The 117697-nt window shown below is 40.0% G+C and overlaps 5 protein-coding genes across 6 annotated transcripts; 1 reads left to right on the forward strand and 4 right to left on the reverse strand.

Annotated features, from left to right (window-relative positions):
- Positions 1-303: 303 nt before the first annotated feature.
- Positions 304-42073, reverse strand: tmem198ab (transmembrane protein 198ab). Of its 2 annotated transcripts, none has more exons than XM_085449462.1 (5): positions 40024-42073; positions 8289-8567; positions 7605-8186; positions 3891-4093; positions 304-2982 (listed from the first exon to the last, which is right to left on the reverse strand). In XM_085449462.1, the coding sequence occupies exons 2-5, from the start codon at positions 8443-8445 to the stop codon at positions 2830-2832; spliced, it is 1095 nt and encodes a 364-aa protein (XP_085305588.1). In that variant the 5' UTR covers positions 8446-8567; positions 40024-42073; the 3' UTR covers positions 304-2829. The 2 variants fall into 2 exon arrangements, with proteins under 2 accessions (XP_085305588.1, XP_085305589.1); XM_085449463.1 differs by lacking the exon at positions 40024-42073 and adding an exon at positions 24947-25078.
- A 72-nt stretch (positions 42074-42145) lies between these two features.
- On the reverse strand, positions 42146-62089 carry cyp27a2 (cytochrome P450 family 27 subfamily A member 2). The gene is made up of 9 exons (XM_085449461.1): positions 61771-62089; positions 60976-61166; positions 58345-58544; positions 58058-58255; positions 57802-57965; positions 51347-51513; positions 45476-45557; positions 45165-45401; positions 42146-43759 (listed from the first exon to the last, which is right to left on the reverse strand). Exons 1-9 carry the CDS (start codon positions 62020-62022, stop codon positions 43643-43645), a joined length of 1608 nt encoding a protein of 535 aa, XP_085305587.1. The 5' UTR covers positions 62023-62089; the 3' UTR covers positions 42146-43642.
- A 1745-nt stretch (positions 62090-63834) lies between these two features.
- map3k2 (mitogen-activated protein kinase kinase kinase 2) lies at positions 63835-86747 on the reverse strand. The gene is made up of 17 exons (XM_085448164.1): positions 86409-86747; positions 83271-83343; positions 82840-82958; positions 82717-82757; positions 82520-82619; positions 80192-80305; positions 79470-79566; positions 79057-79187; positions 78183-78262; positions 78028-78092; positions 76492-76584; positions 76156-76395; positions 75925-76073; positions 73643-73774; positions 73299-73428; positions 73028-73205; positions 63835-68461 (listed from the first exon to the last, which is right to left on the reverse strand). The coding sequence occupies exons 2-17, from the start codon at positions 83323-83325 to the stop codon at positions 68242-68244; spliced, it is 1944 nt and encodes a 647-aa protein (XP_085304290.1). The 5' UTR covers positions 83326-83343; positions 86409-86747; the 3' UTR covers positions 63835-68241.
- A 3257-nt stretch (positions 86748-90004) lies between these two features.
- On the forward strand, positions 90005-102892 carry sumo1 (small ubiquitin like modifier 1). Its single transcript, XM_085448370.1, has 5 exons — positions 90005-90133; positions 90531-90605; positions 99359-99436; positions 99582-99653; positions 102465-102892. Exons 1-5 carry the CDS (start codon positions 90122-90124, stop codon positions 102531-102533), a joined length of 306 nt encoding a protein of 101 aa, XP_085304496.1. The 5' UTR covers positions 90005-90121; the 3' UTR covers positions 102534-102892.
- Positions 102893-106359: 3467 nt separating this feature from the next.
- On the reverse strand, positions 106360-109772 carry LOC146681026 (claudin-34-like). Its single transcript, XM_085448621.1, has 2 exons — positions 109644-109772; positions 106360-108027 (listed from the first exon to the last, which is right to left on the reverse strand). Exon 2 carries the CDS (start codon positions 107823-107825, stop codon positions 107124-107126), a length of 702 nt encoding a protein of 233 aa, XP_085304747.1. The 5' UTR covers positions 107826-108027; positions 109644-109772; the 3' UTR covers positions 106360-107123.
- Between the last annotated feature and the right edge of the window lie 7925 nt (positions 109773-117697).

Below are 117697 nucleotides of genomic sequence, written 5' to 3' on the forward strand. Positions count from 1 at the left end.
AACCTCTGATTACAGGAAGCTCCTTACAACAGATGTTCGCCCTCTTGGTCAGCGTAGAGAAACAGATCTTTCTCCTCAATTTAAATTTAAAAGGTCGAACACACCATTTTCCATAAGCATTTACCATAGTATATAAAGGATGAGCTAAATTGTATGTGTATGCGTATCGGCACTAAAATGTACAGATGAGGAGGAGGAGAAGAATAAAAGGTGTCTGGAGATGAAGTTAAAGATCAGAAGAGCGATATGAGAGATGTTAAGGAAAAGGGCAGAAAGAAAGAAATGAGGGAGCCAACAATAGACTATGTTTCATGCCTACATGGCATTGCTTTAAAAGACCAATCATTTTACATTTTATTGTACACAGGCCCATTGGAACACATGCTTTAATGATCATAGTCATAATTCAGTTTAATAAAAGCATGGAGTTACTGGCCTACAGTGATGATTGCACTCTCCTTACAGAAAATAATCAAATAAAACAAATAAATACATCCCACTCGAAAGAAACCACTAAATGTGACTTTTAAGAAAAGAAAGTGTTTAAATATAACAATCAAATGGTAAAAAAAAAAGGGGAAAAAAATCCCACTTCCACCCAAAAAAGGTAGTAAGTGTTGTGTTTTTTTTTATGTACAAATTTCACATCGATGTACATGAAAGGGTGCAGGGTGTTCAGTGCCACACAGGATTGGGTGGACGGAGGGGTGAGATCATGCATGTCAGGTGAGAAATAGAAACACCCCCCCTCCGCACTCACGTGTCTGCTTTTCCTTTAAAAAGGCGGCAACAATAACAAAGTATTCACATTTTCACTGGTGACAAAAATGTTATGTTTTCCCAAATAAAGAAGGTCAATGCACATGATGGAAAGAGTTGCTCTAAATACAAGTTTCTATGGCCATTAGTCCATTTTGTCACTCAGACCTGTGAGCTTTGTTTACACTAGCACCTCAGCTGGGTCTGTCTACGGTGCAAACAGGCACATTTCTGAGATTTCGTTTGACAGATACCTAAACCATCACTGAGAAAACCTTTTAATTTATTATACTGGAAAATAACCAATACCTGAAACACAATCTCTCAATCAGCTCAGGTTAAATTAGGTTAAATAAAAAAAACAAACAAACAGCTATAATAACCCTGAAATATTATGTAAATGTTAAAGGAACATTAGAAAACAAAAAACCCTCAAATTTACTTATTAAATCTTTATCTGCTCTCTTTTCAAAAGTTGGTTACAGGGCAGATAAACTGTTATTTGAATCAAAAAGTCAATGCTAGCAAGCTAGGCTAATTTCCTTCCATAGTAAAGCAGGCTAACTAGTTTTTACTTAAAAAGTTGACATTAGTTAGCCTATCATGCTAACATCAATGATAATTCCCGCCATGTTTTTATTAGTGTCGTTATTTGTAATCGAGCTTTTACTTTCTTAACACTATTGTATCAGTAAATAATGACTACAGCTATGTGAGAACTGGAATAAACAAATTCTTTTAAAATTATTCATATTTAAGAAACTAAAAATGTAACATTGGCATTAATTTCTGCCACTCTTCAGTTATGTTACCTCCATACAGCTATTAAATGAAAATAAATGATTATTTTATCTGATAACATTAGTTTTCTTGATCCTGTTTCAATTATGGTAAATGAGTTGTCTAACAAATGAAATTTAATTTATGTTCACTTTTATGGCATAACAAACAAAAAAATTCAGCTATTCTGTCATTGACCATCCTCTGCCAAGTTCTACACAAAGGTAAATGGTAGAGTGAAAAAGAAATCTGTTTTACACGTGAAACTGATCTCTTAGAGAATAAGTTCAGGACACAAAATGAGCAAGATTTATATTTTCCAGCACTGAGAATCCGCAAAATCAGATCTTCTGAGGTGCCAGTGTAAATAAAACCACATTTATCCACACATCTGTGAAAACAACAAGCTCACCTCTAAAAAGTCTTTTAACCCTGCTTTTTGTAGCTCCCTGGCTACCACCCCTCACTGAATTTTTTTTTTTCCACTTTTAATGCAAGAAGAAGCCACTGGTGGGATATCTGCCAGTAACCGCTCTCCTGATGCTAAACTTTACAGTCCAAGGAGGGGCAAGGCACCCGTTTAAACAGATTCCCTGGCCTTCAGAGCAGTTGGCCGCTTGAAGTAGTGTGTCGTCCAGCACCAAGGGTGGCAAAGGGTTTTCCCCTCTTTAAATGTGACAGTTACGAAATCTTTCCTCATTTCAAAGAGGATGTATGTAGTCCGGATGGCACAGAGAGCAAATAGAGTATCTCAGTTTGCTGTGAAGGGTCATTACCTCCCCTTAAAGACAATGTTGACTGGACCTTTAATTCGACTTCCACTTGCTTCTGTAACATCAGTGGTAGAAACTATTAACAACGAATCTTCATTATTTTTGTTAGAACCTGAGGAGGGTTTGCACTGAAGCTCCAATCCCTGGTTTGAGTTGAGATGGTGGCAGACAGGTTGGGGATGAGTCCAGCAGGTTGTTTTGGGCTTCCACATCAATCTTTAAAATTGTAGCTGCGGTTTTTGTGATGTTAAGTACATGCATGCATTTGTGCGTTTGGACGATGAAAAGAGGTCAGCTAACCTCGGCACCACACTGGTGGCTCCAGCAAGAGGTTTATAATCCAAAATTTATTTAGGGAAACAGTCAAATGTGTTTGCATTTCAGGTAAATCCAGCCCTACATATTTTTTCCATCCTCTTAGGTGTGTAATGGTTTGTTCTAGCACAGGTGTGATTATAGAGACGTACATCTCTCTGGGTAAGTGGTATGTTCAGGCATCTGGGAGGTTCTGGAGTGGTTAGACCCGTAGCGAAGGTCCTGCTGCTCCAGTGAGTGGCGTTGTGGATCCACAGTCATAGCCCATCTCCACTACGGCATGGGAGCCCCCGACTAGCCGGCCTGGAAAGGGCTGTGCCTGTACCTGCCGATCTCTAAAACTCTGGATGTAGCTCTAGAAAGAACAAAAAGTTTATAAAGTTAGTCTGGTTCCTTCTTTTTATTGCCAGTCTTAGCAAATGGCAGGATAACTTCAAAATCACTACTTGCCCAATTGGTTGTCTCTAAGCTATTGAAATGTGTTGGAAATTTGATCATCTGGTTAAAACAATGTTTGACTGTGGTCACATAACCTACTGTTACCTATTTATTCTACACAATACCTGGTTTCAGGGTCCTTGGCTGAAAAACAATCAAAATCATCTCCCTGCTTCACTATTGGTATGAGTTGTTTGCACTGATGGTGCTGTGCATTATGGCCAAAAATCTTCACTTTAGTCTGTCTAACGGACATAATACAGAAATCTTTTGGTTTGTTCAGATACTGGATCAGATTATTATTATCATGATATGTAAAGCCTCAGAATTCAAAGAGACTTTCTTTTCAGCAAAGGGTGAGCCGAGTGGAAATTCTAGTTTGCTAGCTTGCTATATTGGTTCACTAGGTAATACAAGACACTTGTGTATATTTTAAAACAGAATAAATTTTAGCCATCAGTAAATCATGTAATGGACCAACAAAAAAAAATATATACAACTGATGTTTACGTTTTTCAGTGACAGCTCACAAGGGGACAGTTCGCCAGCTAGCTATAAAGTAACTTAATTAAATGGTAGATATCTGACAATGGTACTTGATCAGTCTTGTTTTTAGGATATTGATAAGCATTTAGTATATATGAATTAGGACAGTCTTGTCTACATCTTATTATTGTATAATGACCTTGAGTATAGTTATATAAGGTTTCACACTGATTTCTATTTTTTTCTAGAATTCAGTGACAGACTATTTCCTTTAAATAACTGTGCTATTTGTTTCAAGGCCAAAAATTTTCATTCAACAGTATGATTACTGGTCCTCACAGGAGAGAGGACGTCGGTATCGTAGCGGCGGATAGGGTTGGGTTTGCGGCGGTAGGCGGGCTCCGTGTGCAGTTGTTTGGATTGGTGTTGATGGTGTGAAGAGGAGCCATGTTGCTGCTTCTTCTTCTTCTTGTTGCGGTAGCGGTCATCCCGCTGGCGAATGCGCATCACCTGCATCCTCCGCTGCTGGCGGCTGATGATTACTGAGGAGAACAAAGGGAGGCTAATAAGGAAAGATGATTTTTTGTTTTTCAAAGCTAAAAACAGAGGCAATGTTGATATCTATCTATATTCTATATTCTTTTCTATGTGAAAATTAGGTTCATCTTATTAAAAACTTAGGGGACCTTTACGGGTGCTCTTGAGGAACTCAGATCAGATCAGATTTGAGTTTTGAAGAGATTCTCACTTAGATGTACGACAACTTAAAAATATTCAACCCTCAAATAATTTTTTTTAAATTAATGCATTTTGTCAGAAGTGAATATAACATATACTTCTGCTGAAAACTGCTGAAGTCTAGTCAGGACATTACAAGCTGATACAGGAGTTCCATTAAAGAGCAACAAAAATCAGGCTTTTATTGTATTTGTAAATGCTGCATTTAGAACCAAATCACTGCAGAAAAGCTCCAGAGCTGCTCTAATATTTTGTGTGTAACCAGCGGATATCCAGGTTAAGACTTCCTGTTGTGTTCACCTGTCTTGGTTTATCAATTTTAAAAAGCTAAGAAAAAGTGTAACCATCCTCAGATCATTGATGTTTAAATTTCAGCATGCGTTTTCCTTTTTCCCTCTTAATAAGAGAGTTTTTACAAGCAAACAAGCAAAGCCTGCTTAAACTTGATTGGTCAGTAATACTTGGCCAGGGTTAAAGTAAAATTTGACAGGTGGGGAAATCCCAAACTCTGGCATAGCTGTCATGGACCTCGAAATAACTTATTGTTGGTTTAGCTAATTAAATTCTATATTTTACATGTCCCAAACACATTTAGTTTAGACTTCAGATGTAATAAATGAACATTAAATCATTTGTTTTGGTGTGAGATAATTCTCACATTTTAGAGTTAGCTTTATCTAATGTACAGGGTGGGCCATTTATATGAATACACCGTAATAACATGGGAATGGTTGGTGATATTAAAGTCCTGTTTGTAGCACATTAGTATATGTGAGGGGGCAAACTCCTCAAGATGGGTGGTAGGGCTGGGCCATATCATACCGTTCACCGTAATACCGGTATAATGTTGGGCAACGACAAGAAAATGAAATATGGCGATAGAATATGGGTAAAACGCGCATGCACAGTGCCTTTGTTTTCATACACACATGGCGGAAAAAGCATGGCAGCGAATGAGAAGAGCGAAAGTTGATCGTTGAATGAAATGGATGAACCAGAACTGGTTTGTAAAAATGCTGCAACTTCAGTGGTGTGGAACTGGTTTAGCTTTCATCCGTCAGATACACAACAAAGCACTATTTTTGTTAGAGCATGCTAGCAGGCCGTCGTTATTACCGTGTTGTTTGGAAAAAAATACGGCACACTTAAAATCAATCCTTTGATTTTTCTGAAAATCGACAGTGCCCCTTATAATCCCGAGTGTGTGTGTGTGTGTGTATATATATATATATATATATATATATATATATATATATATATATATATATATATATATATATATATATATATATATATATATACATATATATATACATATATTTATATTAGGGGTGCAACGATATTCGTATCGATATTGAACCGTTCGATACAGTACTTTCGGTTCGGTACGCATATGTATCGAACAATACAACATTTGTAATTTATTTTATCAACTTTCCTTCTGACGATGCTGTCTGTGTTGAGCGCTCAGTGAATCTGCGTTCGACTACTCCGCCTAGGCTGCACTGTCGAGCGCAGATCCACTGAGCGCTCAACACAGACAGCATAGTCAGGAGGAAGAGCGCAGGGCACCGCCCCCACCCTCATTCAGATCTGGCGTTTGGAATTATTTTGGTTTTCATGTGACGTATGACCCTGAAGGTAAGCGAGTCATGGACTAAAGTAAAACAGTATGTTGGATGTGCCGTGCAATGCTCAATTACATGGGTGGGAACTAGTGTGTTAGCGCAGTTAGCTCGTTAACGTGTTGGCCGTCTAGCCCCATGCACGGGGCGATCAGCGGTAGCTCGTTAACGGAGATTTGCCGTGTTGTGGCGTTAAGGTCATTTCAACGAGATTAACCTGAAAGCACTAGTGGGAACACAACAAATATGACTGCACATTTACGCTGACATCATCCTAGTGCAAAGACAAAAACAACAAGCATGCTACTAACTTTAGCCGAGTCATTTAGACAGCTGTTAGCACATGATTCTCCTTATGCTGCTGAGAATATAGCCCAGAAGAAGCGGATAGTATAGCTTTTACTTTGGAAAGAGACATTTCTCTGTAATAAACTCTCTTTTCCAAAGATGAGTGATTCCTCAATCAGATACAGGGCTCGCAATATCGCTAGCCCGACGTCCCGGAGCTAGCGATTTTTTCAGTCGGGCTACCAAAATCTATCTCTTCCCTGCCCGTCGGGCTATTGTAGGAAGGAAAAATATATGTCAATGCTTTTGCATTCTTTCAGAAATGTAGCTGGGTAATTATGTCATTGGCATCGGTGAGCCACTGTCAATATGTGACATATTGAAATCGCGTTTGAATTTGCGCTTGTTTTTTTGCTTTCACTTTGCATTCATGCGAACTGTGTATAGAGAGCGACAGCACTGATCTGTGAGTGATGATAATTTGTGCACCAATTCCTCTGACATCGTCTTATTAATCGTTAGCTTACTATGCAAACATGACAAGTGAAATCTCCCGCAGCAAGCTTAAACATGTGAGAGGTTGATCGCGCAGAGAATCGCTGAGCTTATGTGAGTGAGTGTGTAAAAGCATTTCAGTTCTGCTGAGCCAAATAAGACAGGTCGGGGTGAAGAAGTGACAGCCAAAGAAAAGCTTACCACAAAACGGAGAAGTTATGACAAATCAGACTATAAGGCAAAAAGAAAGTGCAGCTTTATGGTTTCATGGACAAAATAATTTCTGTGGCTGCAATATGACGAGCTAAATAACCAGGGCTGCACATAAGTGGTCCGCAGGTGCGCATTCGCTGTCAAAATAAAAAACACGCACAAGGGTTAGGGTTAAATTTAAAAACTGTACTTTTGAGTTAAAATATATATTTATAATTTTAATAAATGACAAATTAAAAAGGCATGAACATTTTTTTTGTATCGAAAAAATATCGAACCGTGACACCAAAGTATCGAACCGAACCGTGAATTTTGTGTATCGTTGCACCCCTAATATATATATATATATATATATATATATATATATATATATATATATATATAAATAAATAAAATGTATAATATACATTGCAAACCCACAACAAAAGATACATTATTGTATTTATTGCCACCATAATCTATAAGATTATATCATAATTTAAAGGTAAGATTTATATTTTGCTTTATAAATCTATATGTGCTAAATAATTAGTATATAAATCTTTTAAATAAATATACTGGAATGAACCCCCTGCTCTCCTTTAGACTCATTCCTACAGGTATGTCTTCTAGGAAGAAAAATGGTGAACTGCTACAGTCAGCAGCAAACCAGAGCCAAGCACCACAAATATACACTGGAACCAGCTTTCCTCACCCTTGGTATGGGAGTATCCTTCAGCGGTCACCTTCCACTGGACCACGACACCCAGCAGGGTGAGGGCAGGCCACACTCCGAGGACCACCCATGTCATCCAGCACACAGGCTTTCCAGACTCTGCTTTAATCCGTTCATACATGTACAGCACAAGGGCAAAGAGCTCCACGAAGTAGTCCAAAGCCACCGTGATGACGGCTGCCCCGAACACCGCTGTAGACAGCGTTGTAAACAGACGCTGCCACTGCAGGGTGAGCACAGCAAACAGCATGCCCAGGCCAAGCAGCACGCCCAGGGGCACCCAGACAGAGCGCGGCGGGCTGTCAGAAAGCTCCTCCATGCCGACCAGGGTAGCCACGGCAACCAGCAGGCCAAGCAGCAGGCCCACCATGAAGAGGCCCACGCTCCGAACCAGCATGGTGACCAGGCCACAGAGCGTCCCGATGCCCAGGCCAATGCCCACTGAGGCCTCCACGCTCAGCTGGGTGTCCAGCACGCGCTCCTTGTAGCAGAGCATAAAGATAACGACGGAGCCGAACATCAGGCCCGTAAGGAACATAACCGCCTTGAAGCAGCGATATCCTGAAAAAAAAAAGAGCCAGAAACACATGACCTCAACAACAGGTCTTAAATAGAACAAAGAACAACTGCTGCTGCTGCATTAACATCACCTGTTCAACTCACCAAAGAAACAGTAAATGATGCCAAAGAGACAACACATCGAGCAGACAACGGAGGGAACCACTTTGTAATGCCCACGAGCGGCCTCGCAGCCGTCCATCCGATCAGGGCCCAGCTCCAGGTCAGGCTGTGCCAGCATCGTCTCCAGTGTGGTTGTCATCGTGAACAGGTAGTAGAGAAAAGGAAGGGGAAGGAGGACAAATTGAGGAGGAGAAAAGGTGATCAGGAGGGAGGTGAGGGGCAAGCGAGGTTATGGAGCACTGTCCAGGTCCATGGTTTTACCTGCGGATAGAGAAGAAGAAAAGGGATAAGGCAACAATATAAGAGTTGAAGTTAAGCACTGTAGAGCCCACCAAATGGAGGTCTGCACTAGCTGTGAAACCACCCTTAAAGGTTTTAAAACTGATATGATGCATAAATGCATTATTGAAAACAGTAATACAAACCCAAGAGGGTATGAAGATGCACAATATGCTGTGAAACTTAGCCAACACGTTTTTTTTAATGGTTGTTTTCCAGCGAGTCAGTCTCAAATAGTCCTATTTTTAACAGCGTGATTTCCCAGTCTGACATATAAGTTCCATTTCTAATAGGTGTTCAAAACCCACATTGTTCACCCGAATGTCTACAACTCTGTGCTCTGTGTTGATGGCCGCTAATTCTGCATGACCCAAATCTTTCATCTGTTGGTTTACGCGTTTTGTTACCTGGAATTTTGAGTATCCTTACTTGACTTCAATCCATTTGATGTTTGTTCTGTTTCCTTTTACGACAGCCTTTTACAATCTGCTGTAGCAGGCTGCCAACTTAACTGAACAAGCTATATTTATTTATTCATGCAGCACTCTTCAGAGGCACCACAGTCTCTAAGACAGACAAAAATGTAAGCAAAGAACAGGACAGGAGATCCCTTCAGTTGAGCAAGTAACGCTGTGAGCTTGTGTTTGACAAATTTGTCATTAACCTACTTCTCTTGCAATTTCTAGTAGCTGTTTAAAGAAACTGGTTCACTGGCATGGCAAGAATTAAAAAAAAAAAAAAAAGCTGTGTGATATAAACACTCACCAGCTTCTTCACCGGGCAGACCTATTTAAATAGCTAATCAGCTTCCAGCTCAGATCATCTCAAACTCAAATGGCCTCCACAGTCACTAGATCTCAGTCCAAGACAGGATTTTAGGATGTGGGGGAGAGGGAGATTATCATCTTGAATGAGCACCAACTATATGATGCCATCATTTCAACATGGAGCAAAATCTCTGAGCAATGGTTCCAGCACCTTGTTGAATCCATCCGATGAAGAATTAGAGAATCTCTGAAGATAAAAGGGAGTCCAAACCCAGAACTACTGATGTTTTCTGCCCAAACTACTTGAATTGACTGAGCTGATACAATATACATGTGCTGCAAGCAGGCTGGATCTAAGCAGTCTTATCCATTCAAGCGACCTCAGCTCTGCCTGTACAACCTCTATAAGCATCCTCATACATTATCGGTTTATATTTGTTTATCTGTAACAATGCAGTGATTCATTGCGTTTCATTAAGTGATCAATCTTCCCAAAGGCTTCACCAGCCACTGCTTTGTTTACTTTCCTCGTCTGCATTCCAGTGCAGGCCTCTGTTTGAAGCTCAGGTAAATAAATTCGCCTTGCCTTTGTCCTTCTTCGCGCCCGTCCTCGTTTGTTCTTTATTGTTTTCCTCTGCGTCTGACTGTGCACACCTGTCAGCAACCACCAGCCTCGACTTCCTTCTAAATCACTCTCACCTCGTCTTTCACCTCATTTCCTGCTGCCTCCATTATTCAAATCTCTGTCTGTCCTTGCCTGCTCCCTCCACGTCCCGTCTAACCTTTCATTCATGTGTTTTAGTCAATATAACTCTCACGCTAATAAAATGCTTCATAGTAGTGTTGCTAATCTAAAAGCATGCACCTATGCACAAGTCACAAACTATTTAATTCACAATACACATACAGCTGCTGTAAAAGGATGTACACATCCGTTAAACAAATCCCCTCCTCTTTCACCTCCTTCCCACGCCTCCTCTCTCCTCCGGCTGTTTTCGTCCTCTCCATCTCAGGGCAAGTTCAGTCCGGTTGTGGAAGGTTTCTGGGTCAGAGGTGCTTATGTAACTCCTGTCTGGGGAACTTTACTCTCCTATTCATGAGCTCTCCTCTCCTTTTCCTCTTGCCTGCTTTGTTTCCCTTCTCGCCTTCAGTACCTTTAGCTCCCGTCCGCTCCCTCTCGATCACCTGGTTTGGGTGCCACTCCTTTTCCCAGCCTTCCCCCACTTGCGTCATTCACTTTCCTCCCTCAGGATTTGATTAATTACCTCCCTGAGGTTATGAAGGGGTTGATAAAAAAATAAAAATAAAAAAAACATAACTGGAAGTGAAAACTGCTTTGGCATGGAGCCAAGTACTAAAACATTATTATCTCTGGCTCCTGTTGCTCTGCATTTGACCTTTGATCTCTCTCCTCGAACGGCAAAGTAATTTTGTAAAGTGTCAGAACTTTTCTGCATAACGTGGAAGCACTTTCACATTTAAGGAAATTAACTCTTGTCCTAAAAGTTTTTGCTGCAGTGCTTGGATTAGAATAAAGTTAACAAGTACAAAAAGTACAACGTATTTACAATGCAAGATGGGGAAATTACCATGAAACTGAACAAGTTACTTCAAAGTACTCACATTATAATTTATGTTCCCATTCTTGTAAAATACAAGAAGTTGTGCAATACCTAAATTTAATTACACAGGTTGTTGATCAATGGTCATGACAATTTGCATATTAATGATCAAGGAACTGACCTCACAGCCCATTGTTCATTCAGTGGGCAAGGTTTAGTTATTGTGCAAATGTACTGTTTCTGAGGTCGGAGAAACCTGCAGTCAGCTGAGACTGAAGAAGTCACTTGGATGAGTGATGAAACGTTTCTCCCACTGAAAACGTTACGTCCAAATGAACAGAATCAACTTTTGGGGTTAATTACACAGTACTTTAATATATTTACAGTATAATTATTTCTTCGTTTCTTGTCAAATAAAACTGGATTTGTTATCATCATAATTTAGTGCGAGTCACCTACACAATATTTGTATGTAAATACAATTACATTGTGATTTTAAAATAAAGTTGAATTCTATTGAATTACAAGAAAATTATACCCTTAGCCTAATTATATAGTGTCACCTACAATTATTAATTATATACTACAGTATACCCCCGTGAAGTCGCGGTTCAAAGTTCACTGCCTCAGTCTCTTGTGGATTGTTCTTGTTTGTAGAAACGCTCGCAAATTTGCAGAAACCGCAAATATCCTCCATAAATTTTTTATGGCAATATCTATTTTTCCATGCATTTTAATGCTAAATTATTGAGAATTAATTTACTAAATAAATAATACATTTAAATCAAGTAAATTCGGTTAAATGTTCTGTTCTGTCAAAAACACAGCTTGGAAAAAATGCCTTTGAGAGGCGGTAGGTTTCAAAGTAGCCTATCCTATTGCATCAGATGCAGTCCACCATTCCCACATCATAAAAGTTTACCGCGTGTAGCTATCTTGAGTGTTTCGCTTTATGTTTTCATGTTTTTTATATGCATTTAAAGCCCTGAGATGCCACATATTTAGGGTTTAAACTATAACAATAGTTCACTCTGGGATTTTTTACTCTTTGCTTTATTAAGATGTTTTATGTTTGAGATTTGGTTCTTCTAATGTTGTTGAGTTTAAGGTTTCCCCAGTTATGTCTGCATTTGCTTTCCCTCTGTGTGTCTTGCTCCCCCTCCCTCTGTGTCTTGTCTTAGCCGTGTGTTAGTTGTTTCCATGTTTTCCTCCTTGTGTCTCATCCTTGGCTCCCCTGTCTGTCATGTGCATCCATGTGTGTTCTCACCAGCCCGTGACGTCTCTCGTCCTCTCTGTGTCGCTTGCTATCACCCCAGTTTCTCCCCAGGTCCCAGTGTCAAGCCCATGTGTCTTAGTCTGCGTCTGAGTGTGTTTCCTGTTTTATTTTGACAGTCTCTCATCTCATCGGTTCAGTGTGTTCAGTTTCGCTTCACCTGTAATATCAATTCTATTTTCCCCATGTTCACAATTGCATGTGTTCAGTATCTTAGTTTTCCCAGTTTAATTCTAGGCTACGTCCATACGTACCCGGGTATTTTTGAAAATGCAGGTTTTTCTATGCGTTTGCGCTTTTCGTCCACACGTAAACGCCGTTTTCGATCACTGAAAAATGAGATTTTTAAAAACTCCTGCCAGGGTGAATATTTTCAAAAACTCAGTTTTTGCGTTTACGCGTGGACGAGGTAAACGGAGAAAACGCAGTGTCAAAGGTGTGCGCATTTTTTGACGTCACACTGTGCGCCACGTTACTGTTTCGGTGAAATGAATTTCTACAATGGCGAACTTAGACAAAATACTGTTAATTTTACTCTCTGCAGTGTTTAAATGCTTACATATACACACACAGTTACTGTCCCTCCACACATGCGACTCAGTTCTGCTTCTATGCGCCATCTTTGTTTACGCTTTCCCACCCAGACTTATTGACTTCTGATTGGCCAACATTTCTACACGGATAGTAATATAGCGCCACCTGCTGCTTTGGCATGTTCCTAGCAGCGTTTTCCTTCGTTTTTGGCTTTTATGTGTGGACGGGATTTTTTTTTCTAAACGAAAACGGAAAATCTTCGTTTTCAAAAATACCCGTGTACGTGTGGACGTAGCCCTAGTCAGTTTCCTCTGAGTTGCCTTCTGTTTTTCATTCTTCTTCGGCCTCAAATAAACTGCAAATTTTTCTTTAAGAATCCGGTTTGACTTCCTGCTTCTGCTTTGGTGTTCTCACTATTCCGAACTCCACTCCAATTTATAGGAACACATACATAAAAACCAACAACCAGAACTCCTCCTAGTCCATCACATTGCAGTGCTTTAAGTGATTCTGCCTTCAAACGCTGAGCAGGTAAACATGCTGTCCTACTCACTTTCCCGCAGGGAAGGTGTTTTAAAAAAAAAAAATGATAAAAGAAAAGGAATGGAAAGGCTGGACAAACACAGTCCACAACGCTCTCTCACCGAGCAGCTCACAGCAAAAAGCTGTAAATTAGGAGGCAGAAAAGGACAAAAAGCAAATTAGAAGAAGTAAAAAAAAACATGAGAACTGTTCCCACCTGACCACCTTATAGTCACCTGATTTTTTTATGCACAATAACTTTAGTAGGGGAGACCGGGGATAGTTGTAACGTGGATCAGTTGTAACACTTCCAATTTCTCCAATCAGGGCTAAGTTTAAAATGATGTGACTCATCCTGTGCATGCCCAATTCAGTTCTGCTATCAAATGTGAAAAATCAGCACATTTTGTCAAAAACAGACAATTTAACACCAAAAAAAAGTCATTTGTATGCCAAAAAGTAAGTTTTTCTACTTTATTTCAATTTGTAATAGCGTTATTTGCTTTGCAGTTAAACTCATCAAACTTAAATTATGTTATTTGTATGTCTATGGGGATATATTCGGTGTAGGTCTTTAGTGCTAATGTTTTAGCCGTTGGCTGTAATGTTAGCTAGTTCATGGCTATAGGAGTCTGGGTCAGTTGTAACAGCAACAGTCTGGGTTAGTTGTAACAATAACGCAGATGTTACAACTTACCACACTATCACTTTAACTTATATTAAACAAGTTGGGGCAACGACATCAGCAGAGAGAGGTTCACTGGTCGCATTTGTATATGCGGTTAATGCCATTGGCAACACAATTCCTCCACTGTTTGTGTTCCCACACATACATTATGCAGACCTCTGTGTCAGAGATGGACCAGTAGGAAATACTGGTAGTGGAAATAAATCAGGATGGGTGCAAGAAACAGATTTCCTCATCTTTCTGAAGCACTTTGCAAACCACACCAAGGTAAGCCATGATAAAAAGTAATGGAATTGCGATGCTGGTGAACAACTACATTTTTTCAGCTTCATTGTTATGTTCAAAATTGGTGCAAGAGTTGTAGGTTATAATGCCCACTGAGCCAATGAGGCCAAACTCAAGGAAGACCAACCAAAATTAATGAAATATTCAGTTGCAGAAAATTCCATAATTTGTCTTTTTTGGGGGGTTGGAATATGTTCAAAAGCTAGATTTCTGCATTCTGTCACACACACACAAAGCTACATAAATGGATGTAAGTGCATTCATGTGTTGAATAAACAAAGATTACATGTTAATATTTTGTTAGTACCCTTATTTCATTGTGTTACATTTCACCCCAGGATATGTTACAACTAACCCAGACTATGGGGTTAATTGTAACATTTCACTCTTTGTGTTTGAGGCCATACCATGCAATGGGTAATTGTGCTGCAGAGAAAATAGCTGCACTATTTAATAGCAGAGACATGTAAATACTTTGCATTACATTTTGAATCCACTACCTTAAAAGAACTCCAATTTACAGACAGAAATGTCAAGAATGTTACAACTATCTTGTTGTAACATCCCCTACATTTAATGAAGCCATGCAAACTTTAACCTTCATACTATCAATATATTCAGACTTACTTCTTTCCTATCATTCTCAAGTCCTTATACCTTCATACGAAATTATCAGGGCAACCGCATCATCAATTTTACATCCAGTCCAAGCATCAAAACCTAAAGCCAAAATCTCATAAACTCTCAGAGCTCTTCATGTGGGAGAGGAGGCCATATCTGCCCCCCAGGCTGACCGTCTTTTCTCTCTCATTACTCACTAATATGAAAATATCGTATCAATTTTCAAAGCACAGTCTAAGGCCAGCAAACTGAGTAGCACTGCCTCATGACAGCATTAAACCCTTAATTTTATAGCAGGCATAATAATGACAGTATGTTTTCAGGTTAATGAATGATAGATGGCTAAATAAACAAGTTCAGCCTTGCTAAAAGCGAATGCTGTTTTATTTTTGTTTTTTTGGGGGGGATTCCAGATGGGCATTTGCATTTTAATAGAACCGTAATGAAGCAGTTGCAAGGAAGAAGATGATGAATAAATGTGCAGTACAGTCCCACAAAAAAAGGGGGGAAAAAAAGGATTTCAGGCACTCATACACGCTCACGCACACACACTCCCTATGATTTTATTTTATCCCCTATTCATCCAAGCATGTCATATTAATAATAATCTTTTGGCAGAGGATTAGGGGGTCATTGCCCAGTGACCCTGCAGCCTGTGTGTGTGTGTGTGTGTGTGTGTGTGTGTGTGTGTGTGTGTGTGTGTGTGTGGAAACAGATAAAGAAAATGTTTCTTTTTTTTTTTTAATGTGCATCATTAAATGTGATCCTCCTCTAGGAAATGGAAGAAACAAAAGGCACAACAGACCACAGACAGAGGAATTCTTCTGCTTTTGCGGGATTCAACAAAAACAACAACAACCACACCGTTCTCCTCCTCCCACCCTGCTTCCTGTGTGTCGCTATGACAACGGTGGGATGCTGACAGACAGCCGACACGGGTCCTGGTCCGAAGCCTGACCAATAGAAGAGCAGCTTAAACTGCCATAGCAACAGCAAGAGAGCCAATCAATGGCCTAGTCTATTCCCCCGAATGTGTTGCTACACATTAGTGTGTGTGTGTGTCTCCTTGTTGTGAGGATATAAATCCATTCATGCAACTACTATGAGGATTGGACTTCTGTGCTCATAATGTAAATAATTAATAGCTCTCTTAATGAGATCTGAGTATAATCTGAGTATTCGGGATATAAGTGTGCATCAGTGTAACATCCTCTGAATTATAAATAATTATAAATACAATACTCCAGGATGAGCAGCCTCAGTGAACCCAAATGGATTTTTTTGTGTTTTGTCTGTGAAAAATACACAGACAGGTGAAATTGTAGGATTAAAAATGGATGCATCTCGCCAATCTTCAGATATTAGTTTACTTGGGCCCTTGGTGGACAACACAGCCTCAGTTGCCTCAGTTAAAGTCAGAGTTCATGATTCGGGTGCCAAAAAAAATAATGTAAAATAATAATAATAATAATAATTTATCAACAGTAAGAAGGAGACTGGGCAAAAGTGTCCTCCATGGGAGAGTTCAACGCTGTTGTTTCTGTCTTGGATGCAGGTTGCCCTCGTGCTCCTTTCCTTTCATGCAATGAAAGTAAAGGTGAGCCATCTCAGTAGGACATTACATTACCGTGTTACCAAAAAATGTAATGTGATTACACTAATATGTTACTCTGGAACACGTCACATCTAACACTGGTGCTAGGTGAAGAGTGAAGTGCTTTATAAACTCCAATGTATTTACCTTGGCCTAAAGTAGGAGAGGGTAGGAACAGCAGACTAACCTTAAACTTCATCGTGTAGTTTTGGTTAGTTGCATGAGTTACCCGGCATAACAAACATATTTTTAGATAATAAATGTGACTTACATGTAGTCAAAATCAAAACCTGAAAGAAAACTGCCGTTTCTTAAGATTAAAAAAAAAAGAAAATTGTGAAATTTAGAGAGATCTAACAGTTACTGGGAGTAACAAATGTGCAAACGTTGGCGCTCGTATCCACTTTTAGAAAGACTGTTTCAGTTATCTGCTGCACTAAATATGCGCATAGGTGATGCCTACAGTCTCATAGTTCGTGATGTTTTCAAACCTAGATTTTTCTGGGTATGTGATGTGAGTGTGCATGTTTTTTTTTTGTTTTGTTTTTTAAACATAAGTAAAAATAATTATATAACACCCTCCACACTGCACCGGTCCCCGTGCTTCTCCATTGTTTTTTAAATGCGGCTCAAGTAGGGCTGATGTTATTCTCTCGCTCTCTGAAGCCTGATGTGAATTCACTGTTCACTGTTCAGTGAATTCACACTGAACATATGGCCTGCTCAGGCCCTACTCGTCTGCATTTAATGAAAAACTTCTGTAACCTTTTGTTGCGCAGCGAGCGGGTCGATCCATTAGCCGTGTTAGGAGGACAAAAAGAAACACGTAAAAGTCCCCAAACAGAGAAATCAATCCCTGCTTTAAACAAGCTGGGGGTTTTTTTTTTTTTTAAAAACAACCAAACAAAAAAAATAACAAAGCTGTTTGTTAATCAGTGAGTTAGAGGCTCGATTCGTTCCCTACGCTGACATCATCAGTCTGAACTCGAAGCCTCCTCATGAATAAAGAAACCATGGCTATTAATAAACAGCCTGGCTGAGAAATGCTTGCTGCAAGCACTTATGCTACAGCTCAGCTTCTTTTCTTTCTACATTTAAAAGAAAGAAAAAAAAAGATTCTGGGTCATTACCTGCCGCTTTTCCTGCAAGAATAATGTGACCAAACTGATGTTTTTCAGTGTTTTAGACACGGCACACTGACCGTTTCACAGCAGGCTTATGCAAAAGCCATCAGGTGAAATTCTATAAAGCGCGAGACATCGTTTTGGTCTTGGTGGAGGATGAATGCTTCTGGGTGCGCATACAGTCAGGTCTCAAGTATTTGGACGATGACACGTGTTTATAGTTTTACTTCTGATCACCACCACAGAGGATTTTAAACCAGACGATCAAGAACGATTGCTGGGACAGTTTCACTGCACTGAGAGCTCCTTAAATGAAAATAACTAAAAGGTAGCCATGATCTGCAAATATCTGAGCTTTGTTTGAGAGAATTATATTAATAACTACAAGTTTCTTCCCAGCACTTGGTACTGAGACTGAAATGCAAAAACTGGTTGTTTGTTGGTAACGCGCCTCCAAACTGTTTGCTGTAGAAAATAGGCCTGTACTACAAAGCAGGACTTTGGCTTATCCAGGTAAGTACAAGGTTAACTCTGGGCTTTCTGTACTACAAAGGTGCATCACTTCTCACTGCTGTACAAAGCCATGGTAATCTAACCTGCTCCTGAGCAGATCATGCTTGAGATTAGAGATCAGCAGGTATAAAATCACCACCTACTGACCAATCAGCTCTCTGGAAAATAATGGCACCATTCCTGAAAGGTCCCTCAGACTCCTGTGTTTGGATACTAGGAGGGTTTAAAGTTTTCGTCTTTCCTGGTCTCTCTGTTGCACCCTCCTTTTTCCCTGCTGCTACTCCTTTGCTCATCTTTCTAACTGCTAGCTTAATTTCCTTCATGCTATTAACTTAAGAAGGGACGTTCTGTGTACTGTAGCCAATTGAGCTGCTAGCCTAGTCTCTTTCACATTTCTGGTGCTTTATCTATTTTGTTTAAGTTTGTTTAGAATGAAGGTTAGCAACTTCAAACTCAGGTGTGGCATCCTCTTTATATGTTGCAGTTATCAAGATTATCTATTGCCTGTTTAGGTAACTTCCTTGACCTCACCAATCCTTTAATATCCCAGCTGGAGAAGAAGAGTCAGATGAAGAGTCAAAGCTTTATTACCAATGCGCATTGAGAGATCTCATTACATGCAGCTACAGCAAGCATCAGGTGGCTCTATGTCAGCCTATGTTTGAAGGACATTGCAGCTGAGAATAAAGAATCAAAACTAAAACTGTCTTTTAAACATTAATTTAATTACATACTGAATTATAGACCATCAGACTCTCTCTAGTCTTAATGATGGAACTGTGATATTGATCGTCTGTCAACTCACGCAGATGGCAATTATTCCGGATTTCTTTCCTGACTACAAATCGGGTAAACTTAACATAGCAACTCTTTCAGTCCTACTGAAAAAGCTCACACTTTTAATAATGCATTACTCTACAGTCCTTTTCCTCTCACACACAGGGCAGTGTTGCTTTCAGTCTATATAGCATGTTCAACATTTTTATATATTTTTCTCACATTATAATTTCACCTTCTTTTTCAGTTTAAAAAAAAAGGGGGGGGGGGGGGGTTGGTGAGGATCCTAAATGCAGGACGCAAAGGCAGAGTTCAAAAGCAACCACTAAAAGTTCACACATGAATACAAATCAGAGGAAAAACAGAGTCCAATATATCAAGAAACAAAATCCAGGCAGCACAGGAAAAATGGCTATGATGTAACAAGGAGCAACAAGAGACCGAGGAAATGCATATACAGCGAGACACGCAAGGCAATCAGGGGGAAGTGGAAACACCTGGGGAACCAGACACAGCTGAAGAAATCAAAGACACAGGAAGTAAAGCTCAAAGCAAGGACTCAAAAAAATAAGACAGAGAGACTCCTAACACAGAGGCCTCGACATAACCGCAAGATACGAGAAGACACCAGGGAGGCTAGGCCAAACCAAAGAATCAAATATTAATAACCAATTTACCATCCAGAATACCACGTAACAAGATCACCAGCTGAGGATCTTAAAGAGTAACAAGGAAACTCAAAGTAAAATTCAGAAAACTTCAAACATAACAAGACCCACAGACAGTAAAAGCGGCACGCCGAGATTAGATGCTACCGCACCAACGGGAGAAACGTCGCGCGCCTGGTCGGACCTGTTGTTATTGATGCCTGCTCTGTTCTGTGAGGGGATGTCCTGCGACAGAGCCTTCACAAATATAAACGTCTGCAGATGGAAATAAAAATGCTCTTGATTGGAACATTTAAGCAGGAGATGTTATTTATGACGCCAAAACCTCAACCTCAGATCCAGTTAGCAGGCTGCACACTATTGTGACACTGACTAAAGTTAAACTAGCCTAACCTGGATTCACTGACCTAAGTTCAGCTGTTTACAGATTTTTCTTTTCTTTTATTTTTAAAGGGAGTCTGTTGTCAGAAGATTAAAGAGGAGGAGACGGGATTCATGCTGTACTCATGCATCTTAATGAACTCTGAGACAGAAAAGTCTGCAGGGATGAACCTTAAGAAGAAATAAAGCTTTTTAGCTTTTAGCCGATTGATTCATTAGAACCATTTGGTTGTAAGTGGGGGGAAAAAAAACATCCAGTACTTTGTCTGACATTGAAGGATTTCAAAGAATCTAACACACTTGACATTGATTTTATGTGATTTTCTGTCTTCCTCGCCTCATTTTCCTGTCGGTTTTCTCTCACTACCTCAGTACACAGAGGGTTGTGTAGGTTTCATAACTCTGACTCATAAAATCTGCTCATGTTGTGCTGATTTAAAAATACTTCTGTTGTTTTCCCACCTCTGACTATCTGTGCCCGCTTCATTGTTACTGGTTCATACCTGGATGTCAGCAGCGCGTTCACGTACGTGTGTTTGTTTGCACTCATTGACACACTCGGCTTTGTTAATCCCCTCGGGCGAGGTCTCCAAGCCTGTCAGAAGGCTGGGCTTCACCCAATAAGAAACCAGAAACCCAGATGACCTCAGCAGTGCCTGCTTAGCCATATGTTTACAGCGTGCAGCTATAGTGGCCTTACTGCATTAATCCAGTGTTTTAAAGAGCTGGACTGCTGGAGTGAGAGATCACTATGCTTTCAGTGACAGTGAGATACAGATAAGTCCTGATAATGAGGCTTTTTCTTTTAAATCTCACATTATTAGCTGCGGTTTTCAGTTGGATGAACTAAGTATTTATTTGTTTATTTTAAACAGAAACTCACTTCATCACTTGACCCAGACTAGAAAGACTTAAGGGCCTAAAGTTTAATATATTAATGTTATCATTAAAAATTAGATGTTTTATTTTTTACTGAGGCTTCACACGTGACGTCATGCTAACAAATTATTTTGGTTGCCTGTAGTTTTCATGTTTGTCTGCAAATACTCACTAACTACTAGCCAAGTGGTGGCAAAACTCATTATAGTGCAATGAAAACTGAAAATGGAGATGGTTCACCTCCAAAATAAAAGTTGTGCCCCCGCACTGCGAGTTTCAAAAGGCGCAACTTTTATTCTGAAGGTGAACCGTCTCAATTTCCAGTTTGTTTTTCACAGTTTCACTACAGCTCAGAAAGTAGCTGGGCAGTATTTACAGTTAAGTCCACCACTTCTAGTCAAACTACAGCTACAAAATTATGCTAGCAACCAATGGAGTCGCCCTACAACTGCCATCAAGGCCCTAGAGTCTGGTCTGTAACCATCACTTCATCACCATGACCTCGCCTGATTCTATAGTGTCACATTAATTCAGTTCAATTCAGTTAAGTTCTACTTAAATAGCACCAAATCATAGCAACAGTCGCCTCAATAATACAGAGAAAACCGAAACTATAAGACAACCCTCTTATGGGGCAAGCACTTGGCAAGAGTGGGAAAGAAAAACTCAGTTTAAAAAGGAAGAAACCTCCTGTACAACCAGGCTCAGGGTAGGGAGGCCATCTGCTACGACTGGTTGGAGGGCAGAGAGACAGGAGGAAAAGACACGCTGTGGAAGGCAGTCAGAGATGATTAATAGCTAATGATTAACCGCAGATTGGTGTATAAACACTAAGTTAACATCATGTTTTCATCATCACCCTCTATGCACTTCCCGTGATTTGCTGCTAGAGGTCAGTATGTGGCTCAAACTATGTTTTGTTTTGTTTTTTTAATCCATTTACTAATATGGTTTGACTATGATCCATAATTAGCAGCTGGAGAACATGAGATTGAACTGAGCTTATCGTTGCAGACAGTTTAGTGCCCAGGGGGAGAGGGTCTGATATTTTCAACTTTAAAGTTTCTTAAAGAGATTTTCACTCGATATCCGAGAGTGTTCTGGCTCGCCGTGGGAGAAAAATGCAGAGTATTCAAGTTCTTCTAGGGACTAAATAAGTCCTTGAAATCTTGGAGAATCCAGATGGGGATGTTTTGGAAGTCATCTTTGTCCACAAGTATTTTTCCTGTGTGAAGTTGTAAAGACTAATCTCACTTCCCTGGTTTCATTTCAGTTGGAAATTACAACTAAAAGCAGCTCAAAGTGGTCTGTGCAACAAGACTAAAACGTCTAAAACAAAGATTTCATGTGTTTTTAACAACGTGCTTTAGTAGGAGAGGACGTTTAGAGGGTGTAAATGTCTACAAGCTCAAACAGCCGAGGTCAAACATCTAGCTTCTGTGATTTGTTTCTCAAACTTATGTCTAAAAATAGAAAGTTTCAAATGAATGTTACAAATTTTCCACTAATTTGGTGCAAAGTGGCATCAGCAGAAGAAAATGGCCTCGACATGCAAACCTTAAATGACTCCACTACATACAAATCGAATGCTTTCTTACCGCTTTATGACACAGTAAAAATCAAAGAAAAGGAACTTTTTTGTCATGTTTTCCTTCGCATTTAAGATTTTCCAATTTTCCTCCACTACTCAGATTGATCTTTAACTCCACGGGTTCATGATGACATGAGATCCTTTATTCTTTTAAATATTTTAACCTTAAATATCTGGATATGAGGGAGAGAAAATTGGAATATTTTGGTGATTAGGGTCACAATAAAGGGAAATATTTACAGAGAATATCCTGGAAGATTTTGAATAACAGCAGTGTTATGTACCCATGAGACTACTGTACCTACTGGACTTGAAAATTTTCATTGTAATTCACACTCAGGTGCTCTAATGTGGCTCCAGACAAGCTAAAGAAGCTAAAAATCATTGATTCTCTGGGATAACTCTAGTGAGATGTCGCTTACAGCACGAAGACTTTCCACTGTGAACATACGGCTGCGTTAAAGTGCGACAGCAATTTTCGCACTTGAGGAACTTTACACACAAACTGCGAAAAATGACAAAATAAAAAATCTGAGTTGTTGCTGTGTCACCCAACAGCTTCCACCAACACAAAAATGACAACACACAACGTGACCGCCTGTGTCACGGTCGTGACTGACGCCAAAGCTTCAGCAATGGTGAGAAATATCACAACAACTGTTCATAGATCTGCTGCACCGGCTGGGCTTAAAATACCACGATCCAACTTCCTGTTAGCAGGAAGTGAACACACTAATGTCCAAGACAAAAGATGTTAATGTTAAAGAGAAAAGATGTTAATGTTAAAGAGAAAAGATGGTTTCTATAGCCACCATTAACCATCGACATCATAGTTTCAATAAAAGTGTGCCAGCTGTGACGTAAAGGGATGGACACAGGTGTTAATGCTCTGGATGTTTGATCCATTTCCAGATTATTCAGTGAAGAAACCTTCAAAAAGGTAAATTTTGAAGTGTCATATCACCATGTGCGGTCAGTATCTGCTCAAAATAAGTTATAGCTTATGAAATGTCTCATTTTTACCTACATTTTAACACCAGGATCCTCATCAACCCATGGTTCCTTCTGGATCAAAAAACAATTGTCTATTACAGTCAGAATGTAGCTTACGGCTGTAAAAATGGAGAAACAACATTGGTATTTCACATGTTCTATTCAACAGTTGGGACCCAAGATTTTCGACCCACCACTCTCTACCTCAATGCCTTCAACTCTGAAAATATTTACAATATCAAGTGAAGTCATGTCCTCAACTTTTTGTTTCAGTGGGTGTTTGTGTTTGTTGGTGAAGAGGGCTCCGAGAAGAGTGAGGAACCATGTGCAGAAACAGACTGAACAAGTGGAATTGCATAACACTGAATAACTAATAAAATATAATGTTTAAAGACAGTTTAAAACCCTCTAAAAGTCCACAAAATAGTTTACAGAAGTTGAAGAAATTACTTTAAAGACGTCCATGTGTTGTGTGGGTGAGATATCAACTCATGTTGAACTAGATATAAGCTGTACCTTCATGCAGTATCAATTGCTACCACAAGATGGTGCAGTAAAGTTTTTCTAACCCATATTAACCCGGGCACTACAAATAATAATAATAATAATAATAATAATAATAATAATAATAATAATAATAATAATAATAAAGAAAACACTGAACCTGGAGGTGAACATTTAAATTTATAGAGGGAAATTACAAAAAGTATAGAAAACTATAAATATTGTTTGAAAAACATGGATTTTTATGGTAGCAATTTATTATGAATGCAACATCAAAATGTGATTGTTTTTGTCACATTTCAGACTTGAAAAGATTTATCACCTCTAGTTATTAATCAACAATTGACTTGGATAAGAGATTTTAAAGGTCTTGGATGTGGTGATTTGTTTAAGGTCTGAAAGGAAAACACTAAAATGGGAGAGTGAAAACAAAAAGAAAGGAGAAAGAGTATAAAAGGGGGGGAAGAAAAAAAAAACACAGCCGTTGCCTTCCCACCATGCTGTGTTACATAAGAGCTTCATAATGTATTACTCACTGCACTCCAACTCGTTTTAAGATCTCTTTGCATTGGTAACCATTCCTATGATTCAAAACATATATATATGTATGTACGTGTGTGTGTGTGTGTGTGTACGTGTGTGTGTGTGTGTGTGTCTTTTCTCCTTCATATTGCTTACCCTGTTTCCTGTTTCTTTTTTAGTCTATTTATATATTCATTCATAAATTTTGTTAGTTTTTTAATATTTAAAATATGGAAGACCAAAACAGATAAACTCAGACATAAAGAAATAAAGGACTCCATAGAAATTTTATATATCATGAAATACACCAAAACTGATATTAAAAATGTATATATTATAGGCATGAATCTGTTTCTAGTATTTTCTATTTATATTTCTCCTGTATTAATTTTCCTTTTTATTTAGTTTTCAATTTATTTAGTTTAGTTAGTTACTCAGTGGTGGACCAAAACACCCAACATTTTACACTCTCAGCCTTTTGTAATAAGCACATCATCACATGACAACAGAAATTAAAGCACTGTTCATATTCAATACATCCCAAGTTTAACAACATCACTGACCTGAGGAAAATTGTCCCATCTCACGCTCTCTAGAAAACTTCTCTTCCCTCTTCGTCTGAATGCCGGTGGTTTATTGAGAAAATGAGCCTATGAAGCAGACAGACCTCTCTCTGTCTCTCGGTGTTATTCATCAGCCATCCAAGGTAACAGGCTGATGGGTGAGCTGCCAAGAACAGGCCTGTTCATGATGAGCTCAGAACGAGCTGCCAGCTTCCCGCCGCTCACAGCGGAGGACCGAGTGTGTCACCGGTTTACATGTCAGCTTCCGGGAGAGACAGAAGAGACGGAAAAGAGAGGGCGCCACTGTCAATCGTCCCACTGATAACCTAGCACTGCAGCTGCCATCCCTCCGCACATGTTAATCAATACCGGCTGGGGTTTGCTGTGGAAATGTGACCGTGCGCAGAGGAGGATGTGGCCAGTGGCAGCAGAATCATGGGGATCACAGACATACACATGGGTGACAGGCAGGTCAGATTATTAGGACCAAACAGTGCCAAGAGCAGCAGGGTGGCAAAACTCTACTTTCCAAGGGATGCCAGTCATTCCTGAGAAAAAAGCTGGAATACTAAAAATTAAAAACAAAACAAAAAACGAGAAAAATCTAAATTAAGTTTTAATCTGGGCTATCCCAAAATAGACAACATGGACAGGACTTATAACAACATTTTACTGTAACTCTCATAACTGTAAATACTGCTCATGGGAACCAATCTTACTTTTTGAGCATTCAATTTAAGATTGAAATGTTCTCAGGATGTAGTCTAACTCCATCTTCTACTCCAAAAGATCAAACCTAAAGAAGACAGGCCTAGATTAATTTCACCATGATAATAGTTCACCATAAGCTAACTGGCAAACTCTATTTACCAGTTACTCAACCTCTTTAAGCTTTTACTTGAGCCAGCATTCATGCCAGCATTTCAATGAGAGAATAGAAGCTAGCAAGCTAGGATAAACATCTTTTTAAAAAAAGATATGTTAGATAGCTTACACCAAGAATGAATGCGCTAGTTAGCCTAGCAAGCTAACATTAGAGCCGATTACCACCACTTTTAATTTTTGTTTCACCCGTTGTCATAAAGTCACTTTAACCCAGTTGAATAGATCAAGTGTCAGGTTCACAATATATCAATGTGTGCTCGACATACACTTATCCAATTTAAGATAGTTCATCGGGGGCATTGGTCCAGGGATAGACTGGCACACAAATCAAATCAAATCACTTTTATTGTCACATCACATGTGCAGGTACATTGGTACAGCACATGTGAGTGAAATTCTTGTGTGCGAGCTTCACAAGCAACAGAGTTGTGCAAAATACAATAATGTAAACAAGCAAAATACAAGAATGGCTACATCTGAAACTAATAAATATATGTACAATATATAATAGTATATGCATATATAATAGTATACATATACCCAGGGGTGGACCCAGCCTGTATAAGGTGTGGGGGTGCTCCTGGTACATTGTTTCATATGTACTGGTCCTGCCCTTCTCTGTACACCTTTTGGAAATCTCTTTACCATACCATGTCTGAAGTCCTGCGAACATTAAACTTTTCATTACTGCTGGCCAGGCGAGCTATACTGCTGAAGTGGAAAGACTCTCTTCCCCCCCCTCCTCCCTCACACACACAATGGCTAAAAGATATAATGTCTTGTATGGATTTAGAAAAAATTAGATATACAGTTCGTGGGTCTAAAAATACATTTTATAAACTGTGGACCCCCTTTCTGGACTTCTTTGAAAGGCCCAAAACTACTGTTTCTGAGTAGTCCATGGAACCCCCCCCTCTTGTTTTTTTCTTTTCTTTTATGAGTCTGTTTGTTGTTTTTTGCTTTTGTTTTTTGTTTATTTCTGTTTGTTTTTTGGTTTGTTTTTTGGTTTAGTTGGGCATCAGGCTGCCAATTATTTGTTGTTTTAAGGTTTAGGGTGGGAACAAGATTGAAATTTTGGAATATTCTGAAGCATTTTGTGTTATTGTATACATTGTATTAGAACCTTTGTCTAATAAAAAGACCTTTGAAAGAAAATGAATAGATCAAGTGTTTGAGATCAGGTTGTGAAATACAAAAACAAAAAATTGTCTTTTGGTAAAAAAAGGAGGAAAAAGGGAAGAAGAAAGCTATTACTCTCTCAGACTTAAAGACATGCAGGTAATGGTGTTAGGTTAATGGGTCATTCTGAATTGCCCATAGGTGTGAATCTGAGTGTGAACGGTTGTTGTTTCTATGTGTTAGCCCTACGACAGACTGGCAACCTGGTATGGTAGCTAGGATAGGCTCCAGCCCCCCTGAAAAGAATAAGCAGAGGAGAATGGATAGATTTAAAAAACAAAACAAAAAACTACTTGATAATCAAGGTTTTAGACAACTAAATATACTTTGAACTACTAGATACAAATTGGCATTTTCCTTCTGATCTTCACTTTGAACTGTTTTTACATCCAGAGTGCCACCTTTAAAGTGCCATTGTATCGTTATCTCAGCAGGTTAAAATCAAAATTCAAAAATGCCCATCTAATGTCTGCTGTGCTCTGAATGATACTGAGACAGGACATAAAGCTCACTTAAACTTCACTGGTGGAGGTGACTCACATTCCACATGACAACATTACGTGACTCGGTCAGATGAATATTATTTTCAGATTGCACATCGGCTCTCGCCCACAAACACCGGCACGACTCTGCGAGGATGAGGCACGACCGACGGCGCCAAGAGGCCGAGGCGTTCTCACACCTCCTCAGACACACACTGAGCGGGTTACATAAGGCTGAGACTGAATGGGCTGATCCACTTATAAAAAGCACGTGTCGCTCCTGTCATTTCCTCTGATTGGGCAAAATGGGGAGAATCTGCTGATAAGGGATCAGTAAAGAAGGAGGAGTTTTTTCCTAACACACTGCTGAGAGTCATTTTAGTCATAGATAGACAGACAAATAGATGTTGTTCATAAATAAAATGAAAAAAAAAAACAATAATAATAATAATAATAATAATGAGAAGGATTAAGAATGGTCCAAATTACCATCTTTAATTCAGGTTCAACATGTTGCGCCTTCAGTGATGCTTGTCTGCATACCTCGTTGTAACAAGTGTTTATTTGCATTAGCAGTTCCTTCCTAGCAGGTCAAAACAGTCCGGTCATTCTCCATTAACATTAACAAGATGTTTTCTCCCAGCGCACTGCTGCTCACTGGATATATTCTAATTTTTTGGACCAGTCTCTATAAACCCCAGAGATGGATGGAAAATCCCAGTGTAAAAGAACCACGGCAGACCTAACAACATGTACAGGCTTTTCAGCATATTGTTTTCAACACTGTTCTCTGTTGCCGTACACACACAGGCGGCTGCAAAAAAATGTGTATATGTTTATCTCAAGATGACTAAACCTCTTTTTTTTTTCAAATTAAAGATTAAAAATCTTGTCAAACACCAGATTAATGTCAGTTGTTAGACTGGTCCCACGGTGAGTGATCAATTAGTCTGAAAATTGTTTTCAGCTGCAGTTGATGAGAAATAACAAGTTCAAGTGAGGTGAGGAATATGAAAAACTTGTTTTTAACATCTTTAAACTTTTAAAGCGATTTACACTGAACTAAAGCCTGTCACTAATTTAATCCTGTAAAATAATCTAAAGCAAGTTCAGTTTTACATCGAAAAACTCAAATTACTGGAGAAACTGGCAGCATAAAACCTAAAGACATTTGGGATTAAGACGCCTCTCAGGTACTCTCAGATCTACAGCAGCACGTGTTGAAGAAATACCCCCGTTATCTTTCTTATGCAAGTGCCACCCTCCCACAACAAAGGCTTCCTCTCTTTTTCACACTGTCCTAATCCTGCTGCACAGCATGTCTGAACACCCCCCTCCCCAGCTGATCCAGTTGCCTCACTGTTTCGCATCCAACAGTGCACTGAGGGAGACGACCAGAAACACCACTGATCTGTTCCCAAGGAGGAGAAACTAAACATAGAGGCACAGCCACACTGGGGATACTAGTATTAGCAGATCAACAGAGAAAGAAGAAAAAGCGCTGGAACAAATAACTTTTGTTATGAGGGTGTAACGTCAACAAATCTGTGAAGTATAACACAAAACTTACAATAGAGGAAGGCTGACAGTAGTTGTGAACATGGCTGTATGTTCCATGAGTGGAAAGTAAACCTGTGAGGGAGCTGTTCTTCAACTCGAGTTGTCATTATTAAATTTTAAGTTGTTGGCTGCATGAACACAACTTTGAGATAACCTTTGGTCAATTAAAAGTTTCTCATTTCAATTTGATTTAGCTGGACGGAAACTTTGCTGTTATCTTAGAAAATATTTATGATAATATTTATTCGGTTCTTAAATATGTCCTGTATGTTCATATACTTATAATTAAAATGTTGGTATTCAGTTTAATCAATACCTCATGTAAAACAATAAAGAAAAATACTATAAATGATCACGGTAATCACATGGACATTTCCTTTAAAAATAAGCAAAAAATAAAAAATATTCAAATAAAAAAAGTTTATTATCCTACGTAAACGAAATGCTCACGTATTACTCCTCACATCTGGTGTGAGCGTTAAGCTGTCACTGACGGCTGTGACTGGACACAAACACTCGTTTGATATAATTACAGTGAAATCAAATTTGACATTTGTAAGAGTGCCATCTGTTGGCCAGAAAGTGGCATTGCAGATAAGCTAGCTGTTAGCCAGCTAGCTGTTACGCTGGGTATCAAGCAATTCTCCACATTAGACAAAAAATTTAACTTCAGATTACCCAGAAAAAAAGACAGTTTCATCTCATGAAGCCTGCTTGATCAAACTGTGAATTAACCTTCAGGGTAAAACTACAGTCAACAGGACATTTCTTGGAAGGATAGTTGTGTGTTTAGGATCAATCCTGACACACACACGCGCACATTCACAATATAGCATAAGCATAGCATTTGTCATGACATGTCAAGGTTATGCAAAGATTCTTTAAACCTTAGGAAAATCAACTAATCTACTATGAAAACCATAAATTACCTACAAGGATCCAACACTGTTCTGATAATCGCTTTGTATGTACAATGATTGTAGCTCTGACTTTGGATGCCCATGTAAAATCTTTGGTTCACTCCTGTTTTTATCATTTGAGAAACATTGCTAAGCTGAGTCCCATTGTATCGCGCTCCGAATTAGAAATTGTCATTCATGCATTTGTTTCATCTCGTCTGGACTACTGTAATTCTTTGTTTACTTGTTTATGTAAAGCCTCTTTGGATCGTCTGCAAGTTGTTCAGAACGCCACTGCAAAGCTTCTGACCAAGTCCTCCAAGTTTTCCCATGTCACACCCCTGCTGATTCAGCTGCACTGGCTCCCCGTTAAATTCAGAATCCAGTTTAAGGTTTTGACCTTGACTTTCAGGGCTCTGCATGGACAAGCACCAACATATATAAGTGAACTTTTGCATCCATACATTCCCAGCAGGTCCCTGAGGTCATGTGACCAGGGCTTGCTTGCTGTCCAGCACACGAGGCTGAAAACAAAAGGCGACAAAGCTTTTGGAACTGTGGCCCCCAGATTGTGGAACTCTCTCCCTTTGAGCCTGAGATCTGTGGACTCAGTGGTCGCTTTTAAAAAACAGCTAAAAACCCATCTTTTTAAACTTGCTTTTAGTTGATTTTTATTTTTAGGTTTTAGCTTCTGTGAAGCACTTTGTGATTTTTATCTTGAAAGGTGCTATATAAATAAAGTTTTACTTACTTACTTACTTACTCGAGTCAGTGTCTCCAACAACTTTAATTAGACATAGAATAACTTTCTGTAGTATATAGAACTTCATCCTAAATATTAATCTCTGTGAAATTAAGGGGAAAAGACACGCTGCTGTTCCAGTTGAAGAATGGCCGCGCTGCCTCCTCCCATATGTGGAAGTCTCCTGAGTAAACATCTCAAATAAGAACTTGGCGTACTTGCTATTTAGCAACAGCCACGTTCTTGTTCACGTGCAGAAATAGTCCATGCTCTTCTTTGCTCACCCGAGCTTCAATAACACTGGGATCGTGGCACAGATCAATAGGAGGGTTGATTGCGTTTTGCAGGGTTTGAAACGAGATGGACCGTGGCCATCAGCTATGATCAACGCAATTATTCCAGCTCCACTGCTTCACATAGTGGGATGAATCAGAACTGTGTTGTTCATTTTTCCAGTTAAAGCTGTGTTTTCCCAACCTGCTGATGCTGTAAGGAGAACTAGAGCGCCATTAACAAGCTTGCATAATTTCGGAAACCTGATGGACCGATACTGAAACACAGTCAGTTCGTCACAAGTATTGATCTCTAAGAGCCAAGGTTGTTTAGATGATGGAGCGCGTTCCAGCAGCTGAACAATCCTGACTGGAGGGACGAGACAGATTTGAAAATGCTGTTTCGGTCATCGATAACAAGGTCGACATCGGCTTGGAGTCTCACATATGTAGGATTGATGATTGTGTTTGACTTTGGCTACACAGAGTAAAGGATTATGGGTATCTGTCCTCTACATAGGATCAAGGCACTACCATACTGGAAACCTTAACTGCCTTACAAAAACTAGAGAACTATGTTGCATTAATTATTTGTTATTCGAATGGGTTTAAACAATCACCTAGACTGAAGGGCAGCAGTGAATTATTATTATTCCATATTCTGAACAATTAAAGTTAAATCAAGTTAATTTTTACAAATTAATTTTAATTAAATAATTGTTTGATTAATGAAAGACTCCTCCTCCAGATGTCATCCAACCCAGTGGGAAGTTTTTTTTTAATTCTTTGTGAATGTTAGGACTATCAAGATCATCTTCTTCATCCTCATCTAGCTTCCACATGCACTGTGCTTTCTGTGGACTTCAAACTTACAGAGAGCAAACATCCTTTTTCAAAGTTACCCGAATGCCATGTGGAGGATATTCGCTGGTGATCAGAGCTGGTACTCCGGCTACAAATTAGCAGTTTAATCAGTTGAGGAGTCCAAAGGCAAAGCGTCAAGTGAGGACGCTCTGGGTTGCACAGCTTGAAATCGTTCCTGAGCAGAAGAGAGTCAACGTGGACTCCTGCTTTAACCTTCTGAAACATCCAATGAAGAATTGTTGTGCCAAATGAAAACACAGTTCAAGTTCAAAACCAGCTGGACTATCACTCCCTATGACATCCCACTTTGTAAAAATGAAAGTCGAGTTGAAGGATGACTGTTTTACCTTTGCCTTTAATCCACATAAACATCAGTGTAAATGTGCTTTGCTTGGTTTACCCAACAGTCAAAAATAATTATTACAAAAAATATTCACATTAACAGCAACAAGACAGAGGTTTCATGTTGCTGTTTGCTAGTTTTGCTTGATTATGATTTAGATTACAGCTGACTGACTTGGGCACGAATCTCAGGTTTGAGTGCAAGCAGGGGGCTTTTCTCTACATATTTCTTGTCTTTAACCTTAAACAATAAGGCAGTAAAAACAAATAGTACTTTCTTTTTTTTTTTAAATGTTCAGTTGAATTAATTCCCAGTTGAGAGTTGCTTGTTTTAAGCTCAAAGGAGCAGGAACGAGCTGTAGCCTTTACTCAGACTGCCCAGCCGCACCTGTCAGCTCCAACAACAAGCCGCAGCCTTCTGAACAAACATCTGGCTCTCAGCACCCCGCAGGTCTCAGCTCTCTGTTTGAGTCTGTACACTAATTAGTTTGACTTGGTGCGCTTATCATCTCTGCTGGACCCTGAAACACTGCACAGGAAGCTCTGACACAAACACCACAATTCCCACAGCTCCTTGGACGTCTGCTCCTCGAGCAGGTACAAAAAGCAGCAAATAGAACAGGAGAGCTCAACATGATGAACCTGTTTGTGAAGAGAACCCAATGACCTCCAAACAACACCAAACTAAGACTACAGTGGACCTTAAAGAGATGAACATGGCCTAAAACCCTGAAGTTACTATGAAGAGAGTCAAAATGTGTAAATTTTCCTAGTTTTTTGTTTTGTTTTTTAAAGATAAAACTGTAGGATTAAAGTGCATCCTATAACGAATAATAACCCTTTCCTGTAGGGACTGTTTTCCAGGTCTGCACAAAAGATGCTTAACTTGCATCTCCTCAACTAGTAGGCACATAGATGTCTCTATAAAGTCTCACGCTCACAGAGAGATGACGAGATTTAAATTACTCATATCTAAGCTGTGCTGCAAATAATTGCAGAAAAACAGCAGGAAGTACTTGAGCACTTGTAGATTTTTTTTCTCTTAATACAGATTTGTAGTATGGTGGCCCTGAGGTCCAAAACACACCAACAACAAGCACTGACTTGACTTTGAATGGAGTTCTGAACCTGATAAAGAAAAGACACGCATAGAGATATCACTCAGATCAACCACAGACAAAGGCAGCTGTAGACAGCAGTTAAAAGTTCTTCCAAAAGCGCACCTACAGAAACCTCGAGAGATTGACTTGTTCTGGTCTTCTCCTTTAGTCGTCCTGACCCGAGGTGAACTACACACAGAGTGAATTTACATTTTAGGGAAGGGAGAAAACATGTCAGTGTAGGACAAAGGGGTGCAACTAAGAAAAGGTCATTGTTTGATCCTGGTGATGTTGCTTCTTTGATCAAACTCGACTGTGTATCACTATGCACATAATGCTTCTTTCACTGCTTGTGCTGCCACTTCTAAAGCATTTTTGTTCTTTCAAAGTACCAATGTTTTCTTAATGTCCTTGTGTTTATCAGTTTAGGTTTTCTTCCAGGACCTGCATCGCTGCTTGTGACTCGATGCTCCAGACAAGAACAAACTCAGCTACATCAGACAGACAGGAGGGGAGGGTGGGGGCCAGGAGGACGTGAGCAGCACCATGCCGGAGACGTTGACCCACTAGTGAATCTGTAGTGACGTGTTGTGGCATTTTCATTCCCCTGGCGGGCTGCAGAGCTCGAGTCGTGCCGCCTGACTGCACCGATAAGACGGCGGCCTGACACACAGTGAATACACAAAGAGCCGGCTCAAGGTCTGCAGGGTTTTTATCAGGCAGCTGCTCTGAGTGGCTCGCATCCTCACACTGTTTCATAACTCAAGTCTGGAAAACTCAAAACATATCAGGAGTTATTTTCATCACAAAATGCTGCCTTTTACTTTCTGTTAACCTGCTTCAGTTAGAAAAAACCTTCACTGCCCAGAATGGCTTTTAAGGGACCCTAAAGGTTTCACGAGCCAATTGTAAGTGAAGGTGAACTGAGCTTTTCAGTCAGGCATGATGATGAAGGATGAGCTCCACTCATTAAAACCCAACTTGACTTGGAGCCTGCAATGCATTCTGGGTCATTCTTTGCTCCTGTGGGTGCAGAAAAGGCTCGTTTTGCTCTCCTCTGGTGGATTTATCTCTGTACCAATGCTGAGAGCAATTTCCAAATGGCTTCTCGTGAAAGAAAGCAGGTCTGTCTGAGGGGCTAATGCTACCTTTAAAACGAGCAAGCAAAACTTGATTGATATGGTAGATTTAATTTTTCTTTAATGGCAAAGACAAAACATAAAAAGAAGACAACAGCTAAGGTTAAATCCATAAAATAAACAGAAATTCAATATGATAATAATAGAACCCAACAACAGACCAGTAACCTGAAATTGATAAAGCAGCTAGAAATGAGGTAACATGATTACTGGGACCAGGAAGTAGACTACTGAAAGGCTACTGTTTTTATTTTTAAACACTAATAATATTGCAGCAAATGAAAAATTGTTGGTAGACACAGGCCGCAGACAGCATGTCACAGAGGTACTAAGGTACCAAACCCTTCAAGGTCTTAAATCAACTCCCAAGCTAACCACAAACCAATGCAATGACTTCAGTAACTAAACCTTTTGATATTTCTGTGAGCAGATGACTAGATATAAAAAGCATGGGCAACTTTTCCAACTTCCTCCTGGGATTAATGGCTATGTAAATTCTCAGTCATCCAGATAGTCTTAAGAGCTTGAAAAAGAAAAGTGACTGGAAGATGTTTCATTTCTCAAGTGGCTTCTACAATTCTTAAACCAAGAGGTGGAAAGTTTCATGTTTTTAAACTCTAGTGAAGACTGACCGTCAGGGGGACAATCAGATGTCAACCACCAACAATGGAGGGTTGAGTAAAAAAAAGTACTTGCCCCATTGGTAAATCATGAACAAACTGTCAGCTGAGGGACTGACAAGGTGAATCACGTTAAAAGCTTTCAAAAAGCAACACAACAAAAAAATTCTTGATGATCCCAAAGACTTTTGGGGAAATATTCTGTGGCCTGATGAGACAAAAATGGAACTTTATGGAAGGTTTGAGTCCCGTTACATCTCACATAGAAAAAACACAGTACTTCATAAAAAGAACATCACACCATGGTGGTGGCAGTGTGACGGCCTGGGGCTGCTTTGCTGCTTTAGGATGACTTGCTGTAACTGATGGAACCATGAATTCTGCTTTCTACAAGAGCCTGATATCCACTTACGAGGATATTATGCTGCCACTGGATCTCATTTTTCTCAGAAACAGAAATCAGGTTTAAAAGAAAATCATGTAATTCTTTGTTTTTACATTCATCAGGTCCCAATCAGCCCAAATAGCAAAGAGAAATGAAAAATGCATGCCGTGAAAGAGTTCTTAGGAGGTTAAAGCAATTCTACAAAGAAGAATGTCCCAAAATTCAGAGATGTGAAAGACTCATCGCCAGTTATCACAAATACTTGATTGCAGTTCTTGGTGCGAAGCCTTTCATCTCCACTGCTGCAATAAATGGTTAAAGTTTGATACATGAAAAGGCAGAATTATCCAGAGTTTCAGCTTGATGTGTGGGGAGGACAGCTGGGTGTCTCCAGCTTCTGCAGCTTCTTACACAGCTACACGAGCCTAAAATAGAAACACATTAAAAGCCTTCAACGCTCACCCACTGCCTCCAGTAACGAGTGCAGCTACAGACTAGGTGCCTTCTTGATTAATGTTTGTTTAATATTTTAGACTTAAAGTGTTCATTAAGTGCTGAAAATTATCTAGCAGCCAGCTTGAGCTGATTGTTTTTAGCTGCAGCAATTAGTTAGGCAACTATTATGTTGCTTGAATAACCACTTCGTTTTTCCCCCAAACAAAACTGGCAAACATGTGCTTGTTACAGATTCTCTAAGGTGAGAACTTGCTGCTTTACTTTATCATATTCTGACAATATGAATATTTTAAACACATCCTTTAAAGATAACACCTTTGTTGTAGGCAATATATGTGTTATGAAGTAAGTTATGGAATAAAAATAGATGTAGCAGCTATGTTTGCCTTGCAATTGTCAAATTGTTAGTACACAAGTACACCCTGGGAAGCCCTATTTTCTGATTCATCATCATCATCATCATCATCACCTTTATTTATAAAGCATTTTAAAACAACCACAGCTGACACAAAGTGCTGTACATTGGAACTGTAAAATAAAATTACCTGAGATATAAATAAAAACCAAATAAAAGAAGAGTGAAATCATTAATTAACTACTTCATTAAAAGAGAAACTAAGTCTCACTGAGGTCATTCTAATAGTGACCAAAATCTACAAAAATAACTACATGTTTTGTTTTTTCAGTGAGACTTGAGAATAGTGATGGGGCCATAAACACACCAGAAAGCCATCTGCTGAGCTCATAGAGAACCAGTTTCTCCATAGACTTCTATTAAACCAGAGGAGTCGCCCCCTGCTGGCCATTAAAAAGAACACACATCGACATTAGGTTCATTTTTATGACCTGGAAGCTACATCCATCTTTTCTACAGTCTATGGTTTCACCTATGTGTATGAGGTTTGTCAGCTTCATGTAACATGCCAAGATGTACAAAAAAAAAAAAAAAAAAAAGCTTCTTGGAGCCATACCCTAAACCCAACAGGAAGTCCGCCATTTTAACATCAGTATGAAATGTTTGACACAGCTAGCCATTTCCAGGTTTTATGCAGTGGTGTACTCCACCAAGACAATTAGTCAAATCTGCTTCACCCTTGGTTAGTTCAATCTAAAGATGTTTGCAGTGCTAATTTATAAAGCATTTGGATTTTCGTGCAACATCTTGGCGAATTTCGATGTTTCGCCACAGCACAAGAAGCAGCTAAACTCATAAATTGTTCAATCTTCCCCAAACTTTGTGGTGTTTGAAGCTTGTGGCAGAAAACATCTATAACCTAATATTAAGTCACGGTCATTGTACAAAAGGCCAGCCAGTTCGCAGAACTCACGAACGGAGCCACATCTGCTGAGTAAGATATCATTTGTTGATACTGCCTTATTTGGTTGAATGATCCACTATCCAGTATTGTTTGTATTGTTGTATTACACATTTAATACACTCTGTTCACATAATTATAGAAGACTTTTATGTTCTTTCCACCAGAAACCACACCATCACTCACCACACGGCATATAGCATTTTACAGCCTGTTAAATCCCCTCACTCACATTATGGATGTGTGCTTCGGATTCTTGTTAATTAAATGAGTGAACAACAGATACCTGAGTGGCAGTGGATTTTGTGGATACGCCATCTGTTCTTATCGGACAACCCTGTTGAGATTGTGGATTCATAGAGTCAGCACCTTATCATCTACATCATTCATAGTCAGGAGGTCAAGTCCATCCCTCTTAAAGTGACCTCCTCCATTACAGTCATAGCACACAGCGTGCCACAGTCATAGCAGCAACAGGAAGTCTAAATTACTGTGTGATTAAAAAAAATGTTTAAAAATCATACGTAAGTGATATTTGTAAGGTTCGTTCTGAAGGTTCGTTCTGAAAAATATTGACTTCAGAGATCAATCAGTTGTTTGTGTCACACTTCTCTGCAACCCATGCTTTGCACTGCAGTACTGACGTGTAGCCTGGATTTAATTTCCGATTGTCTACACCTGACCAGGTGTGTATAAATTATAAAACTTTCCCCTCAGAACTTGGATGTCAGAGCTCAGAGTGACAACACAGCCACGTTTCCATTGGCAGTCGCCAGAAAAACAGGCTTTGTTTTGCTCTCTAGCGAGGTAGGGCCACTCAATGATCAACAGCAATACCTGAGCCCTGTACTAAAAAACGGAACTTTATCTTATCCAGGTATCTTTAAGGTTGGCTCTGAGTTTACTGTACTCCTAAGGTCTTTCACTTCCAACGAAAGATTTATTGAACCTCTGCAGGGAGAACAGTTTTTCAGTGTCTTTGTGTTTCTCTGATGGGGATCAGTAATAAATATAATTCTTAAATGCAACTTTATTCCTTTTTTGTGTTGGCAGAAAATAATTTTGCACAGTTTGATGGGTACATGTCTTAAGTTCTTTATTAATTTTTATTTGGCAACCATTTGATAATGTCTCAAAAAAATATTATGTTAATAAAAGCACTCCTAAAGTAGGTGATGCTCATAGGTATAATTTTCTGTGGAATAAAAGTCAAATGCTCTGCAAAACGTCCCTTTTAGATTGGTCAGATGCTGGAAACACCGCGTATTTCATGTGAATAATCAGCATAAATGCTGCGTTAACTTAGCAAGTTTATAACTAGCTTTGTGTGACCATTTATCCTGATTGCAAGCATTTGGGTAAGTGAAACCAGATACGTGAAAGATACACTACGCTGAACCCTTTATAGTATATAGTATTTGTTTTTTGGGGGGAGGGGCTTATATCTACAAAAATGTTCATGTGCACAGTCTGGTCTGTATACAGCTTAGTTAGCAAAACACAAATACTCAAAAACGGTGGTTCAGATTACAGGTTCTACAGTTTACAACACTCTGCTGCCATCTTGAATCACAAAGTCTGACTTTACGGAGGTCGTCACAGCTGAAAACTCCAACTGAGAACTTTGGATTTACTGCTTCCCACTGCAGACATAGGCATGCCTGAGGTTGGATTGGGAGAGACAAGACTTCTTTCTCTCTTGACTGCAGTTGTGAACTCTGTTAAATTTAACTTGGATTACTTAGTGCTACTTTCAACTTCTTCAGTAGGTATTTCTTCATATCTAATTTGACAGATTTTTGACAGATTTTTATGCTGGACGCCCTTCCTGATCCAACTCTAAGGGATTTATGTATCCTCCTGTTCTCAAATCAATGGACCTCTACACTATGGAACCACAACTGATAAAACCCATTGTCCTAAAAAAAATGACAGAAAATTAATCACTCTATATGACAAATTGATCACCTAAATCTTTTTTTAAAGCTGAATTTCAACCTTTCTCTGCTTCCAGCCTCTCAAACACAATGATACTTGGGTTTCTCTTAATGCCATGATTGTACACCAAAGATCTGGACTAAAAATAGTATTTAGGAGGATTTCCAGGATAGTGTGATGCAGTTTTTCCAACATTTCCCAACATTTTACGGACTAGATGATTACTCTTCTAATTGCAAACGTAATTCTGGGATGGTGTTAAACCTTTAAATAACTGTTATTGGCAAAGATCTACGTTAAACACCTGAGAGGTGGAACCAAAACATGCTGCTAGTTAGCTTTATATATCAATGAATCCACTCACGTTTCAGTACCAAAGAATCTGAATGCCAATTTTAGCTCCAATTTCCCAAATTTAACCCCAGCTTATGAGTGAAACTAGCGACTGCTTTAACTATGATGTTTATTTTCTAAAATTAATCATCCTAGTCCTAAAATTCTAAATCAGGAGGTTAAACCAGGCTTAAAACCAATCCGGAGTTTGTTTCAGATCACTTCAGGGACCTCTGGGAATGCTCAAACTCAGACAGACATGCTCTCAGCCCTCTCTAAAAATACTCCATCCATCCATCCATCTGCTATAATGAGAAGCAACTGACTCCAACCAAAGATCGACCCCGATGCGGCCATCCGGGTCAGACATCACCGGAGCTCAGCATCCATCACAGGAAGCCAGCTGGCCTCAGTTAAATCCCAAAGAGTCTGCATTTTAGTGCGTAAAAACACGTCCTCTCCAGCTAAAAGCATCAGTTAAAATAAAGATGCGCTCCTTCCTGATGTTTGACAGCAAGTGTTTGAGACAAATAAAGCGCGCCGTGCGCGTTAATCTGCCACTCACCATCATCCCCGACAGGTTGACGCGCCTCGTCCGCGTTCGCATCACAGCCAAAGGAGCCTCCCGAGCCCGAAACACCGACCATTTCCACCGTTTTAACCCCGGACGGCGTGCTCAGTGTTCCCCGGCAGCCTGCAGGGCGGTGGATCCCCGGCCGCTCGGACTAGTCATCCATCGGGGAGAAAGTCTTACAGCAAACGATTAGTAAAATAACCGTTACATGCCGGATATAAAGCAGAGCTGTGTGTGAGCAAACAAAAAGAGCTGCTGGATGATCCGGGTTGTGGGCTGGTTGGATGGCCGGCTGGATGGATAGTTGGAGGATACTGAGCCGCTCGCATTAAGCGGGTAGAGGATGGCCTCTGCAAAAAATAAAAAATAAAAAATAAATGACGAGGGCTCACTTGTCAGAGCCTGCACGGCTTTACTGATTATGAAGGAGGGACATTTAAATTCTAGCAGCGGCTCCTAGAGGCTGAGCTCTTAAATGCAACCACAGGATGAAGCTTCCTTTTATACTGTTTATTTAATATTAATTCAGTATTGCTCTGATATCGAAGGCTACAGGCACTACCTGCTGGTAAAGGCCTTGGAGCACACTCCCCGAGTATTTCAAATGGAATTACAAGTCATGGGGTCCCTTAAATAGAGGGATCTTCTAAATACCAGTTAAACAGAACCAGAAGGAACTTTTAGCATTTGACAACAAGAGTGAAGAAGTCACAGAAGTACAGCAGCAGCGTTTAAAGGCCGAGAGGTCATATTTACACCTGTCACTAATTATAGGAGTATTTTACTGACTGATTTCTGCCTCCAGTCTTATGTACCTGCTGAGATTTCTCCTCCCACATTTAATCAGAAATAAACCCCAATGACCTTCAGTAACACTTGGTCTGTCATCGGTTGGCCAGAACATTGACCACATGATCATACACCCCCCCCATTTGTGTCTGTGTGTGTCTTTGTAGCTTTATCTAAACTACACAGAAAAATCTCCTCCACATGTCATAAAACTCAGATCATCTCAAACTGGAATGTTGCCATCACATTTTTCAAGGAAAAAGGTGGTCCAACCTGGTACTAGCAAGGTGTACCTAATAAAGGGGCCAAAGAGTGTAGGTAATTGTTCAATATGTTATGAAAGTTTCTCTCTTATTGTATGTCAGATTCAGTTACTTGTGATATTTGATTGTGCGTACTGTCACTCGTAAAAAAAAAAAAAAAAAAGATAAAATTGCTCTGGAAAAATTCATCTCAAATCTCACTTATCTGTCCTTAGAAAAGAGACTTTGTCCTCCTGTCTCCTTAAATAAAAATCAGACTGTTGTGTGTAATCTCTTTAATATCACATCAGTGCATCGTTCAAACTGGGAAACCTCACAGGACTCACGCAACACTGTGTAGATGTCCCTGATTTTCCTCGTGCATGTACAGTCATGCTTTCTCTTTGTATTCTTTAACAATGGCTTAAAGAGCCAAAACTGATGTTTGGATAGAGACATCTTGTTTTGTTTTGAGTTTATAAACACACTCTCAAATACCAGCGGCATAAACAAAAACATACCTGAATTTAAAAAACAAACACACACACACAACACAGTGGAGCACTATTACTCATGGATCGGCCTCCCCAGAGCTCGGACCTCAGCATTACTGAAGCAGTGTGGGATCATGTGGACAGAGAACAGAACAAAAGGCAGAAACATCCAAAGAAGAGCTTTGAATGTCCTTCAAGAAGCCTGGAAAACTATTCCTGAAGACGACTTAAAGACATGACAAGAAAGCTGCCTAAGAGAGTTCAGACTGTGGTGAAGAATAAAGGTGGTCACAACAAATATTGACTTTCAAGCTTGTTAGAGTTGTGCAAAACACTGTTTTTTACCTTATGTATCTTATTTTCATGCATGCTTCATGTTTCAGTAGCTGCACCTATTTCTCATTTTAATAGGAAGATATAAAGAACTGAGGGGTGACTTAAGACTTTTGCACAATACTGTACACTTACCTACATCTGTTAAGCTACCTGTTAACACAAATATCCAGTGAGTCAAGCCAAAGCCTTGTGATGTCAGAGGTTAAAGGGGAATGGCCAGACTGCAGTGAATGTGAATTAAAAAGTCAAAAATAAAGAAAATACTTGATTTATTTAGAAAAAAACACAAACATTTCATCTTTACTGGGATCACAATCACCACGTCTACATGTGATATTGTAATTGTTCAAAAATTCCTTTTCCTTCAGTAAATTCACACACTCTCTCCAACTTTATTCCTCTGTGTGGTTGATGCTGAGCTTACAGCAAAACAAACAGCGATCGGTGTAAAATATTTTATTAACCTCAACTTTAAATATGTATACAGCCTGCCGTTCCTCCTTATTGTCACAAGGGGGCAGTGTGCACTACCCATCTGCATAAGTATTTTCACACTTCCAACATCTGAGCTTTGAGCCCCACCTGCTCCAGCTTTACATGCACCAAAGAGATTAATAAAAACAGGTATGCAAAGCAAAGTGCTTGGAGTTAGACTGGCATTTTCTAACACACACACACACACACACACACACACACACACACACACACACACACACACACAGTGATATTAGGACTCATTGTTATACAATTACAGTGATTATATAATGCAGAAGGCAAGATTTGGGCATTAGGTTCAATTTTGTGTGAACATCTAAACTCTGCAGAGAAGTCCTTTTTCTCTCTTTCTGGCTTCTCTGAAAGAGGAAGAAAAATATGAAATTACTTCCTGCACAAATATGTTTATGAAAGATAAAACAGCTCTTTTGTGTGTAAATACATGCACAAATAAAATCTTTAAAAACTTTAAAGGGAGAATTTCACTTCACTGGTTCATCATCAAAGACTTCAGAGATTCACTTTAGCCAAAGTCAATGTCAAACTCAAAGTCAGTGTAAAAGTTAATGAAAGTAAATAAAGTAATGTGTTTAAACGGCTTTAACAGCCAGTGTACTCTCAGATCTGACAGTGCAAAGAAGTTATACTTGAGTAGTAACTAAAAACTAATAACATCTGTTTTGCAAATTCTGTTATGGGTTAATAAATTGAGGAGCCACATGCACAAACCTAAAGGAGGTTTAAAAAACAAAAAACATGCCTTTACTTGCTGAAAAATCCAGAACTATACCAGAGGGCTAAAACTAAACAGAATGACAACAACTATGAAATAATAAAGGAAGACCATAACAGACGTTAGCTAAGGAAATATAAAGAAATACATATAAAGATAAATGTGTAGATAAATTATGAGCTTATTTCTTTAAAATGATAAATGTGCCCATTAAATGTGTTCCTAAAGAGAAATCCCTGCATGTGTCAACCTGGCTTGAGGATTTACTCACTACCATCATTGCTGAAATTTGTTAAATGCAGCTGCTGACAGGAATCTGCACCATTAAGGCTCAGATGCGTAACTGCACCACACCCAGACTGGCAAACACCAGAAATGGCCTTAAATTTTTATCTAATTACTCATTTGTACCTCTGTGCAGTTTTAGCCTGTTGCTCAAACTAAAGTTACACTGAGAAAGAAACTTCTGGGAGCACTTTTATTGTGAATGTACGAGCTGCTTGCCATCACTGGCACCATCTTCAGACTCTGGGGAGGAAGCGCAGATTGATGGGCTTAGCGGGAATGAGCAGCGTCCGAGTTTTGGCCTCCACTGTCGGTGCACCATCTTCAGGCTGGATCTCGTAATGCTGCATCAGCTGCAGAGCAATAGCAGGACTGTGTTAAAAAAATTTACCCATAAATCGGCTGCTTCCGATTGTAGCTAAATGTTTGATTACCTAAGTTATTTACTCTGTTGATTTGCAGAACATAACATATATGCTAAAAGTGCATTAAACTGCACTTCTCCTTTCTTTATAAATTCACTTTGTAAACAATTGAACCTATTGGGTTAAAACTGTTTTTAACATGAAAACAGAACAACGCTGACCACAGCCACCAAGACTGATGTTTGCATTAAAACGCTAATTAGGCAACCTGGCTTTTGAAAATGTCAAAACACACAAACCACAGGGAGACTCATCTCTGAAAGCAGCCCAAACATTCTTCAGCATATCTGTTTTCATATGCTCATATCTATGACATGACTTGAATACAGATATAACAGGTCATAGTTGTAGAAATTCCAACAAGCTGAGACAGATTATTTAAGATTAGGCAATCTGTCGATGAAAAGAATAATGCCCTAAAGCGCAACAAGGTTGCATCAGTGTGTAGAAAGGAAGGAAGAACTCCCTTTTAAAAGGAAGAAACATCCAGCAGAACCCAGCTCAGGGAGGGGCAGCCATCTGCCGTGACCGTCCGCCGTTTAAATATGAACGAAAAGGTTAAAAATATAAAATCTGTGGCGCTCTAAAGGCGCTGACCTTTAACAGCAGCCTGAAATGCCACTTTAAGCCAGCCGGCTTCTTCAGAAGTATTCAACAGCCTGTACACGTCCTTAGTGATAAAGATGAGACAGAGGAAGTGATACATGTCTCAGTGCATTCAAGTGCTGGAGCGCCAAAAGAAGGAGCTTTTCTATTTTGTTTGGCATTTTTGCAGAAATTCCTTCTTTCTTCTGTTTATTTCCCTCTAAGGACTCGCTAATCATTTTATTACTGTTTTTATTTCCAGTTTATCAGTTTCTTGCTGCTCAGCCAGCATCTGTAGACTGCAGGAAGATAAAGTACTGCAGCTGTCTTCACTTGGAGAGAACATCTAGTGTCATTTTCAGCATTTAGTCCTGGGTTTAAAAATATTTATAAATATTTCAGTTCAATTCAATTCAGATGCTTTATATTGTAAGTTAAAACCTACAATAATACAAAAAAAACCCAGAGAAAAAGCCAACAATCTTTCAAAATTACCTAATACTATCAACAGAAAGTGAAGAAACTACAACAGTGTTCTGGGTTAAAGGGATGTTAACTCAAGTCAAACTAGCTGGGCTGTACTTTCATGCAATGCCAGTTTCTACCACATGGTGCTTTCTATAAGCAGGCGAGGGAGGCTGGAAAAGGGCAATCCTCACAAGGAACGCAGCTGCCCCCCCCGTGTGCACAGATTGTGCAGAGGGTACAAAAGGTACCCTTAAAAAAGCACTAGCTCTGCATCACTCACCCTGGACAGAGCAAAGTGCATCTCCATCTCTGCCACCCTCTTCCCCACACAGGCTCGCACCCCGACGCCGAACGGGATGAAGCTGTAAGGGTTATGCTGGTAGAAGCCGGGCCTGGCTCTGTCACTGCGGCTATTCGGCGTGTCACTGCGAAACCACCGCTCTGGGAGGAAGTGCTCAGCATTTGTGAACTCGGACTCATCGTGGCAGGCTTCATAATGGCACAGATGGAACTGAGTCTGGAAAAAGACGGCTTATTTTAGAGAGATGCTTAAAGACATACGAGTGTATGTGTGTAACCGTGTCTTCCTACCTTCTTCGGGAACCAGTAGTTATCCAGAATCACCTCGTTCTCCGAAACAAAGCGTCCGTTTCCAGGAACCACTGGATACAGGCTGGTTGAGGAAGAAAGAAACAAATCAGCCTCCAATAAGACATGAGAGATGTTTCCAGCTTTGTAATCGATCGCAGCTGACATGTTGGTTTTTGCGTAAACTGCATCAGAAGACAGAGAAAATACGTGAGGCCAAAAAGGGCAGATGTTTACTGAAAGACGGCTGATTCAGCTCACTTCCAACTAGGTGTTTTCACTCTTGCTCTACTATAGGAGCTTTGCATGACTTTGATTCTTCTGATTGGCTGCCCCTCATGGTTGGGGGTTCTGCTTCTTCTTCTGCTCTTTATTGTTAAATAGAGACAGTCTTAGAAACCATTAACTATTTCAGAATTCACAAAAACCTGGAAGAAACATTCAACTGAGGAAGTTCTTTAGACCATCACGGTGTATTCAGAGCAGTGACAGCATCCCTTTAAAAAAAGAATTCCCCCAGAACCAAACAATCAGTGTTTCTTATGTACAAGAGCTCTAAAAAATGAGACTTGGCAGTTAAATTCTAACATATGTGGTAATTTAAGTGTACTCCACAGACCCTGGACAGACCCTGGACAGACCCTGGACAGACCCTCGGTACACTTTGCTCTGCTAAGGAGCGTCATCAAAGTCTAATCAGACTCAAACTCTTTATTTCAGTAAATGAATTAATCAGGAAGTCACTTCCTTGAAATGATCTCTTCTTATTGCTTTCTTTTAACTGAAATAACTTTTTTTATAAAGCACCTTCTAAAGTGCTTTGACCGACAAAAAAAATATAAAATAAATTCAAACAGAAGGCAAGAGAGAAATAAGGAGGAACCAAATGCAAGGAGAGTGGAAAAAATACTGTGTAGACCAGTCTGAATGCATTTACCCTGACCTGAGAGTACAACTGTTTAATGCTAGGGCCAAATTTATTAGTGTTCCAAGGACATAAATATGAAGAACCCACATGAATAACAAATTACAAACAACTCTGACACCAACTGACGATCAGTTCAGGATGAGCTCTCACCCCGTGCCAACTTGAATGGGCTCCAACATGCCTGCAACCCTAAAATGGATACGTGTAAGAGGACAGATGGATAAATTATAAGCATCTCAGAGAAAAGCATGGACACAGGACTCATATGATCCATTTTGTTTGTAACAGTTAGAAGTGTAGGAGCTGTAAATAGAAAGTGTGGAAGTGGAAAACTATTCTCATAATCACATGCAGTCCAGCATTACTGCTTCCACTGGGACCTGTTTCCACAGAAGAGGGGCCTGAAAGCTGAAGGCTCTGCCTCCCATTCTACTTTTAAATGCTCTATAAACCACAAGTGAATATTAAAATATTAATAGTAACAACAACAATATTGATACCTTTTGCTTGTGACCATAGGTGAGAGTGAAAATGGAGATATACTCAGCTCTTTCTGCTGCACTCTATTATTGAATTTTCTACAGTCGTCAGACTTTTTTCTTCCTCTTACAACGTTGTCACTGCTTTCTCCATACATGGCACAATACGTGGAGGTACATGGTTCATTATATAGCCTTTTATCAGGTACCAGAATGTATGATCATTTTACTCTTTTACTCACTTATAAAATTTTAAATAATACGGCACCTAGCTGTTTAATAGGACTTCTCCATTTGTATAACCCCCCCCCCAAAAAAAGCACTAAGATCTTCTAACCAGATGCTCTCAATGCAGCCCAGGTCTAGGCTTAAAACCAGAGGCGCTCGTGCCTTTGCCATCGCAGCACCTAGAGTATGGAACAATCTCCCTATTACCATTCACACTTCCGAGTCTATTCAGTCTTTTAAATCTCGCTTAAAGACTCACCTTTTTACTTTGGCTTTGACTTAAGTTAGTTGACTAAATTTTGGCTGGTTTCTATAGGTTGTTTTGTGTTGCTGTTGGTAAATTATTTTCTTCGCTCCTAATTTGTGAAGCACTTTGATCGACATTGTTGTTTTTAAACATGCTATATAAATAAATTTTGATAAATGCGGGTGGAGTAATCTGCAGATGATATGCAAATTGCATGGAGGTTGCACAATATGGAACGCCAGGACTGCCATAATGAATTAACTACACCATTAAATAATTAATTAAATGTGTCGTAAATATTTATTTTATTAATTATTTTCAATTGTAATTAATTATTGCCACATTTAATTATTTAATAGTGTATTTAATTAATTCATTACGGCAGTCCTAGCATTCCATAGCATAAGGCTGATTCTAAATGATTCTGACTTGATTGACTGATAACATAAGCACAGTTTTAAGAAGAAAATAGGCCAGTACACGTTTCATAAATCTGACGATAATTTAGTGTAGGAACTAATTTTTTCCACAGGGTGAGAACAGACGAGACCAAAGTAGAGACATTTGGCCAAAATGCACAAAACCTAACACAGCATATCAGCACAAAACACCTCACACGAGCTGTCAGCACGATGGTGGAGGGGTGATGATTTAGGTTTGTTTTACAGTAAATGAGTCAACCATGAAGTCCTCTGTATACCAAAATATTCTAGAGTCAAACCTGAGGAAATCTGTCTGACACTTCAAGCTTGGCTGAAACTGGGTCACGCAACAGGACAATGATCCCAAGCACAGCAGTGGTCCTGTCAAACTCCAGACCCGAATCTGACTGATGCTGTTGACCTTAAGAGAACTGTGCATAAGCAAATGACCTCAAATCTCAATGAACTAAAGAAGACTGGGCCTCCACAACGATGTGAGAGACTGATAAAGTCATAAAGAAAACCATTAATGCAAGTTATTGCTCCTAAAAGCTACTGAATGATGGCAGGTACTTCGCTTTCCACATGGCTGCACAGAGTCCTGTGAAAACATTGCGTATGCATGGAGGTATTGTGTTACAGATGGGAGAACTGGATGGGTCAGAGCAGACTACTGAAACAGTTTGTCCTTTACAGATAAAACCAGCTTTAATTTACCGATGGTTCTCACTGAGCCTGTCCTTCATAACACTACCAATCTGGCTGGAACAGCTTAACTATAAACACAGAAAATAAAGAAAACACCACCACCACCACACAACTGCTTTTAAACTAGAAGGGCAGTCAGACTGAGCTCCACCGAGGCCAAAAAAAACTGTATGCAACCAAGTACACAGGTAGCTTTCCGGGCAGATTTGGACTCGTTTTTTTCTGAACGCTCGAGCCACGGCTGCTTCTCCACAGAGCAGTTCATCAAGTGTGGAACATGAAGTTGTTGGGGATGGGTCACAAGAGGTCATTCGCAATAAATCAATTAGTACAAGACCTTCAAAGTGCAAAAACACTGAAATATGTAACTTTAACCTTGTGAACCTTTACCCCTCCTAGTGATACAGGCTGAATCAAATCACCGCCCCTGTGGGATAAAACCTGTTGGGATGGGTGCAAAATGCAAATAATCCCGAAGGATTTTTTGACTCTGGCATTGTCACTGTCATGATTGATTTAAATTTTTAAAAAAGGAAAGAAATAATGACACAGGTATGTGGCTTAAGAATTGCTTACTTAGTATTATTCTTCATTTTCTGACCCATGTTTGACCCTGAACTCACTGTTAGTTAGAAAGAACTTAATCCACTGATTGAGAATAAAGTTCAACTTAAGGACAAAGTTAATCAGTGAAAACTCAAAAGAAAAGCTTCATTTTCCTGTTGTGTCATGATCAGAGTCGCCAGTAAATGTTTGAGGTCACAGTTTGACCAAATCGTGTTGAAAATGCACCCTTACTCCACCACAGATTACTATTACTGCCACAGAGCATGTGAGGATTTCTCAGGAACTCGAGCACACATTTTCTTGTAATATGCTACCAGAGGTGGACTTGGTCCAAGTTAGAAGTGACTGGAGAAACTGGATCCGTCACCAGGGGTTTGTGGCAGAAGTCTTGCAAGGCAGAACAGAATTAAATGTGCTGTGTCGTGGCTCAAGAGTTAGGAGTTCGCCTTGTAATCGGAAGGTTGCCGATTCGAGCCCTGGCTTGGACAGTCTCGGTTGTTGTGTCCTTGGGCAAGACACTTCACCCGTTGCCTACTGGTGGTGGTCAGAGGGCCCGGTGGCACCAGTGTCCGGCAGCCTCGCCTCTGTCAGTGCGCCCCAGGGTGGCTGTGGCTACACTGTAGCTGCCATCACCAGTGTGTGAATGTGTGTGTGAATGGGTGGATGACTGGACGTGTAAAGCGCTTTGGGGTCCTTAGGGACTAGAAAAGCACTATACAAATACAGGCCATCTTTAAAAGTACATACCAAAATGTATTTATTTATTTTTTAAGGATGGTATTGCCTTTAATTGCTCAAGAAAATGCCACCAGTATTCTGAGTTTGGCATGGAGGGAGTTTTCAGCCTTGGCAGAGGTGTATTTTGCTCTTATTCTTACTGTGATGTGATTTGCTGACTGAGGGTTTTTGAGAGGTGTCTGTCACAGAGACGACAGAGACGCGGGAACACAGCAAACGCCATCAGTAATCCTCGAGATTGTTACGTTTTTTTTCTTTCATAAAAACACACCTCTCTGAAATTTAGTCATCTAAGGTGGCAGTGTGAGAACAACACAGCAATTTTTGAGTTTCAAAGGTGATGACACACACTGAGCAAACCATTTTGTACACAAGCAGCCACTTGAATATTTGCAAATACCACACAGGTTTCCATTCTGCACCCACAGAAGCAGGAAACCGTCCAAAACAACATATTCAGCATGAGAACTTCCTGTGTGTGCTTCATTTAATCAGATTTTCAAAGAAAGCCAGCATGCATATGTAGCTGAAGGTTTTCACAGACTTGAACTTTTACCTCTAAATATCCTGACGCTTTTAAACTGTGGAATTGAGGCATAGGGCTGCAAAAGCACGATTTTATTAAGACTAAAACTTGATTTAACCACATGTTGCTTTTAATGCAGCTCTGACTTGTCTAAGTAAGTGATCTTAAAACAGTTTGACATTGCTGGGTTGGGCCGTTCTCATAAAATACTCTATCAAAGTCCTGAGCCAACCCTCATTTCTCTATAATTTGCTTCCAAAGGGCTTTTAAAGTGCTGGAAAGCATCGGATTAAGAACAGCTTTATTTTCAAGCATGTGAATGATCCCAAACACACTGCCAATGCAGTAAAATCATACCTGGATAGAAAAACAAACAGTGGAACACCATCAGTCATGGATCGGCCTCCCCAGAGCTCGGACGTCAACATTATTAAAGCAGTGTGGGATCATGTTGACAGAGAACAGAACAAAAGGCAGAAACATCCAAAGAAGAGCTTTGAATGTCCTTCAAGACGCCTGCAGAACTATTCCTTCTATCATGTCCAAATTCAACTCTGCTGTCTAGCAGAAGGTTTCAGAGCACTTTATCATTCTGTTGGCAACCTTCATGAAGTTGCCAGTTCAGTCTTCCAGCAGGATTTAGCACCTGTGTGTGAAAACCTACATGAGGAGCTTTGGCACTCACTGGAATTTCTCATCCGAGAAGTAAACGAGAGGCATCCAAAAAAATCCCAGCTTTCACAAAATCTTGTTACTGCTTGTCTCAAACTCAAACTGTTCCCTGTCACGAATGACTTCACATCACTAACTTGTGTAGTTTGGATGAGTGGACAGCAAAGTTTTGAAAAGATTCAGTGCAAAACACCAACTTGATGATTTCCAGCATGCAGATGCAAAATACATCACGTGTTTGTAGATCATTTATGAATTACAGACTTGTTTTTAAAACCATCAGGTCTTCGGTTAAAATGCTTACGGTTAAGAAAAACTTGACTCCTTTGAGAGACAGACGCAAATAGCTGTCAGCTCACCGTAATGTCTCCTTTATGACGGCCTTCAGGAAGGGCATCCTGCTCAGGTCATCCATGGTTGGCTCCCGCTTGTCTGGGCAAACCGAATTCACCTCGCTGTAAAGTCGATCCTGAGCCCTGCTGTCTCTCGCTAAGTGATACAAAGCCCACGACAAGGTGTTGGACGTCTGGAGTCAGGTGGGAGAAAAATGGAAGAGGTTGAGTAGATACGTAGGTAAAAATTAGAGGTAAAAACATCACAAAAAACTTAAAACGATTATTACCGTGCAAGTTATTGATGTACATCAATGCTTACAACACAAAAAACACTATAGTGTCTCTTTGTGATGTTTACTCAGCATTTGCAGGGATCATTTTTCTTTCCCATCCTGCTAAAATAATTCCTTTTGACTCTGTGTGCACCTCCTTCACACTCCTGAGCTCAGCAGCTGGGTGGCACAAACTATCTGAACTGAACTAAAAAGAAAACTCCAGTCTAAACACACAGCATGAGGTTAGCTTCTAATACCCGAAAGTGTAAACAGGGAGGCATTATGAGAAACTACTGCACTATAAGACCTGAAATCTGTGAATGTTTGTGTAGGTTCTCAGTTCACAGTAGTCTTAAGGGCCTGAAATATACACAGGAGAAACCAAAAAACCAAACCACATACCCACGGCACAACACAGCACGAGACTTGGCCATACATCTGCACTTACAGGAGAAAGGATATTCCGGTCTTCAGATCCCTTCTCAGGCGATTTAAACGCCACTCATGCCTTAACCCGTGTAACCTAATAGCTCACATAATGACGGGATAGGGCAATTTTCACAGAGGATCCACACCTTGACCCCTGTGATGGTAATGTCCCATGTCATGGACCACACCTTGGCTCATGTGACCCAAAGTAACTCTCTTGACTTGAAGGCTCAACTCTCAGTACCACCTACATTAAATTACTCTCCATAAGATTTTATTACCCTCTTAGGTGAGGGGTGAAACATTTGTGTTCTGAGAAAGGACACGCAGAGGCTTTTCTGCTATTGGCAGGTTTTCTTATGGCCTGATCTCTTTAGAAATGTTACTAAAACAATGAATAAGCTCACTATAAATGTAATATTCTAACATCCTTGTATTGAGACTCTCCCCTCTATGCACTGCTTTGCATTAGCTTCAGTTCAATAAACATCTGCTCTGTTACATTCAAATAATAGTATACTTTAAATATTTCTGGCTTGCCTTTGTTACATTCACATACATGCTGGGTCAGACTACATCTCTCTCAAATTCAACTCAGTATGACATAAGATTAATGGGATTCAACACGACACTCCCCAATAATCATTGTCTGGCACATTCATACACCCTAAAGGCACGTCCTTGCAACACACACACTCACACACCCCAATAAACAGGCTCCCTCCCTTATCATTGTTGTTACCATTGTAGACACTATACTGAAGCCAACTCAAACTCAACTCAAAGGACTTTTTGGCCTCTATTGGTGCACTCCTGAATAAGTCTGAAGTTGGAATTGCCAAATTCCCAGTAATCATTTGAATCAGCAGTCTGCTCAACTCCGATTTCCCACTCACAAAGTTGGACCACCCAAGAAACTGCATTCTAAAAAGTACTCATGTTTTGGGGGGCTCTTTAGCCTTTACTTCACTAGAACGGTGAAGATAAGAAAGAAGTGCAAACAGAGAAAGGCACACAGTAAAAACCAGAAAAACAATTATTTCTAGTCTTCTGGAATTTTCTTTCCCATCTGTGAGCACACACAATCAATGTTTCAGGAACAGACACATCTTATGTGAAAACCCAAAGTCACTATCTCCTCACCACATTTTCATCTCGTTCACCATCCCTTTTATCTTAAAAAGAAGATGGCTTGATTGAAAGCTATCTTCTTCACTTGATTTAAAAATAGAAAAGACTATTTTAAAGGATGAATCATGAAATTTGCTGTATGTGAAAAGGAAACTTCTTAAAATAATGGACCCTATCTTCCTTCCTTTTAAGTTAACCTTCAGCCTGTTACTTTTCCTCTATCACGAGCACAGCGTACAAATACTGACTAAACATTGTGAGCTTTATCTTTGCCCACCTTGGATAACCAAGATGTCCAGATTACGCAAACTTCCAACTTGTAGCTTGTGGCAAAGGATGGGGACAAGCCTGAACCTCACCAGGGAATGCCGCCAAACGGGCTCTGTGACAGCTTGCTGTACGTGCCGTACCAGATGTGATCCCTACTGGGCTTGTGTTTGTGTTGAATACCAGAGGTTTTGATTCCCTCAGGCAAAACTGAAGCAATTTTGCTGTAAGTAATGTGTGTTCGCTTCTCACATAAAAACATTGCTGGGTAAAACAAAAACAAATCACTGCTGCTGGTTTTCTCACCATTAAATCTAACTGACTGATTGCAGTCAGTCCAGGCCACCGGTTTCTGTCGACCCGTGTCAAGAGGACACAGAGATGGAAATCTAGTGTTTTTGCTATTGTGAATCAAAGCTTACATGGTTGTGGTGAAGGTGGAGGTTGAGTGAGAGGCTGAAAAGCTTGAGTCAGACTGAAGTCAAGACAAACAAGTCCACACCTTGAATTTTGTGTGCTAAATGAGCTATGGCAGTCTTTTAGGTTCTCTACATGAGCAACACAGAGCTTATCTGTAACTTCTTTGTTGTTCGTTGCACATAAGATGCCAACATGTTTGGAAAAGGTTTGTTTATTTTGCAATGTAACGTAATATGGATGAATAACCGCTTTCCTCACTCAACTGCCTAGAGACAGTTTAACAATGAGTCCACACAGGAAAATAAAATAAAGGTTCAGCTAGCAGATTCAGTGTCGAATAAGGCACAAATAATTGTGTTGCTGAGGTTTGTAGGTCACATGTCGCAGACCCTGTTTCTTAAAGAGTTTGCACACTGGCAACAAACACCTCTTAGAGCTAATGATGTTAAAAGTGGTCAGTAACATGATCTTTTAAAAAAGGAGAATCAGAGGGGCCGAGTCATTTTAGAAGTAAAGGTAGGAAGAGGATTATCACTCTAAGAAACCTTCCACAGCATAAGAGTGTTAAAAAAGGATGGAATTTATCATCTAAGTCCATAATCTTATTAAAAAATGAATAAATTAGGAGATCTATTTCATTACTTTGAGCTTGAGTAAATTAGATAACATCCTTGTTTAAATTTCAGACAGCTGACAAGTGACTATGGAGTGTGATAGGTTTGGTACTGATAAAGTTTAGGGTCATCAGCATAGGAACAGAAACAGAGACCACGGTGACAAATGATCTAGCCAAAGGGGATCATGTAAATGAAGAGAAATGGTCCAAGCACAGAACCTTGAGGCACACCTTGGTTAACCAGGGCAGCGGCAGAGCAAGGGCCTTCCATTGTGTTTGGTGAGCCAGTATGAACCTTCCAGATCCCTCAGGTCATCTGGATCCGGTTTTTTCTCAGTTCCCAGAGTCAGAACCAGACACGGAGAAGCTGCATTCAGCTTTTATGCTCCTTATATCTGGAACAAACTCCCAGAAAGCCTCAGATCAGCTGAAACACTCAGTTTATTTAAATCCAGGTTGAAGACTCACCTGTTCTCAGCTGCATTTGAATAAAGCACCAAATCCACACTTTTAAGCTTAAATTTCAAAACTTACATTTAACTACTGATTTTATCTACTGTTCTGATTTTATCTGTTTTGATTTTATATACTGTTGTTTGTTTGTTTGTTTGTTAATTAGTTAGTTTGTTTGTTTGCTTGTTTTAATCTATTTTAAATCATGCTTTTTATTTGTTTTTGTTTCTAATGTCTCTGTAAAGCACTTTGAATCACCTTGTTGTTGAATTGTGCTATACAAATAAACTTGCCTTGCCTTGCCTAGTAGCAGAGGTCAGGGGCACCTGAAGGATGAGGTAGATCAAGGGGGTGAAGTAGCCAGTCCAGCAGTCTGGAATGGCTTTGCTGATGACAAATGAGGGAAGAGTAATAATAAGTCTTGGCCTGAGAGAGAGAGAGTTTCTTTACAGGACCTCACATGATGTCTATAAGGCTATAGATCCTCTAAAATCAGCAGGAGGTGGTCTTTAGGGCACGGACGTCCATAGTGAACCATAGGCCACAGCAGGTAAAAGAGACTGTTTTGAGCGGGTCAAGGGAGTTGAGGCTGCTGGATATGCTGTTATAAAGTTGGACTACTCAGCTCAACTAGACCACTCAGTTTTTAGGGTTTTCCATTAGATAGTAGTACTTGGTACCAGGTGCTTTTTTAGGACTTCCAAGTCAGTTGAGTTGAGCCAGAAATGTGACATCAAAAGACTGCATGCCACTGATTGGTGGGGGAGTGAAGTCACTGGATGAGTCATGAGAATAAATCCTTCACAAGAAGCAAATTCACCATATTTAAACCCGGCAACAGGGAAATGGCTGCAAACACACAAGTCCACTGTTTCTGTCAATAATTGTATTTCAGATAAGTGGTGCTTTATTGTTGAGTTACCGGGCATTCAACAGCATGCACTGCTGATGTTGGGACAGGTCTAGAGGGAGTGGTGCTGTCAGTACAAGCCAGTGGTCTTGGATTGCTCAGAGCACTACCAGAGGGATACTCTGTGAAAAAATTACGTATTTGCAATCAACGAATCTGGTTAAAAAGTAAAACGCATTTCATGGATGAGAGCCAATAAACCAAACTGCATTTTCATGACTGTCAAACTGATATTTAGAACTTTTATGCTTTTTGGAGTCTTTTTTCATTTACAGAGTGCAAAATCTTGGGAGGATAATATTTAAATGAATCACATAAATGTTTTTGGCACAATTTGCTGCAAACTGTACTAAGTCTAAGCCTGAAAAACATGTCCCATGTGTCTGTGTCTGTGATGACTGTCATTAAGAGTGTTTATTTTAGAACTGGAAGGTGAGACATTATGAGATTGGGTGTGCAAGAGCAGATGGCTTAAAACTGAGCACGGTGTCGAAACTTTGCTTCCATCCTCTGACTCTTCAGAGTCCTCACCCTGCATGTTTAGAGAACGTCCCACACATTCTGGCCTTTACTTATACTGGTGTCTTGATTAAGCTTACCCAAGGTCCATACCAAGCATTGGAGGGAAAAGGGGGGCCAGTATGTGGTTATTTTTGTGCCACTATTCTGAGCGCATGTAAAAAAAAATTGCAGGTGCAAGTATTGTATTTTGAGGAGAAATTTATTTTGAGCAAAGAAAAGCTAAATTTGAGTGAACAAAATTCATTGCTGTGTGCAAAAAATGTATTTCAGTGTTTGCTATTATCCACACACACACACACACACACACACACACACACACACACACACACACACACACACTAGCAGCCCTTCTCGCTCAGTTTTTGCACTTGCGCTCGCAATGTGTTGCTCGCGCTCTCAACATTTCTGCCCGTGCGCGTTCAACTCTTTCTGTACACAGTTATATTTGTGCCACAAAACCGGCCAATCACAGACTTGGATGCAAAAAAATCTGATTGGCTGTTCTGGTCTCCAATCAGCTCGAAATGACGAAATGCAATATCCCAGAATCCATTTGTCCAAAACTCAAACGAGGCAGTGGCGGAGGAACACAGAGTGGCGGAGTTTGAAATATTTCTCTTTCTGGGTCACAAAATAAACTTTTAAGATATTTTCATGCGAGAATGTAGCTGTGTAAACTTCTAATATCTGCTCGATTCATCAAGACATCACATATTTGCAAAAGTGCTCTAACGTTTTCAGAGGTGTGTGTGTGTGTGTGTGTGTGTGTGTGTGTGTGTGTGTGTGTGTGTGTGTGTGGATAATAGCAAACACTGAAATACATTTTTTGCACGCAGCAATGAATTTTGTTCACTCAAATTTAGCTTTTCTTCGCTCAAAATAAATTTCTTCTTAAAATGCGACACTTGCGCCTGCAATTTTTTTTTTTGCATGCGTTCAGAATAGTGGCACAAAAATAACGCCATAGGGCCAGCACAAGTCATGTAAGATAGTCATTTCAGGCAACCAAGTTCATTTTTATAGCAAGCTCATGATCTCTACTCAGAGATTAGTCCACAGTGTAAACTAAATCTCTGGCTTCTCTGGATGAATGAGCTCCACCTGTCTCACTGCTGTCTGCCAGCACCACCACACAGCCCTCATCAATTTCTAACAGAGAAGATCACTCAATCAAAATATATTGATTCTCCATTCGATACCTCTCAAACAAGTTTAATCACGTGCTTACACTGTATTAATTTATGTTAGCAGACACACACTCCCCAATTCTGCTCATTTTTTGACCCATTAATCTTAAAAGATGTCAGTAACTGCTGGTTTACAGAATAAAAAGGAAAAATAAAAGGCATTTTGGAGCAGCTCAAACTGTGACAGTTAACCAAAATTTTCTTTCTACCAATAGTGAACAAATGGATGAAGAACAGACGCATGATGCTACAGCATTTTGTTTCCTCACCGTGTCGACTCCTCCCAGCATCAGCTCTGTAACGCTTATGTAGACTTCCGCTTTGGTCAGTTTGCCAGAAGACAGCAGGTAGGTCAGGTACATGGCCTCTATAGGCTCACCCCTGCTCACCTGAGCTTCAACTTCAGCCATTCTTCTGTCGATGAGCATCTGAGCTGCCGTGCAAACACATAAAAGATACAAATGAACTTAAAGCAAACCCAAAACAGCAGAAATCTTCCCTTTTGTGTTTTTTTCTGTTACATACCTACTTCATAGAGGTCATCCCAGGCCTGAACAAAGCGTTTCCAGAAGGGGAGGATGTTGCGGGTCCATCGTGGGAAGAGAAGCACCATGTCAGCAAATGTCATCATGTCGTTAAGAGCCTTGATGAAGCGAAGAGTCTCATGGGGAATCTCCTCCTGCAGGCACCCCAGTCTGGTCTCAAACAGGATGGAGGATATACCTGTAAATAAAATATTAATAAATACATAAATAAAAGAGTTGCAAACCCTAACCTACACCCCCTTTAGGATTAGTTGCTGTCCCTCTCACCTTCAAAGCCAAACTTGTAGAGCTCAGCTGCCACGTCCAAAACTGTGGCTTGGTCCTGACTGCGAGCTCGTAAGAGCTCAATGCGTTGCAGCAGATCTCCAGTCACCTGCTGGATGGTGGAGGCATAAACCGATACCTCCTGTAGCTTCAGCATCTTGGGGTTCAGGGCACTGCGGATGCGATACCACTCTGGTCCTGTTCTGTAAAATTAAAAGGGAAAAAACTTAAAAGGACAAGTAACAAAACTCTGCGGAACTCCAGTAGCAGGTTTTGCCAAAATCAAAGGACAATTTATAATTTTTGGCTTTATAAACTCTATGTTATAGTCAGTATCAATCAGCAGAGACGAGAAAGGATAATAACAACAACCAGAAGAAGAACAGGATGCTACCCCCACGACACAGAAAAAAAGTCGATGGATGAAGTTTATTAGAGAATTATGGCTGTTAAAAAAAACTTTTGGCCAGTTTCTGTTTCAGTTTCAGCACTCCTTTACTACTCCGCAGAAGATATTTGTACATTTTCTCTTGCTAAATGTTCTTATATACATACCTGTACTATGAAAGACCCCTGAGGAACGCCAGTATTCTTTTATGAAATCAGATTTTTTTTTTAGCTTAAAGAGATTCTTCACAAGCACCCAATGGATGCCTCCACAATCCACCAGGTTGTTACATGGGCTTAACTTTACCAATTTTCTTTTCCAAAAATTTAAGAATTACTTATAGCTTATAAGATAAGATAAGCCTTTATTAGTCCCACACATGGGACAGCAGAAAGTGGACAGTGCAAAATTACAGCAGCAAAACTGGAACAGGATAAGGTAATAATAATAAGATACTATATATACAGTGGGGCAAAAAAGTATTTAGTCAGCCACCGATTGTGCAAGTTCCCCCACTTAAAATGATGACAGAGGTCAGTAATTTGCACCAGAGGTACACTTCCACTGTGAGAGACAGAATGTGAAAAAAAAATCCATGAATTCACATGGTAGGATTTGTAAAGAATTTATTCGTAAATTAGGGTGGAAAATAAGTATTTGGTCACCTCAAACAAGGAAAATCTCTGGCTCTCACAGACATGTAACGTCTTCTGTAAGAAGCTTTTCTGTCCCCCACTCGTTACCTGTATGAATGGCACCTGTTTGAACTCATCATCTGTATAAAAGACACCTGTCCACAGCCTCAAACAGTCAGACTCCAAACTCCGCCATGGCCAAGACCAAAGAGCTTTCGAAGGACACCAGGAAAAGTATTGTAGACCTGCACCAGACTGGGAAGAGTGAATCTACAATAGGCAAGCAGCTTGGTGTGAAAAAATCAACTGTGGGAGCAATCATCAGAAAATGGAAGACATACAAGACCACTGATAATCTCCCTCGATCTGGGGCTCCACGCAAGATCTCATCCCGTGGGGTCAAAATGATCATGAGAACGGTGAGCAAAGATCCCAGAACCACACGGGGGGACCTGGTGAATGACCTGCAGAGAGCTGGGACCAAAGTAACAAAGGTCACCATCAGTAACACACTACAACGGCAGGGAATCAAATCCCGCAGTGCCAGACGTGTTCCGCTGCTGAAGCCAGTGCACGTCCAGGCCCGTCTGAAGTTTGCCAGAGAGCACATGGATGATACAGCAGAGGATTGGGAGAATGTCATGTGGTCAGATGAAACCAAAGTAGAACTTTTTGGTATAAACTCAACTCGTCGTGTTTGGAGGAAGAAGAATACTGAGTTGCATCCCAAGAACACCATACCTACTGTGAAGCATGGGGGTGGAAACATCATGTTATGGGGCTGTTTTTCTGCCAAGGGGACAGGACCACTGATCCGTGTTAAGGACAGAATGAATGGGGCCATGTATCGTGAGATTTTGAGCCAAAACCTCCTTCCATCAGTGAGAACTTTGAAGATGAAACGAGGCTGGGTCTTCCAACATGACAATGATCCAAAACACACCGCCCGGGCAACAAAGGAGTGGCTCCGTAAGAAGCATTTGAAAGTCCTGGAGTGGCCTAGCCAGTCTCCAGACCTCAACCCGATAGAAAATCTGTGGCGAGAGTTGAAAGTCCGTGTTGCTCGGCGACAGCCCCAAAACATCACTGCTCTCGAGAAGATCTGCATGGAGGAATGGGCCAAAATACCAGCTACTGTGTGTGCAAACCTGGTAAAGACCTATAGTAAACGTTTGACCTCTGTTATTGCCAACAAAGGTTATGTTACAAAGTATTGAGTTGTATTTTTGTTATTGACCAAATACTTATTTTCCACCCTGATTTACGAATAAATTCTTTACAAATCCTACCATGTGGATTCATGGATTTTTTTTCACATTCTGTCTCTCACAGTTGAAGTGTACCTCTGGTGCAAATTACTGACCTCTGTCATCATTTTAGGTGGGGGAACTTGCACAATCGGTGGCTGACTAAATACTTTTTTGCCCCACTGTAATAGAATGAAATACTATATACAAATACTATGTTGTCAGAGAAAAATGTATATTTGAAATTATCATTTGATTATTATAAGTCAGAGGATCTCCTCTGGGTTCCTTTCTGGGTCCCTGGCTGTTTGTAAGGAATTTCGGACACATGAATAAAAGTTTTTTTGACATCATCTACACTCACTCTACGTGGAGTCCGTAGGCCTGGCCCCTCAGCTCCCTGTACTCCTTCCAGTGGGGCATCTCAACTCGGACTGGGTAGCGGCCTTCCTGCTGGATCACCTGACCAATGAGGTCAGGAGTCGCCACATTGACGATGTCAAAAGGGCCAAACTTGGAGCGCCAGATGGGCCCATACTGACGCTTCTGTAAGCCCTACAAAATTGAATTATTTAAAAGTCTATTTTACAATAACAAAGACAATGAGGACATGAATATCTGTTTAATTACAATCACTAATTTCATTACTTTTTAGATTTTGGTTTTTATTCACACTACTTTTAAATAGATTGATCTAAATAATAATTAATATGATTAACACTTTGAAAAGCTTTTTTAGGAGTTTGGGAAGCTGTTTTCAGATTATACTGTATAATTACTATTCTATAGCTAAAAACTTAATACCAAACCTGTTTAATTTTAGGTCATACATCTAAACTAATTAAAATGTTTAAATGAAACCACTTAAAAGTCATTCTCTCTGTCCCACATTTAGTTCACATTTCATTCTGGCTGGACTTCATACAAAATCGAGCCAATAGAAATAAAAGTGAACAAAAAAGCCAAAATGTTTGTTCAAAAGTTTGAAAGAAAGTAACATCCCTGAATGCGTTTTCTCGAAACACTAGCAGCAGCCGTGGAAACAGTTTTTGTTGTCGGCTGAAGGTCATCTCATACTTGTTCTACTCTTTAGCGCAAATGTACAAACAGTTAAAAAGTTGCTGTTGTTGTTTTAAGCCACTAAATTCTCTTCCAGTACCTGCAGTAAGTGCATCTTTTCCGCGTATCCTTTGACCAACAACCAGTACATACTGGTGGACCGGCTGGGCCCCGGTAAGTCATCAATGCTCTTCAGCCTAACCGCCTCAGTTGCTGTCTGCACGTTCAGGTTTCTTCTGCCCGGGATGGAAGCGAAGGGTGCGGGTCTGAGCACCGGAGCGACCCGAAGCGCTGTCCCGGAGCAGAGCGCTGGGAGGCAGCGGTACCAGGTTGCAGCAGCCCGGAAGCCCATAGTGAAAGCGCTGTGTGAAAGAGTCGATTGTGTGTGTGCAACAGAGCATGTGCGTATTTATATGCTTGGAGCGTAGTTTGATTACAAACCTTTCATTGTACAGATCCACCCCTTCAGGCAATGCAGGTCAGGTTTCATGAACCATGGCTGTGACGCCTGTGGGGTTCACATGTCACAACGTTTTTCATCAACACAACTTATCAGAGCCTCTGGCATTAAAGAAATAACACATACCCAAGAAAATGATGAACTTGTAATTACGTATCATCACTGTAATACTTGCACATAAAAGGCGCAAAAGTAAAGCTGTACCTGTGGTGTAACATTGACATCTAGTGGGCCCTACAGAGGTTGCACATCAATACATGCCATTGCCAGAAAACAAACCAACATACTGGTCTAAAGAGCTTGGAAAGAAAAGCGTCTGGACTTCTTTAAGTTACTTCAAGACGTTTCACCTCTCATCCGAGAAGCTTCTTCAATTCTAAGGTCAAATGGTGGAGTGGAGTATCCCAAAGACAAAAACTCCTAAACACAAATTTAGCAACGTAGTATATACTGTACAGTGTAGCGAGGAATGCTCAGACCTCTACATTGGAGAGACCAAACAGCCACTTCATAAACACATGGCACAACACAGAAGAGCCACCTCGATGGGACAAGACTCAACGGTCCATCTGCATTAAAAGGACAAAGGTCATTCTTTTGAGGATGCCAATGTTCACATTTTGGACAGAGAAGACAGATGGTTTGAAAGAGGAGTGAAAGAAGCCATCTATGTCCACTGTGAGTGACCATCTTTGAACAGAGGCGGGGGTTTACGACACCAACTGTCTGCCATCTATAATCCAGTTTTGAGATCCCTTCCCAGACGCCTTAACGCCCACTCACATCCTGGGCCATCTGATCTCAGGAAATCACATAAGGTGGGGCCAGGTTTCACAATAAGCTCCCCCGAAACCTTGGCTGATTGTGACTTACATCTGTTTTCACACCTTGGCTCATGTGATTAGGTCGGGGATTATTAGGTGGTCCATTGTCCCTCTTTGGGGGGGAAACTCCCACTGGGTTTAAATCTGGGACTCTCTGCCATTTGACCTTAGAACTGAAGAAGCTTCTCAGATGAGAGGTGAAACGTCTTCAAGCAACTTAAAGAAATCCAGACGCTTTTTTCCCCCCCAAGCTCCTTAGACTACAATGACCTGGAGGACTGAGAACCTTCACAGACATAAACCAACATGATAAATATTATCTATTTTTTAATCAGTCTTACACCATTAAAGTGATTCTAAAACAATACTACTTGAAAACTCATGATGTGCAGTGTGTCCTTAATTGGAAGAAACAAATCCAAACACACTGCCAAAGCAATAAAATCATACCTGGATAGAAAAAACACAGTGGAGCACTATCAGTCATGGATTGGCCTCCCAACAGCCCGGACCTCAACATTATTGAAGCAGTGTGGGATCATATTGACAAAGAACAGAACAAAAGGCAGAAACATCCAAAGAAGAGCTTTGAATGTCCTTCAAGAAGCCTGGAGAACTATTCCTGAAGACGACTTGAAGAAATGACAAGAAAGCTGCCTATGAGAGTTCAGACTTGCTGAAGAATAAAAGCGGTCACACCAAATGTTGACTTTCAAGCTCGCTAGAATTGTACTTTCGATGCTGTATTTACATGTATGTTGCCACATTTCAGTAAGTAACTTTTCCTATTTTACGTTTTCCTAACATATAAAGGAATTAAGGATGACTCGAGAGTTTTGCGCAGTGCCAACTAACAAAAAACTCCAGCAAAGCCCCGATGTGAAATAAATATCTTTTATTGGTGTCATCGTCATAATTGTTGTAATTATGAACACCGAGCTGTTGCAATACTCCAGAAATTTTGCCAAAAAACAGCAACCATTCAACGGCACCGCTGCGTCTCTCAGGACCCAACTATGCATACAATCTCCCATTTAGAAGAAAAAAAAAAGGAAAAATAAAAAATATATTAAAAAATTATGCGTACCACTGATATACAGATCTGATACAAACAGGCATATTGGTCACAAACCAATTAGAATTATAAACATGGCTTCTTTTACAATACACAGACCAAACATGTGGGATACAAGTTTCTTTTAAAAAAAAAAAAAAAGAACAAAAAAAAAAAAAAAAAAAAGTAGTACAATTTCATTTTTATACATTTGTACATGATTTTCTTTTTTTCTTTTTTTAACGCTCTCACCCCCTACAGTCAGAATGCTCAAGGCATTTCAGGTGCAGTGTCCAATGAGCAACATCTGCAGTAAATGCACATTAACACACACACTCACACGTTTATTCATTCACTCATTCATTCAGGAGTGGCAGCAGTGGCTTTAAACGAGAACTACAGGTGTATCTTGGCGCTCCACATGTGACAAATACTGGTTCACCACAGTGGATTAACTCTTCGGTACGAGGCCAAGAATGAGACGTTACATTCATGTCAAGGTTAACTGAACCACCATCATAAATCTCTCGCACTCATACACAAAGTGATTTAAAAAAAATGAAAAGAAAGAAAAACAGTCTTTAAAAATGTGCAAAGAAAAAGTCGCTGAGCCGAGCTGCACGAGCGCAAGGAACCGTTAAGGGGGAGTGGGAGGGCATCAGTGAAGAACCAATAGTGCATAATGGTAGTGCGTATCTATGACGACCAGTGTTGGCGATCTCCATCAGTACCAGACGGCTTGCCGTGAGCCACCTGAAGAGCCAAAGGAACGTACCACTGAGAAGATGCATAATGTGAGTGTAAAACTGAGTTTCCACAGAGCAAGAAAGGCGTAAAAGTGTCTTCAGAGGAAGTCGGGGCAACAGAGGTCAAAGAAACTGTTCCCTGTCTTTTTTTTTTTACAAAGGTGCAGTCAGAAAAATCAGACTCTGTAGTAATACCTAAACGAGACATTAGAAGTGCATAATTATTTGTATTTTTTATTTTATTTTTTTTAAACTACTCTGATAAAAATCAATCTTCTGCAGGGGTTCAGGGTCGGGCCTAAGAAGCTGATCTGAGTCTTTGAAGCTTCAGCAAGAATTATTTGTAATTATTTAGAGCTTTTCTTTAGCTACGGTGTTTAAAAGAGCCATCATACTGCATAAATGAGAAGGCCAAGTAAACGATGTGATATTAGTTAACTTCACCAATCAGATTTAAAGAAATGCGAGTGGCCACACACAGGCAGCTGTAAGCTAAACATCTCAACTGCCGTTTGTGCTGTTGGAGCATTTTTAATGTGGTTATTTAATAAATAAAACAATCTGAGCTACAGCTCGTCTGAGAAGTTTACAGTTCATTCTAATTAGCATTCTGCAACAACAAGTCACGAACGCAGCTTGCTAACATGTTGCCACCCGTAATCGTGCTACACGATACCACGTCACAGAGACTATTTAACGTCCCAATTTATGAACAGCTATTAATATTGGGTGTAATCAAAACAAGTGGAAAACCATTTAACAGTTTTTGGATTTGCATATATAACAGAAAATATGAACTTCACAATCAAATATTTGGACAACGAAGCTTCAAAGGCCTCCAAGTGCTACAAACAATGTTTGGATCATTTAATTCATTAACAAGTGCCAGAAACACACAAGTGTGACTCTCTAAGCTAAAATCTAAGTTTATTTACCATCACAGACCCAATAATCTATCCACCACAAAAAGCTTGTCCTGGTAATGGCTCATTCAGCAGCAAAGACGATGAGGAGAGGTGCTGTAGATGTGTGTAGGAGAGCCAAAGGTGGGGATCTGAGCAGGAGTTTAATTTTAGAGAGTCACCATTACTTTCCTCTGCTGGTCAAATGTTGCTGATTGCACCAGAAACACTTCCTCCCTTGCTCTGCAGAAACCGGCTCTGATGATAATATAAGTTTTGCATATCGTCTCTTTGAACCTAGAAACATTTCAATCTTAGCAGCACAACAGTAACTCCCACCAGGACTCTGATTCACGTTATTGTTTAAACATTTAGAAGCTTTCTACATGGGCTGTTTGATAATCCACCTGCTGCAAACAGCCAAAATTTAAGGCATAATTTGAGCCCTAAATAACCATTTGATTGGCTGCTGGCAGAGCTGCTCAGAAACCTCACCATTACTAACCAAAAAGTGAATTAGAAGAAGAAGAAGAAGAAGTGATCAGCACAAGCTGAGGTGTCACCTGCTATCTGGCGTGTGCATAGTAAATGCTTCCAAATCAGATGAGCGTTTGTGTATAAAGTGACGAGTCCGCTTTGATGCATTTGATTCGGTGGTGACAGTGACTGCAGTACCAAGCAATAAACACGAGAATGAAGCTCTGCGAGTCTGTCTGAAAACGGTGATGAACGTACCAACTCCAGCAGCGGAGCTCCAGGAGAGGCTGCGTGTACCCTTCAGTTAAATGATGAGCAGCTAAAAACGTTTAGTTTGAAATGAAACGGACAACAGAGCAAGATCTTCAAGTTTCCCCCCACTGCTTCTCCGATCTGATGGCAGAGACTCACTGTGAACACATGAAAGCACCAAATTAGCAGCTTCTGTCTCATCCAAATACTCAAGCTGGCTTCATCTGAACATTTAAAAGGTGCAAATTTAGATGTTAGATGAGAGTTAAACTGCTCTCCATGGAAGTTCATGCTGAGGAAGAAGAGACCAGAAATGTAAAAACTTCTACGATCCATCCACAACACGAGGTTAGTCCTGAATATACTGCACGGTTTGAAACCCTTGCCATGAGATAGTTGGAAGCTTAAAACAAGCTGGAAAAGCCAGCTGCATTTTTGGGGGGCTTTAAGACAAAGCACTGCAGCACAGCACAAACATGGTTGAGTCATCATTAAACTAGTTCTTTCCCTCTCTCTGACACGGACGTGTTAACCAGAAAAGATGAACTGCTGGTGAAGCTACACGACCGCGGCTCCCTGCGAGGACCTGACCTGTCCATGGGATGGTGTAAGCTCTGTCAGCAAAACAAACCCTGTCCGGCCACCTTTCGCTTACCAACAGCTTCAGTTTCATTTATCGACTTGCTCTCCTTAAACTAGTCATCCAAATCACCTTCCAGAATTAGCTATGGTGGTCTGAAGAGGATACGAGTGTGTTTTAGTTGACTTTTTAAATGTTTTAAATCAACAATTCTGCACGCTGCACCTTTCAAGTCTGGTCATGAGAGTGCTCCCTATTGCTTTCTGTGGCTGAACAGACCGAGTTTCTAAAAGCCAATGTTTACCAGCAGTAAATTCATGAATCTGCTATGCTAAGAGACATCCAATCAGATCAGAGAATCAGAGGAGGAAAGAGAGCACAGGTACCGATGTGGCGCTTCACTTCTACACCAGCATGACGACTTTTCTAAACAGAGGGTATTTGGTTTCCAGCCGGCGGTGCTGGTACAGCAGGCGAACGAACAAACCGAAATGATCAGCACAGCGAGTCCCCGTCGCAGAAAGGCAGAAACGGCTGAACTGGGATCAGCTGGTGTGAAGGCAGTTTATCCAGGAGGCAAAAATCAAAACAAACAAACAAAAAAAAAAAAAAACTGAGAACAAAAAGCTGAGACTCATTCTCAAACATAAAAAGGCACAGAGACGGGGACGACGAATCAGAACGTTTCATCTGCACTTTGTTCAGAAAACGGAGCGGACTTCGGCGAGGGATGAGGGCAGGTGGGTGGAAAATTCTCGGGGGAGTGTTCTCTGGATCTGGGATTCAGGTTTGTCTATAGCAGCGCGCCCGTCACTCTGGGTTTTGGCAGGAGACTACATTCTGGGGTCGGGTCAGCGAGACATTGGAGGAGGATGAGAAGGAGGCAGGGCGGGGTTTACTCCAGAGTCAGGCATCAGCTCCTGTTAGGGCAACAACACCGACGCCATCCCGCTTCAAAACGCTCAGAGCGAGAAACCGTACAAACATTTAAAAAAAACAAAACAGTTTTTTTTAGAGAGGAGGAAGTGCTCAACCTCCTCCGCGTTGGAGACGTTAAGGTGCAACTTGCGGAGAAAAATAAAATAAGAATTTGTGTCCTTTATGGCAGTCTCATACAAACAGAGACAGGAGGAGCGCCCCCACCTTCTCCCAGCCAGTCTTTACTGGTCCAACGTGGTCTCAGTGTAAAGGTGGAGGGGGCGGGATCAGATAAGGCCGTATTTGGCAGTTCGGCAGGCAGGCAGGGGTTCAAGATTCGAGGAGGGGGCGGGAGGGGTTAATGTACAAAGATGTGCCTGAGCAGCTCTTCTGCAGACGGCCGCTGCTTGGTCTCCACGAAGATCCGTTTGAGGAACTCCCGGCAGTGGTCCGACACGTGGGCGGGCAGGACGGGGTTAGTGGGCTGCGTGGCGATCTTAAAGATGGCCGCCATGGCCTCGAACTCTGCCCACGGAGGTCGCTGAGTCAGCATCTCCACAACGGTGCAGCCGACACTCCTGAAGACGACAAAACAAACATTAAGCCCATAAAAGAAAGGAAGGTCAATTTATTAGCTTTATTTGGTTTTCACTAGATCCAACATGGCCTCACAGCACAGGAAATGCTCTTAGCTACAGCTTCCACCTTTCTGTGGCACAATAACATCAAAAGGCAACCCAGTCTTTACTTTCCTACCCGTTTCATTCGACAGTTAAAGTCATGATTTTATAAAAAGCCATCCAACAACATCGTCTTTAATCTTTGAAGCCACGTGTGGCCAAAGCTTCCTGTTAGTGGCTACAACGAAGCGTCTTCAGAGGTTTGCGCTGGTTACATACGTGACCAACATGGTCTTGTTTGCAGATTCTCTAACAAACAGAACATTTCACACAGAATAGAAGGAGCTCTAGATAACCAACACTGAACTCCCTAAATTATTAAATCGTATTAAGAGGGGTAAGCATGTGTGAACTTCATCCTACTCCTTTAGGAGCATCTAAACTAATGGTATAGAGAGATATTCGTGACAACTTTTTCTCTTCACAATGCGTTCTGTTATTTTATTTAAATTTACCCATTGGACTGATTGATGGTTGATTTCAGTCTTAAAAAACAAAATAAAAGACACCACCATTGTTCATGTTTTATCATTTAAACTCAATGGAAAGACCCACTTCAGACTCATTGTGTGTTACCACCATAAAAACTACCAAAAGACCCTCAATGTCTTTTCTTTTTTGCCAGTCATATCTGTTAGACCTGTGGATGTTCAGTGTTATTTTGTAACATGAAGAAAAAAAAAAAAAACTGAGGTGATTTGTTGAGGACATCCCCAACTTTTCTGTTAGGAAGTGCTGCTATTTTTGACAGTGTTAGCTACTATTAGCCTCTGTTAGCTGGTGTTAGTGATACTTTCAGGTCATACTTGAAGTGCATCTAACATTGCTGGACTGAGTGTCTTTAGCAAACAAACTCTTGTACAAAGTGAGCATGTAATCAGAATGTTTGAGTCCAGCATTACTCAGCATAACTAACAGCTGTTGCTGTTTAGCTGGCTTGTGGCCAGTTGTCCCGAGATGGGAGGGTCACATGTAGGGCTGGGCCATATTATACCGTTCACGGTAATACCGGTATAATGTTAGGCAACGATAGGAAAATGAAATATCGCGATAGAATATGAGTAAAACGCGCATGCGCAGTGCCTTTGTTTTCATACGCACATGGCCGATTGTTGAGTGAAACAGATGAACCAGAATTGGTTTGTAAAAATGGTGCAACTTCAGTGATGTGGAACTGGTTTGGTGTTTGTCCGTCAGATACACGACAAAGCACATTTTTTTGCAGAACATGCAAGCGGCCGTCGTTATTGTCGTATTTGTCGGACTAAGATGCTCTTAAATCTGGGAGTAATCTGGGTCCTAAACTCCGTCGCTTCAGGTCAAACGAACACTGCAGCATCGCCAAGAGTTAACTGTCTAAATTCTTTCATCTTTAATAAAACGATCAGCATTGCTGCTTTACCAGGTGTAACTATGAAGTTTAACTTCCAGGCATCCATGAAAACAAAATGTATTACATTTAAGGGAGTTAGAAGTTAGCAGGAAGCTAGCGGAAGTTAGCTCGCTAGTTTCGCTAGTTACCTAAGCATGATATTGCATGTTCTGACTGAGAGATTTCTGAAAAAAATCAAACGTACAGCTCTGCTATCACTTCCAACATAAATGAAGACAGGAAACTAAACAGCAGTGACGTTTGTAGGGTTACTGAAGTTGGGCTAGCTGGTATATAATTATATGCTACGTGCTCGCTAGCGACACAGCTATGTTAGCATAACATAAACAGTGAAGCTGGAGGACGAACACTAACACTTTTCCACTTATAAAAGTTAACGTGAAGGTTCTTCATGGTTAGAGACAAATGCAATCGCATGGCAGGATGCTGTAAACGGACCAAACTTCAGTCAGGAGAACAACTGAGATAATCCATCCACAATACGAGGTTAGTCATTAATATACTGCAACAACATGGGAATAGAGCAGCTGCCGGAGAATTCAACATTAATGAATCAATGGTACAGAAGTGGAGGAAGCAAGAAGAATGAGTTTAATAAAGTTTGATTTATCTGACTGCTTTGTTTCACTTAATGTGCCTTATAATCCCGTGCACCTTATGGTCCGAAAAATACGTACTGCACACTGCAGTTTAATGTTGCAAAGCACCTCTTTTTAACTTCAGTGGATATTATACATGGTTATGCTCAGGATATGTCAGCCCATTTCTACTGAAAATGCCTTTTGGTTAAACTTTCAGCAAGGAATTTGCATTTGCACTGTTAAATTTTTATAAAGCTTTAATGTACATAAAAACCAGCTTCTTGTTTAAGTGAAAATAAATGGAAGGTTGTCTTTTTGCGCTAGTAAGGTTGTGGAGTTGTATTTTGTCTCGCATCAATTATAACGTCAGTTATATCGTTATCGCAAATTTTCAAATATATATCGTGATAAATATTTTTGGCCATATCGCCCTGCTCTAGTCACATGTCTAATCTGCTGACAATATTAAAGTGTCTCCTGATCTGAGCCCCGACTGCAGATCAGGAGATGAGGCTTAAGATGAAGCGGAGGACATTTTATTAAGATGTCATCTCTCATTATCCCTTTCCTTCACATTTTCCTTTCTTTGGTGACGGCGACCAACGAGTTCTCTTCTCCTCCACCTTTGGTGCACGGTGCATGTGGCCGGTCTCACAAACCAGTATCATTCCCATGAACTTTTAAAGGTTTATTTTTAAGTTCATGAAAACCTTTTAATTTCTCTGAAGACGTAATTAAACACTGATGTACATATATGAGCAGAATATTCCTTTATATTAAATAACCTCACAAGGTTACATTTTTACAACCTTGGGTGTCCACATTGCCCGCCCAACCGGCCGCCCACGTACTTGGCGGGTAACGACAATACCTCAATCAAGAATGCATACCAGAAGCAACTCAATAGAAAGAAGAAGAAAAAATAAAAAAATAAAAATAAAAATCACAGATTTTCCTTAGTTAAATGAGGCTTTTGAGGTTAAATGCACACATAAGCAGGATTGGTCTAAAGACTTAAAGGAAAAGAGTTAGTGTTACCTGACTTTTCCTGATATTTCTGACCCTTTAACCCTCTGGAGTCCAGGGTATAATTGGCCGTTTTGACTACTTTTGATTTTACCTCTATATTTCACCTTTTTTAAAAAAACTGTTTATCTTGCCTTGTTTGGTATCATTATTTTCAGCACAACCTCAAATATCTGAAATTTGAGTTATTTTTTCATTTTGGTATACTATATTAGCACAGTTGATCTAAATCCAGACCAAAAAAAAAAAAATTCAAAATCCGAGTAGAAAAACGTTCCATTTTTTACTGTAAAACCCACAAACAATGAAATGCAAATAGAAATTGTACATTTCTAAAAATTATGCACAAGTTTTGCAAACAACAAAGTTATATGGTACTGTTTACCTAAAAATGCAGCCAAGGCCTCAGGCATTTTTTATATAACCATTTAAATCTATTTACAGAACAATCAGGTGTGCTGCATCAAATAAGAAGGTACACAAATTATTTGTGCCAGTCCAAAAAAAATAGTTTGTGTCCAGTATAAGACAGAGGAGAACACCACAGGCCTAAACCCTGCAGGTCTGACAGCAGGAGGTGCATCAGTCCTGTTTTCCATGTGGGAACAGCGTTTACACTGGAATCTGAATTTGGTGGCTTTTTTGGAGCAACTGTGAAATTCAGCAGTATAACTGACACACAAAACAAAACAATGACTACAGTACACACTAACTACAGCCTCCAAACACGCTAAACGTCTCTAATGTCTCACATATGAAAACTCGCTCTCTCTTTCTTTCGCTTACCTGCTTTCTCTCGCCAGTGTTGCTCCTAAAACGTCCCCCTCTCCCTAAACAACCAAGTGCCACATCATTTTTTGATTGGCTGACATGGTAAACTTTAACACCAATAGGAAAGGGGTGTTTTTCTTTTTTCACTCGCAAGCGGAGAGTGTTTGCTAGCGCTGTCCATAGAAAGCGCTGTTTTTACCGTTCTTCCCGCTCTAGACACCGCGGTTTTAGTCAGAAAAATACATCGCGTGTATTTTCTAATCATAACTCTGGTTTTACGTGGCCCATCGACACAATTCAAAAACTGGTATGTAGTTTGAAGTCCTCACTTTCGACCCAAGTTGAAACTGAGACTGAGTCGCTGCATCTTGTAGCTGTGTTGTGATTTTGACGCGCCGGTGCGTCCGACGACCCCAGAGGGTTAATAAATAAAAGTGCGTTTTATATTTGGCCAAAACATCTTTGGTTGGTGTCCTGGTTTTTGGGACTAAAACCCCTAAACTGGAAGCAACACTAATGGATGTTTGTGTTGATGAAGGAAGCTGTTGGGATGTGGAAGTTCACTGCTGCATCACTTTCTAAAGTCAGTTTGTAAAAATTCATCTACATTGGTACCACTTAAATTACTTTTTACATCACTTTCATGCTGCATCCTCTGAATAATGTAGTAAAGACTTTTGAGGTTGGTCTTACCAGATGTCTGCCTTCCTGCCGTAACCCTCTCCGCTGATCACCTCTGGGCTCATCCAGTACGGGGTACCGGTCACCGACTTCATGCCTGTTCCTGACAGACAGATGGTCTGCAGCCGCCTGCTGGCCCCGAAGTCTCCCAGCTTCACGTTACCCACCGAGTCTCTGAGGATGTTTGCACCTGAAAGACGATTGCACAGTTTCATGCTCTACTTTTCAAAGACGATGTTTGGTCCCAAGTATTTCCCCAGCAGGAGCGAAAACATCAGCTCACCTTTGATGTCCCTGTGGACGATCATGTTGCTATGCAGATAAGAAACCCCCTCCAGGATCTGCCTGGTGTAGCGGCGCGTCACATTTTCCGTGAGCGCCCCGTACGACTTCAGCTGGTCTTTAATGGATCCCTGAGGGTCACCAGAAAGGAAGGAATCATCAGAAATATCCCTGCTGTTCCTCACATTAAAATTTAGCGTCTCTTAAGAGAAACAGCTGTCATTTCCACTCGAACAAAAGGAACTTTGTTTGCAAGTGTTGATGGATTTCCACTCGAATAGAGCATGAGATTTTTAGCTTCACACACACATAACTGGAAACAGTGAACAGTTTGTGTGCACTCACTCCAGGCATGTACTCCATAAAGATGGAGAGCGTTCGCTCCATCGTGTCTCGCAGACAGCCATAATATTGGACGATCCGCTCATGGCACAAGTTCTTCAGGAGCTGGATTTCACATTCCAGTGCGCTCACCTCCTGCAGCAGAAACAGAAGGGCACATATTCAAGCAGAACATATTTAAACCGATTTCACCTCTACATACAACAAATTAGAGGCTCTAACAGCAGATACACGAGAGGACTGGAAAGATCTTTCTCAAGTGGGAGCGAAGTGTCTCTAGTTTGAATTTACTGAGTTGTATCCTTATTTACAGCCCTGTTTTTCAAATTAACATTGTATGATTTTCCTTTTTTTCCCCTCCCTGGCTTTTTTATAAATCAACAAGGCATTTTAAAAATAAAACTAGAAAAATTTGCATTTCCTGCGAAAATGCTGTGTGGATGCCTTAACGCTGAAGATGTATGCTGAAAAAAGCTGAAAAAGGTGAGAGAGAAAAAAACAAAAACAAAAAAAACATTGCCCTGAGCAGGATCGAACCTGGCCCTTCTGGTCTCAAGGCAGCTACTCATCTCACTGTGCCAAAGTAATTCTCACAAAATAAAAGAGGTGGAGAGACGGACAATTTTGCTGAAATGACCAGAAACAGCTGAGAATTGTGCTGATAAGAGGTGAAAAGGCTGAAAACTTTGCAGAAAAGAGGTGAATCAGCAGAATTTCTGCAGAAAAGAGGTGAATCAGCAGAATTTCTGCAGAAAAGAGGTGAATCAGCAGAATTTCTGCAGAAAAGAGGTGAATCAGCAGAATTTCTGCTGAAAAGAGATGAATCAGCAGAATTTCTGCTGAAAAGAGATGAATCAGCAGAATTTCTGCTGAAAAGAGATGAATCAGCAGAATTTCTGCTGAAAAGAGTTCAATCAGCAGAATTTCTGCAGAAAAGAGGTGAATCAGCAGAATTTCTGCAGAAAAGAGGTGAATCAGCAGAATTTCTGCAGAAAAGAGGTGAATCAGCAGAATTTCTGCAGAAAAGAGATGAATCAGCAGAATTTCTGCTGAAAAGAGATGAATCAGCAGAATTTCTGCTGAAAAGAGTTCAATCAGCAGAATTTCTGCTGAAAAGAGTTTTTTCTGAAAAAGCTGGTATTTGTGCTGAAAAGGGGTGAAAAAGCTTAAATTTGTGTTGAAAAGAGTTAAAAAAAAGTTTAACTGTTGACTGAAAGAAATGTTGCCATAAGCGGGATTTGAACCCGGGCCTCCCAGTCCGGCACAAAAGTTAGGCGCACTCAAATTTTTCAACCACAGGGGGGGGGGGTAAGTCCATACAGACAATATTCATTTCTAAATTATTAACTAACAAACTTGTGCTTAAAGTGCTTTGTCAATATTGTAGAAAATGTTAAACTTAATCATCATCTCGGCCTCCTCTGACGACCTGTTTGCTGCTGAAAGGCAGCGGGGAGAGGGGTCACTTGGGCAGCATATAATGTGTTTCCTGGATACACTGTGCTTTTTCAGCATTCAAAGATTGATGGCACCGTGTCAGAGCACTGGCTATGGATTTCAGACTGATCAGGCCTTAACTTTTCATCTTTTCTTATTACCCACAGCTACATCCACTTCTCACAGGCCTAGGCTGCTCACTAGGGCTGGGTATCATCACTGATTTCCATAATCCATTCGATTCTGTTTCTCAAAGTCCTGATTCGATTCAATTTAGCCTCAGACAGTCAGAAATATTATAATTCTAATCATTTATCAGTACTGATACACATGAGACTTCATCAGAATTGTGAACATCACAGCAGATGCCTTTGTGTGAAAGTAACTGAGAATAAAACACAGAAAAACATGAAGGAGATTTTCCTGGTCTGGCTTTTTATAGCAGATAACCTTAAAAATATTCTACAATGTTCTGCATATAAAGTTTAAATTTCTTCAGTATTGAACAGAAAAAAATAGGCTTTCTTGTCCGAGGTCATTTAAGTGAAAAAAGAAAAAGACAGTTAGACTCTTTTTTTTTTTGTTACCCGAACAGTTCGACCAAATTTTTTTTTTTTTTTTTTAAAGTCGCACCACTGACAAATTTGGTCGCATTTGCGACCAAATTGGTCGCACTCTAGAGCCCTGATAAGCTTCATAAAACAATGACATAGCATCTAGATCTACACTTCCACCCAAAGCAATGATTCAGGGAATTATTTAAGGTCTTTTTTTTTTTTTCCTTTTTGCCTTGTCTTTCCATTTTCCTACCACTATATTTAATATATTCTATGCTGCTGTGTACGTACCTTGCTCGTCTCGGGACTCTCTGGATCAAACTGAACTTGTTTAACTGCCAGTTCCCGTCCAGTATCGGCATCATAACACAGGAAGACCCGCCCGAAAGCTCCCTGACCTAGAAGCTTCCCCAGCCGCCAGTTGGTTGGCGCTCGCGGGGCTGTGCACAAAGACACATCAGGTTTGCTAAAAAACGCAGAAAAACAAACATCTGGAGGACGTGTCGTGTTGCGAGGACTCACAGCGGCTGGGTGGACTGACGTCCATGACGGAGAGCGTCGGAGCCACGGCTGGATTGGGGTTTGGCTCGATGTCACTCCCCCTCCGCGGCCTCCTGGCGGGGCCGGGGACCTCCTCCAGGTCAGGCGTGAAGACGCTGCTGCCACTGCTGGTGCTGGGCGACTGCTCGGTTGAGCTGAAGCTGATTGGAGAGCGGAAACCGTGAACTTGCGTCCGCCGAGCCCGAGGGAAAGTCTTCCTCCCTGTTCAGAGGATGAAGGAGAGCGATCATTTTTAAATCCCTGTTTAAAGTCAATTTGCTTTCAGCATCAGTAGGAATAAATAAATGAATTACCCACCATCACTGTAATCCTGAAGGCCAAAAGGAATGCCGTACCGGCGAGGATACGTCCCTCCTTTCCCTGACTTCTCAAACACCGGAATATCGTACTCTGCAGAGGAAGGAGGATACAAAAGATGAAATTTACAGGCCATGGCCTCAAAACAGCTTTCAAAGATGGCAACCTCGACATGAGAATGTTTTGGGCCTTTTAACTGTAATCTGTAAATCGTGAGTGCTCGCTTTCCTTGAAAAATCCCATTTTTACCATTTCTTCCTGCCCTCAACGTGACAAGCAAAGCATGGTGTAGGTTAGTGATCATAAGTCTAGTTCTACTTGGTCCAGCAATACGATTTAATACCTGATATATAGTTTAAAGTCTTAACTTTCAACACAAGTAGAAACAGAGATTCAGCAAGGCTGTGTCTTGCAGTTACATCATCTTAAAATCAGTCGTGTGATTTGGACATGCTAGTACATCAACTATAGAGGGTTAAAGGTTTGGCTCTTAGTCTGGTTTAAGTTTTAGCCTGTTAAACTCTTCACTGCCTGGTAGATCAGATTGTTGTTGTTTTTATTTTTTAAACCCTTAAACAGTCTAACACCCGTGAACTAGGGCTGGGCTATATCATACCGTTCACGGTAATACCGGTGTAATTTTGGGCAACAATAGGAAAATGAAATATCGTGATAGAATATGGGTAAAACGCACATGCGCAGTGCCTTTGTTTACATACGCACATGGCGGCGACGCAGAATGAGAAGTGCGAAAGTGGATCGTTAAATGAAACTGATGAACCAGAATTGGTTTGTAAAAATGCTGCAACTTCATTGGTGTGGAACTGGTTTAGCTTTCGTCCGTCAGATACACAACAAAGCACTATTTTAGGTAGCGCATGCTAGCGGGCCATCGTTATTACCGTGTTGTTTGGAAAATACGGCACACTTAAAATCAATCCTTTGATTTTTCTGAAAATCGACAGTGCCCCTTATAATCCCGTGTGCCTTATATATATGAACTCTGGTTGTGTTTACTGACCTCGAAACGATTTTATGGCGTACACGGCGCTCGAAAATCTGTCAAATGTTTCAGTACAACTTTGCTAAGCTACAAAACCGCACGATGGATTGTCGGAGCATTACGGCTATCGTAGGCAGGCGCCTCACGGAGTGATACCTACTGTGCTTCAACATAATATTACCGCGTTGTGTGTGTATAAGCTCTTTTTAAGTTTTGTGGATATTATACATGGTTATGCTGAAGATATGTCGGCCAATTTCCACTGGAAATGCCTTTTGGTTAAACTGTCAGCAAGGAATTTGCATTTGTACTGTTACATTTGTTATATAACTTTAATGCACATAAAAAACAGCTGCTTGTTTAAGTGAAAATACATTGATGGGGTTTTATAAAGTTGTGGAGTTGTAAAGTATTTTGTCTAGTGTCAATTATATCGTCAGTTATATCGTTATCGCAAATTTTCAAATGTATATCGTGATAAATATTTTTGGTCATATTGCCCTGCTCTACCGTGAACTAAGATCTGCTCTCACCTGGAAAGTCCTGGTGGTTGTCTGGGTAGCTCTGAGCCCTGGGCATCCTGGACTTTGGGTAATCACTGCACAACACAAAGACAACAGCAACAAATCAGAGGGATTTCTTCCACGGCAGTTTTTTGTGGTTTCCTGTTTTATTCTGTGACGCACACCTGTCCAGTGGGCTGTCTAGGGAGGGACAACTTCCAGAAGCCGAGTTCTCCGGACTGCTCATGGACAATGGATCCAACATCTGAAGTAAAACAAGAGAAATGAGAGAGAGACAAACTCACATCCTCTCAAAACCAATCAAATTGTATCTCATTAGCCAACAGGTGAATTTAATTTGACATAAAATGATGCTAAGAGCAACTTCAGAAAACTCAATAATAAATACATTACATTTAAGCTTTTTACAACCTCCAAAACAGAAAAATAAATCCTTCCCTCATCTCTCCAGACCTGCAGTAGTCACAAGTTATGCCACTTACACTGAATCACGTGACACTTTAACGAAGGCTGTTTGTGACGTAACACAAACTGCCCATGCCTGCGAAGGAGCCTGCTGACCTCCACTATTCACGTCTGTACGACCTCACCTACAAGTGTGCAAAACACGTCTATGTACCCAGACACTCAATGTGCTATGAAAAGAACCCAGATACGCATCCACCATCTTCCCTGCTGTGTGCGCCCAGGTCCGTTTGGGAGTATATCAGGGACTTAACCCGTCCTCCACAGTGGCAGGTACACCACAGAACTCAGTAGTCACAGCAGGGAGAAGAGGAAGAAAAGATCAACTTTAATAAAATACTAAAAGGCCAGAAGGTTTTGCTTTAATGGCTACTGTAAAGTCCAGCATGGCAACTTTAAAAAGAACTCTTTAAATATCGGCTTTATGATAAAGAAGCTGGTGAAAATTAATTTTACATTTAAAATGTCCTAGAGTTTACACTTAAATACTAGATTTGCGCTCCGCTTTGTTACATCAGAGCAGCTCCTTTTCAAGTAGCAAACACTAAAGTGGACTCTCCTGAGCATCAGCACCTGGTCCATGCTCTCAGGGATGAACTCCCCCTCGCTGTTGATGCTGGTGAAGGAGCCGTTCCTCGCCACCTGCTGCAGAGCGTCGGGAATGTATCCTGGAGGAGGAGAGCTGCGGTCCGTTGAGTGGGAACCTGACAGGACGGCGGTTATAGAGAGTGAGAAAATTGTCCTGTGTGCGCCACAGTCACAGCTAAACCATGTGATGCTTATTTTCGCACAAAAGAGTCCGAGTTTCATGCATTCATGTATTTTTCTTAACACTGGAACCACTGAGACAGTCAATTTAAAATTTCCACACACACACACACACACACACACGCGCTCCTGACCCTTACCCACTACCAGGCTGTGGTGGGCACTAGTGCCCGTCCCTGCAAGCTTTGAGTCTGCATCACTGTTTAGCAAACATTTACCTATCAACGCCAGCATGCTCTTCTTGTCTGTGACCCGGAACCCCGTGTTGTCCAGTTCCTCGTGGGACGGCAGAAGGTCCATGTTGGATGACGAGTTCTGCAGACACAAAACAAACTAAACATTAAAAAGAAACTCTGGACAAGTTTAACATCTCCTTTGTTTTCCAGCTAACCCTTCTATGTTAACACTGCTATAACATAAAGATTGCACATGTCTCACTCTGTATATTTTATTTTATATATTTTATTTATTGTTTACTCTATTTAATTTGTAGAATATGTGTACACACACACACACACACACACACACACAAATATTTAGTATACACATCCAGAAATGCATATACTATTATATATTGTACATATATTTATTAGTTTCAGATGTAGCCATTCTTGTATTTTGCTTGTTTACATTATTGTATTTTGTACAACTCTGTTGCTTGTGAAGCTCGCACACAAGAATTTCACTCACATGTGCTGTACCAATGTACCTGCACATGTGATGTGACAATAAAAGTGATTTGATTTGATTTGAAGATTAAAAATACCAACGCTGGTATAAAAAAAAAAAAACACCCCAATCAGCCTTTTACAGCTGAGAGGTAAAAACTGTCGAGGGGTTACAGCACAGAAAAAGCAGCAGGTGTGTCGGCCGCCACACAACGTACATACTGTGCACAAGTATCAGAAACTACCATTAAAGTCATTGCAGTATGGCCCACCTCAGAGGAGACCTGCAGCACAAGGAGAATCTTCAGACTCTTCATGTGAACACTGCGATCCAGCAGCTCTACAGCTTTGTCCAGGTCGTCCTGAGTGGTCAATGGAATCACCAACTGCAAGGGGGGGGGGGGGGGAGAGAAAAAAAAAAGAAGAGAAAAAAAAATTTGAAATACAGTGACTTGAATAACCTTTTAAAAATTGGGTGATTCTTTTTGATCATTTGTGGAAGTGCACACAACAACAAAAACATAATCCACACACAGGTGCTTCATTGATCCAATCAGCTGTTCACAGCACTTCCTACACTCCAGTGTCTGTCATGCTGTACATTCACGGGGTTTCATGGATTCCACTAGATGCAACAGGAAGTGACATCATTTTCTCAGGAACACAGCTCCACTGGTGCTATTAGAAAGTGATGTTTCACTTTGTGCCTTTCTGTATAAGTTCCTGAGACACGTAAAACTGTGACTGCACCATTTCAAACACTTCATGATTTTCAATTCAATTGTGGTTCATCATTTATCTATTATGTATAGGAAGAAAAAGCTAAAGCATGCAAACCTGTAGAGCTAAGCCCTGGTGGGCCTGTTCTACGGTAGATAAAACAGAGTTACAGGTTGCTGTCATGCACAGCTCTGCAGCTAACACTGCGTACACAGTGTCATGTTAGTTTGCAGAGTGTGTCCAACCTTGTGGAGCAGCTGCAGCAGGTTAACATCCACACGCCTGTGCAGGATGTGGTCACACGCTCACACCTTCACTTCTGGTTTTTTTTTTCCTAATGCAGCTTTCGTACAATCGTTCATTTTCTACATCAAAGGCTGGCAGGATGGCACTGGTAGCACAACTGTGGTCTGCTTTCTTGAAACAGGCCGCAGACCACGATCCCACTCGCCCCTGCCAACAGTCATCTTAGAGCCAACAGGTAGCTGGTGGTGTACATTACTAAAATATTCATTTAACCTACTAGTACTTCTGTTGCAGACTAGCGAAGCAGCAACTAAACATCTAGCTGATGAATCACAATGATGCAGATCCACCACCAGACCCAGAGGTGGATTTTTGCGTCAAAATGACCAAAGAAAACAGCAGAAAAAAGTTGTGTCAGTCTGCAAAGAGTGAGACACACTGCCGCTGAAACACACTGGGTGTTCTTAAAAACTGCACAGAGGGAAGAACAACATCAGAGGGGCACCGAGGGCAGTTGAAAGGACAGGTTTAGGATGACAGGAGGGGGATCATAGCACAGCTAGATTCTCCACATGAAAGGGATCTAGTCTGTGTGGTTTGTGAAACTGACCGAATCTGATGTGACGTGCTTTACATCGAAACAGGAGACGCTGCAGAGATTTTGTCTCTTGGCTCAGAACACCTCAGCCCCCCCACCCATGCATCCATGACTGTGTGTGAATGTTAGATAGGAAGCACTTCAGCATAGGGCTGCTCAATTAATCGAATTTTAATCACGATTACGATCTGGGCTTTCAGCGATCATTAAAAATGACTGAGCCCATTATTAGCCCCTCCCTCGTGCTTTACTCTCGCGCTGCTCCGTGTGGCAAATCGAGCGCACCTCGCTGCATTTCGAACGCATGTCACAACAATTGAGAGCAGCGGTCTCCAACCTTTTTTGCGCCACGGACCGGTTTATGCCCGACAATATCTTCAACTCTCGCGGCCCGGTACCAAACGACTCACGGACCGGTACCGGTCCGAGGCCTGGGGGTTGGGGACCGTTGATTAAGAGGACCCGAGGGAAGCTCGGAAAGCTAAGCAGAAGTTATTTGGAGAGGAGAGTGACTGCCGTTGGTTGAAAAGAGAGGTAAAAAAAACTTCAGTGGTGTGGAAACATTATGGGTTCGCGGAGTCAGACGTGGATCAAGTAGACATAGTGCGTAAACTTTGCTACAGTGTCGTAGCTGCACCACAGAGCAACACTGCAACGTTCACTAAACATAGATGTTTACATTTTTCATTTATTTTTTATATTGCAAACATTTGCACTGTTATCAGTATTTGCACACTATTTTATATTATTTTTTGACAATTTTTAAAGTCATTATTCAACACATTGTTATTGTTAAATAAATATCGTCAAATAATCAAGATCTCAATTTCAGTGAAAATAATCGTGATTAGCATTTTTGCCATAATCGAGCAGCCCTACTTCAGCATAGAAAAAAGTCCCTGTATGAGTGTGTGTGAATGGATGACTGAGGCATGTTGTAAAGTGCTTTCTACTCAGGTAGAGTAGAAAGGTGCTATATAAGAACCAGTCCATTTACTACAGGAAGCAGAGGAAAATTACATTTCAAGTTTCGTACCTCGTTGTTTGTGTAGTGGAGGCCCATCGTCTGACCAAAAGCCACTTTAGCTTTGGACCTCAGATCCTCCAGCTTGATAGGTCGAGGGAACTGCAGAATCCTGCAAAGAAGAAGACAGGTGAGAGGTCAGAGACGGGCACTGCTGCTGGTCTGCACTGACAGCACCGGAGGGAGAAACACAGCAGTGGAAACCTCACCTCTTCTCCCCTTTGAACTCAAACTTCACTCTCACATCGTTCTGTTGGAGACAGAGCACAGAGTTAAAGACAGCCAGAGCAAAGATGAGCCAGACTGAGCCTTCGTGCTTTCACTTGGGTTACCTGGTTCTTGGGCGACGAGGCTTTGGGTTTGCACAGGTCTGACAGGAACGCGGCAGGACGGCTGGAGCGGTGCAGTTCGGCCAAGTCCTGCATGATGGAGTTCAGCGCCTCCTGCTCATCTGTGAGACAGCATGACTTCTGCTTATTCAACAGGTTTTATCATTGAAAAACTCAACTTGCTAAAGACTCCTCTAACAACCTGTCTTGCGGTATGAACATATGAACACAAAAAATGAAGTTGCCTTGCTGCATTTATCTCTTCAGATAAGCCGCTTCCACTTAGCTGCACAACACAAGGGACTTATTGTCAGGCAAAGATGTCAAAGAGCCATTGTTCGGGGAGGAAAAAAAATTCCTCAAATTATAGGTCTGTCAAAAGATGAAGCTGACTCGCTGCCAAGCAGTAACACCATCTCACAGCATGTACGTACCCATCTTAATGGCACGGCGATTGACCCAGGAGGCCAGGAAAGAGGATTCTCCCATCAAAGGGATTCCTTTCTCCTGAAACACAAAAACATCATCATAAATCCTTACATGCAATTAAAAGGGATCATTAAACATAATGTGCGAATAAAAACAATCTGTTAAACTGAAATTGTCTCATATATACACATTTACATTTAATTTGTGATGTATACTGTACATTTTTCTTCTATTGTTTTTGTGCAGTATTATTGTTATAACATTGTGCTGCATCTATTCATTTTTGTTCTGGCCATTCTGCTGTTGTAATAATGCAAATTTGTAGTAACTCGTCTTTATTTATTTTTTTATGTCAAAACGAGCATCTGGAGGCTTTATACATATTTTAAGAGTGTTATGTCTACATGATAGTTCTATTGTTGTATTTCCCGAAGCACCAATCCAGCATTTGGATCAGATATAAGTCATCTATGCTGTTCTATGTCTACTATGTTACGTATTAGCAGCAGTTGCTCCAACATAGCCTGGAGGACACCAGCAGCAATGAGGGTCAGGGGTTTGGGCCTGAGCACTGCTACACCAGCAGCTTTTCTCTGTACGTTTGCAGACATTTTTGACTTAACTGTGAGCTTCCCCGTCAGCTTCTCACTCTCGGTATGTGTAAGGTGTAAAACTTGTTAGGAAGCATTTATTGCATTTTTATGGTAACATAATGTGGCGTCATCAATATTTCTTCACTTCACACCCCACACGACGTGCATGTGTGAGTCAGGAGCACTCACAGAGAGCTGAAAGGAGAATAGTGCCAATAAACTAGGTGAGGAATTCAGACACATTAGATTCATTTTACTTGTGCTGGACAATAAGTTTATATTCTTGGATGTATTCATCACGTTTCTTAAAATAAGTAAAATAATGTTTGAGTCAAGCATGATGTTTTGATCATCATCCAAAAAAAAAAAAAAAAAAAAAAAAAAAAAAGAAGATTCACAGTATCTTCCTTCCAGTGAGGAGCACATACGATTAAATTAACACTGAAACCCAAACCCGGTACTTGGTATCAATATACAGTGCTGTGCAAAAGTCTTGAGTCACCCCTTGTTTCTTTACATTTTGCTTCCAAGAAGCCACACTGTCATTTTTAAAAGTGGCCTTGAGTAAAGAACCGATTTGTTAATAGGAGCCTGTCACAAATCATTTGTTTTTGTATTTCAGCCGGTGGTGTCGGAGATTAAAATCAATGAATAATGAACTCAGAAAAGTACCATGTAATCCACCATGCAATACCATCTGGAAGACATCTAATTACCAACGCCTTATTTTTTTCAGCATGACAATAATCCCAAACACACTGCCAATGCAATTAAAAACAATTATTCTTTTTGTGCTGATTACTCTGCACACTACAGACTTAAACCATAAGAATATCGAGCTCAACTGTGAGGTTGCTGAAGTAAAACTCCCACAAGTATTCTGAATATCAGCCATAATGTAAACACCTTAAGCAGGCTTACTAAATACTATTTACATATAACCCTGGTTTAACAAAAACCCGTTTTACTTATGACACTGCTTACAAGAACTACTCTACCCACAATCCTGAACCGAAACAGCAATGCCTCCAATCGGTGGAGGTCGCTGTTACTGTTGAAATTCTGTAAATGTAGGAACATCAGCACAAAACAAGAGAGCAATGATTGCAGCGAGGCAACACTACAACAATGCAAAGGATTACATTGAAGGAGGCTGGAAGTCATTCACTGTGAAATCTAGGATTTGCAGTGCATTATGGGGATGAGCAGTTCCTGTACACAGCCTCGTACCTTTGCCTTCTTCTTTTTTTTTTTTATCCAAATCAAATCTTTTTAATAGCCATGATTCACCTCGTAGCTGGTTGGTTTGGTCTGAGGATTAAAACTCTTTATATAAGGATTTTTTGAAACATCAATGGAGAGAATGAACAAGGAACTCACTTCTGGAATGGGAGCCCTTAAATTGCTGCGTTCCCTAGCAAAGATAAATAGTATATTTGTGATTTGATAACATAAAAAACAGAAAACAGCTGCAACAAAATCTTTAATACAAGTGTAGTGGAGTAAATGCTGACCCTACTTTAAGAGCCCTTTTCTTCACATTTAAACTACCCACACTGATGGATATTTTATTGCCATTTTAATGTGACAATGTTTGTTAATGTGGGTCTATTCAGATGAGTCAGTTTCCAGACCATACCTTTCTACTGATCACTGATTATGTTTAACTGGGCTCCGGATGCCCACACTATAGGAGGTCAAGCATTCAGCTTTTTAATTTGTCACTAAGCTGTATATTATACTATTGCATTGTCATGTATAGTGAAATATGCAATGACTGTAGCTATGAGTGTCCAATAAAGGGGCTTTAAAGGTTGCAGCACAAGCTTTTGTGTGGAATCAAAGTAGTTTATTGCTCAGCTATCAATTAATACTATTGAACATAACCTCCAGAATGTAATCTGTACAAACATAATTAGCCTTCATGTTATTGTTGTTGCAAAAGAGTGGAAATTTAAGTCAAGATGGCCTCTGCTGACGAGGAGTTGATTGGAAATTGTTGATGATAGTCTGTGATCATCACTGATTGATGAGAGAGCTGCAGCATTGGTGCTAGCCTTAGCTTAGCGTTTATTCTTCTCTCTTTTATCCTTACATACATCATCCTCCTCATGAACATCATCTTCTGTACCGACTCTTGCTCAGTGCTCACAACAAAGTTGATATCAACAGCAAAATTATGGCCTCCTTTGGTAGATAATTAGCTCGCTTTAGATTCTCCTGCTAGCGTTAGCCGAGTAGCAACATAGCAACTGTTGCTAGCACATTTTTAGCAATTACAGCCGTTTTTATGAATAATTATAAGACACTATTGACACTTACGCCCAAAATACTATTTGTTATCTAAACAGAGAGCCGATATGTGAAGCTAAGCTAGACGTGTGCAACTAGCTGTCAGGCCAGGGAAGTTGTCAAGCTGAGCTAATGCTAACAGCCAGCCGCACAGCTAAACAGCGTTCACCTGCGCTGCATGACTATAAGAAAAACAAACAGCCCTTAAAGGAATAAATAAACCCTTCAAATGGATCAAATACTTCTTTAGTACCGTACCTGGGCGCTAATTAGATGTGTAGTCACTTCCTCATCCACAGGGCCGGTGACAGGAGCCCCGGGCCCCGCGGAGAGCCGCTGGAGGAAGCAGAAGTTTGGCAGTCCGCTCCCAACTTCACTCGAGTGCTGCCGGACCACGACGACGACGAGGCCTGACGGCTGTCAAAGGGACCAGCTGAAGCTTTTCGACCACAAGACGACAAAACGGCGGCTCATCCAACTAAGTAGCTCCTTGTCTGTGCAGTGGTTAAAAGGCTAACTTCATCAGAGGCGCTCTTTTAGCTGTACTTTACACCCTGGTTAACGGTAGCTCCGCTCGCTGCTGACCCCACGACGCCATCAAGCTATCACGTATTAAAAATAATTTAACCGGAAGTAGACACAGAAAATAAAAGAAGATACATTCAAGTAACTATTATGTGTTTTATTTTGATAACCAGTGCCAGGATATTATATTTCATTTACGGAAACTTGAAAGGTGTTGACCCCAACCTTGTCGGAAGAGTCCAATAAAAACACGACCTGTCACATCAGAGAAACTTATGAGTTTCCTGTCAAAGAATAAATACATTTGATTGGTGTTTAATCACTTTATTGTAGTTTTTTTAATAGTTTTATAGATTTTTATTATAATTTAATATAATTGTTCTACATATTTAGAGATTTAAGAGTGTCTTTTGATTAAATTAATTATTATTAATTATGCAAGCACAAAATTATAGCTACACTCTCTCAGGGGGTGCATAAAATTTAAATATGCATATATATGTATATACATACACACAGTCATGCCTACAAATGCATAAAAAATATATCAACATATGTAGTTTTGAGGGAAGTAAATAATGAGACTCGACATAAAAATTTTGCACATTAGAATTGAACTTGAATGAATTGAGTTATTTACAGCTGGTATATATCTATATACACTTTGTAAGGTAATGGTGGTATTTACTGCTATTATTACAATTAACACCTGAGGCTGACGTGTTGATGAAACTGGACTAAACTGAAAAAGAGTCAATTTAAAGTGATTTCCTTAATATTTTAATTCTGTTTAAGTTAGTTTTGCAAATGCATAATATGATTTGTATTATTTTTTGTTTCTTTCCTATATAGCCCCATGTTGTTTAATTTTTTGAAATACAATTTAACAAAATGTTTAATGTATTATAAAAGTATTTTGTTATATATCCACATCACCAGCATTTAAAAGGCCAATAACTTGATGTCACTATTGGACTGATCAATATGTATTATATTGATCTGTATTTTTAATTAAAAATGTGTATTTTTAATTTTAATTAAAGGCCAAACTCTTTAATCAACTTGTCTGGGCGCTTAAAAATAATGTGACATATATGGGGACAGTTTAGACCAAGCACAAATGGAAATTCTGATATCACTCAGGTGAGACAAAACTGATTTTAAAAACTCAAGCTCCAAATAAGCCAATGTTTATCTAGTTTATATTCTTATTAGCCAGACAAAATTAATTTGTTAATTTAAAAATAAAGTCACTATGTCACAATTTAGAATGAAATGAATCAGTGGTTACTGTTGGGTCGACATTATTATATATTTAACAGCTTTAAAATGATCCTGAAATAACACACAGCGAGTCATTGTGTGTGTGTGTGTGTGTGTGTGTGTGTGTGTGTGTGTGTGTGTGTGTGTGTGTGTGTGTGTGTGTGTGTGTCACATCCTGACATTACCAAAATGTAAAAAACAAAAACAGCCCTATGTTTTCTGCAATGTGCCTACAACTAGTATGATATGGAAAAGACCCTTTACAATACATTTCTCCATCTAACAGTTTCTAAATTATATTTTAGTGTCAGTTTTGTTCATGTTGTCTAAGTTTATTATTGCATTTAGACCCAGTGTTATCTAGATTGTGGTTTATGGTTTTGGTCTTTGGATTGTTACACCCAAAGTCAAATACAGAGACTGCAAGCATTCATTCAATAAAAATATAAACATTGTTCTTTAAAAAACATAAAACATCTGTACGCTGTGCTGCGTATTCACCATGTTATTAGCCAGTTTTTAAAAAAAAAGGTTTTCTGTGCTATAACAGTACACTGGAAAGGGGTCCATAAAATACACTACCAATAAAGGAATGTTCCATTTAAATGTTTTATAAATATTTTTCCATACTTTTTAAATAAATATTGGGTTTAATTGTTTACTGTGCCCATAAACTTGCATTTACTATCCAGCAAAGATTTATATCACACCCTAATGGTCAAACATTAGATTATGCATATATTATATCGTAAAATGGTCTGCCTTGGTGACCAGTCGGGGCAGATGGCCGACCCTCCCTCATTCTGCGTGTGTTGGAAGTTCATTTCCTATTAAAAGGGAGTTCTTCTTCCTCACTGTCACCGAGTGCTTGCTCATAGGGGGCTGTCTGATATTGGGGGTTTCACTCAGTGTTGTAACAATTTGTAGATTTAGAATAATCAAAAGATTTTTGAAACAACACTTTTGGCTGTGCCCAAGCGTGTGCCACAGCCGATAGATGTGCAAAAGTTGTTGCCATGGCACAGAGTTCACACCAGATGTCTTTACTGACACAACCCTCCCATTTTTCCAGGCTTGGGACCAGCACATATCCTGAGTACACTGACTGGAGACTGAGTTTGTGTTTCCACCCTCTCAAATTTTTTAACCACTACACCACGGAGCCACTTGTTGTAAAAATAACCTGTTATGGGGAAATTCACATTTATGAAGTTACATACATTTATATAGTTCTTCGTGTGATATGTTATAATACAGCTGTCCAATATGTGGACCTTTGCTGTTTTTATCTTGGTCAGCCTTCTTGGACAGACAAACCGTAGCCTGGCCTCATAACAACAGGCCACAGTTTCAGGGTCACAAATCTGCGCTACATGTGGCTTTTTTTTTTTTTTTTACCCATCTCCAATGGCTTCCTCTTCCTTTAAAAACACTATATAAATGTGATCAGTGGATATTTATTTTTGGAACTTTATTCAGCACTAGTGTAAGGAACCCTTCATATTCTATGACTGTAAAAATGTGCAGCCTGTTTGCTGAATTCTCAAGCCTTGGGTCTTCTCAGCTAACAATTCTAACTAAGTATGTGGACAAATTTGGTTTCTTTCACTTCCAACAAGGTTAATCTACATCTGTACTTTAGTCAAAATTACATCAAAACTGGCAATTAAAAAAAAAAAAAAATTCTGTTGTAAAAGTAGCTTATGTCAAAAATTTCTGTATTTGTAAAATCACAAGTAGGGCTCAAAGCGGTCGGCAGAGCATATTACTGGTTATTTTGTACCAAAATTATTCAGTTTATTTGGTAATAAAGAAGATAGGAATACATTTTAATCATTTACACCTATTAGTAACATGGATACAAGGTAATTTATATGTAATAGGCTTTATTATAGGGCTCAAGTGTGTTTTTGTTGTTGTTTTGTTTTTGGGTTTGTTTGTTTTTTACAAACAAAATAGGGTAAAATTTGCTCTTTTGAGAGTAAAGCTTATCGACCCCAACTATATTTTTCAAAATTAAACGATCATGTCTGTGCTTCACTTTGGAGAGACTCTTATTTTTGAAAGAAGCAACCCCATGCGTCAATTCCGGCTGTCGAATAACATCAACCAGGAGCTGCGCCTGTGAGCTAACGCTTCATCTATTGTCAGTGTATTTTCCTGGGCACACACAGAGAAAAAGCATGTCAGATACGGTAAGAAATGCGCTCCGAAGGCTCTGTGTTGTTTTGTCACCAGCAGAAAACGGGGAAAGGCTGCTTGGTCTTTATTTGTGCCCGCTGGCTCGTATCGACTTATCTAATATGCTAGCTCTTAGCTCGTGTAGCTTCGGGCCTGAATTCACAGCTTTTTTAGCAGCTAGCAGCTAGCGGCTAGCTCTGGTTTCTTATTTAAAGTTCTGCTGTGGAGCAACGGTTGTTGGCAGTAATACGAAACAGAAACTGTTACAAAACAGAGTGACATGGTTTTCCAAAGCAGTGACACTCGGGTGTCGAGTCGCGCTGGAATTAAATAAATATTTATATATATGAGTGTGTGTGTGTCGTGCTTGGAGGTGTTTTGTTTATTTACGGTTTGTTTGTTTATTTTTAGGAGACAAAACCATCCAGCCAAGACGGAGGGGATAAAAAAGACGGAGAGTACATCAAATTAAAAGTGATTGGTCAGGTGTGTATATGTTAGATGATATTAATGATGCTTTCTTACATATTTTTAGCGTTATTTTGTTACATTTTCTTTTTGTACCAGTGTCATTGTAGAGTTAGCTCCAGGGAAGAGTTAGAGACTGTTAGAGTAAAGGCTGTCACTTTACACTGTCTTATCAGACATAACCAGTTTGTTTTGTTATGAAAAACATTGACCAAACATTTGCATATTTGCATTTGTAGGATTCTTGGGGTGTATATTTATACTTTAATAGTAAATAAAGTGTACATAAACTGAAACTACAGATCCACAACCATAAATCTACTCAGTGGCTCTTTTAACAAAAATATAATATTTGGCTTTATCTTGATTGATGCTGCAATATCTCAAAGGTGGTGGTCCTTTAAGTTGGTTCCTTTACTACGAAGCAAGTTTGACACGCATGACTTTCTGTTTTATTCACTTACACTTAGAGCCTGACTGATTTATCAGCAAATTGAGGTTATCGGCTATTATTGGCTATTTATTATCTTTTGGCATTGGCGTGTTTAACGAGTGACTCACATTAATATTAGTGTTTATTCTGAATAGTAAACCGCTTCCACCTAACGTTAGGTAGTTAATCTGTGGTTTTGACCATATCAGTAATTAATTATGTATATAGTCAAACAGTTTAACATTGAGCACGTATAGAAGAGCTTTTTTATATGAACTAGGGCTGCCACGATTAGTCGACTAGTCACGATTACGTCGACTATCAAAATCGTTGACGACTAATTTAATAGTCGACGCGTCGTTTGAAGCTTTGTAAGATCCCGAAAGACGCAAGAATAAGTAGTAGAATTTAAAAGTGTAATAAGGGACTGAAACAGAAGATGACAGCACAGCATGTACAAGGATGCCAGCTGCCGTTAAACCCCGAAGAAGAAGAAGCAGTGTCCGGTATCGTAGCTGTGTCCAAATTCAGGAACCGCATCCTCCTGAGGCTGCATTTGTAGGCCGATTACGTTACAGCGACACAAATTCGAAGACTCCGACATATGCGGCCGATAAATGTGCCCTGCTTTTCCTCAGATTTGAAGGATGGGTCGCTTCGTGGCCCAGCCTATCCCAGAATTCATAGCGCGGCCCTGCTCAGTTTCCAAAAATGGCTAGTTAGTTTTAATCTTACTCTTATTATTCTTTCTGGGTCACAAAATAAACGTTTAACATATTTTCAGGCGAGAATGTAGCTGTGTAAACCTCAAATATCTGCTCAGTTTATCAAGACACCACATATTTTTAAAAGCACTCCAACGTTTTCGGAGACGTCTGTTACCCACTAGCTCGATAGCTAGCCGGGGTTCAAGGCTCACTAGAGCCGTGAGAACACCGGACTCTCGGCAAATCGTTTTCAAACCCACTGCCGTCTTTCGCTACTCCGGTTAAACATATATAAGTGACTTAGATAACTTAAAAATGTTATTGTTTGGCTTTTTTAGTATTTTATTTGTTCCTGAGTGAATCGGTTTGGCTCAGATTAAAGTTATTGTTTTCACACAGCTGAATAAGCGTCAAGCAGAAAACTGATTATCGGAAGTGTGAGATGCTCGAGAATTTACTCCGGTGTCCTGTTATATTTTAGATAGCAAGGAGCAGACGGCTGAGTTTATTAAACTTCACCTAAACAATCTGCAAATTTCATTAAAATGTAATAAACTATCATCTTGTCTTTATTTTTAGTTAGCACATACCTTAAACACTTAAAGCTGTAAGCTAATGATAGTTATATAAGAGCAGATGCTGCTGGTGCAATAAGCTGTATGTTTTACGTCCAGTGGATGCAGAATCTGAGTAGTCGACTAATCGCAAAAATAATCGGTGACTAGTCAACTATCAAAATAATCTTTTGTGGCAGCCCTAATATGAACAAATATTTCCTGGGTCATTATTTTAATTTGCTGTGGGACAAGACAGCAGGGTGATATTCACAGGTGGGCAGGCTTGAGCAGGTGAAGTACTGGAGCCTAGAACAGGAGGTTTGCCCAAGTTATTAAAATAGCCGTTGACCAACTAACTAATCAAAGAAAAATTTGTAGATTAGTCATCTACCAAAATAGTCCTTTAGTTGCAGCCCTACGATATACAACTGTATGTCACAAACGTCAGGGAAATCTGTTTATTTGTTGTGTTTCTGAAGGGGAAAACAGACTTTGAGTTGATAAAACCAGAGCTGTGATAAATAATTGAAGCTATGCTTTTTCTTAGATAGTCAGCGCTTGCACACAGAAAGTGCTTGAGATGAGAACAAAACAAAACGTGACTTTCCTGAAAAAGTTATATGGTAACACATGGCATTTGGTTGCTGAGGAAGTTGTGGGAGTGATGGTGCTGAAAAAGAAAACGGCAAGTTGAGAGATTTGAGACATTTAGCGTGTGTGTAGTGAACCGTTAGTGTGTAGTGTCGTCGTTTTTGTTTGTTTTGCTTTGTGTGGCATTAACAAAACAAAAAAGACCACTGAATGTCACAGATGCTGGCCACAAAGCCACCAAAGACGGTCTGCCATGCACCTTCAGATATGACCCCTCACAGTAACCCCTCCCCTGCTCCATATATGCATGAGGCAAACTTCTGAAATTGACCATATATGTAGGACAGTCCAGTATGTCTGGAATGGTGAGTGTGCGCTGCTTTGTTTGGCTGCTGTATTGCTGTGCAGTATATTTTTAAGATCCTATTCAGTTTGGGTTTTTTTTTACTGTGAATGTTTATATAGACAGATTTTTCCTCTATTCTTACATGTAAATATCCTTCTTTTTTAAATGCTTTATACCTTACAGTCTCATGGTGAGTAAATGCCCCTAAATTTCATTCTGATGTGTGCAAACTGGTCTATGTTCTGAATGACAAGAAAGTAGCTATTCTGTTCTGTGAAGCCTTCATAAAAGGTTACAGCCGTGCAAACTGTGCGTCGCTTTAATTCTGAAATTTAAAGGAATTCAGTCGGAGACGCAGAGAATCTGTAGATGTCTTTGTTAGGTCGTAATGCTGCTAAATCTGCTCTACACTGGTGGATTTGCAGTTAATGGCATGGATTAGAAAACTGAGCGGTTATATTGGGAGGTTGCTGCTCACCAAGTTCTGTTCAATCAGTACAGATAATTTAACTTTGGCCTGGCAACAAAGCAGAGATTTCCTCCTTTATTATGTTACTGGAGACAGTCAGATGTGAACATACTCAGTAGTCTTGAGTATCAGAGCTCTAATGTGTAGCTAATAAGCTGACTTAAAGCACACTGGGTGGGAAAATGGATATATTTATTCATAAAGTAACTCATGAACTCACTAATTAAAGAAAAGATCTCAGTGATAAAGTCTCTGATTGGAGTGGACGGTGCTCAGTTGATCCATTTTGTGAGGAGGAAGCGTGAAATGACACAATGAACAGTCCCTTTCATGTTAACATGCGAGGAGGGTGAAGCAGAAAGCCTGAGTTAATGGAGAAAGATGATAAGTGCCTTGACACCCATTATCTCTGGAAGAGCTTTTAGGCTTTGTCAAGCCGGCTAACACAAAGAAAGCTTGGATATGTATCCTCGTAATTTCACTTCATTGGATTCGCATCTCTGCTGTCAACCGTGATGTTTTCTGGGTGGAAAGAGCCGCACGTATAGGTGCGTTTAACTCACCCTGAGGAAGGTCATCCTCTTCTCTTTCACAGTGGATTTTAATAACCACACAGTTTCCTACAGCAGCTAATCATCTGTTTGTTTTAGCTCAGATTTTTTCCAGGCTTGATAAATCCCATGAATCCTCCTCACAAAAATGTTTAGCCACTCAGTGAGCACATCATTTTCCACATTTGTATTTTTTGCTTTGAAATTAGTTTCAATTGGTTTCCATAGTGTGTTTTATTTTTTGCTGCTTAGTTTTGTCTGACAATGTTCAGTTATTTTAGGATTTTTTTAAGTTTCACTACTAGCTCTAACAACTATAAAGTAGGAATGATTGGCACTTAATGGATTACAACATAAACAACCACAGTGAGTCATCTTTCCTTCTCAGTCCTTTGACCCTAATGGCTAAAGACATTTCCTCTATATTTTTACACTCTGTCTCTGTTTGTAAAAGTGTGTTTTTTTTAGCTTTCAGCATATTGAAAACTTTGTGTTCAGGCTGCTGAGATCTGATCAGTCTATTTAAGGGCTAGGCTTGATGCTGTACACCAGGGGTGCTCAATACGTCGATCGCGATCGACCAGTCGATCGCAAAGGTAGTATTGGTAGATCGCATGGCATTAAAAAAAATAGATGCCAGCCTATCATCCATCCCGTCACTTGATTGATACAGGGAAGCCAGTCAGATGACAGCAGATTTTTTCTGACGCTTAGGTCGCTGCGCATGCGCAAACAGCGTCGCGAAGTGTAGTAAAACTGACAAGCTAGTCAGCGAGTTAACTCCAATTTTTAGCTCTCGGTTTTTTCTCTTAAACCTGGCCGTCAGCAGCTACTGTCCGGACTATGCATCCCTGGCTGATTCAATTCAGTGCAAGTCATCAGAGTAAACTCAGGTAATGACAAAAAATTTACATAGTTAATTGTGTTGTGAAATATTGGATATTGCGGTTATGCATGTATATACATTGTAGATATAAAGAATCCTCAATATATTTATAAATAAGTATATGTTTTGGATTTTTGTAGTGGGTAGATCATTTTGACTTGGTCATTTTATAAGTAGCTCACATGCGGAAAAAGTGTGAGCACCCCTGCTGTACACCATAATGACAGTAACTGTGAAATCGAACATCTTAAATAATGATGGAATTATTCTTTTTCTATAGTTTTAAACTTCCTCCACCTTGCCTTTAATGTATTATGAGTATAATGTATTTGCCAAAATGAGACAAAATGCACAATAAGACAAAGTGGGGTTTTTTTCCCAACAGTGTCTTTATTTATTTTCGAACATAACACCTGTACACAACCACTAAAACATAACAAAACAAGTAGCTAAACCAGGGCTCGCAAAATCGCTAGCCCGACGTCCCGGGGCTAGCGATTTTTCCAGTCGGGCTACCAAAATCTAACTCAGCCCTGCTCGTCGGGCTATCATAGGAAGGAAAATAAATGTCTATGCTTTTGCATTCTTTCGCCAATGTAGCTGAGTAATTATGTCATTGGCATCGATGAGCCACTGTCAATATGTGACATATTGAAATTGCGTCTGAATTTGCGCTTGTTTTTTGCTTTCAATTTCATTTTGCAATCGCGCGAACGGTGTGTAGAGAGCAGCAGCACTGATTGGTGAGTGGCGATTAATTGTGCACCAATTCCTCTGACATCGTCTTATCACCCATTAGCTTACTATTCAAACATGACAAGTGAAATCTCCCGCAGCAAGCTTAAACATGTGAGAGGTTGAGTGCGCAAAGAATCGCTGATCGTTATGTAAGTACGTGTGTAAAAGCAGCAGGATTTACGCTTTTATTTTAGTTCTGCTCAGCCAAATAAGACAGGTCAGGGTGAAGAAGGGGCAGCCAAAGAAAAGCCTACCGCAAAACGGAAAAGTTATGACAAATCAGACTATAAGGCAAAAAGAAAGCGCAGCTTTTTTGGTTTCATGGACAAAAGAATTTCTGTGGCTGGAATATGACAAGCTAAATAACATGATGTTCTGCCAGGTGTGTTGTGAGTTTCATTTGATTTCTGAGTCGACAAGCGCCTTTGTTACTGGGACCAGTAATTTTAAGAAAGACCTCATCAGAACCCATGAGAAATGCAAGAAATGCATTATTTCCCAGTCTGCAGTATCTTTCCCAGAACAAACAGCAATTGTAAAAAACATACTAAAAATAAACCAAGCACAACAAGAACTCCTGAAAAAGCTGTTTAGAACAGCGTGCTATGTTGCAAAGAGTGAACTACCACTGGCAAAATTTAGCAGTCTTTGCAAACTTCAAAAAGCAAATGGCCTAGATCTTGGTTCCACTTGTCTCTTACCCGTGACTTCAGTGGAAATTTCAAATTCAGGATCTGACACAGACTGATTCATGTTCTACACAGTTCTTACAAGTTCATAGAAATTTCTGTTCAATTTGAACCAAGTATTTGAGTTGATGGTTGTAATTTTTATACAGTTGTTGTGATTTGTATTTTAACAATTTTTTTTGATTAATTTTTGTTTCCGTTTCAATATTATACATTAAAGTATAATATTGTAACGGAAACAAAACATAAAAAAATTGCTGTCTTTTTTTTTCGAGCTACTTAAATTTATTTTGGGCTACCAAAAACTGAAGAATGCCTGCCCGAAGGGCTACCAGAGATTTTGAAATTTTGCGAGCCTTGTAAACTTACATACACAACTTACATATACTGCAATGGTACATATAACACCATGAAAGGGAAAAAAAAGGTGGGGGGGATAACTGTGTGGGACTCCCACCATACATTACTCACACTCGCAGGTATACGTTACACGTAAATTACAAAGTAGTCGTTCAATGCCAAGCAGTAAACATAATCCCAAATGGACTGCAGAGGGCCACTTATGAGTCATCCCCAAAGGCTCCCACCAAACGGGAAAGTCTTTATTTGCAAGAAAGTTTTTTTTGAAGATGCTGTCAAAGCTTCGTTGTTTACCCCTGATTGCGTAGGTGATCTTTTCTAAGGGCAGAGTTGATGTTAATTCTGAAATCCATTTACCCATCCTTGGTCTATCCACCTCTTTCCAAGCAATTGCAGGCATTCTCTTGGCCATCAGCAGCCTTATGTCTAAAAATAGCTGATGCTTCCTTGTTATGTTACAATTAGCTGGGTAAATACCCAGCAGAAAAAGTTTTGGTTCTAAATGTATTTTTATTTCTAATATTTCTTCAGTGCATTGTTTTACTTCTTCACAGAATTTTTCAAATTTCAGGACACTGCCACAAACATGGGAAAATCGTTCACTTTTCCTTGTCACATTTTATGCAAACATCTGGGATGGTACTGTAGAAAGCGTAAAGTATGCTTTAACCAGTTGTACTGCAAGAAATTTAAATGAGTGTTCACTGTTTGTGATTGTGCCTTGGCACAAGTCCTCTCACACTCTTCAATAGAGATGTTCTCCTGTAGGTCCTGTCTCCAGGACTCAAGCTTCTTTACTGACGTTTCTGGCGAGTTCATTATACACTTTAGAAGTCAAGCCCCTTCACCATCATTTCTTCGAGTGTTGATACGCCTGGAATGGACAAGGACTGGTTTGCTGTGTTCTAATAAAATCAGTTGTGAATATCTAAAGAACTGGCTGTGGGCTAAGTCATGCTCGGCAACAATTTCATCAAAGGACACAATAGACAAAGTTAAAGATAAATATTACTGTCACTGTCATGACCCAGGTCCTACGCCACACCAAAAACGGAAAGGACAATAGCGGGTGATTAATATGCGTGTTTAATTAAACCAGTTTCCAGACAAACGAATACAAGCTGATGCTTGTAAGAATAGTATGACTGCAAGGGGCTTAGAAGCTAGAAGCTAACTACACGAGTGGTTCAGGGAAACTCGGATAGTTTTTATTCCTATCTCTCCACAGACTCTGTTTGGCAGCGTTGGCACATCACCTTTCAAGTGAGCGAGTGCTGTACATTTCTATGTGATGTTGTGATATTTTTAGTCATAAAAATGTTTCCTGCCACGAATAGTTCAAATATGCCTCCCCTACTGCTGCCCAATGGATGGAAAAATGTATGCAAGTCTGTGTTTTTAAACTTTGACTTGAGGCGTTGACTTGTGATTTCTGATGTTTCAGTATTCTAAATAGGTTGGGTGTCTTTGCACAAAATTAAAATAAGTCAAATATGTTACGAACCAGATTTTTCTTCAGATTGAATTTGTTCCTTCCTGTTAAAAGGGAGTTTTTCCTTCCCACTGTCGCCAAGTGCTTGTTGATTGTTGAGGTTTTTCTCTGTATTATTGTAGGGTGTTTACCTTACAATATAAAATGCCTTGAGACGACTGTTGTTGTGATTTGGTGCTACATAAATATGAATTGTAACAGAAACATCTGCTTTTAGGATTATTTGGGTAATTTTGGAATATCTGTCTTAGATAAAAGACACGACATCTTTCCAAACTGTTGCAACGTGACTCTCTGAGCTTCTGTACTGATATAATGAGGTTATCAGTGGTAAAAACTAACACGACTGCACAATTGTGGCTTCAACCCGGCTGTGGTGGAAACAGCACAACATCAAGAGGTGTGTGCCTGGCCCAAAGGAGCCCGGGGAGATGTTCCAGTCATGTCCTACCAGGAGGAGGCCCAAACCCAGGAGTCGCTGAAACGATTCTATCTCTCGACTGACCTGGTAACACCTCGGTGTTCCCTCTGATAAACTGGAGAAGGTGGCTGGGGAGAGGGACGGCTGTGGAATATTTTAAACTGTTTCAGACTCTCAAAACATTTTGATTTCTGAAATAACCGAAAAAAGAGATGAAAAATTTAACCCCGTATTAATTAGAAGTGGGAAATATTAATAAAGTCTCTTATCTTTGACACACCAGTGAACCAAGTCCTCTAAAACCTTTGTGACATTGTAGCAGAATTCATGCTAGGAAACGCTTTTACAATGAACAACACAAAGAAGTGTATGACACGGAGTCAAGTTATTAAGTGTTACAGTCCGCCTGCGCTGTGGAATCTGACTTGACACAATATAAAGTGAAGGTTATTGTCAGGCAAGCGGCGGTTCATAAACACAATAAAGTTCCTGGGATTGTGTTTCTTATCACTGCCTTGCTTGCCTCCACAGGACAGCAGTGAAATCCACTTTAAGGTGAAAATGACAACACATCTAAAGAAGCTGAAGGAGTCATACAGCCAGAGACAGGTAAATCAGTCACTCCCAGTTACTCAGTGACACAAGTTTGACTGCAGGCCACACACAGAGAGGGCTGAGAGCTCAGGAGTAAGTCACTTTAAAAAAAGAAACAAACATAAAAACCAACCTCTGTATGTTTGTGTTTTCCCTCCAGGGCGTCCCAGCGAGCACGCTAAGGTTTCTGTTTGAAGGACAGAGAATCGCAGACAACCAGACTCCCAAAGAGGTAACCTTTCATCTTCAGGCTTTACTGTCCTCTTAAGCTCTTCCCCACATTTATCCAGAGTCCCTCCTTTCTTTTTCTTTCTTTCTTTTTTTTACTAGTCAGTCTTGAGTGGCCATAAGAGAAACTGCAGTTTTTATCAATATGTGTTGCACTGATTATCTCGTCCTTATTTCCTTTTTGTTATTTCGTGCTTTTGTTTTGTATTGGGTCAAGAAGGGCATCCAACATAACGTTCTGCCAAATCAAACAAGCGGGGGTACCCAGTGTGATGACACCTTCTGGAAAGGGAGTAGTAACTATTTATAAAGTGCTGTTAATCTCAAACGACCAAGATATTTCAGCAAATAAAATACAGTTTGTCGCTGTGAGTGCATGGCCCTCATATCATCCTCATGAAGTCTGTTTCTGATTGTTGGTCAGAAACAAGGCTGGACTGGGTCAAAAAGTCGGCCCGGGCATTTTGACTAGAGACCGGCCCACCAGGATAAAGATTGAAAATGTGACGTCATTCAGGGGTAAAACCGCAAAGGATTCTGGGAACTTGTGGCAAGAGGTACTAGCGCACGCAGGCTTTCAATTGAACTCAGTTACACAGCGATAAAAAGAAACCCAAAAAATGTCAAGAAGCTGTTGTATTATTAACTGCAATAGGCGGTCGCATGACAGCCACGGGAAGCTGACGGGTAAAGAGATCGGGTTTTTTTTTGTTTTTTTTATCGGATTACGTCGTTGAAGAGAAATTTTTTTTTTAAGCCATGTTTCCGAAGTAAGAGCCGACGGATGGTCTGGATATACCAAATATAACGTCTCAGAACACTCCAGCTCACATGTTAGTCTGCTCCAAGCATTTCCACAAAGGTCAGAGTTTTGTAGTAGTTAATGCGTCATTTTTCTTAACATAATTGGTGATATAGGTTACAAGCAAGTCTGGCGCTGAACAGAAATTGTCGCTCCTTTATTTATTGTGCATAAATAGTGAATTGTCCTGACACAATATTGTGTTTCGCTTCTGTTATTATGGTACATTGACAAAAACATATACTTTTATTCACAGGATAAAACAGGTTTTTTGTATCACTAATTGCCCAGTGCGATTACAGCATACAATATTATTGTCACTGCTACATTTCTGTGATGCTACCAGAAATTATTTCCACTAATTAATTACCGTTGAGCTCAAAGGTCCTATTAATAAACGGTTTGCGATTGTGTATTTATGAAGACGATTTGTGAGACTGGTAAACTTACCTTTGTTCGTACGATGGTCTTTCGTTCTACACGGTGCGTTTCAAGGTCCTGTACCCATCCGTCGGTAAACTGTACCTGGGCTTGTTGCAGTGACCTGAAGTTACTGAACTTCATGAGTGTATGCACTCACTCCAAGAACCGTATGATTATAAATCTGAGCGTGGTGAAAGTTGGGCAGCACGCTAACGTCTTTTGTCCACTCTGTGTGCTCGTAAGGGTCTGACCCTTTCACTCCTTTGATTTTTTCCTCGTATCTTTTCTTTGTCTTTCTTAGTCGAGTCTGTCTTTGTCCTTGTTCTCCTTTTCTTTTGTACATTCCTTTTTTGTGCGGCAAAGAAAAAACAAGAAGGTATTGGAACCGGAGAATGAACGTTTTGCGTTGCTGCAAATGCTTGCATTTGATGCGGTACTTGGATTGTTTTGCCACGAGTTCCCGGCATGCAATGCGCAAAAATCACGTGATTGCTAAACAAGGGGGAGGCCCGATGGCCAGTCCAGCTATGGTCAGAAACATGCTCACTAACAGCTCGCTGGAGGTTGTCTTGCTGCTGGACCTTTGCTTGTGTGACAGCCCATCCCCTGATTATCTCCTCCACTCTTGAAAATGTGCTGTAAGTCATAACAAGCTGTTTTGTCTTGTCCTGGAAGAGCTGAATTACCTGATCATTCTGAATGGTCTGCAGGGCTCCAGCACTGCAGCAGTGACAAGGACACTAACACAAAGCTAAACTAGAGAGAAATCAGTCTGCTAAACAGTTCAATTAAATTAAAGCGGCTGAAATGGATTCTGGGTGGTTTCTGCTTCCTAACTGGACACACTGATATCCCTGAAGTTTAACTGACTTTGTGTTACACTGTGGAAAGTGTTTAAATTTGCAACCCTGTGAACGCTCCAGTTTTTTCCAGGTTCCTCTCATATCTTAAATCCATCTCATTATTTCCTATTTTTGTTTTTATTTGTTTTTTCCCTTGGAAACTTGTATAAAACTTGTTTGCATGGCCCTTAAACTTTATTATGAATACTTTAAGCACCTGTATGAATGATTTTTTTTTTTTTTATGTTAGTCAAACATTCTGATGTATTAATGCAGCTATGCATTTATCCACTGCACTAACAGATTACATCAAGTAGAATAACATCAGGCATTAGCTCTGATAACCATGTTTGTAGGGTTGATGGACGTGTTGACAGATGAGGTCAGTTTGTTTGCAAATGACACTGTGACCTGTAGTGAGAGTAGGGAGCAGGTGGAAGAGAGCCCAGACAGGTGGAGGTGTGCTCTGGAAAGATGAGGGATTAAAATCAGTACAAGCAAGATAGAATATGTGTGTGTGAATTAGAGAAAGGGCCAAGTGGAAAAGTGAAGGTAGATGAGTTTAAATACCTGGGGTCTATCATCTAAATCAAAGGAGTGGGTGGGGCGAGTCTCAGGGAGAGGGTTCATGGACGTAGTGACGAAGGGGTTGGGGTTGGATGTGAGGCAGGATTTGGTGAGCTGCAAATAACAGGAAGTGAATTACTGTTGTACTAAAACGTGTCTCTGTGCTGTGTGTTAATGCCAGCTGGGAATGGAGGACGAGGACGTCATCGAGGTGTATCAAGAACAGACTGGCGGACTTTGGAACAATTAAACCTCCCACATTTCTAAAGCCTTTTATTTCTTCCTCCTCTTTTACTTATTTTGTATTTTATTTTGTATGTATGTACGTATTTTTGTTCAGTTTCAAACCATCTGGATCAAAACGGACTCAATTAGGGCTTCCATGTGTGTGTGGGCAGGCAGGCGAACAGGCCGAGGACATGGACCACCGGTTCTCTGAAGTGCAGGGATGAATTCAGCCCACATTTACCAAGAAAAACGTTCTTTTTCCTGCCTGTTTTTAATCATCCATGTAGTTATTTCAGAAGAAATAAATGATCCTATAATAAGCAGCTGCAGTAAAAGGATTAGTTCACCCAGAATAAAAAGGTTTGCTCTGTTTCAGTTCAACCCTCGAGTTTCAGGTTTCCTTGTTAATCTCTATTTTCAGTACCCGCTGTTTTTTGTTCTGGGCCGATGACTGTATGGGATTTGATAGTTTGAAAGTTTGAGTTGATCTTCTTCTTTTGAATGTGCCCCACCTCTTTACCAAGATAGATTAAATATAACTCCTCCTGACAATAAAAGGTTGGAGCAAGCTGTCAAGTTTAGCAGGTCGGTTTGTTTCTGATCGTGCTAAAAATGCCCAATTTGAGGTCTTCTGCTATTTGCCTTCTATAACCCTGTAAACATGGATCTTTGGAGTAAAAAATTTGCCTATATCCTTTATATTTGTACACTACACAGTACATACACAAGCAGTTTATTTGGGTTATATTGGAAAGGAAACTAAATATTAGGGTTGTAGCCACCATGGGATCACCTGTTTTTTGGAGTTTCAACATTTCATCTGCTGTTATGTTTTTCTTTTTGAGCCAGAAGTGGCCGTATTTGGTCGATGGGGTGGAGTACCATATCCTCAGTTTGGTTAGGAAGCTGAAACAGATATGCTGTATTAACACCTGGCATTAACATGCGACCCACATCTGGTTGCTGTCACTCACAACAGCTCAAGTTATGATTGAACTATAATCATGATCATTTAATACAGTATCTCATCTATTTGTTTAACTTTTAAGACAAATCTTACCGGTATCTATTTTTTTGTTAAAACAGTCAAATTCAAAAAATGCAGAATTTGGTTTTCATCAGCAGGGGGCAGCGTTTTATTTCGTTTTAGTCCTATCACCATTTCCTCAGGGGCTTTCTCTGTTAAGAAAAATGTTTTCTTAATAATTTGTCTGACTAAACAAAGGCCACACTGACTCACTGCACCCATATTGTGGTAGAAACTGGTATAATGTCAAAGTACAGCTCAGCCCTAGTTCAGCCTGAGTTGACATCTCATAAACACAACACGTAGGACTTGTTTCTTTACATTCTGAGGGAGCTTGTGGGTAATTTTAAACACAATAATTTCACTTAACCACCTTTAAAGGGAAATTATGAGGCTTATGAAGCAGGCCACATGTTTTGGGGATCTTTCACTGTATGGAAAACAGACATGATGTTCAGCATCTGTTGGATGATTCTGTACGTGTGAAGCACCTGAGAAACCCACAAAAACCCTATTTTGGAGAAACAGGTGGTTGCTTAAAAAGAATTTCTTTTACATTCTTTTGATCCTGGTCGTCATGTTTATTAGAAGCCATAATTCTGGATTAATTTGACAGCTGTACAGACCTCCCATTTGTGGCGCTATACTTTCGTAGCACCCCTTGTATTAAAATGATTTATATTTTATGTCCAGTACATACAAATTAATGAGGCTGGGACAGCCATCTTTTCGTCAGCTTGCTTGAGCTGCGGTAGAGCCATTAAATATTTGTCCTTTTCGATTGTAGCTGAGATTAAAAGTGAGCTCACCTGTCGATGCCCGGTGTAAGCGTGGTGATAGTCAGGGATTTCTGGATGAACTCTTCCTTTTAAGCTTTCATTTTCATGTTTGGGGAGAAAAGAAACAGGTTAGACGTTTCATTCCACCTGTTTTGTGTGACATTCAGGGCTCATAAACAGCTGGATTAGTGGACAGTCCATCATAAGAAGTGGACAACATAAGAGTTTATGTTGATCATCCTCCGTGTGCCATGTTTCTTAAACTGCACCATATTGTAAGATGATAATAACCAACCTGAAATGAAACTACTTCAGATTTGAACCCATTTTTAAAGGACTTGCTCTTTACGTGTATATGTTGTATTCAGTATTAGTGTGTGTGAATGATATGCCATGTATATCTCCAGTGTCTTTATTTTAATATGTTTGAGGGTTTCATTCTGTAATTATGTATGAAAATATAAACCTGTTATAGACACGTTTCAATCGCTGACAGTCACAGAGATTTTTGAAGTCCTCTGGCAGTTTTGTGCAAAGAAAGGTCTTCTGCTGTGGTGTTGGCGCGTGTTTTTAAAGCTTTGCTTTCCTGGTTTTGGAGTGAAACTCTTAATCTGTGTACTGTATGAAGTTCCTCCAGAAGGTAAACGCAGCCCCAGAGCTCTGGCTCACATTTAAATCAGGTTAAAGCAGCACCTCAGAGTTCATAGCAGGAAAAACAACGTTAAATAAAGTAATGATCAGTGGCTGTCATTTCCCAGAGGTGTGTGCATAAAAAAAAAAAAAAAAATAGGTAGATAAGATTTTCTCAACCTGGCCGGCTGTTTGAAATTTGTCCTTTTTGTGCATTGGTGATATATCTGCTCCACCCAAACTCCACCCAGACGTACAGGGCTGTTATTTGAGCCATAACGCCGATCTCGGTGAGGTGAAGGGACTGTCCGCCACTCGAGGAACATTGATACAGATGGTTTGAAATTCTGGAGATGAGCTTTTGGCTTTTTTTGAATAAAATATTTAAAAACAAAACTTAGGTGTGTTGCATGTTTTTGTGTGTGTGTGTGCGTGCGTGCCTGCTTTATGCACTTGTTGTAGTCCAATAATTTAAAGTGGTCCTGTTATGCTTTTCGTATAATATTTGTCCTGTTCCAGATGTTCATACTGAGCAGTGGATCACTGAACTCACTACATCCTTTAAGAGCCAGACACAAATTGAGCGAGCCCATTAGGAAACCCATTATGTCACAAATAGGCTGTGTGACTGGGTGCTTGATTTTATGGCAACAGTTCTTAATAACAAATAGGTGAATCTCAATACTTTTGTCCAGAAAACACATTTGTTTTCATCAGTTTGTGCAGCTACACTATCAAATTAAATGTAAAACTTACCACAATTAATAAGTCATTTTGCATTTTTCTTAATTTTATATTTCATTGTAATAATGAGGTTAAAATTTAATATTTTTATTTATACGCTTGAATTTTATTTTTATACTTTTACATTTTATAATTAAAAGATATAGTTTTTAGTTTAGAATTTTTGGTTGTATGAATATCTTTTTTAAAATAATTGAGTTTTGTAAACTTGGATTTTTTTTTTTTAATTTTCTTTTATATTTATAATTTACACTTTTAAAATAGTTTGCATTTTGCATCATGCTTACATGATATTTGTATTTATTGTAATTTAGCATTTTGTTTTTAGACTTTTTAATTTTAGGAATTTTTAAATTTTATTTTCTGCTTTAAATTTTTATAATTGCCATTTTCTTTATATCTTTAGTAAAAATATCTAAAATAGTATGCCATATTTTTTTTTATATTCTTGCATTTCATTTTTTTTTATAGTTTTCTATTTTAGTTTTTTACTTATTTATTATTTATAAAAAAATATTGCATTTTATCATGTACTTTATCATTTCCCAATTTTTTAAAAACATTTTATATTGTTTATTGTTGTAATTTACCATGTACTGTACCAATGTTCTTTGTTTTAAGAATAAAATTAGGAACAAAAGCTTACATGACGAAAGCATGAAGGGAAGTAGAAAAGGTCAGATACTGACTGAGCAGAAGGAAACCAGTAAAAATCATTTGTATTTACAGTCAAGAATAAAATATTAAGAGGGTTAAATAGCAAACAGTTTTAGACCTTTGAAGAGCAGTGGTGGGAATTTTCCCGTTTGAGACAAAACAACCACATTCATCCACAGCACAGCTTACAGATGGGACACTTAGTGCCTTTCTTGTGACTCATGTTTGTGTTTAATTTATTGAGCTGTTTTCAGAAATCTGCAGATTAAAGGTATCGCTGTACACACAGACCCCCGTCACAGTATTCTCACTTTCACATTTACTTCAGTCGAGGTGCAATAAAACATTGAAAATGTGACGTAATCTGAAAAGGAAGTGTAATAAAATAATTTCAGCACACAATAATTTATTCAGTACACTGTGTAACATTTACATTCAGCTATTTAGCAGATGAGCGTTATTAACGCATCAATGCAGTTTTTAAAGTAGCTTAACAGCTTTTGTCTATAAGGGGGATTTTTTGGCTCCAATTTTAAACCATAAGTTAAAGAGTTGTCTGTTTTGTAAGAAACATGTTATCTTCATTTTCCTGCTTCTCAGGCATATGAAGGTGAGGGTGTTATGGGTGTTTGCTGTCAGCAGATGAGTCATCCTCCTTGAGATTATAAAACTAGATGAGTCACTGTAAACATTTGAGGAGTTAAAAGGAAGAAACGAGTGTAAAGTCTGTGCAAAAACCTTTTTTTTTTTGTCCATTTTATCACACACAAACTCCTCACAAGTGTTCCTGAAACTCAAATGTGGGGTTATCTTCCCCCCGGGTGTCATTTTCCTGGTGCACCTGCTCTCTCAAAGGCCTCTTTGGTAATCGGTATGTGCAGAAAATAATCCCAGAGACAATCATCAGGACCGATCCTGCCATCCCGACACCAATGCCGCCTCCCACGTGCTGAGATTCAGGTGCTGGGGGGAGTTTAAACTCGGGCGGGAACTCGATGGTCTGATTGGTCACCACAGCGCTCAGATTCCAGAGGAGAGGCACGAGCGATATCGCAGCAGCGAGGAGGCACAGCACTCCCGTGAGGATGAAGCCGCGGCGGACCGTAGAGTTCTTACCTATCCCAAAGTAGACGATCCTCATGGAGTAAACACCACTAGCGTTCCCACAAACCCCCACCAGCAGAGACAGGAGCATGAGGACCTGACCTGCAGCAATCTCAGGTGGCGTGAAGGAATCAGTGAGCATGATGTACCTGCAGTACATAACCTTGAAGCCCTCGCTCACCACGGTGTGGCTGGCGAAGCAGACCCTCCAGAGTCCGACCCATGCCACACCGGAGGTGATCACCGCCCTGTCCGATACCTGCCACACCCTCCACTGGATCAGTCCAAGAGCCACGCCGGTGAGCATCCATCCCAAACAGGCCAGCCCGAGAGCACCAAACTGGGCGTGGCCTGTGTGAGCCAGGTAGGTCATAGCAGTGGATTTCTGATCCTACTGAAGGTGTCAACAGGAGACCGAACACAGGTGGAAGGTGGGCGATGTCACCTCTGTCATGTTTTACTCTTCGGTGCTCCAGCACAGTCTTGCTGTTGTTCTGTTCTCGTCTCACAAGTTGTCAGTTTTTTCCCTCCTTCGTCTCCTGGGTTACCTCCTAAACAAGCACCTGCAGCTCCCTCTGAGAGGAAAGAAACACAGACACAGCTGTTAGTGAGCAGCAACAAAGCACCATCAACAAAGACTACAGGGCAGCATTTCAATTGGACTGTCTTCCTCTTCACCATCTCAGTGCAGACATACTTCCTATAAATACCATATGTACTTCCTTTTTAAGTAGCCTGTAGGTATTTTTATTTAGTATCTCTGTGAAAATTCTTCAAAGTTCTTAATATATTAGACTGTTAGTTTTGTATCCTTCACTTTTATTTTAAGAAAGATTTCCTGAAGTGTTAAATTGCCTGGACATATGTTGTTAGAAAAATGGGAAATGGACACAGAGATTTACCGAAACGTGCCCATGAATGCTTGTAAATACAGTATATAAGTTAAAAACAGAGTTTGTACAATTCTAACAAGCTTAAAAGTCATTATTTGGTGTGACCACCTTTATTCTTCAGCACAGTCTGTCTCTCTTAGGCAGCTTTCTTGCTATTTCTTTAAGTCGTCTTCAGGAATAGTTCTCCAGGCTTCTTGAAGGACATTCAAAGCTCTTCTTTGGATGTTTCTGCCTTTTGTTCTGTTCTCTGTCAACATGATGCCACACTGCTTCAATAATGTTGAGGTCCGGACTCTGGGGAGGCCGATCCATGACTGATGGTGCTCCACTCTGTTTTTTGTCTATCCAGGTATGATTTTACTGCATTAGCAGTGTGTTTGCGATCATTGTCGCGTCATGAACAAGATCTCCAACACCACTGAAATGCAGCTCAAACCATGAAAGAGCCTCCACCATTTTTTGTAGATGCCATTGTAATTTTAATTTGGCATAGCTCAGCCTTTTCTGTTTCTCTTCTCTTTCTAAGAATGGCTTCTTGACAGCCATTGATCCACTAGGACTGTTTCCTGTTTCTAAAGACGTCACTTTCAGATACTGTCCATCTGCTGTAGATACATAAAATCATAGCTGTTCTTTTGGTAACTTTAGTTAATTTATAAACTACAGACACCGATAAGTACCTTTGAATTTCACTGGGCCCCATTTAAGCCCACTGTTAACGTATGCAAATATGCAGTCTTATGAGCATACATGGTGAGAAACAGCTTTACAGTGTCCAGGTGCTGTTTTATGATTATTCACAGAGTTGTTTGACTTCCATAAATGAATTTGACAATGAAGCTAAACACAGTTAAATGTACATAATGACCTATGTCATCTCTGTCTGGTTTCTGACACCAACTAAACTGCTATAATTTCTTTGTTTAGCTTCCACTTTTTAAAGGAATTAACTGTGTTTCTGTTTCTCCTCTAACAACTAAACGAGTTTTAGATAATGCTTAAAGGCTTTAAATACAACACCACAGACATTATGTGTATCTCGCTTTTTGTAATATTAAACTAAAACTAAAGGAACTTTCTACATGCTGGAAAAGAAAGAAAACACACACCATTTTCTCTCAGTATTGATGAAATGAACATTCAGCCCTGCAGATTACCCTCACTCATGTTACCGACACTTGTTCCTCATATCTATTATACACAGCATGTGATGAAAGCAAGTTTTGAAGACATCAGGTCATTGAAATCCATTAAAAAACTGCAGCGTTTAAAGAGAAACTCTTGGTTTTGTTACGTACCTGAGTGGTGCTTTCGTGGAACACCTCCCAAGTCGCCTTCAGAGAAAGAAAACCAGACTAAAACTGCCAAACAGGAAGGCTTTTTTCATTCACAGGTACCCTGCAGCACTTCCTCATCGTGCACCGGTAACCTGGATACAGCTTCTGGTCATGATTGCGAAGCTGTAAATGATTGACAGAATAAAAGTTTAGATGTAGCCGCTGTTACTGGTCAAGTCGTTTTAGTCTTTATGTCCTTTCAGATCACTTCACAGCTCTTTGTTGGGGCTTTTTTGTTATTTTTGAAATGTCCTGTCTTATTTAGGATGACTTGCAGATTTATACATACAGGGAAATTCATAAAGGTTTGTGCTGAAGTGTTTCAGTTCAGCTGTTTAAATGAGAACAATTCAGAGTAAAAATGTTTGCTAAATGAGTCTTTTAGAAGTTTAAATATGCAGCAAAGGTCTTGAGTCACAACAGTGAGTGTCTACAGCCATCTGTAAAACAAGGTGGAGGCTCTGTCATGGTTTGAGCTGCATTTCAGTCAGTGGTGTTGGAGATCTTTTCCAAAACGGATGAATTATGACTCAGAAAAGTCCCATTAGAATTTGACCCACCATGAAAAACCATCTGGACAGAATCTGATTGGTCACAGCTTCATTTTCCAGCATGACAATGTGTCACAGTTCTTGTCATTTGCCTAGTGTTTTTAAATTATAGACTTTAATATTTTCTGTTGATTCCAAGTTTATGTTGTTATTTGCTTTATGTTTTGGGGTTATTTTTTTGTTTTTGTTTTGTTTTTTGCTTCCTGCTTATAGTTGTGATTATATTTTCATGTAGTTTCCATTCTCTTGTGTCACTTTCTTTGTATTAAGTTCATTTGTATCTGCATTTCCCCGTTTTACTCTCTCTTCTCACTTCCTGCTTTGTAAGATAAGATAAGATAAGATAAGATAAGATAAGATACCTTTATTAGTCCCACGAGTGGGAAATTTCTTTATTTTGATAGTTACTTCATGTTAGCTTCAGTTTGAACTTATTCTTTGTCAGCACGTTTGGTTTTCCTCCCCATGATATTCTTAGCTATTTTTGTATCTGGTTCCCACTCTTGTGGTTTTTCTTGACTCCTTGGATTTTGCCACTTTTTCATACATGTTTTTCTTTTGGACTGTTTCCTCGGTTGTTTATCAAAGGTATGCTTAAAGTTTTTCATTTGACCTACCAGTAATTTCAGTCTGCATTTAGGTGTCCTCTACTCACACACATCAAGAGACTTGGATTGGCCTCCCCAGAGCCCGGACCTCAACATCATTGAAGCAGTGTGGGATCATGTTGACAGAGAACAGAACAAAAAGCAGAAACATCCAAAGAAGAGCTTTGAAGCTCAGACTTTGCTGAAAAATAAAGGTCAGCATACCAAATATTGACTTTCAAGCTCAGTAGAATTGTACAAACTTTTTTTTTTTACCCATATACTGTATTTACATGTATGTTTGCACATTTCAATAAATCCTGCACTTATTTCCCATTTTCCTTGCAACATATAAAGAAATGAGGGATGGTTCAAGAATTTTGCGCATTACTGTATCTCCTAAGCATAACACTTGAACATTATTATTCTCTTCTCTTCCCTTTAAATATATTTTAATGACACGGAAACGTGATGAAGACGATGATTTTTTCTGTTTACTGGAGGGGAGGTTTAATCCAGAGCCTTTCTCTTTCTTATCTCTTTCCCAATAAGAAGAGAGAGATCAGAGCAACAGCAGGGAGGACTTACAGTAAAGTCGAATCTCTGGGCTTGGCTATAGCAGTGACTCATTCACAGCAACATTACTGACCTTGAACCATCCCCTGGCTGTGCTGTCTTACACTCAGGCTGACTTCCCATGATGCACTGAGATATTTTCCTCCACTCCTTTACTGCAGGTCGTTAACTCTAGCCGACTCTCTCCTGAGTGCTTTGTTTTTTGTTGGTGATCTCTCAGATGGCCGTCCCTCCCTGTGACTGCTTCTGTTCTGTTAAAAAGGAGTTCTTACTCCCTGCTGTCACCAGGTGCTGCTGATTATTGAGGTTTCTTTCTCATATGTACCTTACAATATGAAGCTTGTGCAATGTGCTATAAATAAAAGTGAACTAAGGTGAAGGGTTCTGGGAAGGAGAAAAAAGCTCTGATCCCTTAGAGACAATAAAAGACAGGAGTGGCTGTGAAACGTCACGGTGCAAAGTTATAAAAATGGATAATATATAATATTTGAAACACTGAGTAAACAACAGATAAAGACACCTTCTTTTTTTGCCTGGTTATGGTTTCTGAATGACAAACTTCTCTTCACCTCTGCTTTACCTCAGCCCAACCAAAACAAACAGAAACAACATGTGACTGTTTCAAAGGTCAAAACCAAATATCTTTGTTATTTAAATATTATCGGTGCCTTACTAATCTTTTTATTCACAGGTAATCTGACACAGCTATCAGATGCTGCTTTAAAACCTGTAACAGGAGCCCAAAATGCTGCTTTAAGTGAGTCACTTGTTTTTTTCCTGTACGCAGGAGTGTGCAGACATCATTACTCATGCACACAGCCGATGATAAAACATGCCTTTCCTCTAGTGCCACCAAACAAGTTCAGTTTAAGGTATGTTTAAGTACAAGGTGTAATTGTCAATTGATTGCTACAGTAATAGTTAAATCCAGTTATTTTAATTTACATTTTTCCCTATTTTCATGCCCATCGATCTTCTAAGTGCTTACATTTAATGATTATGTTCATATTTGTGCACATATGTGATGAGCGTTCAGATCTTTACATAGGAAAGGCTGAACAACCATTCTTAACATGCTGTGCTGTGAAAAAGTTTCCCATTCCTCATTTCTGATTTCCTCCTGTTTTTTGTGCATATTTGTCACAATTACATGTTTCAGATCATCAGACAAATGTAATATTAAACAAAGGTACCCCGAGTAAACACAAAATGCAGCTGTCAAATGATGTTTTCATTTCTTAAGGGAAAAAAATGTATTTAAATCTGGCCCTGTGGGAAAATCTTGAATTTAATGGTGATTAACCAAAACTGAGTTCAGTCTCACTAAACACACTCAGGCCTGATTACTGTCAAACCTGCTTAAGTTAGAAATCACTTAAACAGAACCTGTCTGACCCACCGACCACAATTTAAAGAAACAAAGTCAGTGGCATCTATCACTCTGGAACAGGTTACAAAACCATTTCTAAGGTTTTGGGTCTCCAGTGAAACACAGTGAGAAACATTATCCACACATGGAGAAGACTTGGAACAGTGGTGAATCTTCCCAGCAGTGACCGACCTTCCAAAATTACTCAAGGAGGTCACATAAGAACCAGAACAACATTGAAAGAACTGCAGGCCTCACTTGTGTCACACATTCAACAATAAGACAGAGACTGGACAAAAATGGGGGAGAGTTCAAGGAGAAAACCACTGCTGACTAAAAAGATCACAAAGGCTCGTCTCACATTTACCAAAAACATCTTGATGATTCTGGAACAATTGAGTTCTGTTACATCTGACATAAAACCAACAGCGTTTCAAACAAAGATCATCACAGCAACAGTCAAACATGGTGGTGGTAGTGTGATGGGGCTGCTTTGCTGCTTCAGGACGACTTGCTGTAACTGATGGAATAATGAATTCTGCTCTGAAGGAGGATGTCTGACCATCAGTTCAAGACATGAAGGTTTTTGGAGTGACCGAGTCAAACTCTGGACTTAAATCAGATTAAGATGCTTTGGTATGGTGTTAAAAAGGCCGTTCAGATGGAAAACCCTCCGATGTGAGTGAAGAGGACAGGGCCAAAATTCCTCTGCAGTGATGTCAAAGGTTTATTGACAGGGATCACAAACACTGGATTGCAGTTCTTGCTGCCAATGTGGCACAACCAGTTATTAGGTTTATGACACACTTACTTTTCCCACACAAGTAGGTTAGGCTTTTTTCCCCTTATTAATACAGTGGGGCAAAAAAGTATTTAGTCAGCCACCGATTGTGCAAGTCCCCCCACCTAAAATGATGACAGAGGTCAGTAATTTGCACCAGAGGTACACTTCAACTGTGAGAGACAGAATGTGAAAAAACAATCCATGAATCCACATGGTAGGATTTGTAAAGAATTTATTCGTAAATCAGGGTGGAAAATAAGTATTTGGTCAATAACAAAAATACAACTCAATACTTTGTAACATAACCTTTGTTGGCAATAACAGAGGTCAAACGTTTACTATAGGTCTTTACCAGGTTTGCACACACAGTAGCTGGTATTTTGGCCCATTCCTCCATGCAGATCTTCTCGAGAGCAGTGATGTTTTGGGGCTGTCGCCGAGCAACACGGACTTTCAACTCCCGCCACAGATTTTCTATGGGGTTGAGGTCTGGAGACTGGCTAGGCCACTCCAGGACTTTCAAATGCTTCTTACGGAGCCACTCCTTTGTTGCCCGGGCGGTGTGTTTTGGATCATTGTCATGTTGGAAGACCCAGCCTCGTTTCATCTTCAAAGTTCTCACTGATGGAAGGAGGTTTTGGCTCAAAATCTCACGATACATGGCCCCATTCATTCTGTCCTTAACACGGATCAGTCGTCCTGTCCCCTTGGCAGAAAAACAGCCCCATAGCATGATGTTTCCACCCCCATGCTTCACAGTAGGTATGGTGTTCTTGGGATGCAACTCAGTATTCTTCTTCCTCCAAACACGACGAGTTGAGTTTATACCAAAAAGTTCTACTTTGGTTTCATCTGACCACATGACATTCTCCCAATCCTCTGCTGTATCATCCATGTGCTCTCTGGCAAACTTCAGACGGGCCTGGACATGCACTGGCTTCAGCAGCGGAACACGTCTGGCACTGCGGGATTTGATTCCCTGCCGTTGTAGTGTGTTACTGATGGTGACCTTTGTTACTTTGGTCCCAGCTCTCTGCAGGTCATTCACCAGGTCCCCCCGTGTGGTTCTGGGATCTTTGCTCACCGTTCTCATGATCATTTTGACCCCACGGGATGAGATCTTGCGTGGAGCCCCAGATCGAGGGAGATTATCAGTGGTCTTGTATGTCTTCCATTTTCTGATGATTGCTCCCACAGTTGATTTTTTCACACCAAGCTGCTTGCCTATTGTAGATTCACTCTTCCCAGTCTGGTGCAGGTCTACAATACTTTTCCTGGTGTCCTTCGAAAGCTCTTTGGTCTTGGCCATGGCGGAGTTTGGAGTCTGACTGTTTGAGGCTGTGGACAGGTGTCTTTTATACAGATGATGAGTTCAAACAGGTGCCATTCATACAGGTAACGAGTGGGGGACAGAAAAGCTTCTTACAGAAGACGTTACAGGTCTGTGAGAGCCAGAGATTTTCCTTGTTTGAGGTGACCAAATACTTATTTTCCACCCTGATTTACGAATAAATTCTTTACAAATCCTACCATGTGAATTCATGGATTTTTTTTTCACATTCTGTCTCTCACAGTTGAAGTGTACCTCTGGTGCAAATTACTGACCTCTGTCATCATTGTAGGTGGGGGAACTTGCACAATCGGTGGCTGACTAAATACTTTTTTGCCCCACTGTAAATGAAATGATCATTTAAAAACTGCATTTTTCATTTATTCTGGTTATCTTTGTCTGATATTAAAATTTGAGAGAGGCATTAAGGAGGCCATCTGCAAATAGCAAACATGAAGTGTGGGCTGTACATGAGGCTACCGCAGGCACATCTTCACATGCTTACTTCTTACATCGGCCTCCACAGAAACACCAGCAGTGTCTCAGTCCTTTTACTCGGGAGAGCAGAAAATCAGTCACTATTTACGCACTGCTGTATCGAAAACAAGCAGGAGGAACATTAGCACTGTGTCATGAGAAGATAGTCCAGTTTTTATCAAATTCACCCTTTATTCTGGCATAAATAAAATAGCTTCACTCTAAAATGAGATGTGCATCACATGTAAAAATAACATCTGGACAGCAACAGTTTGTAATAGAAGAATATTTTCCTCAACAGATCGTAACTCTTTTTACCATTTTGGATTCAAACATGTTCTTTCTAGTCTTATTAGACAACAAAAAACTATGTCATGAAAAATTTTTTTAATTAAACAACTTGCCTTCTTTCTTTTTTTTAAGAAATGATTTTCACTGGGTAATCCAAGTTGAAATGTTTGCTGAGCAGTTATGTGTTTCTTTACATACATTTCCAGACAAAGCTTTACAATAAATTACTACGAAATATTACCTTAAAAACATAAAACATACGTGACCCAGTCACTTTCAGCAAGTTAAATAAAAAGAACATTAGAGGGGACTGGAAACACTGCAGGGTGAGCAAAGTAACAGCGTAATTCGGTTTTATGAGCTTTGGTTTTACGAGGTGCAAAAGAAACGCAGCTTTCATACGGGGAATGAGGAAAATATCATAATTCACGTGTGGTAGCGGTTCTATGTATTAAACTTCACAAGGGTCTAGATAAAGGCTCAGTTTCATAGCTTAGAAAGGCTTCACACAGCGAGCAGCACTATCAGCATTTAACACTCAGTGTAGAAATATGTATGTATTAAAACTCACCCTTACTGTGATATTACTTGATAAATATATTGACCTTGGCTAATAGCTGTTTAAATAGTGTGATAAAATCATAGAGTTGGTTCACTTTGTGCTGGTTTGCTTTACTCCACAAAACAGACAGGGGGTGCAGCTCTTCCACAAAAAGCTGTACTTTGAGTTCCTTGCATAGACTGTATATAAAAGTTGGAACAGGAAGCCGTCACTGCAGTACCTTAAACTTGCATTTTTTTTTTAAATAAAGGCCACCAGGGGGCGATACCTTTAGTTTAAAAAGACTTCCAGTTGTATAGGGGGCTAATAGTAAAGAGATCTTTGTGACCAAAGTAAACACTTACTTAATTATTCAGTTACTGTTTTCAAGTCTTTTTGAATGAAACGTGACACACATGGCAACCAATCAGATCAATCACCAAAGACCTATTCACATGAAGCCGCAAAGTTTTCTGTGCAGCTTGATAAAAATATTCCACGATATCAGTATTTCACTCTGGGTCACAAAGCCTGTCTATTAAGAGGACAGTCTACTGACACCAATGACAATCAGAAGAAGACATGCTTGCGGTCACCATTTTGTGGGCCACTGGGGCTCCTATTTTAATATAAAGAAGTGTGGGCTTAATATAAAGACAGAAAAAAAGGGAGGGCTGGGGAAAAACTGAAATCATACAAATTCATGTTAAATTCTGCAACCATGTCTCTGTAACTTGGGCCCAGTTATTGATTGCACTCCTCTTCCTCTCTGTAGTCACATGAGTTTAGTGTGAGCATACCATTGGCTAACAACTTGTCAATCATGAGTCATTAGCCAATGGGTGTACAGTGTCTTTGATTTCTCTGTCAAGTCCAACCCTCTGTCAACACGTCTGCTTTTGAAGCACAAAGACTATGGGCTCAAAATGTGGTCATAAATATTTTGTACTTGTAAATCAGGATTTGTATGTGTAAAAAGAATTTGCGTGTGTAAAAAAGATTTGTATGTGTAAAAAAGATTTGTGTGTGTAAAAAAGATTTGTGTGTGGACTTAGCCAAAAAAAACCTGCAAGTTACAACTACGAATTTTGACCCTATTTTTCTTCCTTTCATCTGATTGGTGAATGTCATGTCAATCACAAATGTAACAATCCAATCAGAGAACAGATGGGTTTGGCTGTCGGAGGGGCGCTTTTTTGAACTGCAGGTCTTTGAAGGGAATAAATGCCCTTTAACATGCCAACCCAGCGTTTTCCTTCATCACCACGAAGGAAAACAGTCTGTGGTCGTCCGAGTTTGGTGATTTTTGTGTCACAGGACTACGTGTTTAATACAGGGACTTCCACAGCCTTTTCAACAGCGCTGCGGACGCAGGGGGGGGCAGTGTTTTGGAAATGACAGTCTTCATTACAAAGCTTTCTTCGTTATGAATTAGCATACATGTTTTTATTGAACATTTGAAGAACTAGCAAAAAAACCCCACAAACTCTTGTAGTTCACATAAAGTCA

The sequence above is a fragment of the Copadichromis virginalis genome, linkage group LG23 (genome assembly GCF_057382275.1).
Source record: "Copadichromis virginalis isolate Kocher_CV1m ecotype Utaka linkage group LG23, C_Virginalis_male_GT1.1, whole genome shotgun sequence".
Lineage (NCBI taxonomy): Eukaryota > Metazoa > Chordata > Actinopteri > Cichliformes > Cichlidae > Copadichromis > Copadichromis virginalis.

Bases quoted from the DNA above. Each gene is read 5' to 3' on its own strand.
- tmem198ab (XM_085449462.1), bottom strand. From the start codon at position 8,445: ATGACAACCACACTGGAGACGATGCTGGCACAGCCTGACCTGGAGCTG. The intron at 8,187-8,288 runs GTGAGTTGAACA...TTTTTTTTTCAG, and splicing joins CATCATTTACTGTTTCTTTG to GATATCGCTGCTTCAAGGCG. The intron at 2,983-3,890 runs GTGAGGACCAGT...TGTTCTTTCTAG, and splicing joins ATACCGACGTCCTCTCTCCT to AGCTACATCCAGAGTTTTAG.
- cyp27a2 (XM_085449461.1), bottom strand. From the start codon at position 62,022: ATGGGCTTCCGGGCTGCTGCAACCTGGTACCGCTGCCTCCCAGCGCTC. The intron at 57,966-58,057 runs GTATGTAACAGA...TTTGCACGGCAG, and splicing joins GGATGACCTCTATGAAGTAG to CTCAGATGCTCATCGACAGA. The intron at 45,402-45,475 runs GTAGGAAGACAC...GTCTTTTTCCAG, and splicing joins ACTACTGGTTCCCGAAGAAG to ACTCAGTTCCATCTGTGCCA.
- map3k2 (XM_085448164.1), bottom strand. From the start codon at position 83,325: ATGGGAGAATCCTCTTTCCTGGCCTCCTGGGTCAATCGCCGTGCCATT. The intron at 82,959-83,270 runs GTACGTACATGC...GCTGTCTCACAG, and splicing joins TCGCCGTGCCATTAAGATGG to ATGAGCAGGAGGCGCTGAAC. The intron at 82,620-82,716 runs GTGAGGTTTCCA...TCTTCTTTGCAG, and splicing joins GAGTTCAAAGGGGAGAAGAG to GATTCTGCAGTTCCCTCGAC.
- sumo1 (XM_085448370.1), top strand. The intron at 99,437-99,581 runs GTAAATCAGTCA...TTTTCCCTCCAG, and splicing joins AGTCATACAGCCAGAGACAG to GGCGTCCCAGCGAGCACGCT. The intron at 99,654-102,464 runs GTAACCTTTCAT...TGTTAATGCCAG, and splicing joins ACAACCAGACTCCCAAAGAG to CTGGGAATGGAGGACGAGGA.
- LOC146681026 (XM_085448621.1), bottom strand. From the start codon at position 107,825: ATGACCTACCTGGCTCACACAGGCCACGCCCAGTTTGGTGCTCTCGGG.